The 142,732-nt window shown below is 49.7% G+C and overlaps 2 protein-coding genes, 1 long non-coding RNA gene and 1 pseudogene across 12 annotated transcripts; 1 reads left to right on the forward strand and 3 right to left on the reverse strand.

The window, feature by feature from the left end:
- Positions 1-3,438: 3,438 nt before the first annotated feature.
- LOC113625927 (uncharacterized) lies at positions 3,439-5,385 on the reverse strand. Its single transcript, XR_003434945.1, has 2 exons — positions 5,242-5,385; positions 3,439-4,170 (listed from the first exon to the last, which is right to left on the reverse strand). It is a non-coding gene; the product is annotated as an uncharacterized LOC113625927 (long non-coding RNA).
- A 2,153-nt stretch (positions 5,386-7,538) lies between these two features.
- On the reverse strand, positions 7,539-29,238 carry ASB1 (ankyrin repeat and SOCS box containing 1). The gene is made up of 6 exons (XM_027116859.1): positions 28,889-29,238; positions 24,602-24,743; positions 22,243-22,545; positions 14,949-15,334; positions 13,444-13,762; positions 7,539-9,244 (listed from the first exon to the last, which is right to left on the reverse strand). Exons 1-5 carry the CDS (start codon positions 28,926-28,928, stop codon positions 13,557-13,559), a joined length of 1,077 nt encoding a protein of 358 aa, XP_026972660.1. The 5' UTR covers positions 28,929-29,238; the 3' UTR covers positions 7,539-9,244; positions 13,444-13,556.
- A 21,920-nt stretch (positions 29,239-51,158) lies between these two features.
- IFT54 (intraflagellar transport 54) lies at positions 51,159-117,386 on the reverse strand. Of its 10 annotated transcripts, XM_027116869.1 has the most exons (18): positions 117,159-117,384; positions 113,948-114,016; positions 113,359-113,520; positions 111,428-111,571; positions 110,920-111,324; positions 108,444-108,515; positions 107,295-107,370; positions 104,040-104,141; positions 102,427-102,522; positions 97,633-97,734; positions 95,071-95,091; positions 94,020-94,104; positions 93,499-93,579; positions 90,736-90,859; positions 90,485-90,518; positions 87,602-87,678; positions 53,483-53,706; positions 51,159-52,985 (listed from the first exon to the last, which is right to left on the reverse strand). In XM_027116869.1, exons 1-18 carry the CDS (start codon positions 117,279-117,281, stop codon positions 52,820-52,822), a joined length of 2,163 nt encoding a protein of 720 aa, XP_026972670.1. In that variant the 5' UTR covers positions 117,282-117,384; the 3' UTR covers positions 51,159-52,819. The 10 variants fall into 10 exon arrangements, with proteins under 10 accessions (XP_026972670.1, XP_026972678.1, XP_026972698.1 ...); XM_027116877.1 differs by lacking the exon at positions 108,444-108,515 and having other exon boundaries at positions 117,159-117,385; XM_027116897.1 differs by lacking the exon at positions 104,040-104,141.
- On the forward strand, positions 89,177-89,273 carry LOC113605461 (uncharacterized; annotated as a pseudogene).
- Positions 117,387-142,732: the final 25,346 nt, after the last annotated feature.

Here is a 142,732-nt window from a genome sequence, read left to right on the forward strand (position 1 = left end):
TCTAGATGTAAGACCTTTGTCTCATCCCAAATATCTTCTCCCACTTAGTGATGTCTTTCATTCACTTTATAGTCTTTTGATGAACAGAACGTCTTCATTTTAATGCAGATTAATTTATCAATCTTTTCTTTGTGGCTTACGAATTTTGTGTCTTTTTAAGACTCTGAGGTCATGAAGATTTCCCTATTTTATCTGCAGGTTTTTGGGTTTTTTTGCCTTTCTCGTGTCTATCAATAAATGCACCTGGAATTGACTTTTTATTATGGTGAAATGTGGAGATCCATTTTCGTGTGTGTGTGTGTGTGTGTGTGTGTGTGTGTGTGTGTGTGACTATGGATCCCCATTGTCCCAACATTATTCAACAGACCATTTTTCCCGTTGTTCTGCAGTGTCTGTTTCACCAAAAATCAAGCACAAACACATTGATCTATTTCTGGTTCTTTGTTCCGGCCATTTGTCTCCCCTTGTACATAACCCCATTCTCTCTCTTTAGCTTTATACTAAGTCTTGAAATCTGGTAGAGCAAGATCTCTCAGCATCTCCTTTTTCTTCCAGAACCTGTTGACTAGCTTCATCCTTCTAGGTTGGCATATAATTATTAGAACTGTCTTTTCAAATTCAAAAAGAAACATGTAAGGATCTTTATCTGGATTGCATTAAACCTACAGGTCAATGTGCAGAAATTTGACATCTTTTATATAGCCTCCTTATTTGGTTCTTCTCTCATGTTTCCCAAAGTTTTCTTACATGTCTTTTGTTATACATATTCCTGTGTACTTGATTTTTATGCCATTGTAAATTGCACCTTTTTAAGTCTTAATTTCTAATTTTGTGGTTTTGGTGCACAGAATGCAACTGGTTTTATAGTTGATTATGTATTCAACAACTTTAAAAACTTCCTTATTAATCTAAAAATGTACCTGTAAGTAATTTTGGATTTTCTACACTTACATTGTCAAATAAGTTCTGTTTTCACCTTTCTAATTCTTATATCACTTATTTTGTTTGGTTGCTAATTGCCTTAGTGGACCCAACTCAAAAGTAAAGCTTTAAATTTTTCACCATTAGTTATAATGCTTGCTGTGGGTTTTTTAATAAATAACCTGTGTCAGAACAAAGACATTCCCTTCCACTCCTAGTTGCCAGGGGTTTTTTATTAAACACTTTTTCTTCATCTGTTAACATGATCATATCATTTTTATCCCTTAATAAGCTGTAAATATAGTGAACTATGTAACTTATAAATATGGCTAGGTAAGGCTAAAACACACACATACACATACATACCTATGCCGAAGTGGGCACTAGCTCAAAACATGAGAAGTTTATCACCTGTTTAGCCAGGATGGTAGCTGGATTGGCAGGAAGCTCTTCACAGGCCACCACCTTGTAACTCCTCCATCCCCTCCATGGGACAGGAACACACAATGCTCCGGGAAGACTAGCTAACCCACCTAGAAAATGAGCAAGCCTTTTCTAACATATACCAGAAACATGGGAAACACATGTGAAGTGGATTCTAAGGGTGTTAGACCACAGAGGGTGGGACATAACACTAGATCAGGCCAAATTTATGGATGATGGTAAAGGGACTAGAGTTCAGATTTAATGCACTCATTTGAGCAGCTGGAGGTGTTTCTAAACAACATATCTGACTGAGACTTATCCTCAGAAATGGCCTACATTTAGCTAGGGTGAGATGCCAGAGCTTCCCTGGCATGGAGGAGGGAATCCAAAGGCCTAGGGAGATAGGAATGTCGGACTGGATTCATCCCGTGTGACCTGCACACCTACCTCCCAACTACGGATTTCCGGAAGACCCGGAAGACGTTCCTTTCACTAGGGCACCGAGAAACCCCTTAGTAAGAGGGGCTCACGTGCTTGGAAGGCTTCGGGATTGTTCTCCTTGACGGCACGCATGGTGGTGGGGATGCTGCCGCTGAGGTGGGCTCCCCAATTTCAGTGGAGATGATGGGATTCCAGAGGAGCAGAGGCCAAACGGCAGGAATCGACCACCAAAGGCAAGGGGGGTGCATCCACCGAGAGAGACAGCAGACGTGTACCCCCAATCAGAACACCTTGGTCCCCAGGGGTCTCTAACAGTGGTTCACTGAACACAGTGCTCCTAAGAGTACTGACTGATCTATAAAACGGGGGGAAAAAAAACAAAAAACCTTTAGGCCCAAGAGCCAAAATCCTGACTTGAGTCCCAACTGTGGCTAGGAACTGCCTCTCACCTGGTTCTCAGACCCAAGTCAATTCACAGGCCAGACCCCCTGACTGCAGGGGAGGCTGGGTCTGAGACTCCTCCCCCAAGCCTTCCCAAATCCCAGCTCCACTGCTCAGCTGTGATACTGGAACTGGAACGATGTTAAGCTGGTCAGGAGAGGGTGCTGGAGGGATGCTGGAAAGAGGGGGGTTTCTCTTCGTAGTTCCACAGTGCTTCCCTTCTTTCTAACCCCCTAGGCACCTGGCTGGTATACGAGACACCGGTGGAGCATACCTGCTGCAGTGTCAGCGGCACCCAGCAGGCAGCTTCCCGGATGAGCTCCTCAGGTATCCCAACAGGCTTCCCTGAAACTTCAACTTCCCCACAGGCAGCCTCCCAGCTTTCCCCGGGAGTCCAGCCTGCTCCCATCAGTGTCCCACCAGGTTCAACGGAACCCCGTGCAAGCAGCTTCCCAGCGAATCTCTCCGGCACGCCAACAGGTAGTTTCCTGCCCACCAGCCTCGGTCCAGCAGCCCAGGGTAACCCAGTGAACCTCTCAACCCTGGAGCAGGTGCAACCACTACAGAACCTTTAGGTTATTTGCTGATGGTAAGCTTGGAGAGACACGCGTCTGGAGGCCTGGACAATTTCTGTACACTCATTTTTCAGAGCCAGAGTTACCAGCACACTTATGAATGTGTGTTTAAAAGGGGCACACTGCCCCCTAACTTTGCCACAGACTCCCCTGTTCCCTACTATTACGCCTAGTGTTTCTGCACTAATTATGGCTCCTACACGGCCCCTGTGGGTCTTATGGTCGATGACACATGCCTACCAGGTTCTTAACTTCAGGAGACGAGGCTCCTAGACAGGTGCTGGGAAAAAGCTTCCCCTCTGCAGTGCTGGGGAATGTGAGACACCCCCTGGATACAAGGGACCAAACTCATACGGCTCTGAGATGCACTGGGGCTGTCACACCAACCACCCGTCCTCAGGGTGATCTCTGTGTCCAAAATAATCCTGCTTTGCAGCCCATGGGATTCAGCCCACTAAGCTTCACTCATTCCCCGAAGGTCCTGGGCAGCAATACAAACTAAGCCAAAAGGGGACAGAGTTTTTCCCTGTCATCTTCTCTCCCCTTCCCCACCGCCCTCTTAATGCTGGCAGACCCCAATCCTGTTCTCAACTCACCCTACACAGTAAGCCGAAATCCCCAGATTCAAGGTGGCTTCAGTTACAAGGCCTTTATTTCCACACCCAGCAGACTAATGGGAGGCAGGCAGTTCCCTTGGAAGTCTGACTTGGAAGCTGGACAAATCCATCGAGAGTCACATGAGGCCAACAAGGTCCCTGAAAAAGGGTAAACCATCCCTGAGAGCCACAGAAAGGACCCAGCTGAGGTCCTCCTAGCCAATGCTGGGTCACACCCACGCCCTCACTAGTCAGGAAGGAGACGAGGCCCATCAACAGGCCCAGGCTGCTCATGGGTCCCTCCAGGGACTGGAACGAGCACAGGTGACGAGTCCCTCCCAGCTGGCAGAGTGGTGAGATGGCTTCTGTCATGGGCCCTGCCAGCGAGAGAACTCTGGCAAGGGCCCCGGGGCAGGTGAGAGCACCCGAAAGCTCCCCACACACCTAGCACTCATCAGGAATATCCCGTTTGACCCTACGAAGCTCTACTTCCAGCTAAGGGCATCCTCACAGAGGCTCCCTCATCTCGTCTCTGGCACGCGTCCTGTTCCGCTGAACGGGGAGAGAGCACGTTCCCTGCACACTTAAGGCATTTCCCCAGCATGAACTTCGTGATGCTTTACGAGGTGAGGCCCTTGACTGAAGGTTTTCTCACATCGGCTGCACTCATAGGCCTCTCTACCGCGAACTCTGCTGCTAAATGAAGAAGCCTCTTGGGTGGAAGGCCTTCCCCCATCTCTGCATCCATGAGGTCTTCCTCGAGGGTGAACCTGCGAGGGGTGAATGGGGTTGGACCTGCAGCTTAACGCTTTTTCACACTGGACATACTCAACAGACTTCCATGCAGCACAAGACTGACGTTTTGGCAGGAGGTTTTCCCACGTTTGCTGCACTCCTAACACTTTTCTGGGCGGTGAACTTCCAGTGTAATCAGAGCACACCTTTGGCAAAACGCTTTCATTCAAAGGGACTTTCTCTGGTATAAACTTTCTGAGGCCGATTGAGCTTAGAGATGTCGCTAAAGGTTCTCTGATGTTACTGCACTCATTAGGCTTTTTTTTGGGGCGGGGGAGGGCGGGGGCGGTGCTGCGCCCTTTGGCTTGCGGGGATCTTAGTTCCCCGACCAGGGATCGAACCCGTGCCCCCTGCAGTGGAAGTGCGGAGTCCTAACCACCGGACCGCCAGGGAAGTCCCAGGCCTTTCTGCTGTGAACCTGGTGCCAAACAAGAGCGTATCCTTCGCTGAATGCATCCTTCCCACGGCGGCTGCACTCATAAGGCTCTTCTCCAGCGTGGATTCTCCGCCGTTGAAAGAGGCGGGGGTTACCTGCACTCAGACCTGCCCCGGTGTGGCAGCCGTAGGCTCCCTCCCACTTGCCGTACAGTCCGGGGTGAGCGGCCTCCCAGCCTGCGGCGCTCCTGCCGGCCTTCCCCGTCCTGGTGCTGGAGGAGGCCGGCGCTGGACCCGTCCTCCCCGCACACTAAGGGCTTCTCTGACACGTGGATCCACAGTGCCCCGCCACGAGGCCCTACCCTGCCCGCCTCTGCGGGGTTTCTCTCGGCTGGGCTGCTTTGGGGCCGGGAGCGCTGAGGCCGAAGCCTCTCCCCCACGCCTCCTCACTGCAGCTTCTGCCCGCGGCGGCTCCCCGGTGCTCAGCCAGGAGCAACTCGTCTTTCCAGCCTGGGCCACACATCTCAGGGAACGCGCCCAAGCAGACAGACCTGCGAGGGGCGTGCTGATCTGAGATGCGCTTACAAAAGCGCCCCGCTCGGCCGGTGCCTCCCGCTCTACGCCACACCGACCACCCGGGGCCGCAGGTGCCAAGTTCCCCCACGTCCAACCTCCACGCAGCAGGCGCCGGGCCACTCCTCCTGGGAGAAGCACAGGCCACATCCTCCGAGACCACGCGGCCCTGCCGCCAGGGGAGCCCCAGCCGAGAATCCTCCAGGACCACCCCACTCAGCTCTCAGGTCCTTCGGGCGAGGGCCTACCCCCGAGCCGACGGGATCCCAGGAGGACGGCTCCGGAAGTCCGGCCCCCACCTCGTCCACACGTACAGGAACGCCCCACCCCCCGGGTCCTCATTGGCCCTCCACGTCGTGACGTACATCACAACGGGCGCTGAGAAATGGCGTTCCCACGTGGGGCGGGGCTTCACCTCCTCTTAAAGGAGACGCGCCAAGATTTCCGCGTCAAGTACTCAAATGCCACTTACTTTCGGGCGGTAGCTGCCCCCGCGGCTGTCCGAGTACTTCCATAAATTAGGTAAATTCTATTTTCTAGGAATGTGTCCATTTCCTCTAAATTTTCACATTTACTATCGTAAAGTTGTTTATAATATACCCTTATCTTTTTATATGACCTATAAAATTGCCCTTTTAAATTTTTAAGTGACTTGTATGTCCTTTTTGTCTTGATTAGTCTCTCTGGAGGTGTGTCCATTTTTTCCTTAGAAAGCAGCAGCTTTGGGCTTTGCTGCTGCCCTCTGTTGGTTGTAATGAATTCTGCTCTTTTTTAGCTTTCACCCACACACACTTCCCCACCCTCCATCCCCCCAATAGCGTTTATGGTAGTAGGTGCATGTTATTAGGACTGTGTAAATACTAGTCACAGCTGAGGCATCTAGTATTACCGTGGTAACTTTTTCTTTCTTGCCCAACCTTTTGTTTTCCTTGGAGTTATGTCCCTTGGTTTCCTAGGTACTTGTCAATAAATCAATCCCAACTCCTATCTAAACATGTTCAGAGACAACAGTTATTCTAATAATTAAGGCATCTTCTCTGGGGCCTCAGCCCCTCACAGCTAGTCTCGATCGGGTGCCTTCTGTGCCTGATGCACAGCTGTCGTCCTCAAGGCTTTCACTGTGTTCCTGGGAGTCACCTTGCCTCTTTGCGTTGGATCCACATTTCCTGAATACCAGGTTTTCCCCTTTCTTCGTTTACCCCTTTGTTCTGGAAGAGTACATCCTCTAATAGTTTCTTAAGAAAGGGTGTGTGGAACATACATTTTTAAAGAAACTACAGGTCTTTTTAGCATGACTTTTATATGCATTTCCTTCAGAATTCTGAAAGGTCCCAATTCCTCTGTTATCCAATGTGACATTTGAGGATTCCAAAGCTATTTTGATTCCTGATACTTTGTATGTGTCCTGTTTATCCGCTCCAGAAGTTATAGAATCTTTTCTCCCCAGCACTCTGAAATTCCACAGTGATGTGCCCTGGCTGGTCACCAGCCGTGGTTAGTACTTGGCCAGTCCTTGTAATTTGGAAACATAGCCTTCATTCTCAGAATTTTCTTGAATTATTTACTGGAATCCACTGTTAGAAGTGTGTGATTTTCCTTAGCCACATTCAGTATTGGCATCTTTAGGTGTTTCCTTTCAGGCTGGTGAGATCTCTCAAGAAGTCTCTTTCTCCTTTATTTCCTGCCTGGAGGATACAGCCTGTTTCCTGAGCTGAGGATTTTACATACTGAAGGCCGATGTCTCGCCTCCCTCAGTCTCCCGCCGGGCTGGGGCAGGAACAACTGCTCAACTGTGTGGAGTGGAGAGTTGTAACTGCTTCTGAACTGCCAGCCCTCCTGCTTTCACTCTTTCACAACCACTTCTAGAGGCACCTGGAACTGCCAATCCCAGAGCCTCTGGGAGCTTTGCAATAAAATCAGATTCTCAGATGCTCTCATTTCTTTTTTACAACGTTGTCTCCTCGGGTATTTCTAAGTCAGTTACCATTCATCTGTTTTCTTGAGAGGTTCCAAAATTTTGTTGCTATTTATAGTCATCCTAGTGGATTTATGCCTTTTAAAAAAATTAAAACTCCCTGTAACTTTAATGGGATTTCAGGAAGGAGCTATGGTAAATGGCCACATCGAGCTGTAAGAAGTCTGGGAAATGAAGACCTATTCAGAGAATTCAAGTCTCCAGCTAGAACTGTGGGTCTGTCATCACAGATGGAGACAATGAAGGAAAACCAGCAATCTCTGCCACACAGATGCAGCTGGTTTTGAGGTAGACTGAAAGTGAGGCCATCTTTCAGTAGAGCAGGAGAAGTGTACATATGGGGGTAGGGGGTTGGGCATCGGTGTGAGGAACAAAGAAAACATCTGAAACAGCAAACAGAGAGACATGCCAGGGAGTCACTGAGAGATGAATAAATGCTTTATTTAGTTCATTCATTCCCAAAGCTTCACACCTCACCATCCCACTTTCAAACTAAGTCACAAAGACAGGGGCCCGCAGTCTCCACCACCTCCCCACCCGACAGAGCACTGTAGGGACAGTGTCACCCTGATTGAAAGCCATGTGTTTCACACACTTTTAGGAGCACACTCTCTTCAAACTAGAAACCCCACCAAGTAAAACAGGCTCATCCATCAGTTTAAACCTGGGCAACATTTTGGGTGCCTCCCTAGAGCACCAGGGTCCCCCAGAGCAGTTTAAAACTCCTGTGTTAGCTAAGCCCTTCTCTGCGAATTAGGAACTCTCCAGAGAGCCAGCTTCTTCTACCGGAAGTTCATGTACAAATATTTCACATGGTCAATTCTTCTATCCAATGAGATAAACAGTGCACTAAATTAAGGCACTGGGGGGAATTAAAGGGGAATAAAGCATTTACTAAAGTTACAATAACACATCAAAGATGTCCATTGTATTTCTGAAAGCTCTTAACCAGGCACAAGTGCAAAGAACAGTCATGGTCCCAGCTGCTGCGGGCAAGCACGCAGTCATGACCAGAGGAGGAAGGAGAAGCTGAGGGCTGACGGTCAGCATTCCCCTTCAGCACGCGTGCAGGCACACGGGCCCCAGCGCGTGTCACACCTCACGTGCCCGACACCAGACAGAAGCAGCGGGAGCTGTGCAAACACGCGGGGCGGAGCAGGGGCACTGCTGGCTAAATCACAGCAGCAAACTGATGTTATACACAGGAGAGCCGTGCCCACAAATACCACACTAAACTGCATGGGTGCACACGCATACGTCACTTGGGAGAGATCTGGAATCCAAGCAACTTAAAAAAGAAAAGCTCCCCGTGCATTCCAGACACTGAACGATTACAAGTTAAGGCAACAGAAGTCACCCTTCCCCCCGCCTCTCTTTTCCATCAGACTATCTTCCTAGAATTTATAGCATATATTCCGCACGTCACTGCACTTCAAACTCTGCACGTCCCCCCCGTGGAATTCTCCTAGGACATGATCCCACTAACCACTCATGTGTGCACATCAGTTATTTTATTCCACATCAAGAGAGTCAGGCTGGGGGCGGGGGATGAGGAGGGAAGTGAGGCATAAGCAAGCGAGGAGAGAGAGGTCATGGGGCCAGATGAGGCACTTCCAAGCTGGCGGGGAATCCAGACCACTCGGGACTGGCCGCTGAGTGGCAGGCGGCTGAGAGGGGCACAAGCAGAAGCCGGCAGCCCCGGCGCCAGAAGGCTCACCACCAGCGCCAGCGCCAGCGCTCGGGGATGCCTCAGGTGCCCAGGCCTGAGGTCAGGGGCAGCCTCGCTGAGGAGACCACACGAACCTCCCGGGAGTGTCTCTTAGGGGATTCGGGAAGGCCAGAGGCCCATCACCCCAGGGTCGTTGCTCTGCCGTGGGCAGGACACAAGCACGCACTTCCTAACAGCTCACACAGTGATCTCAGGGCTTGTTCTTGGACTACCAGGCAGAGCAGACGCTGGGCTCTCCTTCAACCACATACAGGCTGTTTCAAGACTCCGAGAGAAATTCCTCGGCACGTAAACATATACGGTAGCGAGACTGCGGGTCCCCGACGCTGGATTTCAGAGACAGGCAAACTCAATGAGAAATTCTGTGCTTTGACAAAAGGGCAGCTGACGTTTTATTCTGCAACCAAGAGCATTTTAAAATGAAAATATTGCCCTCTAGTATCACCTTCATTATATAAGAGGACATTTTATCACCCAAATTAGGAAGGACGTAATCTTAGAATACAAGACAACCCTTTAAATTGAATGAACTTGACTTCCTATATCATTTAACATGTGTCCTTGTACTTCGACCTGCACAGGAGGCCTATGCCGTGGGCGCCGTGACTCTTGCTGCACCCTGGGGCACAAGCCCAGCCGACCACCAAGATCACAGGCTGTCCCAGCACCATCATGGCCTCGAAGACCCATCCACTGAGAAGAGGGACCACACTCACAAGGACAGCAGTGTACACGTCGCAGGCATGGCTTAAGTGCAAAGTGCTTTCACATACATTCTCTCACGTGCCCTCCGAAAAGCTCCATGGGAAAGGCACGGCCAGACCCGGCCCGTGTAAGAGAGCAGCCTCCCTGGGAACAGGACCTGCTCAAGGCCAGGCAGGAGGCAGCAAGCACAGGAGAGCGCTTCTCTCTAGGGCTGATTTTCCTTTGCTCAGCCTGACCTTGGCTGCAAGTTCCTCTCTTTCTATTTACGCGTGAACCTTTTATTTGGAGAATCAATTCATGGAAGCAAGAGGAAAAAATTAAAATGATGGCACTCAGGCCTGATAACAGAAACATATTCAACATCAGGAAACTGCTAATTGTCCTTTCCTTTTTTAAAACCTGTTTAACAACAAGCGCATGTTGACTACAACTTATCAAATGTCAAAAGAGAACATCAAAAAATAAGCATCACTGCCTTAAACCCTTTTCTGGAACAAGGTAGGGCATACATAAGTAAATAAATACATAAATAGCATAAGTAATATGAAAAGGCACAGATATGTATGACACTGATGGTTCTGGAAATACATGCAGAAACGCCACCCAGGATGCCACAGCTGAATTCTCAGAGGTTCTCAGAGGTGTCAGCGCTGCCTCCACCACACCCCGCCCGCCCCCCGCCCATCTGCAGCAGCCAAGGCCCGGGCACAGGACTCCGTTCAGTGGCCGGCAGGCGCCCCAGCAGGGACAACAGCAGGACACTGCCGGGACCAGGCTGGGGGGACCTCGGGCTCCTTCCCATTGGTGCATCATGCCCCTCCCTGCGGAGGGCTCTGGGGCCGCAGCCTCATCAAGTACCACCACATTTCCTGGCTATGTGGGGCTGGGGCCCCAGGGCTCAGAAACATGATTTTGTAAAGTGCTCTGATGGAGAGGGTGACTCTTGCCTATTCTGGATCCTACCCCTGCCAGCAAAAGAGAAAGGGAGCTTTAGCAAAGCGCCACTCAAAACAAGCAGGAATGGCCTTAAGCAGCTATCTACGTTATGTTCAGATTCAGGTGTGGCAGCTGTGAAATGTCAAACTAGAGCCTGAACCTCGAAGTTGCTGGGATTGTGAAAAAATCTCTAAAAGTTGGCTGCACAAAGAGAAAGCCAACCTGTCTCTGCAAAGGAAGAGCTGAGGCCCTGGCCCCTGAGGACTGGCCCTGAGCACACCATGCTCGGGGGCCCCACTCCCCAGCTCAACCTCTCCCCAGTCCCACTGCCTCCCCGGCCAGCTCTGGGCCAGGCCCAACAATGAGCGTCGACTCAGTCCACTCCTTCCAGAGAGATCCCAGAAAAAATGGTTCCAACCCCCAGAAGCAAGCCCTGCACTCACTTCACCGGCAAAGGAGGCTGACGCCCACTCCGCTGGTGCAGCCCCAAGGTCACACCGGCATGGCTGGGACCCCCGCACTGGCAGCATTCCCAGATGCGGCTTTCCAGAAGGTCTGAGAACAGAGACACCCTCCTACCCAGGGCCGGGCTGGGGAGGCTCTGTCCCTAACAGACCCCTGAAGAAAACACCAAACACCAGGGCAAACTCAGAATGTCCTGCAAGCCTGCAGCAAGGCTCACCCGCAGGGACCCCGAGCCAAAGGGCAGCTGTAAGAGCTTAAAAGTAAGGGGAGGGGCTTCCCTGGTGGCGCAGTGGTTGAGAATCTGCCTGCTAATGCAGGGGACAGGGGTTCGAGCCCTGGTCTGGGAGGATCCCACATGCCGCGGAGAGGCTAGGCCCGTGAGCCACAACTACTGAGCCTGCGCGTCTGGAGCCTGTGCTCCGCAACAAGAGAGGCCGCGATAGTGAGAGGCCCGCGCACCGCGATGAAGAGTGGCCCCCGCTTGCCACAACTAGAGATAGTCCTCACACAGAAATGAAGACCCAACACAGCAAAAATAAATAAATTAATTAATAAACTCCTACCCCCAACATCTTCTTAAAAAAAAAAAAAGTAAGGAGAGCTAACCACTCCTGATACACCTCTCTCAGCCCGACCACGGAGGTGACAAGCCAGCGTTGACACACCCCCAGTGACACGAAGCCCCCTCCAGCGGCCCAGCCCACCTCTGGGTGGCTCGAGCTTCCACACAACCCTTCCCTAAGTGCAGGCAGAGCCCCAGCTCCCCGCAGCTCCTGGCCCAGCCGCAGCCCAGCTCGGGTGTGGTCCCACCACACGTGCCACAGGAACGCAGCTGATCCCCGGCCCGGGCTGAAGCCCTGCAGCACTCAGCTCCGGCTGCAAAGGGCCCCATCGGCCGCCCGCCCGCAGCTCCTCTCCTCTCAGGAAGCCTCCCCTGACTCCGAGCTCTGAATGCGACCAGCCAAGCAGGCTCCCCGTCCTGAGGAGCAGCACACAGCCCGGGCTCGGGCCTCAGACGCCATCCAACACTTATGCCTTGGCCACCACTTGTAATGAGGTGAAGCCTCCAGCGGCTACGTTGGCCCCCCCAAATAATCGACGGCCCCCCCTCAGACCTCATACGTACATATATGGGCCAGCCTGGCTTTCCAACACACATCCATCCATGACACAGGAGGTGGCGTTCAGAATTCCATCCTCAAGCCACAGAAGACAATGGCCAGACACTGCCTGTCTGGTCGGTGAAGACACATAATGACGCTAATAATTAAATAAACCCCTATCATTAGTTCAATTGTTACAAATTAGATTTCTCTTATTGCAGAAAATCCAAACTCAGATTTGAAATCTGCCCGTTTCTAAACACTTCTAAAGGTCAGAATCACCATAGATCCACACAATGGCCCTGAGGCCTCAAATTACCAGATGTGATTTCCCTGGAAACAGCAGCACCTGGATGCTCCAAAGAGGCAGCCTCTGGCCCACCTGTGCCGACATGGCCACACACCTGGCCACGCAGCCCAGGTGTGAGTGAGCCCTGCCCACAGCCGAGCCGTCCGTCAGGTGACAAGCCAGCTCATTCCTCTCACTTCTCACCACCCCCAGCAGGCCAGGGGAAGCCCTCTGACCTCACTGCTATCCCCTTTCTTCGGTTCTAGGAGCAACTACCAAGACATTAGGTCCAGAAAAGTGAAGATCAATCAACCAAAGAGCAGATGTTTTGTCCACTGAACACAAAGCAACTGAAAGCTTAGAACCATCCAGAAGATGACTAAAGTTTGCACTTTCTGGTATGTGCAGGGACGAGAAGACAGCGCCGCAGGCATCTTCCTCTTTTAGAACTGGCAGTGAATGCTGTTGGACAGTCCTTGGTCCGAATGTAGGCAGTCAATTACTGGCTATTTCAGCGTTGGCCTCCTAAAATCAATCAACTGTCTGGAAGCTCCCCAAAGTGAAATGGCAGAGAACTCATGAGACCTGTTGGCATGATGCTAGGCACAGGTAGGTATCAGACAGGTGCAGCACTGCAGAACTCTGAGCGTTACCTAAAGAGGCTGTGAACAAATGCAAGTATTGACTTTGAGGCAGTAAAGCCCATCCATGTGGCCAGGAAACCATCCTTGAATGAAGACAATTAACATGGCGCCTCCGCCACAAGGAGAGAACAGTGAAGCGGCAAGGAAACAGGGTGCGCATGATAAATGTCACACGTCTACCCCAGCAGCAGGTGAAACAAACTAGTGAGTTCAGGAAGTGCATCTCTGTACTTTTATAGCAAGACTCCTTTTCATTTCGCGTTAATCAAGCTGAGAGGCAAACACAGCAGCACAGCCCTGCACGGTGCTAGTTCCCCCTCCTGGGGAAGTCAGCAGGCCTCCAAGCTCAGCCCGAACTTGCTCACATTTCGAGGCCCATTTCATTAATTTCCAAAACACAGACACTGAGGAAGAACAAAATTAATTTTGCACGAGCCTTTCGGCTGATACCGACCTAAGGACTGTCCGGCGCCCCAAGCACCTGAGATGGGATACAATCCATGAGGACGAGGCTGATTCCGCTTCACCAACAGCCAGGTGGGATCTAGTCAGCAGCACAGGACGTGGTCACAGGGGCAAGAACCGGTGTCGACTGGCTCTGGAGACTGCTTCCTCCTCGCTGCAGTCAGCCGCCGCTCGTGAGTTCTGCTCATACAGCAGGAACTTTTTTATGGGGTCTGGCAGAGGCAGCGAGGGAATCAGATGGAGTCGGTATTTGCCAAGCGCTCTTCTCACGGCCACGCGGCACAGATTGAGCAAGGTCCTAGGGACACCTGGAACGCGTGGGAAGAAAGGGAGAGACAGAGGGAGAGGTTAAATGCCTCTCCTAACCCTACAGACCAAAGGCTGGCTGTGAGGGCAAGCGGAGCTGCGCCAACGCTCGCTGCCACTTCCCACCTCCAGAGGAGAGCAGGCCCTGGTGAGAAAGGTCTTGTTATCTGCTCAACTCTGCGGAACTCCCTAGACAGAGAAACAGAGCTGGCCACTGCACGCCCCAGCAGGTGTGACAAACTGCCCTCTGCCCTCTGTCAGTCTCTGCTCTTGGTCCCTCCCAGAAGCTCCAAGGGGGTCTGAAGGGGACGGGCCGAGCAACACAGGAGGAGGGCAGGCTGACAATTTTGCTCTGGTCGAAACAGCCTCGCCGTGTCTCTGCCTGTGCAACAGGCCTGAACACAGGGAGCCTAACTCTGTCAGCGTGGCTCCAACTGACCAGCCAGCAACTCTTTTGGGGAAGCCTCAACAGGACCATGCTTTAATGACTGGTTTAAGGAAAGCCAGTAACAAGAACACAACAAACATAAGTTCTGCGAGAGCCAAGGGACTGGGGAAAAGGTGGTCACTCAGATACCCTCAAGACCCAGACGGGAAAGGGGCAGGGTGTGGGCAGGTCAGAGGGCGCACAGGGTCAACTTCTGAGTCCTGGAGAGAGAACGACAACAAGTACCAAGCCACGGATCAACTGCAAACTCCCTGGCCATCAACTTAATTCACTGGCAAAATCCTTCTTCATGAATAAGCAAACTGTACGCCTCATTCTAACAAAAATCATACTTAGCACACAATGCAGAACAATGGTATTTGAGTGGAACCGAAGAAGGGGACGTGAGGCGCCCTAGAGAAGGAAGGGCTTGCGATTTGTTGTAAAGCAAACACTTAAAAGCCATAAACAGCAGTGAAAGAATCTGGGATCACAAAGCAGCGCGAAGGGGTAAAGAGAACATAATTCTAGGAGCTCTGAGAACATGCACTTTGATAGGTTTCTTGGTATTAAATCTTAGTGTCTGGGAATTTAAAGAGAGAAGACCAATCTGGAAGACCGTTCTGGAAAATTCCTAGTCCTCGCTGAAGGCGGGGACCGAGTGCTTAGCTGGAGGTTGTTTTTTTTTTAAATTGCTACAACTTGGTTCATTCAATTGACTTGAAGAGACTGCCAGTCAGAGTTCAACTAAGGCCACTTACTTCTGGCCTCTTTAAAGACCTGCAGAGCCTCAGGGTCTACCTTCCTTCTGCCTCTCGACTCCGGGCCCAAGGATTCCCACTTCACCAGGTTCAGGTTGGCGCCGAACTCCACAAGCAGGCTAACGAAGGCCGCCTCACAGCCGTGACGCAGGACGGCATCCATGACGCACCCGGGGGAGCCCCTGTAGAAGCCCTGCGTATTGACGGGACCATTGCAGTTGAAGTCCGGGTTTGCCCCAGCCTGCAGGAGCAGCTTGAAGCACTGGAGGTTGTGGTAGGCTGCGCTGATGTACAGGGGGCAGACCACCAAGGAGGTGAGCCGCCGGGAGAAAGGCGGCTGGACGTCAGGAGTCAGGTGGTGGTTGACATCGACATCGGCCCCGTACCTGCAGGGTAGACACACGGACAGTGAGACCTCACAGCAGGCCAACCGCAGTCAACGCATCCCCACGGCACCCGGTGGAGATGGGCCCGAACTCCAGGAGCGCTGGGAGCACCGGAGAGCCCCCCAGTCACAGTGGTCCCGTGACCACCAGCAGGTACCACGGTAGTTAGGAACCTTGGAATCCACTCACGCAAAAGAACTCGTAAGGGAGTTCTTTCAAACCTTTGAAGATCCAACAATCCCATGGCTATTTTAACTATTTCAAAGCAAAGAAAAAGAAGGAAAACTTCCAAATTCAGCTTATGAAATTAACAAAACAATAATCTCCAAACCTGACAAAGGCCTCACCATAAAGAAAAACTACCAACTAACTGCCCTTACGAATATCAACTTAACAACATCCAATAAAATGTTAGCAAAGAGAATCTAAAAACATTAAGAAAACAACATACAATGACCTCATGGGGGTTATTCCAGGGGGTAGTTCTTAAATTAGAAACTCTATTAACATAATCCATCATATTCATAGAACTAAGGGGAAAATCCATGATTATCTCCATAGATGCAAAAAAAAAGGCATATAACAAAACTCAACACTTAAGCATGTTTGCAAATACTTAATAAAAAAGAAAGTAAGGGATATTTCCTTAACATGATAAAAAATATTTCCTCAACCCAGAAGTCAGCCTCTCGCCTAGCAGGGAAACACAAGCAGCAGCTCTGCCGGGAGCAAGGTACACAGCCCCACTTTCCAGCCCACTCGTTTTAAAGACTCTTTTTTTTTTTTTAAGTACTAGTGCAATTAGACAAGAGAAAGCAATTAGCTGACTAAAATTGGAAAGGAAGAGGTAAAACTTTCCCTATTTACAGAGAATATAACTGTCTGGAAAGCCTTAAATAATTAATGAAAATGCAGTTAACAAGCAATGAGAGAATTTATTAAAGTAGCAAGTTTTAAACCAACAGCCTTTTATATACAAACAAAAACAAGTTGAAAGATAAAATGAAAAAGACCTCATTTCTGATAGCAAAATAAATTTTAAAGTGAGATATCTAAGCATAAACTTAACAGTATATGTCCAAAATTTGCATGAGTAAAATTATAAACTACTACTGAAAGTCACATAAGTAGACCTAAGGAAATAGAAAGACATACCGTAGTCTTAGACAAGAAGACTCTATATCATTAAGATGTCATTTTCCCTAAGTTTATTATATAAATGAAAATACCCTCCACAGAACTAAATAAGTTGACTATAAATATAAATACATAAAAATAACATCCCTGGAGCTACATAAGTTGATTATAAAGTTGATTTGGAAGATCAGGAAAAGATATAAAAACAAAGCTTTTTTAACATAAGTAAAGTAAAACAATAAGTTACAAATTGGGGGAAATGTTACATCCTTAATATATAAAGACCTTCTAAAAGGAAAAGATCAACAGCTCTACAGATAAATGAGCCAGAGATGGATACAGACACGTGCAAACAGCTCTCAACCAGATGAAAAGATGCTCAGCCTCACTCATAACAGAAATGCAAATTAAAACTACTCGGAGACACCACTTCTCACCTATCAGATTGGGGAAAATCCAAAAACTTATTGAACGAGCTTTAAAGAAAAAGGAAGTCTTATTCATCGCTGGGGGCCAGGCATAATGCAGCAATCCCTGCAGAGGGAAATCTGGTGATAGCTGGCAAACTTACCTATGCATGTACCCTCTGACGCACCAATCACAACTCCTGGAATCTAGTCCCAAGACACATTTGCAAAACTCTGAAAAGATGGCGTACACAAGGCAATTCATTAAAACAGCACCCGTAATAGCCAAAGGCAGGAAACGAGCCACAGGTTCGTCAAGAGGGCCTGGCCCATCCACATAAAGGAGCACTGTACCACCTGAAAAGGAATGAGGACCAGGGCTAAGGACTGCTCTGCAGTGACCTCCAGGACACCCTGATAAGTGAGAAAAGCAGGACGATGAACGTGAAGTATGCCACTGTTTATCCTGGGGAGGAGGCTGCAATACCAATGTGCACATGATACACACCTAGACACATACCTGCCTAATTTTTAATGATGGAAGGATAAACCACACAACTTTTTAAATGGTTAGCTATAGGGCAGGGATGAAGCAGATGAGCACAGAAGCTAGACTGCTTTTAATATACTTTGTTTTATAGATTTGACTTTGGAACCATGTAAATAAATACTATAAAAAATTAGGGGTTTCCCTGGTGGCGCAGTGGTTGAGAGTCCGCCTGCCGATGCAGGGGACACGGGTTCGGGCCCCGGTCCGGGAAGATCCCGCATGCCGCGGAGCGGCTGGGCCCGTGAGCCATGGCCGCTGAGCCTGCGCGTCCGGAGCCTGTGCTCCGCAACGGGAGAGGCCACGACAGTGAGAGGGCTGCATACGGGGGAAAAAAAAAAAAAAAAAAAAAAAAAAAAATTAAACAGCAATCCTTAGAAACTGCAAAGCAGAAAGAAATACTTTACCGCAACCGTGTACCCAGTTGGTGCCATTGCGTGCTGCCCGCCAGGGCGGCTCTTCCCTTCAGGCACTGAGCCTCCAGAGGAGCCAGCCCATTCCCAGCAGAGTCACCTAGAAGGACCCAGGACAGGATGCACAGCAAGGCAGCCTCGCGCAGCCGCCAGAGGTGGGAGCGCTGATGACAGTCCCTGAGCTGATCTGTATGGCTGCCCGGGAGCTCTCCTCTTCTGACTCCCAGAGACAGCCCAGATGTGAGGATGAATCTCACACAGGCCGACGCAGGGGCCGCCTGACCCGGAAGCCTCCTTTTCCAGCAGAGCCAATCTCTAAACGACTCTACAGGCAGAGCCTTCAGGATCCCCTCAAGGGACCTGCCCTTGTCCTTGCACCCAAGGACGCCCAAATACATGGCTTTCTATGGGACATTTAGGGTTCTCCCAGGCCAAGCACAAACTACCAACTGGGTCATTTTACACTAAGCGGGGGCCGCTGACTACAGCAGGGAGGGCGGCCTGCTCAAGCTGTTGGAGTCCTGGCCGAGTGAAGAGGGTGCTTCTAAGGATGCTGCCTTGCAACGGTGCTACAGCCCGCGGCGGGGGAGGAGGCATGTGTGGGAGGGGCAGCAGCATAGGAGACTGGTTCAATATGGGGGATTGGCAAAGTAAGTTAACATGTTAAAGGTAAGGGAACCAGGTCTCTCAATGTTGCAAAAGAATAATAAATTTGGAAAGGGAGAAAAGTAGGATGAACCCTGTGGTGCTGGATTGGATTAGAGGCATCAGGGTGAACTCTTCAACTGTCAATGTATAAGAGATACAGAAATGTAGACAGAAACATGTTTAAGTAACCTTAGCTCTGTCCAGTAGGAGAAGCTGAAAACAGTGACACCCCATAAGCAATAAGCACTCCTAGTGTCCACACCTTGGCTTTTAAATAGCATTCACCACAGAAAGAACCCAGGATTCCTTGGAGAAATAACTAATTCCAGGGGTGAACCAGGCAAAGTACACAAGAGCCTAGAATAATTGTAACTCCACAGGAAACCATGAGTCTAACATAAATAAATGAATAAATTAAAAATCTGATGAGGAACAGGATATATACATGGTTCCAAAGTCCCGAGCCACAAAAATATTTTTTAATCACTGAGGGAAAAAGAGGAGCTTTACAATGGAAAAAGCTGGCAGACGCCACCTTAACCAGAAGATGAAAGTGAACATCAGCAGTATTGGGACCAACTGAAACATGTGCAGCCTGAGAGGATGTAATGAGAAGAGCACAGCCCCACTTCCATGAGACTGCTACCCAAAAGGCGTTACCCACCTCTTCCGTGAGGAAACATTAGCCAGCACCCGTGTACTTGAGCTTCCACTGCCCTAGACAGTGCTGCAATGCCTCACAAATTTTGTCATCACATATTTCATCTGAATTAGGAAATGACAAAATGTAGGCAGTAATGATGATGGGGCCTGACATGCAGGGGCCCGGGCGGAGGGGAGAGCATCGTTTTCCATGCCTTAATAGAAATAGCTGGCCAACACTCACAGCCAGCAATCATGTTTTATCACCCGTCTCTTCAGCACTATTGCAAGCATCCGAAGGAACTTGCCCCTAGAAGCGACACTGCTGCCTGTCAGCAGCACAGAGCTGAGGAAGACAAAGGACAGCACACAGCCCAATGAGCTCACATGACAACCTGCTTCCCCACTGACGCCATGCAGCATCGTCAGCCACTACAAATGCAAGTATCACCCAATGTTCTCCAAGATATCCTAGGAGTGACAAGAGAAACATTCTAAAACACATACCAAACCAAGCAGAAGCCGATATTTCATTTCACACACTCAATCAATTAAGAGAACTAGATTTCAAGCAGTGACATTGTTTTGCCTCCTTATTCTTACGGATATGTCTTCTAGAATGTTTGTAATTTGGGGCAATATGACAATCTGGTATTAGCTGAGCTGTGGGAAAGACAGTCCTTCATCCACTCATAAAAATATAATGGATGGGATCCAGTTAATTTTAATCCTGAATATTTTCCAAAATTCCCCTACTGCTTTTAGTATCACTGGCAAGGAACCACCGGGACGACTCAATAAATCAGTATAACTTTTGTACATACATAAATACCACTCCTTACCTTTTTAAAAAAACATCAGTAATATATATCAAGGGAAATAAGAAGTAACAAAATGGAGGTTACTTGCAGAGGGACACCAAATCACAACAGTGACAGAAGAGAGCCCTGCCTATGAGGGACAATGACACAGGGAAGAGGCAGGAGTTGCGTTTAGATTGTATTAGCTGTTCAGTAACTTAACCCCATTTTCCAAAAGTCAATTATCTGGTAATTTAGAATCCAGAAAACTTTTCAACAGAATAATATATGCTCTTGGTACTTCACTGTAAAAGTAATGTCCTGTACTCCAGCGGGGCAGCAAAATGTCTTAGTAACGTTTCCTCAAGAAGGGCACCTGTAAATATCTCTGAAAGTCAAGCCTGCGGTTAATTCAAAGCAGTTGCGCATCATGAATTGACTGAAATGCCCTATGGGATTTCTGGAACCAAGATGAAATTTCATGGATTGATCCTACTGAAAAACATTTCCAAATTAATGACTTACATTCTCCAAGATGCAAAGATACGGGACTGAGGTGATTTAGATTATCAGGCTAGAAATCCTTCAAAAGAAGGGGAAAAAAGCATCATCACGTCTTCATCACCCTCCAGTATAACCACCATACCATCCTCAATTATCTTTCCAAAACTCAATTCCATAGCCATTTAATATATAAATCCTTTTGATATAATAAATATATTCTCAGTATCTAATTTAAAAAACGATGTCCTGCACTGGGCGAGGGGGACGCCAGGTCCCTGCTCCTCAGAACACCCCCAGTGCAGCCCGTAATGATGCTGTAACCCTCTCCTGTAATACTTTCCCACACCGACAACGGGCTACCTGAACTGCACTCAGTCCAGCCACAGAACAAACAGCCTCCAGAGCCGGGGGGCGGTGGTGGGGGTGGGGGGGGCTGCTGGGCAGGGAAGCATCTTTAGTAGAAAGAAGTCACTGGAGACATGAGACTGAGACTGAAAATGCAATCTGGCTCAAATTTTTAAAAAGGTAACCGTTAGTACAATTAAAAGAAGACCAGAAACCGTCTAAAACCACAGAAAGGGAAAGCAAAGAAAACACAGATCATGGAAAAAAGATATAAAATAAAGGTACAGTTAAGACACAGAAAGACAACAGTAATAGACCTAACATCAGCTATGGCAACAATGTTAACTGTATTAAAAAACAAAGAATCCCTTTATCCTACAAAAGCTTCTTGCTTTTCACCCCATTTTGCAGTTCTCGGAGACTATCCACTTCCTGAAGTGTGAAATAAAAGTTCATTTGTATCACCTAAAAAAACAAAAGAATCCCAGACAGTCAAACAGTAAAAGTGAGCTCACAAAGAATTACTTAAACCCACTAAGATGAAAACTAAAAGTTACAGAATGCTACATAAATGAGCCCTCAATGAAACCAATGGTTTCCTTTTGGTTTGATAAAGGGCACAATCCATAAGCAAGAACGTTCATGAGCCCAATGAGCATCAAAATACGGTGAGCAAAATTATTGGAAATACAAGGGGAAACTGGCAAATCACAAGAGTAATTACAGACTAACAGACTTCTCTGAATTTGGGGAAGATCCAATGGTTAAAGATGTAAAAACAAAAGAGAGGAAGTCTGAATAACATAACTGAGGCTGTCACCTTGTACTACACAAATAAAACCCTGTGGTTATATACTTTGTTACAAGTATCCACAACAACGTAGTTGGACATTAAAAAATAACTTTAAAAAAGCCCAAAGAAGGGCTTCCCTGGTGGCGCAGTGGTTGAGAGTCCGCCTGCTGATGCAGGGGACACGGGTTTCTGCCCCAGTCCGGGAAGATCCCACATGCCACGGAGCGGCCGGCGTACTGCAAAAAAAAAAAAAAAAAAGAAAAAGAAAAAGAAAACAGCTTAGCAGACACAGCCAAAGCTATAGGCAAAGGTAAATTCATAACCTTGAAAGTTTACATTATTAATCAAGAAAAAAATGAATAAGCATGCAACTCAGAAAATTAGGGAAAATATTAAGTAAAATTAAGGAAAATGGGAAAAAATAAAGATAAAAACAGAAATTAATCAGTAAGTAAAAAAATAAGAGAACTGATAAAGCTAAGAAGCAGCTCTTTAGAAAGACTAACAAAATAGACAAATCCTCTAACAAGTCTAATTGGAGAGAGAGAGGAAAAAAAGGCAAATGCAGAAAACAAGAAATGAGAATGTGGCTGCGAGAACGTGCTGATGCGGCCACGCTCCCCGTGGTGGCCATCGCAAGGGCAATGGTGGCCCGGCCCCTGTGGTACTGACCTGATGAGGGCCTTCAGGATGTCTGCCCTGCCCACCCGGGAGGCGTGGTAGACAGGGGTGCTGCGGTGGTGCCGGCTTCCATTGGGGTCGGCGCCGGCTTCCAGAAGGATCTGGGCGCTCTCCAGGTGCCCGTTCACCACGGCCACGTACAGGGCCGTCTGTCCCTTCACGTCCACCAGGTCCACCTCAGCCCCCTTCCGGATCAGGAAGTCCACGCAGTTCCCGTGGCCTGCAGTGGCCGCAATGCGCAGTGGTGTGCAGGGCAGCCAGCCGCAGCACCACACAGACTTCTCGTTGATGCGGCTGAGAGAGAGCACAGGGAGCCAGGCTGGGAGGGGTGCTGGGAGACCGGCCAGCCGCTCCAGCTCCTCTCAGGTGGGATCCTGAGACAGGGAGCAGGAGGGCAGCCTTCGCTTTAATAGTGCTTCCAGGTGCTCGTTTCATGAAATGCTTTCACATAGCCGCCCTGCTGGGTCCACGCCTGAGGCAAGACAGGCAATAAATTAAGAGCCCAGTTCTACAGATGAGGAGATTCGAGGCGCAGGTAAGACTGCTGAGCACTAGAGTTAAGATCTCCAATTTCCTGACTCGCGTCCAAAGCTCTTTGCTCCACAAAGGGGAGAAGGGCCTGCCCAGGAGGCAGCGCAGGATGGAGGACAGCATACCTGCTCGGGACCTGGGTCAGGGCCCCGAGGCCCCTCTTCACCAGCTACTACCTGTGAAGGCCTGAGGCTGGACCGCTCTCTGGGCCTCGGTATCCTCACTGGGGCTAGGTGACCACTGTGGTCCCTCTACCTCTGACACAGCACAAAGGACAGCCTGCAGGAATCACCACACTCCTGGCCAGCAGCAGCAGAGGGAAACCGTCCAGGCTCAGCCCTCATTGCAAGTGACACTCAGACCACAACTCCCCATCAAGGGATGCCAGGGTCATGCAATGCATGGACCCATCATGTCACCAGCTGAGGCTCTTCACCTCAAGCTCCCAGCGCAGCTCTGAACAAAGCTGAGAAATACAGATCACTAAAGCAGTGACCCAGAAACATGCAACAGGTCAGGGTTCCTCCTTCAGCTGGTTACTAGCTTCCACTAGCCAAGGAGGCCAAGGAACGCTCCAAGGACTCATCACCGAAGAACTACATAGCAAGAGCAAAATATCGTCAAGAAACCAGATTCACTGAACCTGAGTGAAAGAAAGAAAAACGGTACTTGAAAAAGCAATATGAACATACTTGGTCTATTTTAGTAGCTTAACTCTATTCTACTGTTATATCTGCAAATTTAAGGTTTTCTTTGGACTTGAGTCATTCATGTTAAATATTCATGTGCAATCCACATCATTTCTCTTTATGACGATCCTTTCTGGCTCTTTGGAGCTTTTTTATTTTTAACATGAATATCTATTCTAACGAAATAATGCTAAGACGTTAGAAGGGAAAGAAGAGACACCTATTCTTGTATTGTTAGAAATCCTTCTCTTGGGAACTGCCCACGAAAAGTGGTATAAGTTTCAGTATCAATACACAGGCATTTCTTCTATCAACTCACTGGCATCCTAGCCCTGGAAGAAAAACAGAAACACAGAAAGAGCCTGAAGGATTTTCTGGTTGCAGGTGAGTTTCAAGTCTACCTGAGACTCCAATCTTAGACACAAGGAGAACAGGCAGTCTCTGTGCTCCCCGGGTGTCTCGAGTGGGGAAAAGTAACAGCAAGACTCTGATGCCATGAGGGGCTTGAGCCGGTCTGGAGGAGCTAGCAGGATGTGGCAAGGCAACAGGCAGGGCGCTACCAACAAAAGGAGCGTGTCCCTGGGTAATGAGACAGCTGGCCAGAGGCTGAGCCCCAGGCCCTGGAGGCAGATGACTGAGGCCCTGAGAAGCCAGAGGAGAGCGCGTCAGGAACTCTGTACAGGTTTGCTCCATCAGGAAGTCCGGACCCAAAGGGGGATAACGATGCAATAATTAAGGGAGGAGAATTTATGCATGCGCCTTAGGATAAAGAGCCAGAAGAGACTCGCAAGGGAGCAGGGCCGCTGTTGAAGACAGTAATGACGCTGTCGTCGAGGGTAACGTCAGGGAAGCTGACGCCCAGAAAGCACCAGAAGTTGCTGGAAAATATAAAGGTGACAGAACTGGACTTGAACTCGGGTCTCTCTGCCCTCGCCATCAGGCTGTCGCCTACAAGTCTGACCACGCTTCCAGCAGTCCCCTTTTATCCCACCCTCAGAAAGTGGAAACGCTCAGGGTCTCCACCTGCAAATCGGAGACCGCTGGGCCTCCCTCACAGCTCCCGAGCCTTAGCTGCATGCAGACCCACAGGCCAAACCCTGGGCAGCCCCGGGGCGGGCAGCAGCGCTCACCTCCGGTAGCTCTCCTCCTGCAGCAGGCTCCGGAGGGTCTGGAGGTCCCCCACATAGGCTGCATCGTGGAGCCTCGTGTCCTCACAGTGCTCCAGCGGATGGTCACAAAACTGCTCCCTCAGCCACTCCTTCAGATTCGGACCTGCACTGAAGAGAGGGGCGCCTGTCAGTTCAGGGAAGCCTTGCCAGCACCAACTGTGAGGGGCCGCCCTCGGCCGCCAGCCCTGCCTCTCCCCAACACGGGTGCTCTCTAACTCTCAAGAACACATCATTCCCCTGCTCCAGAAGCTTCCAGAGCCAGGAAAATGTAAAAAGTTTCCCTTAATGAAGCTAGCACACTCCTGACACCAAACCTGGCGAGGTTTTAAAACTTTGATGGGGTGGGTGATAGTAAGCCCAAACTAGTTAAGGATAAAGACCCTAAATAAAATATTAATAAAGTGAAATTTAAAATATGTATCCAAAAAGTCCCCATAAAATTACTCTAATGTATTCCAAGAATGTCTTAGTGTTGGGAAAAACCATATAATCAGCTGCTACGTTACAAAAGGACACCTGACTTTGGCATAACTCAACAGCCAGAAAAACACTGCTGCTTGTAAACCTGAATGACTCTGCCATGTGATCTGGGCAATGGCCTCGCCACGCGGGAGTCCCCGCGAGTGACAAATCTGACGTAACCTAAGATGGGTGTACTTTTCTGAATATAAGCTGCACCGCAGTAAAAAGGAAAATTTTTAAATACATGCATACAAATAGAAAGCCAGCCCTATATAATGAAGATAGAAAACAGAAAAACAATAAAGACTAGAATAAATGGTGAAAACCATACCGTGTACTTGAGTGAGAGTCAATGCTAGGAAAATTTTAAGTGATACCAAATAAATTAAGAGGTTAAACAAATCTCTTTGGGGTTTTTATATGAGATGTGACAAAAATCTTCTAGAAGTTTATTTGGAAATAAAAATAAGAATCACTTTTGGTTTTTTTTGTATGTATGAGAAGAGATCTATCCTACTAGATAATAGAAATTCTCTCTCATCAGAATAAAAAGATAAAGAAATCAAACAATCAACTGCCCAGAAAAGAGCTTAGTATAAAAAACTTGGTATGTGAGAAATGGGCAACAAAATCAGTGAGGAATGGGAGGAGTAGCTGCTATAAACTGAATGTCTGTGTCCCCCAAAATGTCCTGCCAAATAATATGCTGGGAGTCCTAACCCCCAAGGTGATTAGTAAGAGGCAGGACCTTTAGTAGGTAGGACCTTTCGGTCATGAGAGTGGAGCCCTCATGAATGGGATGAGTGCCCTTATAAAAGAGACCCTGGAGAGCTCCCTCACCCCCTCCACCACACGAGGACACAGTGAGAAGACAGCCGCCTAGGAACCAGGAAGCAGGCCCTCACCAGACATCCAACCTGCCAGTGCCTTAGTCTTGGACCTTCCAACCACCAGAGCTGTGAGAAATAAATTTCTGTTGTTTATAAGCCATCCAGTCTGTTCTGTTATTACATCCTGAATGGACTAGAACAAGTACCATTGATCACTGAACAACGCAGGTTTCATCTGCAGGGGTCCACTCACACGTAGATATTTCCAACAGTAAACAGCACAATACTGCACAGTCTGTGGTTGGTTGAATCCACAGATGCCTAGGAACCTCAGATGCAGAGGACCGACTAGAAGTTACATGCAGATCAACCCCCAAGTTGTTCAGTAGTCAACAAGTTTGTACAATTAGATACCTACAGCTGATCCTTGAAGAGCATGGTCTGAGCTATGTGGGTCCACTCACACATGGATTTTTCTCACTAAATACATACTACACTACACAATCCACAGTTGGCTGAATTCTTTTTATTTTTTAATTTTTTATTCAATTTATTTTTGGCTGCATTGGGTCTTTGTTGCTGCACGGGCTTTCTCTAGTTGCGGCTAGCGGGGGCTACTCTTCGTTGCTGTGCGCAGGCCTCTCACTGCGGTGGCTTCTCTTGTTGCAGAGCACAGGCTCTAGGCACGCGGGCTTCAGTAGTTGTGGCACGTGGGCTCGGTAGTTGTGGCTCACGGGCTCTAGAGCGCAGGCTCAGTAGTTGTGGCACACGGGCTTAGTTGTTCCGCAGCATGTAGGATCTTCCCAGACCAGGCTCGAACATGTGTCCTCTGCATTGGCAGGCGGATTCTTAACCACTGAGCCACCAGGGAAGTCCCTGGCTGAATTCTTAGATGCAGAACCTTGAACATGGAAGACCAACTGTAAAGTTTTATGGGGATTTTTGACTGTGCAGGGGTTTGGCAACCCCCACCCCCTGTGTTGTCAAGGGTCAACTGTAATTGAGTTCTTCACCTCACACTGGAGCCCAAAATATCTGTTTATAAACATAATTGCACAGAGAGGGGCATAAGGAAAGAGCATGAACTCAAACGGCCTTCATTCAAGTCCCCACCATGCCAGCTGTCCTAGTGGTGGACTCTCTCCAATGCTGAAGTTGCTTTTTATATTCAAATCAAATCTCTTTTGAGTACCTACTGTATACAAGGCTGGGCCATAGGACAACAGGGGTGATGCGTACGTTTCCTTACACTCCAGGATTTGATAGTTCAATGGCAGAGGTAAGACACAAAGGCCACAGGCAGGTGGGCAGAGCAGTGGGGGTTCACAAACGCATGGGTCACTCGAGCTCATGCCACAGCCAGATCTGCAGCAGATCAACAGGCAGGCATCAAGGACCCCTTGGGCCCCCATGCCAATGCTCCTTCGGTAGTTATCCTCCACTGTAGTTATCCCACAGTTTCACTGCACAGGCTGAAAAAGTTCAAAGTAGGGGTAAGATTCAGAAGGTGTAAGGAGACTCTGACAAACTTTTGCTAAGTTCTCCTCTAGGCCTCCCTTTGCTGGCCTCTTTCTGACCCACTACCTGCCCAGCTCAACACAGCCTCCTCTCCCCCAGCTCCAGCTCCAAGATATCTTTCAGTTTGCATTTTTCTGATCAGCTTCTCCAATGACAACACAATTACTCGACACAGCACTTAAGCTTTAACTGTGGCCCCTCCACTCCCAGGCCTGCAACACACTCAACAGTAAAACAGCACCACCTGGATATTGACAAGAGTGCCTCCGTGTAAGGCAGAGCCGGTCTTCCTGCCACAAGACTCTTCTCCACACTGGGAAGCAGCTGCCAGTCCTCTTCCCCCAGGTGAACACCTCTCAGTCCCTCCCGCACTCTCACATGAAGTGACGTCCCAGACCCTAAGGTCCTGGCTGCCCCTGGGGTCAAAGTCAATACCAACCAAAGCCCAGGACAGAAGAGGCTTTGTTTGTATTTGTATTCACTGCAGTATCCCCACCCCCAGCCAGGTCCAGCCAATAGCAGGTCCTCGATAAACCGTTTGTCGGATGAATGGATGGATGGAGGGAGGGATGAAAGGCACTACCTGCACCCGTCTCCAAATCAACATTACAGCTTACATTTTGGCACATTTAAGAGTAATAAGCTCCTTAGTTTATTACTAACTAATGAACTCTTCGGAGGGGTATCTCTCCAGAGACACAGATGAGCGTGTAAAGTCCAGAGCACAGAGAAGCATTTGGTACCCGGGGAAAACTGAGACAACAGACAAGGAGGGAACCTCCGCCCACCCCCCGACCCCGCAGGTTAAGAGGAAGCCTCTCCCGAAGGCGGGCAAACGCACTTCCCCGCAAATTCACATTTGTTTGGCAGGAATATTTCAAGGTGGAGACCCTCAGTCAGATGGCTGTTTTGGGCGCGAGCCTTTCGAGCCGCCTAAACCGAACTATGGCACGGCTGCCTCCTCTGCCGGTGGGCAAGGGCCCCTGGACCTGCTGTGTCACTGACAGCTCGCTGGGGTGGCGTTATCGCTGTCCCTGGCCTGTGCGGGGAGGGGGGCGGTTGTTGAGGGGAACCGATGCCAGGATGGAGAGAAGGCACCCGCCCTCCCGGGAGCTGACCTCTGGGGGCTCTCCCGACCGCTGCGCTCACAGCTGGAGGATGACCCACGTCCTCTCTTTACAGTTGGGGTCCCACCCAGCCCTAGAGGCCAGCCGGCTGGCAGTTACGGTGCAAGTTCCACAGGAGGGGAAATCGGCGCGAGGGCTGGTCTCGCGAAGCCGGGCAGCCGGGCACCCCGTGAGCCGCGCTGACCGACCCCCGGCTGCGGGGCGCGGCTCCGTGGGCCCCGGCTGGCCGCAGGGCAACACGCAGGGCCCCGGCCCGGGCAGCCGCCCCGGCCCCCCGCCGCCCCGGGGCCCGGCGGCCGCGCGCACGTTACCTGCGAGCCCAGGTCCGGCCCGCCCGCCGCCCTCCGCCATAGGTGCCGGCCTTCGGCCAGTCGGCAACTCGCCTCCCCCGCGGCCCCCGCCCGGAGCGCCTCCCGCAGACCGGAAGCAGCGCGACCGCGACCACTTCCGGCGCCTCGGGCTGTGGGCCGCGTCGGGGGCGCGGCTTCCGGCGGGCGCGCGCCTCCCTCAGGGGCTTCTGGCGCCTCTAGCAGGGCGCCAGGGCGTCCACCTCCCGCTTCGCTCCCGATGTGAGGACGAACGAGCGCCGGCGCTGGGCGCGCGCTGTCGGAGACGCGTGCTGTCGGGGGCGCGCGCCGTCGGGCCCCACCGGGGCTGTGTTTCGCCACAGAAGAAGTAGAGGAGTCTGGGAAAACACGCTCACCTGGGGGACGGAGCTAATTTGCATGTTCTGGGAACTCTGGTTGGTCGGGCCCGTCCCCGCCCCCACGGAAAGGGCGAGGCCTTCTGCCGGGAGGGTGTGGGCGGGGCCGCGGGAGGTTCGCGCCGGTGTTTGAATCCCACCCGAGCCGGGCTGATGGGGCGTCCCCGGGGAGTGCCGGCTGAAGGAGGCCTGCGCCGGACAGCGATGGCTCAGCGCCAGTGTGTCCCCGCGCGCTCAGCCGGGGGCTGGGAGCAGCCCCGGGAGAGCGTGGACGTGAAGGTGGGGGACTTTCAGCTCTGTCCTTGCAACAGATTCTGTTGGAGAGGCACGGCACGGCTGGGCATATATTACTGTGGTATTAGGTGAAGGCCCCCCGAAATTCCTTCCATGAAGTCAGGGATCATGTCTATCAAATTACTGTAGCCCAGTGCCTGACACAAAGCGTTTATTGAATAAATTAGTGAACGAAGGAATAACTTTTCTTGCCCACTCGCTTATTAAAATAACGTCGGACCATGTGTACTGAGTTTTGGTTTGTAAGCGTGGATTCCTTAGGCTCCTTCCACGCTCCCCACGGGTGGGGAGTAGGGTTCTGCAGGAGAAGGAGGAGGTCTCCAGCAGACGGGCAGGGAGGGGGGACTGAGGCCAGGTGAAGAGCGGGTTCCGAGTTTTACAGGTGGAGAAAAGGAGCTCCAGCAGGGGACCGATGCGTGTGAGGCTGGAGACCCCCCCCCCCCAACAAGCGTGCGTGTGACCCGCTGGCCTGGCCTGTGTTGTAATCACAGGCCCGGCCTGGCGTAGGCGGAGCCACACGGAGGGGCTTCGCGTCCCCAGGAGGAGTGTTCAAGTTCAGTGGGGGGCACCACCTGGGCAGCAGGCCCTGCAGGGGTGTCTGTTGGGGGAAGGGAGCTTCCTGCAGCTCTGTTTGGGCTTGATAACAGCAGAGACTACCACCGGCAGGAAAGCCAGGAGTGACGTGCCCTCCAGGGAGCCAGGGGCTTGCCATGCCCACTGGCCCTCCACCAGACCTGCACCTCGGGAACACCTGGGAGCCTGAAAAACTCAGAAGCCTGGACCACCCAAGTGTCCATCAGCGATGAATGGGTGGGTAAACAGTGTAGTCTACCCATACGGGTAGATATATATATACATCTACGGGTAGATATATATATCCCGCCATACGGTGGGATATCATTCAGCCTTAAAAGGGAAGGAAATTCTAACACATATTACAGCACGCGTGAACCTTTAAGGACATCAAGCTGAGTGGAAGAAGCCAGTCACCAAAAGGCCAATACTGTTTGATTCCACTCATGAGTTTCCTAAAGAAGTGAAAGTCATAGAGACAGAAAGTAGATGGTGGTGCCAGGGGCTGGGAGAGGGGGAGCGGGAAGTTGCTTAATGGGCCTGGAGTTTCAGTTTGAGAGGATGATAAAGTTCTGGAGATCCGTTGGTTGCACGACAGAGTGAATGTACTCACTACAAAACTGTGCACTTAAGGTTAAAATGGTAAAGTTTATTATGTATATCTTAACCACAGTTATTTAAAAAAAAAAAAAAGCAAGCCTGATGCCACCCCACCCCAGAGATCCTGATGCAGGCGATCTAGGATGTGTCCTGGGCATCAGGATTTTTGAGGCTCCCAGGTGATTCGAATGCAGCCAGGCTGAGACACCTGCCCCAGCCAGCTTCAGCTGCACTGCCCCCCATCCCAATATCAGGGCCTTTGCAACCAGGGGTTAAGTGGCCTGAGCAGAGTGTCACTCCCTGCCGGTGCCTGGCTCTGATATTGCCCTGGGGATCCCATCTGTTCTCTAGAAAGACCTGAGGCCCCACTGGGTCAGAGGCATCCCACCCCTCCTCCTAACTGCCCGCTGGGCATGGGTCAATGCTCTCAACACCAGCAGGTACTGGAGGGGGCACTAACGCTCGCCCTGTTGTTTTCAGGACCCTGAGGTCAGGGAGCCTTGGTACCGTGCCCACAACATACAGTGGCCCAGTCAGGACTCAAACCCAGGACCGTCCAGCCGGGCAGCCGCTCTCCTCAGGTCTCACCTTCCCTCCAGGTCCTTTAAGCCCAAAACACCCACCGACAAAGGGCTGTGAGTGAATGGAACAGATGGAATTCATCAGATCACGGGACCGACCCCCTCCCAACAGGAACTCCCTGGTGCTGCCACAGCTCTGGGAGCACCAGCCCTGGACAGACACAGGGCCAGTGCCACCTTCAGGCAGAGTAGGGGGCTGTCCCCGCACCCCTCCAAGTCCCAGGGGCACCCTGGCATTTTCCCATCCCATCACTTCCTCCTACCCCAAAATCCCCTGTCGCCTCCTGCTGCCATCTGACAGCTCAGGCCTGCCCCACAGCAGCTCACTTATCTGTGTCCCCAAAACAAAACACCCAATGTCCGCAAATGATCCCTCCTTGGAGTCTGGACCAGTCTTTCTGGAGGGCAACTTGGCATAAAATGTTCATAATCCTTGACCAGAAATTGCTCTTCTAAGCGTTTATTCTCGGGAAATAATCAGATGCGTGAGAGATGTTGCTACAGGGTTGCTCTTTACAGAAAAAAATGTCCAACAATAGCTTTCTGGCTCAGGAGGTCCGGGATGGGGCAAGGACTTCTCTCTTAACCAGCCCCTCGTCCCCTCCCCGCTGCAGGGAGCCAGGACCTCCTCTGGAAACGCTGCAGGTGCTGGGGCAGGTAGAAGCCAGAGCCCCCAGCTGCGCGAGGGGAGGGCTCCTGCCCCGGTCTTGGGGTGCTGGTGCTGTCGGCAGCTCGACCCCCGGAGCCCAGCCCAGGACGGGGCAGCACACGGCCACCCCGCAGGGTGGGAAACGGGCAGCTCTCCTGATCCTGGGCCCCTGGGCCTGTGTTTGGGGCGTCTGCTCTCAGGGCCTCGGGCCTCAACCCCCTTTCGGAGATCTCCTTTGCTGCTCCCCTCCCCCCCTGCCCTTGGCCTCCAAGGAGGAAGCAGGGCCACTCACTCCTCACGTTTACCCAGGAGACCATGAGCGAGGGCAGCCCTCACCCTCGGCTTTTCCCTGGAAACACCTGACCGGCCCTGCTCTGCAGACCCTGCCTCTGCCCTTCAGAGTCCCCGCCGCCGCGGAGCCGAGGTGCCGACCCTCCGAAAGGGGGCGGAGCCTGGAGTCCGCCAGGAGCCGGGGGCCAAGTCCTTCTGCCCAGCAACCAGTTCAGGGCGCAGCTCCTCCGGGCCTGCGTCTCCTGTGAAACGGGGCTGATGACCCCTGTCTGCAGGATTACTGTAAAGACACGAAATTCCTCAGGAAGTGCACTTGCTTCCCGGTCCAGAGAGAGCCTCAGAACAAAACGGGCATCAGTGCCACGGCCTGCTCCGTTCTCCACCCAACACCCACCCGGGGCACCTACTGCGCTGCTGGCCCCTGGGGGTGGGGGGCGGGGTCCAGACGTGGGAGAAGCCTGAACCTGCGTCCCCAGGGAGCAAAAGGGGCAGATTCTCGGAGAATGACTCCCCCATCCCAGGCCAGCCCAGTCTGCCCCAGGCTGAGGGGCTCCCAGAACGCAGGACCCCAGTTTTCAAACCGGAGTGAGCTGGGACCCTCCCCACCCCGCAGGATTGCTCCCAACCACCCTGCCTCACCATCCCTCCCTCCGGCCCCACCAGGTTGATTCTGTGCCCTGCGACTCAGGCTCTGTCGCTCTGACCCACAAACTCCTAAATGGTCCCCAGAAGTCCGGAATGTTCCTTCTCTGGGCATCTGGGGCCCTTTACAATGCAGACTCCAACCTCCCACCTAGAACCCAACCGTCTGCACACACCCGGAGGCCCGTCCACACCCTCAGCCAGGGGACCTGCCTCCCAGCTCAGCAGGTGCCTCCCCCATCCCCACCCACCCAGCTGGGCGCCTGGGCTCCTTGCCAGCCTCCACCCGTGGTTCTGGGCCCCATCTCGTCTCACCTTGACTTGCAGCTGCGGGAGGAGGTGTCTTATCTCTCCTGGCAGAGGTGCAGCTTCCTCGAAAGCTGCTTCTGCTCACAAAGATATTTAGATTCCCTCACAAGAGCTCGCTCGGGACTTGACATTGAACAGACGGCCAGAAGTGACAGCCACCTCGGCTGGGCACTGAGCCTGGTGCAGGCTGAGCCAAAGTGGACACTTACCATGGAGCCTGTGGTCCAGTAGGTGGGGTGAATAGTGGTTCCCCAAAAAGAAAAGTCCACCTCCTAACCCCTGAAACCTACGAATGGGACGTTATTTGGGAAACGGGGTTTTGCCGATATAATTAAGTAAACGATCTCCATCATCCTGCATTTAATGACAGATCTTTGGGTTTGAAAGGAAGAGGGAGATCTGAGACTCAGACACAGAGCAAGAAGGCCACGTGAGCAGACAGAGCCTGGAGGGATGCGGCCACAAGCTAAGAGCCACCAGAAGCTGGAAAAGACAGGAAGGGTCCTGCCCGAGAGCCTCCAGAGGGAGCGTGGCCCTGCCGACACGCTGATTTCAGACCTCTGCCCTCTGAACTGAGCACGAGTACGTGTCCGCTGGGTGAAGCTTCCCGGTGTGCGCCACTTGTCACGGCAGCCACAGGAAACTCACCCCCAGCCATGGACCAGAATCACACATCACCTGCGGAGTGAGGGCCACGAAGGATGGAGTGGGGCCGGGGCGCAAGAGGACGTCTGCAGGAGTCAGGGAGGGTGAGAAGTTAGCCACGAGAGAGGACACGTCGCAACCGAGGCACCGCACAGTTGGGCAAAGGCCCTTCTGGGGCCTGGGAGGGGAGACCCTGTGGACCTGGTGATGCCGGGTCCTGTGCTGTGTCACAGGAGGTCAACAGGGTTTTACCAAGCAGTGTGGTGATCAGACCCAGGTTTGGACAGAGCCACGCTGGCTCCCGTGTGTGGGAAATCGAGGGGAAAAGGGCGCAGGACTCCAGAGAGACCCGGGCAACCCCGTCCCCGCACCGGCTGAGGGGACAGAAGACGCTGGCCTTCATGGGTCCGGTGTCCCCGCGTCCGGCGCTGAACAGTCCTGTGCACCCCTGTGAGCTAAGAGTGTGTCCTGTGAGAGACAGTCAGGAGGCAAAACGAACACAGACCAGGCGTCCCCGGAAGCTGGTTCAAGTACCAGGAGCCTTTGGTTTGGTCTGGGGACACGGGGTGGCCAGGGCGTCAGGGCAAGCTGAGCTCGGAAGGCTGGCTGCACGGGACCCAGCAGCCTCTCTGCTCTGTTTCCTTCCTTGACCTGCCATGTGTGTCTCTTTGTGTCGCCAGGTGACAAAGCAGTGGCTTCAGTAATCACCAGGTATCGTCGTATGTCATCCCGCGTGGTTGCTGTGCGGCAGGAACCTGGCCCGGGCACGGCGGGAACGGCTTGGTTCTGATTCATGACTGAGGTCTCAGCCGGGAGACCCCGAGGCTGGGCTGGGCCATCTGAAGGGACACAGGCCGGTGCTGGCTGTTGGCTGCGGCTTAGCTGGGGCTGCGGAAGGAACACCGCATGTGGTCTCCCCACGTGGTTAGGGCTCCTCACAACGTGGTGGCCGGATTCCACTGGGAGCATCCGGAGAGAAGGGGAGACAAAGAGGAGAGAGGGAGAGAGGGAGCGAGGGAGGGGGATGCATGTCGTACGACACCTCGGAAGCCGTGAGCATCATTCCCGCTGCGTTCTATTGGTCCAAGAAGTTACAAAGGTCCACCTGTGTTGAAGATGCCAGCATGGACCCCACCTATCTCTCTGTGGAGGAACATCAATGTCACGTCCAAAGAAAGGATGTGAGATGGGATATATTTTGCTGCAGCTATTCTGAGTAATACAATCTCTTTCTCTCAATCTCTCTCTGTCTCTGCCTTTGTCTCTCACTGTTTCCCTGAACCTTGGTGTTTCTCTGTCCCTCTCTCTCCCTCTGTCTCTTTAGCACCCTCCCTGTCTCTCTCCCTGCCTGTCCTGTGCGTGTGCCCATCCCCTCTCTGCAGATGGACTTCCTCGGCCCGGCCGTCTCTCAGCCTCTGCCCCTGGCAGCCCTCAGTCTCACTGAGTCAGAAACTCCAGCCTGACCCTCGGTGACCAACAGTTCAGGCATCCACCTCCCCCTGGGTCTCTGGATTCATGTTCTGGGGACAGAACGCTGGCCAGCCAGCCGGCCATGATCAGCTTCCTCTGGCCCAGGAGCCCCTGCTCCAAGCCTGGAGTCCAAGGACTCCACAGGCTGTGTCGACCGGCAGAGTCTGGCCACCTGGATAATTAAAAGCCTTTGCTGTGGTCTGTAGCTGAGGGGTTGTTGGCAAAAGCTCGGCCTCTGTGCACCGGTGCTGAATCAGATCTTGGAGTTTTGGGTGAAGTAGAAAAGAGCAGCTTTATTGCTTTGCCAGGCAAAGAGGGCCACATGCCCCTCAGAAACTGCGTGTGACCCAACCCGGGAGGATTTGGTGAGGAGTTTATAGCAATGGTTCAAGGGCAGCGTTGCTGATAAGGATCAGGGTGTGTGCAGGGCCTGCCCTCCTTTCTGGCCTCAGGTGCTCTCCTCCTAATGAGCTGCTCTGGTTCCTTTAATCTGGCCTCAGGTGGTCCCTTGATGAGGTTATCAAACTGTGATGTTCTCGGGAATGAAGAATGCCAACATCTTCCATTTGTTGGGGGTTTTAGTTCTGTAAAGAGCTCAAACACACTGTTATATGTGTCCCTTGAGGAGGGACCAGGACCCTGGCCCAAGGCTGCTCTACTGCTTCCTGGCGGCTCCTCCCTTGTCTCTGCATCCCCTCCCTTCCCTGATTAGCAACTGTTTGAATCTGCGCTTTAGAACTCAGGGAAGGTCATGGAGGCTGGAGTCTTGTCCCTACAAACAAGAATCGGGGGACATGGAAAGGCATCCGTGCCCGGGAGCCCCACAGGGTCCTGCTCGGTTTCAGAGTTTCCCTCTGAACAGCACAGTGAGTTGACAATTTGTCAGGAGAGGCTCTTCTCAAACCAGTAAAGGAGGAAAGAATCTATTGGCCTGTTGTAGCAGAAGCTCTTGGTGCCCTGGAACCACTGCCAAGAGGTGAGAGAGAGAAGGACCTGGGAGTCACAGCCCTTACCTGAGGCAGGGCAAACTCTGACTGTAATTCATACCTCAGAGCCCCCCACGGGATCCAGCTGAGGCCTGAAATCAGATTCCACCTGTTTCCACTCTTCCACGTCCCCCGTTGCCACTCCCTGCCCCCCTCCCCAGGCAGCCACTGCCTTAAGAAATCACTTGCACACAAATCCTTGCCTTAGGGTCTGCCCAGGGAACAAGGAGTTGGCGCATGTAATTGAGAAAGCCGGCAAGTGTGAAATCCAGGCTGGCAGCCTGGAAACTCAGACAAGAGCTGGTGTTGTCACCTTGAGGCCAAAATTTGTAGGTCAGCCGAGCAAGCTGGAAACTCAAGACAGGGTTTCTATGCTGCAGTCTTGAGTCAGAATTCCTTTTTCTCAGGGAAACCTGGTTTTGTTCTTAAGGCTTTCAACTGGCTGAGGCCCACCCAGATTATCCAGGGTAATCTCTTTAAAGTCAAGTCAGTGAATTGTAGATGCGAATTCCATTTATAAAATACCTTCACAGAAGCACCCAGACAGGTGTTTGACCAATAACCTAGCCAAGATGACCCATAAAATTGAACCATCACACCTACCAAGTCATCTACAGAATGGAATGTCAACGGTGGGGTGGCCTTCAGGCACAGCTGGATCCAGGAGCTCAAAGTCTGGCCCTAGGTCTCACCCACCTCCAGACTTGCTTTCCTCCGTGTGCAGTCTCCACTGTGACAGTTTCTTCTGTGTTGCATCACCACAGGCCTTCAAGCGCCTCGCTCAGTAACTGCAGGAGAAACCTCTCAGCCCACATCACATGTCCATCCCAAAGAGTATTCTGACTGTCCTGCTGGGCCACGTGCCGACACAAAGGCCGGTGCAAGCCCGTGGCTGGGTCCTCCACCAGGGCACTGGGGTGGAGGAGGAGTTCCGCAGAGAACTGGAAAAAGGAGAGCCAGAAGGTGACCAAAGGAGCCAACACAGCACAGTAGCTCCTCTAAGCCGCGCTGCTCAAGGCGCCTTTCTTTGGTCACTTTCCTTCTTTCATGTTTGAAGACAACATGAATTTATCTTATTTTCTCACAGGTCGAAAGCCAGAAAACACATGCCATTCAACTGTCAGTGGACACGGAGACGGTCACCTTCATCCAGGTGACACCGCACCACCTGCTCTGCTTTTCCCTGCAGTGGTCGGTCACACCGGGGTCAGGACCAAGGGTGCATGCCCTGCACGAGGGCCCGATGAAAGGCTACTTCTGAGTCCATAAGGTAACAGAAGAACGTCCTAGGTTACAGTTAATAAAGGTCATTGTTACTGGATGTGAACAAAGCCGGCCTTCATTTCTTTATTTGGTGGCCCATTTGGTGAAGCACTTAAGAAACGCCCAGGCCAACATACACATATAATGGTTTTAATTACATCCTGTGAATTTATTTTTCCAGAGAGGAATATTTCTCAGGGAAATGTCCATAAAAGCAACTTTCACAGCAGTGTGATTGTGTGTGTTTCCTAGAGGAAGTCTGTTTAGTTTAAGTCCCACTCTGAGTACAACTTTTGACAAAGACAGGGGCCCGAGAAGGCTGTCAACAGCCCCAGAGATGGTGATGTCATGGCCTGGGACACCAGGGATACTGGGCGTGAGGCCTGCCCCCCCATGAAGAGAAGGCAGAGTGGGTGAGGGCAGAGTGGTTCCCACTGACTCACTCTCTGGGCAACCTTTAGTGAGTTTGCAGGGTTATATTTCCACACTCAAAATAAGCTTGACAGGATGGGCAAATATAGATACAACATCGTATGCAACAATTTGAAAGTACAGATTCTTTTCAAAATAACGTGAGAAGAACAAGTGTAAGCAAGTATGGTGGTTCCTCAACAAATTAAACAGAGAAATACCATATGATCCAGAAATTCCAATTCTGGGTATGTATCCCAAAAAAATGGAAAGCAAGTATGCAAATAGATATTTGCACACCCACACTCACAGCGGCATTATTCACAATAGCCAAAAGGTGAAGGCAGCCCAGGTATCCACTGACAAGTGAGTGGGTGAACAAAGTGGGGTCCATCCACAGCACGGAATGGTATCAGCCTTGAAAGGAAACGGAATTCTGACACAGGCTACGACACGGATGAACCTTGAAGACACCGTGCTGAGCGAAAGGAGCCAGTCACAAAACGACAAATAGTGCCTGACTCCACTTGTATGAGGTCCCTGGAAGATTCAGATTCATCGACACAGAAAGTAAAATGAGTGTCGCCAGCGCTGGAGGAGGAGGGATGGGGAGTTAGTGTTTAATGCGGACAGAGTTCCGTTCGGGAAGATGCAAGAGTTCTGGCAATGGATGGTGGTGACGGTTGCACAACGATGTGAATGTGCTTAACGTCACTGAATATACACTGAAAAATGGTTAAGATAGTGAATTTTATGTTATGTGTATTTTACCACAATAAGAATAAAAGGGGGGATGATGACATGTCAAAATGCTGTTTGTTAAGCCCAATAAAGTGATAAATTGTGAAAAAAAGTTACATGGCATTTTACGAAATTGACTACATGCTAGGCCATATGCGGCCTCCACTCAGCTCCAAGGTGTGGCTGGTCCCATTCTCTCCTGTGATGCAATCTAACCAGAAACCAAGAACAAAAAGATAAAACGGGGGGGTGGGGTACGTATCTGACAACAGGCCAAAGAAGAAGTGATTATGGAATGAGAAAATATTTGCAGCTGAACCAAAATAAGTCCTCCATTCAATGAAATAGTATTCAGCTACCAAAATGATGGTTAAGAGAACAAAAAGACAAGGGGGAAATACACTAAATTCTTCCTGAAGATAAGAAGTCAACGTTGCGTAACAACACAAGCCACATCGTCTCAACAGTGTGAACATGTGGCTGATGTGTACGTGCTGCATATGCATAAGAAATAGATGCGGCTGTAAAGAAAAAGGAAATTTAAAGATGGGAGAACAGACACCAGCAACCAGCATATAAATCGCTAACTTTGGAAGATGGGATTATGAGTCACGTTTATTTCCTTCCTGATGCTGTTTTCTAACTGAACAAAAATTAAGTGAGCAGGAAACCGAAACAATGAATGTCACTGGGCCAAAATAAGAGTAGCTGTGTGGGCGGAGCACAAGGAACCCCCAGCACCCAGCTTTTGGTCCCCTGGGTGTTGATCCAGCCACTCAAGCAGGATCGATGGAAGGGCACTGGGTGGTCAGAGAAGGACACGAGACCCCCGCTTCCATCCTCTGCCTTCCCAGGTGAGGGGTGCCACTGGCGGGACCCCTGGAGTCAATGAGGCCAGTTCTGCTCTGTCTTCAATGCCCCCCTAAGTCCTCTGGCTCTCCTCTCATCCTGGAGCCCCAGCCGACCGTGCCAGACCCCGGGAAGCACCTCAGTACCCCACAGCCTGCTAAGTCAAGGGGACTCAGAACTTTCAGGAGGCCCTCCAGCCCCCAGTCAGAACCAGAGGTCCAAACGGAAGACGTCTCCTCCCCTTATCGGCGGGAAGGGAATTATAAATATCAACAATGAGACAATACATAATAATATATTCTCAAAATACTAGTGGTATAAATATGTGTAGCACACAACTTACAAACAATAAGATATACAATATTATAAATTCCACAGAGGTCGATAATCGATTCTCACAGAATGCTTTTGTGGATTTTTGCTGAACTCTTGTGTTCATAGTCAACCTATGGCTGTAACTGACAAACAAGTATAGCTCTGACCTGAATGTCGGTTGACGTTTTCATTTATTTTAACAAGTAAGAGAAAAGAAATACAATTCCTGCAGAGGAACTTCAGTTGTTTGGCAATGACACGAGTGATGACTTTGCTGAACTGAATAATCATTTTTGAACACTGGAATGAATTGCCTTCGTTTTTTGTGCTATTCACCATGTAATGGCTACAGATATGCATACTTTTTTATCACTCTCACTCTATCAAAGTTGCCAGTTTCCATGGTGTAAATACTTCAACCTTGGCCAAAAGGGACTTAACTGAATTTGGATTCAGGGAGAGATGCAACACACAGTAGTATTCCACCATACAGATAGGCCCCAAAAGCAGAGATGAGAGTAGAAAGTGATAAAATAATTAAGAAGCGATGAGTTTTCAGTATCCGCTACTTTTGTTTTTTAACACAACAGCTCGCAGAATTCTGGAAAGTTTAACAATCGCTTGTACGAGCAGCTCCAGCTCACCGTGCACCCCTCGACCTGTGCTCTGGCCCTCGGGGTGCCAGTGCCTGGGGCACGTGGCCCTGGAGGTCTGGAGGTGCCCCTCAGGCAGGGCCCTGCAAGGCTCCTTCTGGGGGGACAACGAGGGGAATGCTCACCCCAGAGACAATTCTTCTCTTTATAAACTGGGACCTTTCCATTCCGTTGCTAAGGAGTCTAATAAGAGTTTTATTTTAAAACCACAAATGGTTGTTCTGGCAGCTGTATAAATAGGGGAAATACTGAGATGGGCGTGCAGTTTTACAGGCGATAGAAGAGAGGCTTGCGGAGGGCTGGAGGCTGGTCCACAAGCCCTGCCCACGGGGCTGTGCTGGCAGCGGGACACAGAAGCCACTGCTAAGGGGACAGCTTCCTTCCACAGCACTGCGGGCTGCAAGAGGCACGTCCACGCGCTGACATGAGGTTCTGATTTTGCATCCATCCGAACGAGCTTAATGCCTGCCTAAAAGCCACGGTTTAAGAGCTTCCATTTGCAAGTTCTATTTTTAAATACATCCCGGTGTTTGTACTGAAACTGCCCCAAAGATGCTTTCCTTCAGAACCATAATCCCTGGAAATGGAAAACCCATCGGAAGAATGCAGCTCTGCTCCACTCCCTGGGTGCGTCCGGGTAAAGTGAGGAATGAGGTCACCTTCGAGGTGGGTCCAGCCACACTGGGGACAGGACGGGCGTGAGCCCCAGCGGCCGGGCAGCACTCAGGCTGCACGATGGTCCGTGGCACTTGTGCCTTTGTGGGCCCTTCTTTCACAAAAAATATTAAAAATTCTATTTTACAACCACATTGTTACAAAGGCAGATGTATTAATATTATATATTCAAACATTTACTCTGACCTAAAAGTTAATTTTTTTTATTATAAAAAGTTACAACGGGGCTTCCCTGGTGGTGCAGTGGTTGGGAGTCCGCCTGCCGATGCAGGGGATGTGGGTTCGTGCCCCGGTTTGGGAGGATCCCGCATGCCGCGGAGCGGCTGGGCCCGTGAGCCATGGCCGCTGGGCCTGCGCGTCCGGAGCCTGTGCTCCGCGGCGGGAGAGGCCACAACAGTGAGAGGCCCGCATACCGCAAAAAAAAAAAAAAAAAAAAAAAAAAAAAAAGTGACAACGATTTCCCAGGCCCCTCAAAGTGCTGCACCTACTGTGCCCGGTGGGTTGGTGGGTCCTGCCAATGCGCCCAGTGGCTGTGGTCCTTGGGCTGATGGGCCAGGTATCAAGGTCTTGGCTCAGGTGTGCGGTTTGAGACGGGCAGGGGGTGACCGTCATCCTACAGACTCGGGCGGGGAGGCGTCCTTGCTGGGGCACCAGCCAAAACAACAAACGGGCTTTTAGAAATCACTGACTCGCCCTTTCTTAGCTGTGTGCTCACCCAGATGACAGAACAAGGAACCCACCCCGGGGACCGGCAAGCGATGTGTTCTCAGCCCAGGCCAGCAGCCCTGGACCCGGCCTCCACGCTCTTCAACTCAGCCCAGGTTTGCTCACCTCAAAGGCAGCCGGACAACATGCCTGGGGCTTAGACCTGGCAGAGGCCTGAGACTTGCTAACACAGCCTCGGTTTTTCTCATCTGTAAAATGGGTAGCTAAGGCCTGACTCCCAGCCCCAGAGAGGCTCACATGAGAAGGTGGGAGGGAAAGATCTTTGTAAACAATTCCATGCCAGGAGGGCTCTTTCTTTTTCCCTGTAGCTCTAACAAAAGAGTGGAAGGGGCTTCCCTGACAGAGGGAATTCCAGGCCCTGACCAAGGTGCCAAGCCCTGGAAACCCGCAGGGCAGCTACAGCCAACCCAGAGAGCCAGTGCCAGGCACGCGATCGCAGAGGACAGCTTTCCCCGGGGTTTAAATGAAAAACCCTGGAACACCCTGGAAGGGTCTCAGGCTGCTTGAAAGTGAAACAGAAAAATTAGCAAATGCTCTTGTCCCGATCGGTCTCTGTCCTGAGAGGCACATCCCCCTGAAGCTGCCTGCCCGTCGCCCCCAGTTTCCTGGGGCCACGATGAAACCTCCTGAAAGGCGGTTTGTATTCAGGAGAGAACGATGACATCCACCCCTGGCTGGAGGAGGGCAAGGCGAGGCCTCTCCCGGCAAACTTTGAGCAGCGGAGGGGAATGGAGGCTGCAGGTCCATCAGGGGGGCAGGAAGCACAGCCGGGCTCAGCCTGCAGGGGCTCCTGAAGACCACATCTGCTGACCTGGCAGAGTCGGCAGGTAGAGCAGGGAGAAGGGTGGGTGGAGATCTGGGCTAGTGGGATGGGTCATTCCTTGTGGTGGGCAAGGCCTGAAGAAGCAGAGGGAGCCTCCAGCGAACCCCCGCCCAAGGCATCCCTGGGAAGTGGCCAACCAGCCTCTGCTTGCACACCTCCTGAGACGGGGAGCTCGCTATCCACACCACCTACGGACCGCTCTGTCTGAATGGAGACTTATTCCTTACACAGGGCCAAGCCCATCTCCCTGTATTTCGCATCCACGGGTCAGTGCTAGGGCTGCAGAGAACCTTTTATTTGAAGGTTCCTCCACCCACCGCACCTTTTATCTGAAGACAGTGGTCATCTCCCTGCTCCAGCTTTTTCTTCAGTCAGCCAAATATTCCTGTTTTTAATTTTGAGAAGTACTTCCAGAACGCCCTCTAAAAATACTGACCGACTTACACACCACATCCTCAACCACACCATGCATTTTTTTTTTTTTTTTTTTTGCGGTACGCGGGCCTCTCACTGTTGTGGCCTCTCCCGTCGCGGAGCACAGGCTCCGGACGCACAGGCTCGGCGGCCATGGCTCACGGGCCCAGCCGCTCCGCGGCATGTGGGATCTTCCCGGACCGGGGCACGAACCCGCGTCCCCTGCATCGGCAGGCGGACTCTCAACCACTGCGCCACCAGGGAAGCCCCTCACCATGCATTATTAATCTTTCTAACCTCTGCCAGCTGAAAACTTGGGCCAGTGTGATGCTCACGTTACATTACGTGAATACTAGTCGATACTTATATAGCCCGTACTACGTGCCAATTATTGATCTTTGTACTTTATAACCAGTAACATATTTATCCTCTGACAACAAACTATGAAGCTGGTGCCATGTGGATTAACCCAATCAAACACATGGGCAAGTGAGGCAAAAGTTTAGGCCATTTGCCCAAAGCCACCAGCTAACAAAGGAGCCCTCCTCAGGCTGAGGGCTGGGCACCCTGACCTGCTGGGGTCTGAACCCGAGTCACTCTCTCCAGCCTGGACTCCCAAGCTCTCTGCCACTTTATCCCTTGATGATAAGGCCAAACGCTGGTTTCTGGCTCCTTCCATGAATTGACTGCCTATTTTGTCACTTCCTTCCATCATTCAATTGGACCATAAGTATTTTTCTTATTAATGAGAGAGTCTTTGCCTCTTATGAATATTAACTCTTTGTTAGAGACATTGCAAGTATTTCTCCCAGTGAACCATTTTTCACTTTCGCTTGGCTATACAGAAATTTTTATTTCTTATATTTTTTTCACTTAAGGCTTCTGAAAATGTCTTTTTTAGGAAGTTCTTCTTCACCTTAAAATATGTTTAGCACTTAGTACCCTCTCTTCTAAGTGCTTTATTCCGATACATTACACTGCCTCTCACAAAACAGAACTATTATAAATAACACATGTATTAATAGTATAATAAATATATCAATAAATTATATAAACATTTATACATATTATCAATATATAATATTCTCCAATTATTTTCTTCCGGTATTCTCTTATGTTTTGAACTGTTTAATTTCTTGGAATTTATTTTTGTATGTAATAGTTTTGCCGTATGGAAAACCACACGTTCCAATGCCATTTATTTGGACACCAATCTGAAATACTTCTGCTTTGAAGTACATTTATCGGAAATCAGAATTCCTAGACTTATGTGTCTGGAGGGGGGTCCTGTGCTATTTCAGTGGTTCATGTTTTCCTATACCGGTTCCACTCTGTTACAATTACTAGAGCTTCATCGTATGTGATCAGCTTACATTTCTTCAATAACGTCACTGGGATTTGAATTTTTACTGTTCAATTTCCAGGTTTCGGGGAGAAAGGTCTGTTTGCGTCCCTGAGGCCTGCACCCTGCCCATGCTCTGCACCCCCCGGGAACGCAGACTCGCCGTTTCCCTGGCCCTTCCCTGTGCCGCGCCCTTGCCCACACTCCTGGGCACCCTTCCTCCACCCCCCAGGCAGAGGAAGCTAAGGGTCCACACAGCAGAGCTGGACCCGGGCAGCCCACCGTGCTGGCTGGAGTGCAGTCCAGTGTCGGGCTGTCCTCCACTTGCCCACCCTCGGCCTCCTGTCCCGGGGGGAGCCGGCAGCCAGCCCTGCCTGGTCCCGCCCCTCCACGCGCCCTGTGGCTCGCGACCAGGACGACAGCCGGAGCCCCGGGGAGACCTGTGCCCACCCAGCCCCGTCTGTCTGTGCCCTGGGCAGGGTGGGCACGTCTGCACTCAGGAAGCTGGGAGTCTGGGAGGGCGGGGCTGGCCCCTCACTGCCCAGGTCGGAGGGCTTCATGTGCTTTACGAAGACAGCGCCTCCCAGAACCGTCAGGGCCCTCAGCCCCAAGGGGCCCCATGCCTGGCTTTGGGACCATATCGCTCCTCGGTGCCCCCAGCCAGGAGGCCCGAGTCCCCTCAGTGGCCACAGGCCGAGGCAAAGCTGCCCCTTTTGTGTCCAGCTCTGGGTGTCCTCAGGCCAAGGCCTCTCCTAAGACCTCAGCTCAGACCACAGTCCGGTCTCTCACAGGAAAACGCTCGTAGCCAGCGATCCAAACACGGACGAGGGGACAGTCCTGGACTTAACTGTGCGTCTGCGGCACATTCTCTCCCCGAGCCAGGAAGGAGATGTGCGACCCTCCAGCAAGATGGGGACACGGCCCACCTGCCCTGAAGGAGGAAGGAGCTGAGGAGCCCCCAGGAGCCCCTGTGTGAGCCAGAACGCTCTTGAGAAGCCCCCTGATGCTGAGGGGTTGTGGCGACCCCGTCCACAGGCATCTACAGCTCAGAGATGGTGTGCGGGGACACCCAGCCCACACAGCCTCCAAGTCCCGAGCTCTCCCCAGGCCACTGGCCTCCTTCCCACCAGGTCTGCCTTTGCCTGTGGGGTTTAAGTTGGGAAAGAAAAGAATCTGTCACCAGAGGAGACCACCTCGGCAAGGGCAGAATTCACCTGGAGAGGTGGGGTCCAGCAGGGAGAGGGACCTGCACTCCCCCGTGGGGCACCTTGGTTCTTCTCTGCCAGCGGAGGAGAAACATGGCTCAAGTCCTGGTTGGGGGGCTGGGGGAAAGGTCCAGGGGTCATGAGGGGGCGCATCTCATCTGTAACCCTGGCGGCCAGTGAGACGTGCCCCCAGCCAGCACGCCACCCTCAGCCTTCAGATACTGACCCGTCTGCCCCTTACTGTTGATGATGAACCTTGTTTGGGCTTTGAAACACTGTGGCGTGATCCACGGACACGACAGAGACCAGTGATGGCAGCAAGTCACTATCTGGCCCGACCTTTGATTTTCAGGTCCATCGGGGGCTTTGAGTCTACAGTTCAGAGCAAGACCCAGGAACCAGCCCCCAGGACCGGCAGAGGAGGACGTCCTCCTCCACTTGGGGAAAAAGGCTGCACAAGCCTGAGACTTTTCTTGAGCTGGGAGCTGAGGCCACAGGACAAGCACGCGGCACAGAACCCAGAAGAGGGCAGAGCCCAAGCCAGAAGGGAGAAAGCCTGGAGCGCGGGCCACCCTCCTGCGGGTGTTCTCCACAACCTCCCAGGAGACGCTGGACAGCTTTTCACCATGTATCCCTCGCGGTGTAGACCTGGGAAAGGGAGCAGCAGCCACTGGAGGGGCAACACCTCCTACTGGAACCTTCTCCCCCTCCCCCTCTGTGGGGCAGCGACAAGCACTGTCCGCTTCAGGGCACTGCAGGCAGGGAAGTGTGCTGGGTCCGGAGCTGCAGCCCGGGGCGGGCAGGAGTGCTGGGGGGCCGCACCCCAGGGACAGAGAACCACAGAGGGCTGGGGTAAACGGAACAACAGAGGGCGCCCCTGCAGCCCTGAAAGCCAGGCCACAAGCGTCTGGCAACAGGAAATCCTGGAATAATGACTACGTAACACAACTAATTGGTAGAGCAAAAGAATAATCCATGCTGATGAGGCAGGATCTGATCTACGACTGTAAGGATATTCTGACATCAGGTGACCTGGAATATCACATCAGCAGGCCAAAGGAGAAAAAGGTACACTCTCCCTAACAGAAAAGAACGATTCAACATCCATTCGTGTTGATCACGCTTTGTGAGCTGGGAATAGGACGTGTTTTCAACGTGATAAAAAAAGTACCTTAAAGCAGCGGTCAACACTGCTCTGAGCAGTGGCACCAGAGGGACCATCTGTCAAGTCGGTCACAAAATGAGGATGGGGCTTCCCTGGTGGCGCAGTGGTTGAGAGTCCGCCTGCCGATGCAGGGGACACGGGTTCGTGCCCTGGTCCGGGAAGATCCCACATGCCGCGGAGCGGCTGGGCCCGTGAGTCATGGCCGCTGAGCCTGCGCGTCCGGAGCCTGTGCTCCGCAACGGGAGAGGCCACAACAGTGAGAGGCCCACGTACCGCAAAAAAAAAAAAAAAAAAAAAGAGGATGATTAGCATCGTTATTTGTTTAGCAACATTTTGGGTGAAAGGCAAAGTGGAAAATAATATTTACAACGCAAGACACAAAGGGCTTCTAGAAACAAATCAGAAGAAAAAGGCCAAGAGTCCACCAGAATCAAGGGCAGCTGATCAGAAGACTCAGTTCACAGAAAGCAAACAGTCCTTAAACACACGGCCAGATGCTCGAACCCATTCGGAAAAAGAGAAGTGCAAATTAAACCTCACTGAGATCCGCTTTCTCACCTGTCAGAGTAACAAAAGGCCAAACGTGTGACAATACGCTGCTGGAAAGGCTGTGGCGAAGCAGACATGCCTGCACCTGTACTGACGGGAGACCAAACAGCACAGCCCACAACCATCGCCTTGAAGCTGAGGTGCCGACATTACGGTGCGTCTATCCAGCAACCCGGCAACCTCGTTTCTGGCTGTCCATCCGTGGACACACCTGCACACGTAAAAAACGAAGCAAAACAAGGTCGGTCACTGCGCAAGGCTGGAAACCACCCGAGGCCAGCGACAGGGAACTGGGCCACACGCACCGGGCACGTCCTTGGGACACTCCGCACGGCTCTGCAGGGAATGACGACGGCCTCTAGGGACTGGCAGGGCGCAGTCCCCAGGATTTGGGAAAATTTTAAAAACCAAGACGCAGAATGGCATATATATAGCGTTCTACCTTTCGCGATACTGTGTGTTGTGGGAGTATAAAAATATGTATTCATATTTCCCTAAAGAAACAGAGAGATAAAGGAGAATCTAATAAAAGAGGCTGCCTACAGGGGCAAGAAGAAACAGGGCAGACGGGGATGAGAAGGGGGAGACCGCTCAGTGCAGACCTTTTGCACCACTTATTGATCCATGTTAATATATAATCTATTTCTTAAAAAAGCACTTTAAATAAAAATATGGAAGCCATATTTTTAAAATTATAGCTATGCCACATACAAAAATGTGGAATGACTAAGAATACGGATACGTGAGAGCAGTTAACGGTCATTTTCTTTTTTAAAAAGACATTTACACATAACACTGTCATCGGATGTCATGCCGGGCTCCGTGGGAACGTGGCCCAGCCCTGCCGTCCACGCGGACCAGCCGGGCCTCGCCTCCACGGGCATCCCCTGAGGTCGTGCTGTGCTGGCTTCACCACGGAACGCCCCGGGGCGGGGGGCGTCTCCGCGCGCCCAGCGCATCCTGACTGCAGTGCCAGGAGCCCCGGGGTTCCTCCTGCCGCTCTCCTCCAGGCAGGGTCTGCCTGGTCCCATCTTGCCGCGGCCCGGGGAGGTTCTCCGGGGCCTCTGTCCTGCCCGGTCAAGGTCATGCCAGCTGCACACAGCACAGACCCACCTCCTGCAGCTCCATCCAGATAGCTGGAAGGGCATCCAACAGGCCCCCTGCGATTCCCTTCAGGCAACATCAGCTCAGACGGGAGCGTTTGGGGAAGGCCCTGCAACAGTCATGAAGCCAAGACACACGTCCGCGTCTCGCCCCAGGCAAGCAGAGGCCCTGTCACCTGTCTGCAGTGTGGACGCGTCACGAACGCCCCCTGACCTGCGGCAGGGCTGTGGCGACAGTGGGACTCACACGGCTCTCCTGTCGCTCAGAGGGGCCCCGTCACCCCTTCAGGGCCATGTGTCACCACTCCTAGATATCAAATAGGGAGAGGGAGAAGGTCATTTGTCATCCAAACCAGAACCCTCCTGCAGGCGGGGAAGGGATGTATTAATAATTATGCCTCAAGAAAAGGCACGGCTGCCACCGTCCTGAGCAGATCAGGGCTATGGCTCCGCTCCCGGGGGTGCACGTCACGCCCCAAGTACAGGAGGGCGCAAGAGGCACCGCGCACCCGGCGTTCAGGCCGGGGTCCAGCAAGCGAGGCCCGCGATCGCTGGCCGCCGTCACCCGGCAAAGTGCTGGCTTTGACGGGGACCGTAAACGGCAAACCTAAGTGTTTTTTGGTTTGTTACGTCACGGCGACAGCAACGCTAAGAGCCTTTTCCGAGAATTGAACGGGAAGTCCGAGAGTGCAGTGAGGAACAGGACAGATGCTGTGAATTAGCCGACAGGCTGTGGCTGAAAACTGGTGCGGGCTTAGCATCCTCTGAGCTGCCCTGACTCACCGGCCGCGTGCCTGCGGGGCGTGCTGAGCCAGCGGTGTGGGGGGCAGAGGGCGGGGCTGCCGGGGAACCTCGCACACCGAGCGCACCCACCACACTGGCTTACAAAGCCCTGGCTGCGCCTCGGCTGGCCGGCACAGCCTCCGTGACTCAGGCCTTGACTGCCTTCGGAACCCCGTTTTCGGGGTTTTTTTGGGGGGGCGGGGGGTCTGCACCACGAAGCTTGTGGGATCTTAGTTCCCCGACCGGGGACTGAACCCGCGCCCTCGGCAGTGCAAGTGCAGGGCCCTAACCACTGGACGGCCAGGGAAGTCCCTGAACCCCATTTTCTCACCAGAAAGACCAACTTGCTTGGTTTAAGAGGCCGATCATCAATCTGGAACTCAGCTCTAAACATGGACGTAAACACTAGTCTTACAGCTTAAAAAGCCATTTAAATGTCTTTTCTCTCACTGAATTAAAAAAATAAAAGTCCTTCCCAAACTCCTTTTATGAAAACACACATAAGCGGCAGAAGCGGACTCTTCAGGGGCCTCCTTCCGCCCTCTTGCAGAGCTTGTGTGAACCGTACTCACCCAAACACCTTTTAGGAAAACATGAGGCCTTTCGATTAGTGAAGTGCATCACAGGATAGAGGCAAACACAGCCCCGCCAGGCAAGAGCACACCCCGGGAGTGGACGGGCCTGGGGCTTCCTCCCAGCTCGGGCGGTGGGCTCCTGGCGGCAGGGAGGGCATGAGGAGCGAGGCGCTCTGCCTCTGCCCCCCTGGGAGCAGGCAGAAGACCCCGGAGCTGGGAGGGCGTCTGGGTCTGTGCGGAATCCGGTCCTTCAGGGCAGCCGCCTGAGCACAGGGTCCTGCGTGCGGCCTCATCCTGAACCCGATTCTTGTGGGAACTCAAGCAGACTGGTCGTCCTAAGCCTGTGACTGGTGACACCAAGCTGGTAAAGGTCCAGCCACCTCTCCTCTCACTCGTGTGCCCCAGGGCTGCGCAAGTCAGCAGAAGACACATCGCAGAAGACACATCCCGGTCAGTTCAGGGCAGCTTGGAAAAGAAGTCTGGGAATATTTCAGGGGCACTTGTCAACAGACTGAGAATTCCAGACCCCCACCCCCCAATCCTAAACTGCACTTATATTGTCACTAAATAACATCATCTGTCTTTACAGATTCCAGTTATCATTTTTTAAGTTGCTTATTAAGAAAAATAAGCATGAATGTCAAAGTAGAAAGCCTGAATTTTAGTCTTGTTATTTTTTTCAAAGGTTTATGTATTTCCTTTAAATATAAATATGTCGGCTCAACTTTTAATTTCTTTTTTTTTTTTTTTCCTGTGGCCGCACCACACGGCATGCGGGATCTTAGTTCCCCCCACCAGGGATTGAACCCGTGCCCCCTGCGGTGGAAGTGCAGAGTCTTAACCACTGGACCGCCAGGGAAGTTGCTTAAATTAAAATTTCTGAAGTATGACTCCAGTACGTCTTGAAAACTTACAAGCCAAAGCAGAGAAAAACATTTAATAACCCCATTTGTGTATTCTATCAAAATAATAACAGGATTTAATTCGTTTGTGATAAGATACAGTAATAACTACATGCAGAGACTTTCTAAAACTTCCTGAACGGTCTTAAAATTTCTGATAAATGCTTACCTGCCATATATAAGACTTCAATTTATACAGAAAAGGGGTGTCACAATGAGTGAAAATATAAATTTCCCTGCACTTTCTTCAAAGAAAAACAAACTGCACACATTTGAAAACTAAAAAAAATCCAAATGCTTATAAATGCTTTTCTCCAGGTGTGAACTGAACTGCACAACCCATACACTGATAGAAAAAAAAATCTGATTATTTTTAATGATTTATGTATAAAAGAAAAATAAATTTTATGATACAATTTGAGAGACTACTTCATACAAAATTTTACTCACAATGTATGTAATTTTTTGCAACACAAAATCTCTAGTCTTATGTACAAATTCATTAAAGGCAGACACCTTCACTTGAAGCAAAACAGGGTCCCTTTAGGATGGTGGCTGCCATCCAAGTCAGTGGAAAAGAGACTATGAGCATGTGAGGGCTGGGGACTGACACACCTGCCCGCCGGCAGTGCTGCATTAGTGGAGCCTCGCCAAACTGAATTTTACGGTAAACTACGGAAAGGAGAAGAAGACCAATGTTTCGTGACGGCAGATCTTAATAATCTGACCTTGAACTTACTCAGCTTCGAAAGTCATAGAACTACCTTTGTAACAGATTTATTTTGGAAATTACACTAAGAAAAACTTAACCGTGCCATTTGTGCTAGTCTTTTAAAGAAACAAAACTTTCTCAGGCAAATTCTAACACTTAAAATGGCCCTCCTTGGGTTACATAATAAATACAGTATCTAGAAATAAAAGTATCAGGACCCAGACCTTAAGACCCGTAAGTATGTCTCCAAACAGTGAAATCCTTTATACACAAATTGAAGACTTTAGTAAGTATTTACAATATCATATGCAGTGAAAAACTAAATAAAAACCATGTTTAAAAAAAAAAAAACTTCTGCTTTAAAAAAACAATTTCCAAAAAAACGCTAACATTAAAAAATTTTGCAAATCCATGTATCCTTTTAAGTCTTCCTTTTGCAGTTTTCCCTAAGCTACCTGTCTCTCAGGTGCACAGGTGCTTACACCTGTGCGAAGGAAAAGGCATGATGCCGATGCCTTGGAGAGCAAGCCCCTCTTCTGGAGAGAACGAGGCAAGTGACACAAGTGTGCACGTGGCGAAAACCCAGGGGCAAAATGTTAAAGAAAGTGAGGAAAGGGCCTGTGACAATCTCATGTCCAGATGATGTCCATGAAGGCCATACTCAAACCTCCTTTTTAAATGTATGAACTTTAAGGGCTGGAAATATAAGCAAAAGATAAAAGGGACCAGTAAGAAAATTACATAACGTGTATGCAATTACAAAGAGGTTAAAAATTAAAGTTCACGCGTACCTCATAAAGATATGGGCCGAAATTAACCCTTTTCAAGTGGAAATGAGCTAAAAATATAATTCATTCATTTTCAGGCTTCATTGTATTTATGAAGCTCCTACCAAAATGTACAGCCATCTCACTCAGTGCTTGACTCAAGAAGTCCTGTCACTAGACTCAGAGTCTGAAATCACGGACGCCTGCATCCCTGGCTGCGCCAGCACCACTCACCTGCTGGCGAATCTGGCACAGAACTGAACAGCCTACGGGGGAAATACAAAGGACAGGCTTGTAAAGAAACTTTTCACACAGGCATTTGCGAGAGCTATTTATAACTAGCAGGTATTCTAGCAGAGGAAGGTAGGAACACATGGTCTTCACACACTGAATATGCCTCACGCTTGTAAAGCTCTGAAAATCAGTTGGATAACATTGTAAACTGTTCATTGTCTTCAAACGGAAACTTAAGGAGTAACGACGTGCAAACTGAGGGCGACCTTCAGTCTCCGAAACGTCTGCGCTTTCACCTCCTGGAACTCAGATGGATACTGTGTATCATTTTCTGAATTTTCTCTTCATTCCTCAGAATACTGGCCTTCACGGCGCAGATCCTGTCCTGCTGGTCTCTGACCAGCTGCTCCAGCTCCACCAGCTCCGCCTCCAAGGGCTCCAGGGCACAATCTGTGATGCTGACGGAAAGCAAAGCCAGGGGCTCATAAATATCTTTCACATTTTACATTTGCTTCTTAATTAAAACAGTGGAAGACAACAAAAGGGGAATTAGTCATTGCATCCAAAGAAAAAGGGTAAAAACATAAACGTACTCTTTTAGAGTGAAAAATTAAAATACTTTCAAATTACAGTCACAAAGCTTTGGGGATTTCGATAAGATACATGAAAAATATGGTATCCAAACTGCAAAGTTTGCTGTCTGTTTTAATGTCTAAATCTCGTTTTTGAACACTGACTGCAGATCTTCTCTAACTGCTACAAAGAAATGCACGTTATGCTAGGAACGAAAAAGAAAAAGAAACGTGTTTCCTTCGGGGGAGGAGGTAAGAAAGAGAGGGTCGAGGGGCCGTGGGCTCTCGGGAGCCCTCCCCCTGGGCTGCGGGCACACGTGGGCCCCGGGCCCCGCCCCCGCTCTCCCCCGCCCCGGCTCCCGCACCCCCGCCCCGGCCCCCACCTCTGCTCCTTCCGCAGGGCCTCAGCATGCTGCCGGTTCTCGCTGTGCCACAGCTGCAACTCGTTCTGCATGGCGTCGACGTCCTCCTGGATGTAGTCCATGATCTTGCCCAGGGGAAGTGCGCTCCTGCACAGGGTCTGGATGGACACACGGAGCTTCTCTATCTCCTTGGAGACTATGTCCTTCTCCTTCTTCCACGCCGACTCAAAGACGAGCAGTTTCTCCTACAGTCAGTGGGAAGAGAATGAAGAGAGAGCAACAGCCTCACTCCTAAGGCAGGACAGGGACTAATAAGGGCGGAAGGGGCGTGGGCGCGGGGACGGTGCCGGTTCGGGACCCACCGGGCTATGGGACACTGCTTCACTGCCGTGACCGCGAGACTAGGTCAGCAGTGGCCCGGGGTGCCGGGCCCTGTGTGAGCACGTCAGCAGCGCCCCGTAAGGCCCTGTCCCTGGAAGGCTGCCCGAGAGGCACATTTCTGTAGGGTAAGATTTTCATTTCCCAACTGGCCAGAAACTTACTGCCGCTGTTGTTACAAAAGCTCAGGCAGGGCCACCGATGATCTTCCCAAACCGTCTGGCGGGAAGGGGACCTGGCCCTGCATCTCACTCCTTGATGCACCACCCTCCCAGCTCGAACGACTCTGCAACCTGGCCTGCCAGGCCAGCGGAGGGCAGCCGCCAGCCGAGGAGAGGAGGGCCGCGAGGTGGAGAGGGAGGTGCGGTGTGCGGACGGAGGGCGCGGCCCTCGGCAGCACGGGGGCAGCAGGTGAGGTCGAGGAGGGCTGGCCTGGGCTGGCCGGTGCGGAGGCGACGGGGCCTGGGGCCCCGGCGGGCATCGAGGGTGCAGGGCTGGCGGGGGAGGGGCCAATGCACAGCAGGTGAAGGAGGTGACGATGGAGGCGACCAGGGAGCTTCACGCAGCTTTGGCCAGGGGTTCTTGGGCTCTTGGACAAGAATATTTAATTCCCTTCACATGAGGTTTTACCACAGACCTCTCTGAACTGCAAAAACTGATGTAAGAATCAACAAGCAGTTTGGGTCAGGAAACCTTTCCTGGGGAAATGAACCATGTTTAGCAAGTCCCCCCTGGGTGCCCCCACTCCACACAGGCTGACTAAAGGTCCCTGCTTTACCCACTGACACTGAGTCAGATGCATTAGGTTATAATTAATCAACGTCTTGTTTTATCTTTAAACTTCTTGTATTAAGTTAGATAACCACTTGTGTCACTTCTAATTCCGGTTTCAGACCGTAGGCCCCAGGAGGGCAGGAACCCTGCATCTGGTCCATATAAGTGCTCCTTAAATATGTGCCAAATGAATAGATGAAGTGAATAAGTAATTTCTGAGTCAAGATCCTAGCCTCACCACGTCCTGGCCTTTGGCAAACACACGGAAAGCCTTAACATAATGCCTGGCACACAGACAGTGTTAAGTACACAGGACTACAGATAAAAGGCCAAGCTCATAGAACTAATAAGTGAGCTCTGCAAGGCTGCGGGATACAAGATAAACATACGAAAATCCACTGTGTTTCTACTTACTGGCAGTGAACACACGGATACCAAAATTAAAAATACAATGCCATTTATAATTGCTCAAAAAAAAGAAATACTAGGTGTAAATCTAACCAAATATGTGCAGAACTTGTATACTGAAAACTACACAATGTGGATGAAATGAATCAAAGGAGATCTAAAAAGAGAGAGCCATACCCTGTTCATCAACTGCAGGATTCAACATAGTAGAGATGGCAATTCTCCCCAAGCTGATACATAGGTTTAATACAATTCTTACCAAAATCCCAAATTCCCTGTAGACATGGACAGGATTATCCTAAAACTTATACAGAAAGGCAAAGGAACTAGCATAGCTAAAACATTTTGAAAAAGAAGAAATAAGAGGGAAGAATCAGGCTACCCAATTTCAGGACTTCCCAGATAGCTACAGTAATCAAGACAGGGTGGTACTGGCAGGATGGACACACAGACCAATGGAACAGAGAACCCAGAAGCAGATCCTCACAAATATGCCCAGCTGATTTTTGACGCAGGCGCACAGCAATCCAGCGGAGGAGACAGCCAGCCAACAGAAGGCACCGGAGCAACTGGACAGCCACAGGGAAAATGAACCTTGACCTAAGTCTCACATCTTGTACAAAAATTAACTCAAAATGCATCACAGACCTAAATGTAAAACAGAAAACTATAAAACTTCTAGAAAGAAAGCTAGAAGAAAATCCTTGGGATTTAGGGCCAGGCAAAGAGTTCTGACTTGACACCGAAAGCACGATCAATTAAAGGAAAAACTGATAAACTGGACTTCATCAGAATTAAAAACTGTCGCTGGGCAAGAAACCCTGTTGAGAGCATGCAAGAAAGCCTAGAGAGTGAGAGGACATATGTTCAAACCACAGACCTGGTGAAGGACTAGTACCTAGAATGTAAAAACTCTCAAAAGTCAACAGCAAAAAAAGCAAACCATCAAATTAGAAAATGGACAAAAGAACAGACATTTCACCAAAGATGATATACAGAAGGCCAACGAGCACGTGAAAAGATGTTCAAAATCATTACCTATTAAGGAAATGGAAATTAGAACCACCATGAGATAACACTCCACACCTATCAGAATGTTTAAAACAAAAAACAGCGACCACGCCAAATGCTGGGAAGGGTGCAGAGAAACTGGATCCCCCATTCACGGCTGGTGGGAATGTAAAGTGGTGCAGCTGCTCTGGAAAACCAGTCGGCAGTTTCTTTAAAAGCTAAACGTGCAGCTACCATACGACCCAGCAATTGTACTCCTGGGCACTGATCCCAGAGAAGAGAAGACATGTTCACACAAAAACCTGTATAGGTATGTTTACAGAAGCTGTATTCAAGGAGCCAAAAACTGGACACAACCCAGATGCCCTTCAAGGAGTGAGTAGTTAAATAAACTATGCCCCATCTGTATCGTGGAATACTACTTGGCAATAAAAAAGGAACGAACTGTTGTTCGCACAACAACCTGGACGGACCTTGAGAGAGTTATGCTGAGTGAAAAAAGCCAGTCTCAAAACTTACATGCTGCGGGCTTCCCTAGTGGCGCATTGGTTAAGAATCTGCCTGCCAATGCAGGGGACACGGGTTCGAGCCCTGGTCCGGGAAGATCCAATATGCTGCAGAGCAACTAAGCCCACGCGTCATAATTACTGAGCCTGCGCTCTAGAGCCTGTGAGCCACAATTACTGAGCCCATGTGCTGCAACTACTGAAGCCCGCACGCCTAGAGCCCATGCTCCGCAAGAAGAGAAGCCACCACAATGAGTAGCCTGCGCACCGCAACGAAGAGTAGCCCCCGCTCGCCACAACTAGAGAAAGCCCGCGCGCAGCAACGAAGACCCAACGCAGCCAAAAATAAATACAAATTTTAAAATTAAAAAAAAAACAACTTACATGCTGCATGATTCCATTTATATAACATTCTTAAAATGATAAAACTATAAAAACGGAGAACAGATTAGTGGTTGCCAGGGGTTCAGGACGGGGTGGGGTGGAAGGTAGAGAATGGACTGTGGTGATACAAGGGCAACAAGAGGGATCCTTGTGATGCTGGAGATGTTGTATCTTGACTGTATCAAGGTCAGCATCCTGGGTGTCATACTGCACTCAGTTCTGTAAGATGTTATCAGTGGGAAAAACTGAGCAAGGTGTCCCTGGGATCTCTCTATTATTTCTTACAACTGCATTTGAATCTACAGTTATCGCAAAATAAGTTTAATTAAGGAAAAAAGGTAGTAGCTATAAAAATGCTTTTAAATTACAATGCTAAATGACTAAAATGAATCAATACAATGACAAACGACTTCCCAGGAAAAACTGTGTTGCCTTTATTATATTGACTACTTACTTAGTTGAGACATTTAAAATTCTATTTAAACCGACTCATAATGATTATTAAGTAATTCCTATGTATTTGGCATCACGTTGTCTCTAACACAAAACTGTTTAGGGCACAGAACTTAGGATGGAGACTAACAGGCACAACGTCTTGCCAAACTGGCAAGTCCCAACGTGAAGACAATAAGGGGTCATCTGTCAAAATCCTTCATGTTTCTGTGGCACAGAACCAAGCAGGATTGGGAACAGTAATCTTGCTTTTTTTTTTTTTTTTTTTTTTGCGGTACGCGGGCCTCTCACTGCTGTGGCCTCTCCCGTTGCGGAGCACAGGCTCCGGACGCACAGGCTCGGCGGCCATGGCTCACGGGCCCAGCCGCTCCGCGGCATGTGGGATCTTCCCGGACCGGGGCACGAACCCGCGTCCCCTGCATCGGCAGGCGGACTCTCAACCACTGCGCCACCAGGGAAGCCCGGGAACACTAATCTTAAAGGTCATAATTCTAAGAGCCTCAGATGTTAAACAAGATACATTTGGGCTTGGATTATGATGGTTGGGAGAGGCTTTGATTATTGCTGCAAAATATCAAAATGCTGGCATTTTTCAAACTTTCACTTAAAGCGGCAGGTGGGGTGGATAAGTCGAGCACTGATCATGTGCTTTAGAAGCACACTCCACTGACGACAGCCTCTGATTTACGCAGAGCTTCTACTGCTGTATCAGCAACTTTCCAGACAAATACAACCATTATAAACCCTTGTTTTATAGACTTTTAATACGTACGGTAGAACTGGAGAATCCACCACCACACTCACCATACAGGAATCAGTCACATGAAATATACTTAATTTTTGAAAACAGAAGAGCAAAAAGTAACAAAACTGTATCATGATCCAAAATAGCACCTAAAACCGCCTAGAACACAAGAGGGCCTAGTGGGCGAGGCGCGAGCGGTCGGGAGCGTGTGCTCTGCAGAGCCCGTGCCGGTCCCAGCCTGCCTCACCGCCTCCCATCTTTACGGCCTTGGGAGCTTGACGTGACCTCTCTGTACCTCGGTTTCCTCACCATAAAACAGAAGTAATAATATTTACCCTGCAGGTCAGATTAAGTGGGGTAATATAAAATAAGCAGCTCGGTGCCTCGCACAGAGTAAGCCCTCAGTAAACGGTAACCATTATAAATTGATCCACCATGAGGGACGAAGCCGCAAGGCCTGCAGGGGGAGCAGGCGAGTCCCTGCTTCAGTGCGGGCGCCGCCGCTCCAGGCAAGGCGACAGGCTGACAGGTACGCTGCTGTACTGTCAACACCAACCGACAAGCTGTGTGCCCAGCTGCAGGCGGACAAGTTCTTTCACCAAAAAATCATTTGCCTTCCTTCCTGACACATCCCCTTCCCCATCGCCACTTCATAAATAACCCAAACCATGAAATTAGCCCTTAAAAATCTTTACCGAAAGACTGCAGTGCTGAGCTCGGAGATCTGCAGCTCCTGCGTGTGGCTTGCCACGGGATCAGCTGCTACAGGTGACACAGAGGGGCGGCAGCTGTGTGTCGCGGGCACACACACCCGCCCGCCCTCCCGCCTGGCCGGCCCTCCGCCTGCCGCAGGCTGCATGCAGACTGTTTGCTCAGCTGGTAGCGTCTGGCCGGCCACTTCGCACGGGCGCTTCAGAAAAAGTGACTTTCCAAGAGTTTTCAGGTGAAGAGTTACTCCTGGGACTTAATATTATTTGCATGTACCACACACACACTTGTCCCCAGAACTGTGGGCATTTGTGTTTATAGTGCTTTTTAAATTTATAATGATTTATTATTATAAGTCATACACATAAAAACTGCTGACCTCCGAGATTTGTTTCTTTAAATTTCAATTACAATGCTTCAGGGCAAAAAAGTACTATTGTTAAAATAATGCTTGAAAGCCTGACCCTTAGATTCTGCTAGAAGTCTCTCAGAAGCCGGATCTGGGGTACGACACTGCCCTCCACTCTGCCGCTGATCTGAGGGGTCACGGACACTCCCGAGCAGAGCTCCACCCTACATGAAGCCAACCCGATAAACAAAGGCCTGATTAATTGAGGGGGGGGTAATAAATCAAAGAGTGTGAGTATTTGCTTTAAGTAACATACTCGCCCGTGACTTCAGGAAGCGATTTATACACAACCTGCAAAAGTTCATTTTCTTCCTAAACCGAGGAATGCCTGCGTCCAAGTTACACGAGAGAAGCAGAGACCCACGAATAATGATGCCAAGCGTCCTGTTCACCCAGAAATATTCCATCACCAAACTTCTCTGTAAACCACACATTCATTTCTAGTGTGGGTCAAACTGGTATCTTGAACGCACAGTAGAACAGTCTGGAATCAAACACTTTCACCTTTACACACACACACAAAAGCACCTAAGACACAAATGAACGGTTTAACAAAATGATAAAGTGACACCTGCAGCCATCATCTGGGTGAGGAAAGCAAACCCTGCCAGGGTCCCCAAAGCCCAAGGTCACTGTCAGTCTGCCGTCCCTGGTGTTCGAGTCCCAGGTCTGCATGACGGGCTCTGCTGTTTGCTGACCCGTGTGCCTGTCCTATGTGCACGGGACAAATGGAATCACACATGTATCTGCATGTGTTGGACTCTGTTGCTCAGCGCTGTACTTGAGAATCAACCATGTAATTACGAGCACACGCGTTCTGTTCATCTGCATTGCTGAACGGTTATGTCATCATATAAATACACCATGATTTATCCAACCACCCCACTGCTGGTGGACACTTGGGTGATTCTTGGTCTGGGGCCATGACAAACAAGGCCACTCGGAACAACCTTATACATCTGTCCTAATACACACAGGCACACAGGCACAGGATTCTCCACGGCATGCAACAGGAAGTGGCACTGCTAGGTCAACGGGTACGTATGTCACACAGTTTTCCAAAGTGCTTGTACCAATTTACATCAAATATTTTTCACAAGCCAGTATTTTACTTCTGTGCATATACAAGAACATCGACTCCGATGGCATTTCCACAATCTGACAGCTGCAGGTGTAACTACTGAACACTGGCAGCAGAGAGAAAACCGCCGGTCCAAGTCAGGGACACGCTGTTAAAAAAAAAACCTCCCAGCTGGTAAAATCTGCTCGCTGCAGCCACTACGGACAAGAAATAAACACGAGCAGGAAGCTTTTAGAACGTATGTATGAGAAGCTATATAGTGTGAGGTTCACTGATGTCCTACCTGTGCGACTGTCCACATAATCTTGGGCAAGATAACTCCTGTGCCTCAGTTTCCTAACCTAGAAAATGGGGATGACACCTATCTCATAAATTACTGGGAGGATTAAATGAAGTGATGTATGCAACTCCTTAGGGATAGTAAGTGCTCTATCAATGTCAGCTGTTGTTATAATTATATTGTCTACGACTGAGACTATCCGGTGGGTAAGCTGCTACAGGAGAAGAAATGCATATAAGGAACCACCTAGAACCTGGTGCAGAGAGAAATCCAAAGATCATTAACTGTTAGCTACTTCTACAAACATTAACGTACTTGGAAAGGAACGAGGAACCCTCTCGGAAGGCCGGTGTGTAAGATAAGAGTACAGAGGCTTGGCGTGGGGTCACTGCGGCTGAAGCCAAAGGTTACTGCACGGAACAGAGAAGACGTACCTTCAGCCTGGCCTTTCGGACTGACGTGAAAATGGCAAGAATTTAAAAAATCATCTTGTCACATGGAGGACTGACCATAATGACACTAACAAAGCAGGCAACAGGGCAATGTGGAGCTCAGATCCCCAGCCACAGTGATCCCTTCTCTACTTAGAGTAATGAAAGTAAGTTAGGAATGTGACATTACTGGCCTGAACCTGGTCCTTTCAAACATTTTCATGGAAGGCTATTCTCGTATATATTTATGCTTTCAGAAAAACTTCAGAATATTCCCTGCCAAATTCCCAAACATCCATTGAATATTTACTGGAATTGCATTAAACTTACAAGTTAACTTGAGAGAAGTGACATCTCTATAATATTGAGTTTCCATCCAGAAACACAATGTCTCTCTCAACTTTTTCCAGACCTTTTATATTTCTTGGTAAAATTCTGTGGCTTCTCAATACAGTTACTATAAATTCTTTTTTTTTTTTTTTTTCGCACCCGACCCCCTATAAATTCTTATTAAATGCACACATGCCTTGGAAACTTACATTTTTGTTTCCAGTTCTGGATGGGGGACTTGATATACATTGTTTCCAACCGGTTATTGCTGACATATAGGAAAAGTACTGACTTCTGTGTATTTATTTTGTCACTGGCCACCTTATAAATTTTTTAAATAGTTTTAACTTTTAGGGGGTTGATTGACTCGGTAGACTGCTGTCATCTTCAAATGATGGTGACCCTGTCTCCTTTCCAGAATTCAACCTCATTTCTTTTTGTACCAGTTAGACCCTCCAGAATATCTCAGCCAGGTTTCCCTTCACATCCTTGTTCCTGAATTCCACGGAAACACCTGCAGCCCCTCCCTGCTGTGTAGGTTGCCGACTGCTCGTTGCAGGTACTCTCCCTCCTGTGGCCAGAGGAACCTTCCTACCCCTCGTTCACTGCAAGCTCTTAGCAATAATGGATGTTGAATTTTATATGTGCCATTTATTCTTGAGAGACAACCCACTCACTAGTGATTTTATTTGGTTCAAGAATAATTTCTTGGTTAAATGTACCGTAAGTAAGCTAAGTTCAAAGGATGCTACAACGGCTGACTTGAATTTTTTTTAACTGAAACAACTGACTCTTTCCTGGATGTAGCAGCCCAAAAGAAGAAGAAACACTGACTATTAAAGAGAATGGACAAAAATATATTTATCCACTAGGGAATAGGGTTTCCATTCCTACAGTGTACTCTATTTCACTATTAATCATATAATAAAATATATGCTTTAGAAAAAAAACAAGATTAGGAATTCGTAACCATGAACCTTTATTTTTGTATTTCTTTATCTTTGTTTAAATCTCTAAAATTCATTCTAGCTAGAGATTTTTAGGATTCTGCAATTCTTTTAAGCTACAGCAAGTAGATTCTGCCCAAATAACAGAACTGAAACCGAACTAGGGAACAACTATAAAACAGAACAAACTGTCAGAGGCAACCATGCTCAGGAGATGAAGAAAGGCAGTGGACGGCTCAGAGCTGGACAGGAGGACACGCGGGCAGCCAGCCCACTCTCGCTCCGCTCTCCACGTGGGGACAATCTCCCAACCGCGGCACAGAGCAGGGGGCCACCAAGCTTTGGAGACTCTACCACAAGGCAGCGGCTGTGCTGACTCTGCAGGCAGGGAGCCCTTGGAGAGGTCCAGCACACCACCAGAGCAAAACAAGCCAGTGTGGATGCACTGGAGAGGGAAAGAGAAACAGCCTGACCTCACCCATGGTGTCACTCCTCCCCGAGGAGGAGCAGCTTAGGGCCAAGAGAGACCACCATGGCCTGTGACTTCCCCCTCGGGGACAGTGAGAGCGCCGGAGTGGGCACTCCGCTTCCCCAGCTGTGCGGGAAGCTGCCAAGGAGGCTCCTTTCTCTCTCGCCCCATCCAGAGCTGTGGGCTGCATGCCTGGGGGCTCGGAGTGGCTGGGAGAGTGGCAGGTAGCTAAACTGATGCAGACCCTACTGCGCCCACCGCACACTCCACCAACAAGTCCGCCTATACGAGCCGCTGGGGACACCTCACCTACGGAGCCCCAGCTGGCCCATGGGTGCCCCCCAGCGCTCAGCGTGCCTCACCCACACGCACTCCCACCCTGCGGCCACTCCTGTGTGTGATCCCCACATGGTGAGAGCAAGCTCTGACAGACGGCTACTGAGCACGCGCAGAGAGCCAGCCTGAGTCTGTGGAGGGAGAGACCACAACCTTCAGCTTGAGCTCCACTCCTGGGAAAAGAAACAGAGGCTGTCATCACCCAGCCGGGAGCTACGGGGCAGAGAGACGGCACAGAAGCTGAGGAATTCTGCTGGAGGAGGGAGCAAGAAACGGCAAGAAACATGGAGTGAGCGTACGCATAGGAGATGAGAAAGCCTCAGAATCCCTAGCAGGGCTGGTGGAAATATTTATCACCCAAAGGCAGTCAGTAAAGACTGGAGGAGATGGCTGCCACTTCAAACGTGAAGACAGCAACATAAGACTCAAGCAACAAGGGCCTTCCTGGTGGCGCAGTGGTTGAGAATCCACCTGCCAATGCAGGGGACGTGGGTTCGAGCTCTGGTCTGGAAAGATCCCACATGCTGCAGAGCAGCTAAGCCCATGCGCCGCAACTACTGAGCCTGCGATCTGGAGCCCGCGAGCCACAACTACTGAGCCCACATGCCACAACTACTGAAGCCCACACGCCTAGAGCCCGTGCTCCACAACAAGAGAAGCCACCGCCAATGAGAAGCCGGCACACCACAACAAAAGAGTAGCCCCTGCTCACTGCAACTAGAGAAAGCCTGCGTGCAGCAACAAAGACCCAACACAGCCAAAAATAAGTAAATAAGATAAATAAATTTAAAAAAAAAGACTCAAGGAACATGAAAAATCAAGAAAACATGACACCACCAATACTCTTCCAGTAACCAATACCAAAGACATGGAGAGCTCCAATTTACCTGATAAAGAACCCAAAATAGCTATTTTAAGGGAGTTCGACGAGCTGCAAGGAAACACAGACAGTTCAACAAATCAGGAAAATAACATAGGAAAAAAATGATGTTTAACAGAGAGATAGAAACAGAAGTTCTGGAGCTGAATAACACAACCAATGAAATGAAAAATGTGACGAGAGCATCAACAACAGAACGGTTCAAGCGGAAGAAGAATCTGTGACATAGAAGACAAGACCTTCAAAATGACCCTGTCTGGGGGGAAAAGCATGAATGAAAAAGGGTGAAGAAAGCCTATGTGATCAATGGGCACCATCACGAGAAGCAATCTACAAACTACTGGAGTCCCAGAAGAAAAGAGGGAGAAAGGGGCAGAAAGCTTATTGAAAGAAATAACGGCTGAGAACTTCCCAAATCTGGAAGAAGAGTTGGACATCCAAGTTCATGAAGCTCACAGTTCATCAAACAAACTTCACCTAAGGAGATCCTCTCCAAGACACACAATAATGAAACTGTCAAAAATCAAAGACAAGAAGAGACTCTTAAAGCAGCAAGAGAAGAGCAGCTTGCAACTTCCAGCTATCCCCATAAAGCAATCTGCAGATCTGCCAGCAGAAACCCTATAGGCCAGGAAAGAGGGGGACAAAATATTCAGAGAGATGAAGGAAAAAACTGCCAACCAAGAATACTCTATCCAGCAAAGCTGTCCTTCAGAAATGAAGGAGAGATAAGACTTTCTTAGATAAACAAAAGCTGAGGGAGTTCATCACCACTAGATCTGCCTTATAAGAAATGCTGAAAGGAGTTCTTCAGGCTGAAACTAAAGGACACTAATAAGTAACATGAAAACATGAAAATATACAATACACTGGTGAAGATAAGTATATGTCAAATTCAAAATACTCTAATACTGGCCTCTTGCCTTCGAAGATGGCCCACACTCTGCCTACAGAGTGTGTATCTCCCTGAATAAACCTGCTTTTGCTTTAAAAATAAATAGATAAATAGGTGCATGTATAAATGCAATTAGTTTTCTTGAAATGTAGTATTAACCAAATTTAAAACATTTCATCTGAAACAAAATGCTGATCTTGAAGGAAGCAATCTCAAGATGGGACCTCATAGTTCTTATGTCATGACATATAGTTACTCTTAGATTTATGGCTGTTAAATAAGAAGCCATAAAGTCTCAAAAATAGCATATTTGTTAACTGTAGACAAGCCCGTGTAAATCGTGCCTTCTAAAGTGTCACAGACAGAGAAGAAATGTCACAAAGCCTCATCCATGTCTAGCGTTTCTGCTAAAGCCAAACGAAACAACAACAACAACAAAACTCTAGTACTGTAATGTGACGGAGGTATCAACCACTTAACTCTAGTATAAAGGTTCGAGGAAAAAAGTATTAAAAATAACTAAAGCTACAATAATTTGTTAATAAATACACAATACAAAAAGAGGTAGGTCACAATATCAAAAACATAAGGGGGAGTAAAAGGGTAGAGTTTTTGTATGCAATTGAAGTTAAGCTGTTATCAGTGTAAAACAGACTGTTATATCTGTAAGATGTTTTATGTAAGCCTCAGAAAAAACAAAGCAAAAAAAAAAAAAAAAACGAAAAAAAAGCAGAGCAAAAACCTACAGTAGATACACAAAAGATAGAGAGAAGAGACTCAAGGCACACCACTATGGAAAATCATGAATTCACAAAGGCAGGCAGAAAGAGAAGAAGAAAGGAACATGGGAATCAGAAAACAGCCAGAAAACAACAGGATGGCATTAGTAAGTCCTTACTTATTGTAATTACTCTACATGTAAATGGATTAAATTCTCCAAGCAAAAAGCACAGAGCGGACCCAGCAATTCCACTTCTGGGAACATATCTGAAGAAAATGAAAGCACCATGTCAAAGAGCCATCTGCAGCCCCACGTTTATTGTAGCTCTATTCACAATAGCAAAGACGTGGAAACAACCTAAGTGTCCATCAACAGATGAATGGATAAAGAAGTTGTGGGATGGATGGATAGATAGTTATACACAGTGGAATATTATTCACCCACACAAAGGGAAGAAATCCTACCATTTGCAACAACACAGGTAGACCCTGGGGCATTATGCTAAGGGAAATACATCAGGCAGAGAAAGACAAATACAGTATGATAGGGGTAAGGAGAGAAGGAACTGGAGGAAGGTGGTCAAAAGGTACGAACTTCCAGTTATAAGACAAATAAGTACTGGGAATGTGATGTACAACACGATGGTTATAGCTAACACTGCTGTACAGTATATATGAAAGTTGTTAGGAGAATAGATCCTAAGAGTTCTCATCACAATGAAAAAATTCCTTTTTTTTTTATCTATAAGAGATGATGGATGTTAGCTAACTTGTTATGGCAACCATTCCACGATATATTTAAGTCAAATCATTACGCTGTACACCTTAAAAGTACACAGTGCTATATGTCGATTATATTTCAATAAAACTGGGAGCAAGAAGGCATAGAGTGGCTGGAAGGATAAAAAAAAAAAAACAAGACTCAAGTACCTGTTGCCTGCAAGAGACTCACTTCATCTTTAAAGATACACATAGGCTAAAAGTGAAGGGATAGAAAAAGATATTTCACAAAATTAGAAACCAAAAGAGAGCAGGGGTATCTATCCTTGTATCAGACAAAATAGAGTTCAAGCCAAAAACTCTAAGAAGAGACAAAAAAGGTCATTATATATACTGATAAAGGGGTCAATTCATCAAGAGTTTAAAACAACCATAAATATATATGCATATATATGCATTATAAATATATATGCACCCAACATCAGCACACCTAGGTATACTAAGCAAATACTAATAGGAGAGAGGAAGATAAACTCTTGGGCTCAAGCTGCCCCATCTGACCTAGAAGTTCCATGGAAACAGAATTCTGAAAAAGTATCAAGCCTCCTACTGAGTCCCGTCATCAAGGCAAGAAAACCAGTGGCCATTCTGTAAAGAGGACGGATGGCTCTGGGAGTACCCTTAGACGACCAGACCGGAGGCGCCAGCCTCAACAGATGGAGAAAACTGGTATCAAGCACTCAGAGGAACTTAAATCTAAGAAGACATTCCCAGGAAGGACCCTTGCTTTCCATCCAAGGCAACTCCATGGCATCTCCATGGCTATAGCATTCACATTTAAGCATCAACTAATACATCTTCAGGGACATCAAAGTTATTAATATCCTTTTATGTCATTTTTATTACATCTCACATTCCTCTCATCTTTTTACAAGTCTATATTTGTTATTTAGATTTCTCAGGAGCTCAAGATTAAAAAGGTGTGTGCAGGCATTTTTTGTAAAATATTGTTAGGATGATCTCACCTTGGGGAAGGGGGGAGAGCCATGGGGTAAGTCAGTAAGCTTGGAGTGGCTAGGCTCATGCAAGCCAGGGCCAGCAAGAAACAGTCCCTGCTCCTGAAACAGCAACCTGGGCAGACGCACCGGCGAGGAACAGGCCCCACTCCCTGCATGTCAGCAAGAGGAAGAAGCTATAACTGGAGCACACAGGCCACCAGGCAGGAGGTAGTGCATGTTCCCTATTGGTTAGGACGATGCTTTTAGATCTGCCTCAAGTCCATAGCTCCATGGCCCCCCCACCCAAATGAGTCAGGTCCAAGAAGGCCACTGCTACCACCCAGGGATGGAGGGAGTGGACAGGCTCTTTCCTCCCCGAGCACTGACCCCAGGTCTTCTAAGGGTTTAATGGGATCAGCCCTTGTGCACAGGAACCAGAAGTGGAGGCTAAGCAACTCCTACCTCATCCCTCCAGGGGTCAGCGACCACCTGGCGCAGAAGCTTGAAGGCACCGTCTCATTCCTGGCTGTGCATCAGAATCACCTGGGGAAGTTTTTAAACATAGGCACACCAGGATCCTGCCCGAAGACTGACCTATGGGTGTGGGGCAGACCCAGCACCAACATTTAACAAGACCCTTTGGACAGGGCTAATGCACAGACTGTTTGAGCAGATGTACCTTAAGGAAATTTCAAAGGATACAGGGTTCTAAAGTTCACTTGCTCTATACTTTATAATCACCTCCCATGATGTAGGCAGTGGAAGCAAATGAATCTAGGTTTAAAAATACACTTTAGAAGTGCTTTTCTCTTTTCACTATCATCTCTGGAAATGCCCATTAGGATCCTTAAATTATTTTGCTTTTCCTTTCCATCCCTTTACTAACTAACTGAATTTGCTACTTTAAATGTCTTGCTAAAATATTTATCATTTTCTATTGAGCCTACTGCTCCAATCTGTGCTTATAATTCTGGCTCCAGTTTTTTGTTTGTTTGTTTTGTTTTTGCGGTACGCGGGCCTCTCACTGTTGTGGCCTCTCCCGTTGCGGAGCACAGGCTCCGGATGCGCAGGCTCAGCGGCCATGGCTCACGGGCCCAGCCGCTCCGCGGCATGTGGGATCTTCCCAGACTGGGGCATGAACCCACGTCCCCTGCATCGGCAGGCGGACTTTCAACCACTGCGCCACCAGGGAAGCCCTGGCTCCGGTTTTATTTTTTCATATTTAGACTTCTAAATTCTTACCATATTTAATGGCTCTAAAAATACCAGATAAAATAATCACACCCAAATTAAGCATTAACCCCCGAAGGCAGTTACTGGGCTATGTATGACCCCAGTGAATTTCACGGCTGCTGGCACAGGAAATGGAGAAGAAATCAACACTCAAACCTGTAACTGGAAGTACCCGGATATCAGAGGTCTTCAGCAGAAAATACATTCCGCAGAATTCGTGATCAGCATAAGCAGTGTGCCCAAGGCTAGGAGGAGCAAAGGAAATGCAAATAAAGGACGCTGGGTCCCAGACACCCTGAGGGCGCTGAGGACAGTGGCAAGAGTGCTGCAGGTGCCCTGCAGACACAGATGGCACAATTAGCTCTTCTTAAACCGGGACTCATTATTCTTCGCTCCTCCAGCACTCAAGTCAGTCCAAAAATACATTCTACAATTCCAGGTGGCCACCGATGCCATGAAGAGAATAGTCGGGTCGGACTCTCGTGGGTGAGGGGCTGGAGGGAGGACTGGTGTAGCCGGCAGGCAGGGAAGGCCTCTGAAGAGGCGACATGTGAGCCGGGACTTGAGCGGGGGTTTCCGTGACAGGTCCTGATACTGGCCACCCGGCCGAGAGGCCGGAAGCCGCCGGCCCACAGCACAACGCAGGGGAGGAGGCGGCTTGCCCCGCAGGAAAGCAATCAGGAAAGCAAGCCGCTGATTACACCCTGACAACAGCCCCGCCCCACCGCCTACGGACAGAGGGAGCACAGAGGGGACAAACCTCAGCTCTGGGATCCCGCCGAGCTCCCGCAGGGCAGCTGCACCCAGTGTCCCTCCCAGGGCTTCCCGGTGGGGGGGGGGGGGCAAGCTGACCCACGTGTGTAGGAGAAGGACCCCTACCCAGGCCTCACTGCCCGCGACCTATGTGCCCCGCAGGCAAGAGCATGGGAACCTGTGACTGTCAGCAGCTGGGGACCAGGAAACCCTGTGAGCTCCGAGCTACTTGTTCTCAAGCTGTCGTCAGATAAGAAGTGAGCTCCTGCTTCTGATAGCAGCCCTGGGGAGAGGAGCCCCGGAGGGGACCAACCTCTGTCTGAGAGGAAGGAAGGGCACCCAGCCTCAAGGCTCCATGAAACCTCTGTGAACCAGATCACTCCTCTGACTTAAACTGTCTAGGGCACAGGAAAAAAAACAAATTTTATAAAACCAACATAATCTTGATCGAAACACCTAATGACAATACACAGACACATTCGAACAAACACCCCAAGTTAATTTCACTTGAATAAAGATACAAACTTCTATTTTAAAATAGTAGTAAACTGAATATAGTTCTGCAGTGGACAAATAATAGTCTATGACCAAGCAAAGATTATTTTAGGAATGAAAGAATTGCTCAACATTAGGAATTCTATTAATATATGACAATCTCAACAGCTGCCAAAAAGATATTTGATAGCAGTTAACATCCATTTCTGATTTGGTGCCTGGAACAGTGCCCAGGATATGGCAGGTGATCAATAAACGGCTGGTGAGTGAATGAACACTGACTTGGTTTTTCTTCGGCTGCGCTACGCGCTGTGCGGGATCTTAGTTCCCTGAGCGGGGATGAACCCATGCCCCTTGCAGTGGAATCGCAAAGTCTTAACCATGGGACCACCAGGGAAGCCCCGAATACTGACTTCTGAAACAAAATAATTTATAATCATAAAACAAGTTTATATTAAGGTTTTTTTAAAGGGTAAATAAAAACTAGTAACAAGTGTCCAACTTAAGAAATTAAAAAACAAAACAAAACAGAAAAAACTCAAAGAGTAGAAGGAAGGAAATAAAGAAAACTTGAAATATCAGCAAAAAGTAAAATCAAAGATACAAAGTGAAGATCAGCAAAGCCACAATTCGGTGGTTTTAAGAGAGTGACAAATTTCTGTAAAAAGTGATTTTAAAAAAAGGAAAAATCACAAATAAGTAATATTATTAATTAAAAAAAACCCTAAATTACAAATAGAGCAGATGTTTAAGAGTTCTATCAAAAGCTTTTTTGCAGGCTTCTCTGGTGGCGCAGTGGTTGGGAGTCTGCCTGCCAATGCCGGGGGCACAGGTTTGAGCCCTGGTCCGGGAAGATCCCGCATGCCGCAGAACAGCTGGGACCGTGCACCACAACTACTGAGCCTGCGCGCCACAACTACTGAGCCCGTGTGCCACAGCTACAGCAGCCCGTGTGCGTAGAGCCCGTGCTCCACAACAAGAGAAGCCACCGCAATGAGCCCGCGCACCGCAACAAAGAGTAGCCCCCGCTCGCCACAACCAGAGAAAAGCCCGTGCGCAGCAACGAAGACCCAACGCAGCTGAAAAATAAATAAATAAAACAATAAAATAAATTTTTAAAAAAATGCTTTTTTGCAATAAGCTTGATAGTTTGTTTATTTATTTATTTATTGCGGTACACGGGCCTCTCACCGTTGTGGCCTCTCCCGCTGCGGAGCACAGGCTCCGGACATGCAGGCTCAGCGGCCATGGCTCACGGGCCCAGCTGCTCCGCGGCATGTGGGATCCTCCCGGACCGGGGCACGAACCCACGTCCCCTGCATCGGCAGGTGGACTTTCAACCACTGCGCCACCGGGGAAGCCCCAAGCTTGATAGTTTAAAAGAAATTAATAACCAGAACTGACTCAGGAAAAAATAGAAGCCTGATACGCCCATACTTAATACAAAAATAAAAGCAGTAGTTTAAATTTTTCCCACAAAAGAAACACCACACTCGGATGGTTTCACAGGTGAGTCCCACCAAATTGTCAAGAAATATATCATTCCATCATCTACAATCTCTTCCAGAGAGAAGAAAAGGACGCTCCCCAATTCATTCTTAACCTGGGGACAAAAACAAGACGAAGACCACATGAGGAAGAAAATCAGGGGCCCATTTCACCCACGAATATAAGTGGAAAAATACTAATCAGCAACTAGAATCTAGCAGTGGATAAAAAAGATAGCATATCACAGCAATGCTGGTTGTATACCAGGAATGTAAGAATAGTTTAATATGAGAAAAGCTATAAGTGACATTTATCAAATTAAAAGAAGACAACAGAATCATCTCAATGCGGAAAGAACATTTAATAAAATCAACACCCATTCAAGATAAAAGCCCCACACTGGGAAAAATCGTACTTTCTCAACTTGTTTTTGCTACAACAATATCAGGAAGGGGTAGCTTCTAGAAGCATGTCCATTAAAAATCAGGAAGGAAACAAGATTGCTCACTCTCACGACTACTAGTTCATTACTACCCCAGCCAGAGCAATTAGACCCTAAAAAGAAAACCGTGAGGACAGGAAAGGAGGAGGTGAAGCCGCCTTGACTCGAGGTGGCACATGGGCTGGGGTCAGAAGGCCTGGGTGGGAGTCCCCGCCGCGCGCTGACCAGTCCCTTGGCCTCCTGGAGCACCACCCCCCACCCCCGTCTGCATCTCAATATCATCTACCTTAGTATCCAGTGGCTATTACAGCACAGACCACAAAAGCATCAACAGACGCATTTTGAACGTAATCAGTTTATCGAGGAAGCTGGTTATGAATCAACAGCACTCCTACCTACCAGCAACAAACAGCAAACAGTTTTTAAACATACAGCACTTACAATAACTGAACGAACTCTGGAGTACCCAGACAGACTCTAACAAGAGATGTGCACAACCTCTACAGAGAAGATCCTCAACATTCACGGAAAGACCCAAAAGAAGGCTAAGTAAATGCAGCATCTTGTGCGTGAACACGCCCACTGAACCCAAGAAGCTGGTTATAACGTTTACATGGCAGTGGAAAGGGCCAGTAAGAGCCAAACTCCCAGACGTGTGGCCTTATTGTAAAGCTACAGGGACTGAAGCGGGGTGGGCAGGGCAGGGCCAGCGAGACAGTGCAGCCCGCAGCCCGCAGCCCGGCCCACCGCCTGCTTTTCATACAGCCCATGAGCTGAGAATGGTGACCTTTCACTTTCTTAAACACTTGAAGAAAATATTTAAAGAATAATACTCTGTGACACACACGAAAGTCCTATAAAATTCACATTTCAGTGTCCATAAATAAAAGTTGATTTATGGATACGTTCATGTGCGTGTTGTCTACGGCTGCTTTCACTACAATGGCCACATTGAGTACTGGGCACAGACTGCACGGCTCTCAGAGCCGAAAATATTTACTACCTGGCCCTCTACAGGAAAAGTTTGCTAGCCTCTCGTGTAGAGAATCCAGGAAGAGCCTTCATATACAGCAGAGGCAGCATCACAGATCAGTGTGGAAAGGAGGAAGAACTGGGGGGAAAAATTGTAGCTCTACCTCAAGGAATACAGGAAAATCAACTCCACATGGATCAAGGACTTAAATGTCATAAGAAAGCATTAGTTTTTTAAAGAGAAGAAATACCTTTCTGGCCTTAGAAGAGACAAGGATTTCTTAACGAAGACACAGAAAGCACTAATGACAAGGGACAAGACTGAAGAATTTGACTAGATTAAAATTAAGAACTGAGTAATCAAGAGACACTGAAGAAGGACAAGGAAAAGTGAGTAAATGACGCCGTTCATGCGACTTGACCTCCCTTGACTCTCTACCCCACTACCTGCTACTGTGTTATTTTTCTATAAAACTGATGTTTTGAAAGCTGTCTTAAGGATTTCACATTGAATTCTGTAGCCCATTCAAATTCTCTTTGCTTAACTGGTTTTAATGCTCAATTTTAATTCATTTTGTTCACACCAACGACGCCCACTACAAACACGTGAGCCACGTATGTAACTTAACATTTTCTTCTAGTTTCGTTAAAAAAGCGAAAAGAAATAGGTGAAATTAACTTCAATGAATTTTTAATTAACATTGTCCAAAATCTTGTTTCCACATGCAGTCAATGTAAGAATTACTAACGAGATGGCCTCTGTCTTCTTTCCTTCTACGTCTTCTATAAACCCGCTGCATCTGTTAAGCTTACAGCACACTTTTCAGTTCAGACCAGCCACTTCCGGGTGCCCAAATGCATCTGACCAGTGGCTCCTGCACTGGTCAGGCCTACCTTCCCCTTTCCAGAGGGGTGGGCTTGGGCTGCTTTTTTGATCTCTTAGTTATCTAGACAGACTATATTTTAGGCAATCATTTTTTCCAAGAAGAATCCAAGAGCAATATTTTTTGAGCCCTCGCATTACCTGGGTATGTCTTTCATTATTTCTGCATATGAGATGCCAACCTGACTAAATAATAAGAATCTTGGGTCAGTCTGTTTCTCTCCAAATGCTATAACCACTATTATTATTCCATTTTCTTCGGGCATTTAGGGCTGCTGAGAAGTGTAAAAGCAAATCTGACTTTGGTTCCTTTGAAAAGAACCTATTGGGGCTTCCCTGGTGGCGCAGTGGTTGAGAGTCCGCCTGCCGATGCAGGGGACACGGGTTCGTGCCCCGGTCCGGGAAGATCCCACATGCCGCGGAGAGGCTGGGCCCGTGAGCCATGGCCGCTGAGCCTGCGCATCCGGAGCCTGTGCTCCGCAACGGGAGAGGCCACAGCAGTGACAGGCTCGCGTACCGCAAAAAAAAAAAAAAAAAAAAAAAAAAAAGGACCTATTGTTTCTTGCCCTACGGTATACCTCTAATAGAATAGTTAAAAACAAACAAACAAAACCTCAATCCCAACAATACTGCCAATATTGTGAGTTCTCTTTTTACCCAGAACATAACAGCCCTTTTAAGTGCAGGCCCACCGCAGGTTAAGCTTCTTACTTTTGTGAAAGTACCAAAGCACCTCTTAAAAAGCATACTTTTATGTTTAACATCACATTAATCTAGGTCAGAAAACCATTTAAGCGTCATGCCTATCACACTTTACTTGGAAATCTGAATTACTGTTCAAACTGCAAAATTCCAAGTTGTGGCAGAAAACCGCAGAGCAAGGGGGCTGTGTGCCTGCTCTCCACCACCCGGCGGCCGGCGGTCAGGCCATCCAGGGCTCTGCGCCAGGAGAGCGCCACTGGAGGGGCTGGAAGCACCAGCCAGCAATTAGTGTGCGGCTCCCGAGGCCGCAGCCCCTCCTGTTCATTTCATCTCTGCCAAGGGCTTCCTCACATGTTAGCATTCCTTCTCCTCCATGTCCCTCTTTCTCTCCTAACTTTTGTTCAGTAGCTCTGAAATTCACCTAGTCAACAGGCAATGATCACTCACTTATGTCCAATACTATGCGAGCCACGGGAGGGGGAAATGAGATGCACGGGTCCTCACCTTATGAGATTCCCTTCCGAGGGAACGCCAGTAAGTGGCCTTTCCTGGCTCCTTTCCCTCCTGAACCATTCAGCCCTGAAGCCATGAGGTGGGCAGAGCAAGGAAAGCATCTGCACGGGGTGGGAAGCCTCGGGGGCCCAGGGTAGGGAGGGGAAAGGGAGGAAGCAGGCAGCAGTGAACGCAGGCTGCAGAGAGGGCAGCCGTGCGGGGAGGCTGGCTAGTCCAGGAGCGACGGGGAGCTCGTCCACAGGGCAGCGGTCACACTGTTGTTCTGGCGAGGGCTGTTGGAACCCAAGGTGGGTGAAGAGGGCAGCCACACAGGCCAGGGGTGACAGCAGCAATGGGGACCGGCTACATGCAAGGGGGAGTCATGTATAAGCTCATCTACAAAGGATAACGAGAGCCAGGTTTCACACTGTTGGAAAAGAGCAATACAAATACAAAAGCAGAAAACTGGCACACACACACACACACACTCCCTCACACACTTTTTCTCTTTAGCTCTGACCAGCGAGAGGGCCTGAGAGCAGAAACACTTCAAAAGCAGTGAGCACACCTAGTGAGCAGATCGTGGTTTCTAAAGACCCTTCTCCACTGCACGGAACCAGGGCTGAGGCAGGGGAAATACAGGCAAGGCCTAGAAAGGAAGAACTCAAAGAATGACAGGGGCAGAATGAGAGGACACAGAAGCCAGTCTGAAGGAGCCCCCACTGGCCAAATCAGAGGCCATCTGAGCGTTAAAATAACGATAAAACTAAATTGGAAACCATGAGCCCATAGTGATATAAATAATTAAAATGAAAGTTAGTGAAGAACAGGATACTTACGTGGTTCCAAAGCGCTTCCCCACAAAGTATTATTTACTACAAAAAGTAACCTGCCAGTGGAGAAGCCTGGCAGACACCGTGAGATCCGAGGCAGAACTAGCAGTAACGGGACAGATTAAAACACATGCCCCGTGACGGGACCCAGTGAGAAGAGCAGGGCCTTGCTTCTGGGCTATTCCCGCCCAAGACGGTAACAATGGTAACAATGTAGCAGCGCTCATTTCCTGGGGAAGGTGGCCCTGTTGTAGTGCAGAGAATGCCCCTGTTCAGAGAACTTACTCAGGAAAGTATGTGGGAGTGATAACAGCAATTTGTTCTCAGAGAGTTCAGAGGGGACACTTCTTTGTATTGTACGTGCAACTTTTCTCTAAGTGTAAGATTACTGTGAGAATTAACTGTGGCAACATATCCAGGCACGTGGCTCAGGGCCTGGCCCGTAACAGCAGCTCACCAACCCCGGGGCACGATGACTGTTGCTGCCACCCCAGGATGGGCTTCGGAGAAGGCCTTCCTTCCCTAGAAGCTAAGCCGGCTTTACCCAGTCGAGGGCTGAATGTGGAGCCAAGACTAACCCGAGGAGCAGAGCGGGAGCGGCCCTGGAAGGAGGGCCATGACACACACTCCTTTTTCACATTAAACATCCCGATCAGTCATCTCTGAAGTATCTGAAAGTGCTCAAAAGTGGTCCTCACAACTTTAAATGTCTTCTAAATCTGCTTTTCTTCAAAAGTAGCTTTTAAAATTGTTTAAAAGTATTTTCTTTGCCTTGTTTAGCTGTTACTATTACAACATAATTGTCTATCATTTTTCACTGCAAGTGACTCTATCTGTAGTATGGTAAAGCTTTTAAAAGCTACCTGGAAACCTAATCAGTCTCAAAGATATTAATATGCGGAAATTACTCCTGAGTTTCAAAACCTAACAAATAAAACTTTTGTAGCACATCTTGTTTGTAATATGCAGTACACATGGAAGAGTATTAGGATACAGTGTATTTATTTGTAAATAATTTATAAATAGCAGTGTCTAAAAAATACACATTTCTACTTTATTTTAAGATCTGTTTTTCTTTAAGGGATTTAAGAATATTCTCTAAAATTTATAGCTTATGTAGAGCAAAACCCTGACATAAAACAAGCCCTTCACTAAGTGGCCATCAGTCCTGGCCTCTGTGACAAGGATTATGGAAAGGCTTCATTCGTCATTAAAGGGTTCCGCCTGCTGGGGAGAGAATGTTTTAGAGATTTGATCAGAAAACCTTGATGATGCTCCAATATGAAAAATTATACATGCGTCACTGCTGTAAGTAGGAAATCAAGTATTTCAATGCCAAGCATTTCCGTTTTCCCCGACTACAGCACCGCTGTGACCCGGACCCCAGGAGAGCGGCAGGGCCGTGCCCTTGGTTCCTCCAGCTCGGTCTCGCTGGCATGGCCATGTGGCCCAGATTACATTAGAAGCTCAAGGAAACCTAATTTATTCATCCAGGTCTGGTCCTTCCAGCAACAGAGCTTCCCTGGAAGCTGCTTTTCAAGTCATAAGTAAACACACAGGAACAATAAAGAGAGGGGAACTAGCAAAATAAAATAAACATGTTTCTCACTTAAAACAGTAAGCACACGTGGGTATGTTTCAGGATGGACCAAAATAACTAAGAATAAGAACAGTTACCAGGAAATAAATGTCTTTGTTTAAAGTGAAGACAAAGACATATGGATTTCAGGATTAAACCAGTTCTAGGAACGAGCTGCTCCACCCAATCCACACAGCACAGGTTCTGCCCCTGCAAACTGGGGGGTGGGGGAGGGGGCGGCTTCTGGTGAATCTGAGATGTGTCCCCAAGCAGCCCGCGGGCCCTACTGCGTTAAGACCCTCTGCCCAGGAGCAGAATAAGAGCTGGGCCCCAGGCCTTGGGCATGAGACCTCGGCAAGGTACGGAGACGCCTGGACCCCAACTTCCTCAGCAGTGCAGTCCTCCCCCAGTATCCGGGGATTGGTTCAGGACCACCCCCGAACCCCAGACACCAAAATCTTCGGATGCTTAAGTCCCTTATGTAAAATGGCGAAGTGTCTGCATATAACCAAGTCACATCCTCCAGTATACTTTAAATCACCTCTAGATTATTCATAACACCTAATACAGTATAAATGCTACGTAAATAGCTGTAAATTTAATGTAAATGCCATGTAAACAGTTGCCAGCACTGCAAATTTAAGTTTTGCTTTTTGGAACTTTCTGGAATTTTTTTTTCTTGAACTATCTTCTGTCTGAGGTTGGTTGAATCTGTGGATTCAGACCCCATGGGTGCAGAGGGCCCACTGTAAATCATCAATGGTACCGGGCAGGGCTCTGAACAAGGTGGTGAGATTACAGGAGATGCTGCATGGGGAACGTGACTCTCCTACCTCTGTCACCCACGGACCTGCAGTCCACCTGGACCAGCAGAGACAACTGGAGACCCGCCCTGCAAGGCTGCTCTGTGCTGGGCTTCAGGGGACCAGGCCAGACCTGCACCAGCAGGCAGCCAAGGCAGGCTGAGCCGGCAATGGCTCAGCTAGATCATTTTTACGCCACTCCTTGTAAGCCTTGATTTCTAATGTGTTTTCTTTTTTTTTTCTTAAAAAACCATTTCATGACATCTCATGGATATTTTCTAGTCTTCCTACCTGCACAAACTAGCGAGAATTACCCTTCAGTCAGGGCAGCGCACCTGCAGTCTCTTCCTGTCGACCGAGCCCGAGTCTGGCAGCTGGAGCTTCTGTGACGTGTGACGAAATCTCTCTTATTTGTCTACCTTCTGCTCCCAAGACTACCCCCTGCACTTTTCTACAGTCAGTTTGTGTAAACGCACTCTGAATCCTAACCCCAACCAACTGACGTCCACCCTGCGGCTTCCACAGCACAATCCCCTCCTGCCTTCATGAACGCGTCACAGTGAGTGCAGTTAACCCCAGGCCCCACACTACCCCGTAACTGGATGTCCACCTACAGGCTCAGGCTGTCAAGATCCGTCAAACTCAAGGTATTTTTTATGCAAAGCACAGAACTTTGGAATTGAGGCCAAAATTACTTATCGCGACAGAACTAAAATCTAGGAAAGTATAGATACAATATGATATGAATTTTAAGTTGACATTTTGAGTAAAAATATTTGTCACATCATTCACTGAGTAAACATATTAAAGAGAAGATGATGACCATTCAATTTGGAAATGTTTATAGGACTATAGCTAATTCTTATAATCCAAATTGTTAAGTCACATATATATTTTTTCAGGTAGAGTTTCCTCATCCACATAACAAACCACATCACAGGATATACAGAGAAGGCCTACATCCTCGTAATTATCTTCACAAAGTTCAGATATATATAATGTTTTGATGGTTCCTAAACCACTTTTGTGGTCTATAATATATCCATGGTATATTATCTGTAAGTATTTTGAAGTGATACTGTTGATAATTCTGTGTTAAGTTTTTTCTTTTTTTTTTTTGCGGTACGCGGGCCTCTCACTGCTGTGGCCTCTCCCGTTGCGGAGCACAGGCTCCGGGCGCGCAGGCTCAGCGGCCATGGCTCACGGGCCCAGCCGCTCCGCGGCATGTGGGATCCTCCCGGACCGGGGCACGAACCCGTGTCCCCTGCATCGGCAGGCGGACTCTCAACCACTGCGCCACCAGGGAAGCCCCTGTTTTAATTTTATATCCAAAACTCCAAATCCCCAGCCTGTGTATTGGAAAACACTGCACTACTTGGGAATGTAAAACTATCCCCTTATTTCCAAATAGATAAAGAAAGAAATACAAAAACCCTGTAACTCTTCATGATTACAATCAATTTCAGTGGTTCCCCAGTTTAGCTATTAAAGTCTCACCAGTGAAGAAATATCGTAGCATACGTTCCCTTTTATTTCTTTCATAGCAATTTAAACAGGAACAATATTCTTAGCAAAAGAACATCCAATAATACTAGGAGCATGAACTTCCAAACTAAGAATACATTTATCAGGCGCAGGATTTCAGTTAAGCAGGGATTTGGAATAGCAGTTTTCTAACAGGGTTAAGAAATTTGTAATGAAATTGCACCATCTAGCTACCAAAATAAGAAATAACTTGACGATCTATCCAGATCACCAAAGTAAAAGAGAATACGACCGAAACCCCTGACTTTCATATAAGAGTTTAGGTAATTACTATTAGCTATATTCTACTTATTACAATTAAAATATAACATGTTTGTGATAAGATCATTTTATCCATCAAGAGGCATTTCAGGATACAAGAGGTTCTCATATGCCCAAATAAGTGCTTCTCTAAGACAGTCGTCCATAATCTCTATGATGTGCGGGTGCTACCTTAGGTCCTCCTGACAGCTTTCCTTCAGAAGGGCAGTGAAATACATACATGCAGGCCCCATTCAACACACGCTCAGGCTCTCATCTGAAGAGACGTATGACCTCTAGCAGTCCCAGCACAGCACACGGCTTATGTGGCTGAGAAGATGAGGAGAGTAAAATCACCAAAACTGCACATAAACGAAGAGAAAGAAATCCACGGAGAGAACAGCCTCCCTGAGCCCACTTCATGAGAAAGAGCGCAAACGCAAAGCAAAAGCGCCTGAACTTCACATTCACAGAACAGAAATAAAATGAAAAAACACCCGAGGGAAGACTGTACAAAGGGAGACTGAAAAATTAGGAGTGAGAAATCCTTAAATGGTACTGTAAACTGAGTGAACCATCCCTGACACTGCTGGTTATTCTCCAAAGCATCTTCATTTATAAAGCTGAAAAAGCAAGCATTTTTAAAGCATAAGGAACACTGTCATAAAACTGCTTTTCTGGTTGTTTTTCAAAAACTTCATAAATCTGAAGGAAAAAAATACTTGGCATGGGCTAATATCGTACTATTAACAAAGTTTATATTTCCTCTTGAAAAGAGAGCAAGTAAGTCAGGATGATGAAGAAAATGCTCAAAGCAATCTGACTCACATATTTATTCTATAATGTATTCCTCAAGTCCATTAGCACAATAAGGAACGGCTTTTCTTCCAACACAACTTCAAAGACAGGCTGGAGAGATGCCCAGATTACAAATATGTACTTTCTTAGCATTGAAAAAAGTGCTCCTTCCAAAAAACTTAAAAGTACCGAAACTAAGGGCACACTACAAGTTATGTGAGAGCAAACACCTACTATTTGAATTTCTGAATAAGGTAGAGAAGATAAGCAATTAATATTATGATTAACACATAAAAATCATAGATAGATACGGTCTACACATAGTCGTCCAATCACCTCTCCGTGAAATCAGCAGTGTGCACTGAAGTGTGGGCACCGAAGAGAAAAAGTAAACATGCTCTGCAAGCACGCTGCAACATTTATAAAAACTGACCACAAACTAGGCCACAAAGAAAGTCTCAATTCCAAATAATCAACATCATACAGACCAAATTCTTCGAACATGCAACTGTATTAGATACTGCTAAAAAAAAAAAAAACAACTTTTAAAAAACCGTTATGTTTAAAAACTAAGGACCAGGGCTTCCCTGGTGGCGCAGTGGTTGAGAGTCCGCCTGCCGATGCAGGGGACACGGGTTCGTGCCCCGGTCCGGGGAGATCCCACATGCCGCGGGGCAGCTGGGCCCGTGAGCCATGGCCGCTGGGCCTGCGCGTCCAGAGCCTGTGCTCCGCAACGGGAGAGGCCACAACACTGAGAGGCCCACGTACCGCAAAAAACAAAACAAAACAAAACACTAAAGACCAGACTCCTAAATAGCCCACATGTTAAAGAAGAAATAACAACCAACTACTTCATATTAAAATTCAAGGAGTTTTTAGTATTCAAAAAATTTTAAACTTAAGGATATAAAGCATGCTTAAAGGGAGATGTACAGTCTTAAATATATTTGTTTAAAATTATAAAGACTAAAAATAAATGAGTTGTGTCTTTTACTCAAGAGGCTAGAAAAACTAAACACCCAAAGAAATTAAGAGGAAGAATAAAGAGTAGATATCAATGAAATGAAAATAAAAGTGAATATCTACAAAACCAAAAGTTGATTCTTTGCTAGAGGGTGTCTCCTTCAATAGTTTTTTTCAAAGTCTTATCAAAGGAAAAAAGACGCAAAAATTTTGGAAGAAAAGGAAAACTATAACCGTAGATATATTTTTTAAATCATAAAAGTATCTCGAAACATCTTTTTGCCATGACTCCGTAAAATGTGCATGAAATAAGCAACTTCCTAGAGAAGCTCCGTGGAAGGGACTGCTGGTTGACCCCCGTGTCTGACCTCCCTACTTATAGCAAAGCTTCCTGCCCTGTGTGCAGCCCACATGTGGTAGCCGTGCTGGTTCCAGAACCCTCGGCCCCTAGCCAGGCAGGCAGCCTCCGCCACTTACCCAAGTGCCTTGCAAAATCATCATTTTCTGACCATGCCAGGCAATGAGAAAATCTGGCAAGTTGTGGTCTGTAGTAATGGAACCTCTGACTGCTAGCTAAGCAAACGGATGTCTGGAATAAAGGTGTCACTTCACAGACCCCTTCGTGACAAAGATCTGGCCAATATAATGTAAATGGAAGTAGTGTGCATCACTTCCATTAAATAGCCTAAAAGAGAAGAGGTGGGCCCTTCTCCTACTTCCCTTTTCCTTCTTGCTGGCTGGAACGCAGTCGTGAAGGCTAGAGCCGACAGCCGTTGTGGCCCACGAGGTGCCCTGAGGAATGGAAGTCACGCATGGAGGAAGGAGGCAGAAGGGTCTGGATCGCCACCACCTCCAGACTGACTCGGGGCCTCCCAGCCCACTTTAGCCACTGTTGCTTCAGATCGTTCCTGCACCCACAGGTAACCCTAATCCTAACTGATTCAAATATTAATTACCATAATAAACTCAAAAAGAAATAGGAAATGGAATAGACTCACTTAGGAAAGTGACTTGATAAAACAAACAGAAAGGACCAGTTTGAGAGAACAGAAAAGCTAGCAACAGAGATGCCAATACTAAGAAGAGTGAGAGAGGAGGAGGACCCGCAGTGGAGACAGAGAGAGGTGACCGGCACGGAGCAGGGGTGACTGGCACCGAGCAGGGGTGACCGGCACCGAGCAGGGGCACCAGAGAGGCATGCTGCTGTCCTGGGAGCCAAAGGGAGAGGGCACATCCAGGAAGAGCGCCCAAGTGAACCAGGTGCTGCCGCTAATTCCAGAAAGATGAGGACTGAGAATCACACGAGGAGGATTTAACAACCAGGAGGGCAGGTGACCTCGACAAGAGCAACTCAGAAGAGTCATTCACAAGAGGATGGGAAGGGGTGAACTGCAGCTGGTGAGCACATCCAGTTCCACTGAGGAGCTCCGCTATGTGGGGGGCAAGGCAATGGAGCAAGGGGGAGCAGCCACAGCAAAACCAAGAAGGATGAAAACAGTTCCAATCACCATCACAACAGGACCTTCCAATGGAACCACACAAACTGATTCTAAAGCTCATGCAAAGCCGGAAAGATTTAGGAGTAAGAGCCAAGACAACCTGGGGTGTGGGAGGAGTGGAGGGGAACAATCAGAACGTCTTTCCCAGACACAAAAACATAGGACTTAAAACAGCAGAGCCCAGAAATATACCCACACACGAGGGGTCTGGGTTCACTAGAGGGCAGCACCACTTACAAGGAGAAAACAAGCAGATCCCTACCCACGACGTAAACAAAAACTCCAGATTAGAGACCTAGATGTAAAAAAGAAAACAAACTATTTTAAGAAAACTATTGAGACCATCTCTACTACCAGGATAGGACAGTTTTTTTTTTAAGGCAAGAGCAGAACAACTTATAAAGAAAAAGGCTGATTAAATTTTATATCAAAATAGAAAAGTTCTGTATATAAAAAGACATTAAGTTAGACAAGTAACAGACTGGGAAGATGTTTACAGCATGAGACACAAGGGATTATTCCATGACACATGTAATATATGCAACCGTAACATATACCGTATATGATATTTATTATTATAGGATATATGACATATGCAACCATTTTACACACACACACACACCAATAACAAAAGGAAAAACACCACTAAAGAAAATGGGCAAAGATGTGAACAGGCAACACACGAGAAGAAACCACAGTGTCAATTCCAAAAGCCACAAGTGCTGAAAATGGAAAGATTTTTCATAAACTTGGCACCAAAACTCATGTGAGGTTATTTTTAGCATTCTGCCCACCCCCTTAGTGGGACTCTTAATCCATGCTGTTGTGGAACTGTTCATGCATTTGATTACCTCTGACCTCAGTAGGGATTACAGGATATAAAGTATATGTACCACAGCACATTCCTAAAACCAAATACCTCTGGCATCAGGAGTTCTGCATACAGGACTGTGACTGAACTGACACCAGACGGTTGATATGAGGCCAGAGCAATCAATACAAAGCCCCTAGCACAGAGGGAGGCAACAGGTGTGTGTTGCTATTAATATTAAATTAAAGAAACAAGAAGATACAATCGTACATCCTTCAGATTGGGCAAAAAATTTGTTAAGGGTGACAATTTAACAAATGATGCTGGAACATTTGGATACCATATGCAAAAACAAATAAATAAACTTCAATATACCTCGCATTCTATACAAAAATTAACTCAAAATATAAAACCTAAAACTATGAAACCTCTAGAAAATATATGAAGAAACCTCTATGACTGAGGGTTAGGCAAGACTTCTTAGACTCAACACCAAAAGCACAACCAACAAAAAGAGCAAACCCCTACATTTGACTACTTTAAACTTCTAAACTTCTGCTCTTTGAAAGACGCTGTTAAGAGAAGGAAAAGACAAGCCACAGACTGGATGAAAATATTTGCACATCATGTCTGATAAGGGTCTCGTATCCAGAATATAAGAAGAATTCTCAGAACTCAACAGGAAGAAAACAACCAGCCTAATTTTAAAAGGGGCAAAAAAATTTGGACACTTTACCAAAGAAAACATTAGAATGGAAAAATAAGCACAGAAAAGACGTTCAACATCATTAGCAACTAAGAAAATGCAAATCAAAACCACAGGAAATTAAAAAGACTGGCCACACCAAGTGCTGATGAAGGTGTGGAGGAACTGGAACTCAACTGCTGGCTGGAATGGGAGGTGGTGCAGCCACCCTGGAAGACAGTCTGGCAGTGTTTTAAAAAGGTGAACACGCATTTACCACATGATCCAGCAGTCCCACTCCTAAGTACTTACCCAATGGGATGAAAGTATTTGTCCACACAAAGACTTGTTCACAGCAGCTCTGTCTGCAACAGTCCCAAACCGGAAACAACCCAGATGTTCCTTGGCTGATACGTGGGTAAGCGCACGGCGGTACACGCACACCGCCGACTACTTACTACTCAGCGGGAAAAGAAAAAGTGAACTGTTGATACACGATGCAACGTGGAGATATCGCAAAGCAATCAGGATGGATAAAAGGAGCCAGACCCAATAAAAAGTATATACCAACTGAGTCCTCATATACAGTTCTAGGAATGCAAACTAAAGTGCCAGAAGGCAGATGAGCAGCTGCTGGGGACTGGGGGGGGCATGGAGAGAAGGGGGTGGGAGGGATGCCCAAGGCCACTTCTGAGGGCGGTGGGCACGTCCGTTATCTTGGCCGTGGCTGCACATTTTGTGGCAACAGAGGCTTTCATTCCATTTGGAGAACAAATCGGTACAGCCTTTGACAGCACCTGGTGAAACGGCAGCTCTGCCCGCGCTCTGGCGAGCGATTCCAGGTCTGGCACGGCCTCTAAAGGACGGGGGTCGCAAATCACAGGCCCAGGCCTGGTTCCGCTGTTGTGAATACAGTCTCACTGGAACGCAGCCACACATCTGTTTACTGGTATCTATGCTATAGCCGTTTGCAAGCTCGTCAGCAGAGATGAGATGTTACAATGGACACTGTATGGCTCTGAAGCCTTAAATATTTACTATCTGGCCTTTTACAGAGGACGTTTCCCGACCACTGCTGGAGAGAGACACTGGCTCTTGTGTGCCAGGGCACACGCAAAGGAGCCCGTGGAAGCACTGTTCACAAACAGCGAAAGGTTGAAGAATCCTAAATGCCCATCAGTAAAGGAATTAATTACTGACAAACACTGGAATACCATTCATCAATTAAAATGAATAAACTAGAAACATCACGCTGTCTGAAGAAAGCAACTTGCACAACAAATCAACAACAGGATAAAGTTACAAACTCACAAAGCAATGCAGATACACGTAAAAGTAAGGAGCACACCAAATGCATCTTAGTGGTTTTGCCCTCGTGAGAACAGGATCAGAGCGAGGACAGAAAGGACTTCAACTTTCCCAATACATTTTAACTTATTTTTGAAAATCTAATTAAAACGTTTTTAGAAGACCCACAAGTTAAATTTAAATCTGATGTCTATAACATACCAAAGGAAAAAAAGCAGAGAAACTTGCTGACTTTTCCCGCCCAACTGTAATACACATCGCCCCTGACTTCAGAACACTCACAAACTGTACTTCTTTAAAGCCCCAAGTGTTCACCAAACGAGGGAATTTTTTCCCTTTTATCTTCTGAAGTCAGAAGATCTACTAATCTGAAATTTACTCTTCAGAGGAAACTGAAACACAGGCCTAGTGTGCTTTGCAGAAAAACACAGCTATAAAATTTAAAGCAACTGAAGCTTCAAAGGTTACCTACAGTAACAGCCCGAGGCCCACACTGGAGGTTCCTGACAGGGTTGCAGAAACACTGCCAGGGACACCGGGACAAGTCCTCAGGCCTATGAAAAGGACTATGACATATTAAAAATTCCACAGCAATAGACAATAAACTGCAGAAAGAGTTTTTCTCTTTTCTGAAGAGCTGGCGGTGGTGCTGCCGGCAGAACTCAGGCTACGCTACTCTCCCGTTACTGCTGTAAAGGGCTCCCTCTAACGGTGGGCTCTACCATGCAGCTCTCCTCAGTAGCTATCAATCCTGCAGGCCGTATCTGCATGCCAAACCAGGACATTTTAAGCAAAATTATCTAAAACAAATAACCGTTCATTCAACTGCAAGGAAAGAAAAGTGTCTGTGGGAGTGTGTGTGTAAAACTTACTAGAACTGCTGGCTGCTGACAGAGCAACTAACCAAGAAGCTTCTGATAAAAACCCCAAAATAGGGCCTCCCTGGTGGTGCAGTGGTTGGGAGTCCGCCTGCCGATGCAGGGGACACGGGTTCGTGCCCCGGTCCGGGAGGATCCCACATGCCGCGGAGCGGCTGGGCCCGTGAGCCATGGCCACTGAGCCTGCACTCCACAACGGGAGAGGCCACAGCAGTGAGAGGCCACAACAGTGAGAGGCCCGCGTACCGCAAAAAAAAACCAAATGAAGATTTATTCTTATTTTTTTAAGGCGCGATAACGGAAACCTCCCCGTGGCATTTGAGGCACACTACCCGGCCTGCAGGTATTCACCCCAGGTCACGTGCCCAAGGGCAGTGGCTGGTAGGAGGCCGTGGGTTCCAACAGAGCCACATCACACACCTGTAAGGGAGACGGCTGGAGAACACATACAAATAGCACATGTATTTAAAAGCCAGCCCTGAAAACGTCCCCCGACTCTTACTTTGTCATCAGCCAGGGCCATGCAGACAGCCTGCCCACTCTGTGCAGGGAGAAGGGATGCACCCGGCAGGAAGGGGTCAACAGGGGGTCAGAGCAGAACAGGCCTTGGACCCTGACTCCTGAGCTCCCAAGCAAGGCCACTGCCCCACCCAGGACGGGACTGGATGTGGGTCCAGGGAAGCAACGTCACCCCCCAAAAGCCCCAAATCTTCTATCCTCCCAACTGGAGGGTGGGGGAGATGGGAAGGGGCTTGTAAACACGTAAACAGACATCACTGATAATCACAACACGTGAAAGATGCTTCTAATTTTTAAATGTAACTGTGTGAAACAGACTGCTAAAATGCCACTGTTTACAAAAATCATTTTGTTACCTTCTCTCCAGGTTTGGGTGACTGCTGCAACTTCTCATAATCTTTCTTAGTCTCCAAAATTTTTTTGACAAGTCCTCCTGTTGAAAACCAGTGGTTTTATGTTAAAGTGATTCTCTGCCCTAAGAAGCTATCCTGTTCTAAAGGGGTGGGGGGCTGGGGGTGAGGAGGGATACTTAGTTCTTATCCTTTCTCTCTCTATACTGAAACGGCTTCAGATAATCATTGTATGATAAAAGGTCAAAGCAATTCTCTCAGCCTATTGTAGACTAAGTACGAATACTTTTTTTATATTGGGACAAGTCATCAACTTTTTTTTTTTTTTTAAAAGGATTACTCGTGGCATAAATATCATATGAAAAACCATTTGAATATATCTTGTTTGGTACATTTGACCTTGGAACTATGTCAATATTTTACATAAGGGAATATTTTACATAGGTAAAACAAAATTAAATCAAACATTTCAAAGCCTAAAACTTGAAAAGCAAAATGAAACTATAAACTAACAGTATCGAAACCTTGAAGCATCATGAACTGTTAGCTCATATTTGAAATCGTGTATCCACTGAATCAGAAGCTGGAGCAGTGTCACAATCCGTGCTCTGCAAGACTGAGACCCGAGGAAGAAGAGGTTCATCTGAAACCCTGAAATCAGACCTGCCTCCTTCCCCTTGACCCTGTTCCCGCCCCACCCCCCGTTACAGCTATGCAGGCCAAACACACTTATCATCACGTCCACCTTCTCCCATCATGCCTTGCAACCAGAGCCCTAAGACCCTGGAGGTACATCAGAGAAAACCCACAGGAGCAAATGCCTCCCGTTTTCCGGTTCTGAGGGACCATGAAGCAAATATCATGAAAGAGTCCCTTCTAATTGCTCCTTGAGGACAGAAGCGATGGTGACTTTTTCATTTTGGTTTTTTGCTTTTGTTTCTTAATTTTTTATAAATAAATAAAAAATAAACATAATAGTATCATGCTGGCAAGCATAACCGGACAGAGAAGAATTGGTTGCACGTCCCTAATGGGATGTGCACTAAGAACAAAAAGGCAAGCAGATCTGCCAAAAACGATCCTAGGGTGTTTCCAGTAATCACGTCGTTGTTAACCACCAGTGGTGTTGCTCTAAACTGCTGTGAGTGCACAATGTAGGGTAAAGACACAAACAGCTACTGCTGCTGGGAGCCAGGATTGGGGCACGAGACAGGAACGAACGTACCTGCAAAAATAAAGAGCTTAGGAAGAACCCTGCAATCATAAATCTAAGTTGGAAATACCAGTACAAACTCAGGATATATTTTCCTACAAAAAAAATTAGAAAACCCCCAGAAACAATGACCAACCCAGAAGCAAGTTGCAGCCAGGCTCCTTAGAGACACCGGGCAGGAAATACACAAAACGAGCCTGAAACATCTGTCCTACCACAAACAAGGAAGCTACAAAGTCCACTGGGACGTGTCAAAAGGCCCCCACGGTCAAACACTGGACAACAGAACATCAAGGAGAAAACTGAGATGGACTGAAATGGAACACGTCAAGCGTGTTAAAAGCCATGACATCATACAGACGTCAAGCGCTCGCTTCGGCGCACATATACTAAAATAGGAACGATACAGAGAAGATAAGCATGACACTTGTGCAAGGATGACATGCAAATTCATTCCCTATTTTTGCCAATCAGCTACTCCAATAAAAATTAAAAAAAAAAACCCACCACCACCACCACCAAAGCCCTCGTTAGTCACCCCTGAAGGTGCCAGGAGACAAATGCACTATTAAGAAAACTGATCAGTGAAGGGGAAGCACGAAGCTGGGCCTCGGAGCGGCGAATTCCTGCAGAGGGAAGCCTCGCAGTGTGGAGACTGCCCACCAAAACGTGCTGGAGGGGCGAGGGGGCGGGACGAGAATGGTCACCGTCCCCACAACCCTCATGAAACAACAGACTGAGACCAACCAACAAGCACAGAGACGGGCAGGTGTGATGAAGAACCAACACCACTTGTCAAGTGTTCTTGCCCGAAAAACCTGAATCTGACCAAGTCTCTAGAACCAATTTACAGGAACCGAAGAACATGGAAGAAACCCACAACACTGGGGTGTGACAAGCAACACCCAACGGTGAGGAACTCTGCTGGACAACCGACCAGCCGCTTCAACAAATAAACTACAAGGGGGATGGGGTGGTAGGGGACCTACAGGCTAAGAGCGGATTCAGAGTTAGATCCACCAGCTGCAAACACAGGGACCCTATTTGGATTCTGACTCATACAAACTAGAAAAAAAACACACAAAACCACTGGGAAAAAAAACAGGCATTTGATGATATTAAGGAAGGACTGCTTTTTTTATATATAGTAATGGAGTGACGGTTATGCCTTTTAAAAAAGAACATGTTTATGGCAAAAATGATGCTCTCCAGGACTCAAAAACAGTCGGTGGAGACTGAGACCAGACCAGATGACCGCTCACCGCACAAGCTGCACGACCGTCAGGGGCTCACGAGACTATTCTCTCTGCTTCTATAAATGTTTGAAATCAAAGAAGACATTGTGCTTTGGAAGAAAACAATATGACAGAACTGTCGACCTGGGAAGGACTTCAGGGGTCATCCAATCCCACAGTCTAACCGTGCAGAAAAGAAGTGATGTCATCCCCACAACTGCCTACGGCTGCCCTCTGGGGTCCTGGCCACCCCCCGCCCCCCAGCAGCTTCCATCGCCTCCCAGAATAACCCACACACGGAGGAGGCATCCGTGCCCACGGCATCCCATCTACTGCTACTCAGACCCCTGACCAAACCCTGGCAGACAAAGCTCATTTCACCAGATCCTTTCACGACACACGGAGCAGACACACGTGTGCACACACAACCCCACGACTCACCATGCTTCTCATCTTCTAATTCCACCGCCTGTACCTGAGCAGGAAAGGAAAGAGAAGAAAAGGAGATTCAGATTTGTTGGAATCTCAAACTCATGCTTACATGCCTCTCAGCAGAGGTGACAGAATTAAAGATGGCAGAGAACTAACTGAAACGCGGGAGGAAAATTCCGTCTACACAAATCTCTAAGTTGGAGAATTAATTCCAGTGCTGTCTGAGTGTGATTATTAAACATACGCTGTGGCTGACCAACCATTTCAAGCTCTGACGTCTCAGAGAGCTGGGGGGCGGCCTCCACCACAAACTGGTCGGCGTCCTCACTGTCAGAATTCTGTGACTCTACGATCACATTTGAGACGGTTTTACCACTTCCTGTCCTAAATGAAAAGAAATCAGAGTAAATTAGAAACATTCTCCAGGTCACACGTCCTCATCAATCCCAGCGTCTGGAACTGTGTCTGAGGTTCCCTGAGAGGAGGCTGGAGCTGAGACGCAGTCTGCGAACATGCAGTCTGGGGAAAGCCGCCAGGCCCCGCCCCACTGTGCCACCCCGCCCCGCGCCGTGCCCTCCTCCCAGCCGGGCTCGCTGCGGGACCAGCCCTGGGCCTGCAGCCCCTCTCCAGGAGAGGCCCGGTCTCCCAAGTCGCAAATCTCAGGGCAGGGGTGGCACTCACTGGTGGCCCTGCTGGCCAGTGCCACCCCAGACCCCGCTCCTTGGTCTCTCGCGGGAACACAGCAGCCTCCTCGAGGCCCCTCATTTGGCTGCTGGGTGCTGTCCCTGACCTACGGCCCCGCCCAGCACCCTCACTTACACACTGCCTCTCCCCGAGGGCCTGCCATCATTCTGGACCAGTCCGATGTCCACGGGCTCCTGACCTGGTCTCCCTGGTAACCGCCTCCATCCAAGGGCTCTCTCCTGCCTCCAGTGGCCACCGCCGGAACTGCCCCGCCTACTGTCACCCCGCGGCAGACCACCACCAGCTGCCTGCTGCTTAGGCACTAACTTCTGCTGCGCCTGCACTTGGACCACAGCCCCCAGACCCCAACACTCCATGGCTCCCCACCAGCCCCTCCTGCCCTCATTTCTTCCCTACCAACCTGACACAGTTACGCTTCAACAAATACCCTTCAGCCCCTGCCACTATCTCTCCAGCGCACGTACACACGCGTGCACACACACCCTTCAGTGGGATGGGAGGTCCAGAAGCAGTCCCTGCGCTTGGGTGTGAGCTCTCAACACAACACCCGCTTCCCACCAACACCTTCGGCTCCACCCCCAGGGTCCTCAGACACTCCCAGCCGCCCGTCCTGCCCCACCAGGACCGACCTTGTCTCGTCCTTGGTCTTCCACGCCCTCTGTACACCCCGTCCGGCCTACATCCCACCACTTGCAGCTCCCGAAACCCTCCCCCACATCCTTCCCCTCAGTAAACCCTCCCCAACCTCACCCTCGCCCCCGAACGCTGCCGCCACGTGCCTGCCCTGCGGGGCCTTCCTCCTTCTGGCCTCCGCCAGGTCCCAAGGAGGGTCGAGGTTTCCCTTGGGCTTATGGAGGCTTCCAGATCTTTCTCCCTAAAATCTCCCAACACTGAATCTCACGTTGTCAGAGATTCCCCGAGAATCAGAGTCTCGCCCTGAACCCCATTATGAGTGCCGCCACCTGCCAATCCCAGGCCTCACCCCACACTCCAGGCTCCTGGCTTCACTCTTGAGGATTTCAAGGGCTGAGAAATCACTCCCAGAGTGATGCCTTGTCACTGCCACTGACAGCAAATGCTTAACCGCGGATCCAAACACGCACTCTGTGGCCTCCCCAACCCATCTTCCCAGCTCCGGCTGGAGAACAAAGACCACGCGATGCTGAGCCATCGCTCCGCCCCACGTGCCCCGGGAGGCACGCCACGGAAGGGGTGGGGCTGCCTGTCCTCCACAAGATTTCAGCAGCATCCTTGGCTCCAAGCCTCAACTAGAGGCTAAGGGCCTCCCCTGCACCTCCTCCCCAATCACGGTGCTACGAAACGCCCCCAGACGTGGCCCCGGGCTGGGGCGACCCCCGGGTAGGACCTCTGCCGTCGCCCGTTCACCAGCCCCTCTCGTGGAGGACACTATCCACCACCTCCTCTCTCCTCTGAGCCCTGCCCCTCCTCGCCCAGACTCGCTGTTGGCTCAGGAGAAAGATGAAGAGCCAGGGTCTCACCTCCTGGGATCTCACCCGCCCGCCAGCCCCCCGGCCTTCGCTGAGGCCATTCCCTCCACACGTCCTGGCCCACCCAGGGGCTCTGTTCCCACAGTCCCCTCTCCCCACCCCGCAACGCCGGCATCTCCAGTCTCCCCCTCTCCACTGGACCATCCCCCGCACCACAAAAATGTGCTAGCCGGCTCATCTTAAAAACAGAGACCCCTAACTTCCCTTGACATTGCGCATCCCTCCGCTTCCCCCGGCAACCATACGTAAAATACATCTATGCTGCCTCCAGGCCCCGCCTCCCGTTCCATCTGAAGCCCACTCCGACCAGCCTGTTTTCATCTTCCTAGTTTTTTGTTTTGATTTTCTGTACTGAATCCACAGGCAGATTTGTAAAATTTATAAAAGCCCTGCCTGAGGCTTGTCTTTATACTGCTGATGACTTTCTGACCACCTTTTGTTTTTTAATTTTTGTGCAATTAAGCCTTTAAATTTTTTTATCCTATTTTTCCCCTAATTGTTTTTATGCTTAGAAAATCCTCTATGTAGAGATGGGGGCAATCCACTTTCCCTGTAACTGTAAAGACATAACTGTACGAGCACGAACACCTGTGTTTTCCCTCACTTCTTTCTGAAGTGTGTGGCACGCACGAGGTTTGAGGTGACGCTCTACCCCGGGTTCTCTTCTACTCAATAGCAGGTGCTCCCTGCGCCGTCTGCTGCCTGCTCCGCCCCCATCTCTCAGCACACGCACCATCCTCACCCGTCCCTGTCCCACCCGCGCCAGGGAAGCCCTGCCCCTCGGTGCCAACGCGGATTCCAGGGCCTCACCTGTCCGTCGGCACCTCCGCACTCTCCGGCCGCCTGACCCGGGGAGGCGCGGGCCGTGCACTCCCGGGCCGAGGTATCCTCCTGAAAAGGGATACAAAATGCTTGCACATTTCAAAGTGGACAGATGAAAACCCACATTAATGTTAATGCTAACTTCCAGGCCACCATCAATATGCCAGTTAGGACACAGCCTGCAGAATATTAAGAACGTTCCATTAGCCTGACAAGTCTAAAAGTATCCATCTTCTAATCTTACATTCTCGTTAATATTAAGGTACAAAAAGTAGTAACCTAACTATCAGGAATCAAACCATGACATAATTTAGCCTTAAGTATGAATTTCCCTAAATCTCTAAAACATTCTACGTGAGTTAGTTACACCTCAGGTACAAGAAAACTAAACAGTTTTTGCTTTCTTCGTACACACACTTCCTCACAATTAAGCCCAAGCATTACATGAGCTGTGGAAGGTACGGAGAGGAGCAGGGCAGCTGCCCGGGTAGGAACCAGAGCACACGAACCTGACGGCGGCTGGGAGCTCGCCTGGCAGCTCGGAATTCTCCGGCACCTCACACTTCTCCTGGCCAGAAGGTCCAACGTCTCCTTCTGGACAGGCAGCAAGCCAACCAGCAGTTCACAAAGAAAGAAACAAACAACTAGTAAATATGTGAAGAGACAGCAATCAAACAACTGCAAATACAAATGAGCTTTTTTTCATCTATCATTTTGATGAAGTTCAAACAGACACTTGATATCTAAATTTGGGGGGAGATTTGGGGAAACGGGCACACTCAAACCCTGGGAATACAAACTGGTTTAACTTCTCCAGAAACAGAATTCAAAAGGTAGGTCAATCAAGTCAGCAATTTAACTTAAAGGAAATACAAGCTAAGGAAAGAAGTGGACACGTGTAACCTCGTGTCAAGACGCTCACCCATCAGCATTTACAACAGTGACAGACACTAGGAAACTTCAGGGAGCTGCGGTCTGTGAGACCCTCGTATAAAACAGTCGTCATGTTAATGTACGTATCATCAGTAGAGTAGGGTGACGTATCTGATCATTACACACACAGGTGGGCTCTAGAAGGACACCCATTCGAGTTACGAGCAGGGGCACTGCCGCTGCTTTTCATTTTCTTCTCCACAGTTTTCTGCATTTTTAAGGTTTTTCACTTTGGCTCTGTACCATATTGTTTTTATAATCTGAATAAAGTTTTGTTCATTTTGATAAATATTTAATCAGTGAATAATAAGCCCAAGCTATAATAGTAAGACAATTAAATTTACTCTTACTATTTAAAGTAAAAGGACTTTATACATGAGAAAATAGTAAAATCAGAACTTGATTATTGGAAATACAGTTTACACTCAGGAAGAAATTCTGAAATGTATTCTTTTGAAACATATTTTCATAAAATAGGAAAATTAAATCTTAACTTGGTGTAGTTATGTTTCCTTAAGTTACTTTCACTAATACAATTTGTAAAACATAAACCTGAGAGTACATGTTAATAACTATACACACGTACACAACTTACACCAAACAGATTTACTTACAGCTATTCCTTACCTGCATCACTAGGAGAATCACCTAAAAAAAAAAAAAAAAAAAAAAAAAAGGTACATCAGAAAATCAACTTCTGTGTTAGGAAACCTCAGTATATTAAATGAGCAGAACAGGATTAGAGAGAAATACATAATTAATAATTTTGGATGTCTATTGGGGAAAAAAGGGGTCATTTCCTCATAGCCTTTTTTCTAGTTTCCTATTGCCACTGCTTTATCTTCAAAGAGAGAAAGACAAAGAACAAACAAAACTATGAATCAGAACATGTTATTACATGGAAACAGGAAGCAGCAATGAGAAGAAAGTGTATCCATCAAAGAGATGAATGAAAGAAACAGAAGATGGAGAAGGTGACAGAGCCTCGAAGCCACGGATGGACCGACTCCAGGTGTGTGGGACGAGCCAGGGGTGAACTGGCGAACACACCTTGGGGCATTTTCCAGGCTCTGGATGGAAGCAAACAAGAGCCTGTCTTACATAACTCAGCAGCAAGTGTTTCTCCATCGGCTCCTAAATTAGAAGAAAGTGTCTCTGCTCCACACAGGCCTGCCTTGGCACTCTTCCCCCAGGACCCTTCAAGTGCCACTTTATGGGGACAAATGTGACCGACGCGGCCACAGTCAACGAGTGAAGCATTGCAGGGGTGGGTGGACCCAGGAAGGTCTCTGTGTTACACTCCTAAAATGCATGAACACGTGTGCAGAAGACCCAAAACTCCCTGGATTCAGGTGAGGGCCTGGACAGACACCCCCCGGGGATGGGCCCAGCTTACCCTCAGGACACAAAGACGTGACAGACAAGCACCCCTCAGACCCCGGAGCTGTGCACCGGTGGGGGGGACCTCGAGCGCTTTGGGTGGCCTGTGGACGCTGTGGTCAGAGCCACAGAAATGCTGCCCCAAAGAGGGCGGCTCTAGGGGTGGGGGGGGGCCCGCTTAGGGCATCGGGGGGACCCGGGAGCCCTCCAGGACTCCATTTGTGTGGAACACAGAGCCTCCCGGAGGTCCCGCCCCACAGAGGGACAAGGTGAGGACAGGCCTGGGAAGCGTGGCTCCAGGCAGAGCCTCTGGAAGACGGGGTGACGGGGGCGGCCCGGGAGGACACACAGCGGCCGCAGCCGCCCTCCTTGCTGCCCTGTCGCCTGGTGTGCGGGAAAGAGACCAGCGTGAGAGCCGCTGGGCCCCCGGGGCCCCGACGCCACACCTCCAGACTCTCTCCAAAGCCCATGCCCTCGGTGTCGCTGGGGACAGGCCGTGGGTCCCGGAAAGGTGGCTGAGTCACGAGCTGATGCCCAGGTGGTGAGGGCACACGGCAGCCCCGCCCACAGATCGGCCCGGCCCCTGGGCGCCCCGTCCTCACGGATGCCCAGGTCCTCTGCGGCTCCACCTCCTCCCCAGATCCCGGGGCCGAGGCGGCCCGGACGTGCAGGCGCTCTGTCCCCCTCGGATCCCTCGTCCCAGGTGAGCACACCCTCACAGCCAGCCGCGCCCCCCTCTGAGCTTGGGAGCCTGCCCTCAGGTGTCTGCGCGCCTCGAGACTCTGCCGTCCGCCCCCCCCGCCCCCCGCCGCCACTCCACAGCCCAGGCCGCTCTCGCCTCTGGACCACGCGCTGCTCTGCCCACGTGGAGGCCATCTGAGTAGGGCTTAGCCACTCATCGTAAAAATGCCATCAGCTTCCTGCTGCGAAGCTCCCTGATGTGGCCACTGGCCCCAGCTCTCACCCCTGCCCCTGCCCAAAGGCTCTCCCTGACCCTCCCCGAGAGAGTGCAGAGTCCCTCCCCCCAGACCACCCCCAGCACCCCTTAGGGCACCTACTGGCTTCTGCCCACTCATGCACTCACTGCCTTAGGGCCTAGCACACAGTAGGCCTTCAACCAACATTTTCTACTGGAACAAACTGACAAATGTCGGCCCTCACCTGGCCTTGCCCCTGCTGCCCCGGTCCCAACACCCTGCACCAGGCCCGGCACTGGGGCACGTGCACCCCTCCATGCTCGAAGGAGCTCCAGGGCCTTAAAAAGCAAATGCCGAACGTGGACTTTACCACGACTTTTTTTTTAACTGCTGAGAAAAATTATGCCAAAAGCAGAACCCCACTGAGGTGGGACTTAAGACACTCAGAGAACGTCACAGCCAGAAAAGTCACAGTCGTGACAGCGCTCTGAGCTGCTTAAAAGTCCTCTTTGGACCTGAAACCTGGGGGATGCAGCTCGGCCTCTGGGACCCCCAGCAGCGACTGAGGCTTGTTCCTGTCGTCCCGACACCCCGGGCTTTCCCACAGTATCTCAGGAGGAACACTGGGGACACAGGACAGTCTGCTGCCATCAGGCAGTGACTAGAAGACGCTTTCTAGTTTCTGTAAAAAGGCAGAAGTGAGCCATTTGCCACGTTCGGTCCTGATGGTGCGAGAACGAGGGACTGGACTCTCTGGGGTGTCAGAGACTCAGGGAACCTGTGGCTGCAGCCGTGGCCTTGGGCTGAGAGGCATCCACACAAGCGCGCCACATCGGGGGCGCCGGGTCTCCCTCACGGGACAGGAGTGGTTGACACGGGGCCCCTTTCTCACCTTTCTGCTTTACTGCTGGTTCTGGCTCAGCACTTTCTCGCGGCAGACTAGATGAATTAGCATCTGAAACACTAGCTGAGTTAGTATTAGCTTCCTTTGTTCCTGATATAAGACAGTTAAATGGGTTATTAAGACGGAACTGGTCATTAGGCACCTTACTTATCTGTGCTTCCCCACCACAAGCTTCCCAAGGATGACCCAGGGCAGCTTCTAGAAAACGCACCTAGAACACTCCTCCCAGGCCTGGCTCTGGGATCAGGAGAGAGCGAAGGGACACCCAGACGTGAGCAGACCCCGCCCACGTGGCCCAGGCAGAGGCCTGGGCTCCCACAGGCAAAGCACCCTGGCCCCCCATTTCCAGGACCACCCGACACTACCAGTCTCCCCTCATCTCCCCACGACAGCCAGGCCTGGGAGTCACAAGCTGCAAATAGGCTGCAACTTCAGGAAAGCAGGAGGAGAAGGAAAAATATTTCTGGCCTCGTGCACAGCCCTAGACGTCTCAAAAGCTCCCTGAGTAAGTAAGTAAGGCATTAATCAGTAATGCCTCCTGATTACTGACTTATATGCGAATGTTTATAAAAATAGAAAAAAACACCAAATACCTGAGAAATAAAACATTTTTTCCTAGTAAAAACAAAAGGATGGGTGCTGGGGGAACAGATTTTGAATTGTGGCAGGACCCAGGGAAACCTGACCCGTTACTAAAGGACCCTCCCACACACTCTCTGAAATGGATCCGGAGGCAAAAATAAAATTAGGAAAATGTTCCCTTTCCTGAAACACGATCTTATAATTTCTTAAAAGTACTCAAAGAAATAGTTTATGTCAGAATTAAACTGTCACTAACTATCAGAGAACTGCTTGATTTTATGTAGTGCAACTGCATAAAATAGACAACATATAATTTTCTGAGGAAATTTTTTTTTTTGATCTGCAAAAACGATGCTGACTTAAACAGTGTGATTCATGTCTACAGTTAATTATTTATGATATCTCATAGGACCAACAAGAAATACCATTAAGTTCTAAAACAAACAAATCTAAAAATAAGTGTAAGTTAGCCAGCTGTAGATTGTCAATTTTAGAAGAAAACACCCCAATAACTTTAAGTTGTCATATGCTATTTGAAAGTATCAAATATTTTCTATATTGTACAAAACCCACCAGCACAGTAAGTAAATTACAAATGCATTATTTCTGTCCATAGCTTGAGGAGACCAATGACACTCTGCACAATTTTATCTCCTCGAAGCTCTTTCTTTCCTTACCTTTTTGAGAGGCCTATGATGGTTGTTTTAACGTTTCCAGTGGTATTCTTAAGTAAGGTTTACTAAACCCCAAATTCACACAAACAGAAAGAACATAAAAACAGACTATCATTCACTAATAATACTACAATCGATTCCTAATCAGAGGGCAGGTTAACCAACTTGCCAACAACAGCTTTTAAAACAATAACGCACCCATAAGAAATTAAAATTACTATGAATTGGAAAAAAAACAGTGCATCAGCACAATCTGCTGAGTTAGCGGCCATTACTGAGCCCTGCAGGTAAGGACGTGGGCGGAGCACCGCGCCTTGAGGGGGTTCTCATCCCAATAAGATCACCCGCGCAAAGCTGGGGGCGCCGGCTGGGGCCACGGAGTCTGCACCAGTCACTCTCCCTGAAACTCACCAAGCAGCGCAGAGCCCACAGCACTGCACAAGCAGCTTGCCGTTCTGCCAGGCCTCTGTGCAAAGTTCAGCTGCACGGAGGTGCTGACTACATCTGAGGGTAAATGCAAATAACCAGGGTTTAAAATGGGCGGATCTGCCTGGCCCAGTGACCAGCCTTAGCATCGTATCATGGGATGCAGAGACACTAAGTGCATCCTGACAGGACACAAGGTGAAGGGCACAGCATCACCTACGTAGGGGTGAGGGAGAAGCAATCTCTTTAACCCAAATCTGATCAGGCCTTTAGATCTAACAGAAATACCGGGGGCGGGGGGTGGCGCCATAAGTTAAATGACAGCACGGGAGCGATGAGACAAACACAGAGGAGGGAGCGCTGCACAGGGCACGCAGCCCCACCTCTCCACAAAGTCAGCGCTCTGGAACGAAGGTGGGGGAAGGGGGGCAGAGGGAGCGCTGCACAGGGCACGCAGCCTCACCTCTCCACAAAGTCAGCGCTCTGGAACGAAGGTGGGGGAAGGGGGGCTGTTCCACATTAAAGAGGTTAAAGACACAAAAAGAATAATAAAAAACATACAGTGTGTTCTGGATCCTGATTTTTTAAAAAATAACATTGTTGAGACAATAAGAATGCAGCCTGGGTTTTAGATGCTCTTGGGGAATGACAAGTCTGTTGGGTGCAACAATAATTTTACGGCTATGTAGGAACATTTTTTTTTTTTGAGGTGCATGCTGAAGTATTTAAATGGAATTATTTAAAGTATTAAAATATTTTTTAAATACTCTGAAATATTTCATAAAACTACGTCACCATAGATGAAGCAAATGTGTCAGAATGTTAGGACCATTGAATCTACATGAGAGGTACATGGGTGCGAGTCATTCTACTCTTTCTACGTATTTTTCATAATGAAAATGTCTAAACAATAAAACAAAATGAAATGAGCGAACCCGAGCAAAATGAAGACATGGATGCCGTAAGGTTCCGGGAAAACATAAGACGACCAAACAGCTGTAGAAGGAGCGAGTCTCCTCAGACAGCCTGTGTGACAATGTGAGCCGGGGAAGAAGACGTTCATGTTTTGAGAAAGAAATGGATAAATTCCTTGTTGAATTCTTCAATCCACCGGCAAAGGCAAATGAGAACCACCAAGCCCAACCATTGTCCCGGGACACCCCAACAGTAACGCAGGCTGGCCAGGCCCTGGAGCAGTCGGCACGACCCGGCCAGGCGCTGGTCTGAAGCGCTGGCCAGGAGAGGAAGGGGGCTGGGAGGACACACCCAGTGGCCTGGATCTGGAAGCCATAATCAATCTGGAAACTTAAGGAACCCTAACGACTGCTGGCAAACCCTGAATTCCGGAAGCAAAATGACTGCCAGTGCAGGACGACACTTGTGATGACAGGGACCCGGGGTGTGTGCAGTGACAGGACTCAAGGGAGGAAGGGTTTGCGGGGAGGGAGGCTCACTAGGGCCACCCAGGGACAGGGAGCGCACAGGACTCTGCTGGCGGCCACCAGGTGGCGCCAGGCTTCCTTCTAATCTCCACAAAGCGCTCAACTGAGAATCGCCTGCTGCAATGTTCTGTGCTTCTTAAACACTGAGCTTTTATTATTTTCACACATGCAGATAAAGATCTATACAGATCCATAAAGTCTAACATATGTCTAAAGAACTACCCCAATTTATTTTAAATCCAGCATACCATCTGAGAACAGCGCTGACTCACCCTGACTTGGGGCTCTCGAGTAAACTTCATATATGAAGTGATGGGTACTAAAGCACTGGTGCACGACACGTCTGTGACAAGCCAGTCACTTCACGATCATCACCTCATTTACCCTCAAGGCAGGTCTTCTCACACCCGTGTACCCACGAGGAGGCACTGGCTCAGAGAGCACACCTGTGCGGCTCGTTCCAGGGCAGCAGGTACGCAGGTTTGGGTTTGGATGCGAGGTGTGCCCACGTGGGCCGCCCAGGGCCTGCGCAGGGCAAGCCCTCACTCAAGCTTCGCCCCGCCCACTCCCCTCTCCTGCAGTACCAGGACTGCCCTGTGCTGCCCCCCACAGGACCCGCCTGTGGCTGAGAAAAGCTCCTGCAGAAATGAAATAAAACATCACAAGATGCAGCTGAATTGCAACGGGCGTGGCCACTGAGAAAAGCATTTTCATCCGTAAGAACTCATTCTGTCCCAATTTAGGTCGTTCGGTCCTCCCACACTGCTAGAGATGCAGATAAACCACACAGAGCTGACCTACTTGGAACAGAATAACCACAGACCATCACTGCTGAACCAGCGATGGAGCAGACGGCTTGCAAACACATCCCTCTTAGAAAAGCAAAAACTAGTAAAGGGAGAACGCAAGTGCAGCAAGAGGGCTTATTGTTATTCTAGCTACAGTTACAGAATGTTAAAAAACCAGGTAGATCCGAGGCAAGTTCAGCCTAGAAAAATTTTTACCTTTCCCTGGGGGCAAGATTTACACTATTTTTCCCCTCAAATGTCACTCAAGAATTGCCGTATTTCTGAAGAATTTAGTTAAACATCACAGAAGACTCCACACAGTTACAACCTTGGATCACCCCACCGAAATTCCATATCCGTACGTCTAATCAGCTGGTATCAGCAGGGTGAGGATGTGCACACACGTCACACTGCCAGCCTCGAATGTAAAAGGTGTGCCACGGGGACACCTTCCCCGGGTGCTCCGAGCAAGCACTTGAAAATAGTTCTTGTGGAGCATTTTCTTAACAGAACACAGCAGAGCACGCTGCAGAATTGAAAGATAATTTCTCTAACTATCCACAGCACTTTTTAAAATTCCAGGAGTAAGATGAAGAAAGCATTTTGACTTAGATGCAAAGATGTTACACATAATAAAGCACGTAAAGGTTAACTTAAAGCTAAGTTAATCTTCTTTATCATAAAACTTAGTAAATTAAAGCAAACAGACTATCAAGTCATTTCTGTTTTTCAGTACACTGTGGGAAAAAAGAAATCTGATGAACATTAAAGTGGTTAAAAAAAATAAAGAATAATGATAACCCCACTGAGATGTAACTATTTCATACCAAAGTGGTGAGGAATTTAAACTAAAGAATATATTTTTCTTACCTATTTCTGAAGTTGTAGTTTCCTGATCTGGTTCATTATTTAATCCAGACACTATGGGGTCTAAAATTTTAGCTGAAATATCATCCTCCTTTCTTCCTGACATAAAACAGTGAACAACAGATCAAACTATTGCAAAGGTTTTCGCGTTTGGTTGCTTTGGTTGGGATTTACAAGGCTTTATGCCAAGGTCACCAACTAACTGTCCCATCAACTCAACGGTCAACCCTCAGCCTCCACGGGACCCGTCTCAGAAGCGCTGGATAAGCCCCTCCCCCTCCGGAAGCCCCTGGCTTTCAGGGCGCTGGCTCTCCAGCCCCCCCAACTTGCTGGCCTCTGTCTCCTCTGCCAGAGCCCTCTCCTCCTCTCCGACCCTCGAATCCTGGGCTCCACGCTCCCCGGAGGCCATTGCTGCATGAAGGCCCGCGCGCTAATCTGGGAACCCCCAAGTTCTTCATTTTAACGTCAGCTTCTCCAGCTCTGCCCCTGAACCTCAGGCCCACACGCCCGCCCACTGTCCCAACGCCTCCACCTGCTTGTTTCACAGGCATCTTGAACTTAACGCCTCTAGAACGGATCCGCCAACCAGCTTCTCCCAAAGCCTTCCCCACTTCAATAAATGACACCACAGAGGTGCCGGACACCCCGACCGATTCCACCTGTGATTCCTCTCTAACAGGCGCCGTGCAGTCCATCGGCGCCACTGTCATCCCTTCCGTGAGAGCGGCCTACCCCGCCCCACCCCACCCCCCATCTCCGCAGCAGTGACCTTGGGTCCCAGACGTCGCGGCCTCTCACCTGGACGCCACAGCACCACCTAACTGCTCTCCGGCCTTCATTCCTGCCCCTGCAGTTTTAAGGGGGGGCGCCTCTCAAACCTAAGCCAGAGCCTGTCTCTGTCCTGCTGGGCACCCCGGGACTTCGCTCCCACCTACTCCACCATGCCCCCAGCCTGCCCGCTCACGAGCCCCTTCTCCTGGCACCTGCCCTCTCTCTGCTCCAGCCTCACCACCTGGCTTCCAGTCACTCAAACAGGCAGGCCTGTCCCCAGCTCGGGGCCTCTGGCCATTCCTGGACACCCACAGGTCATGTGCTCTGTGACGCTAGGGGACTCTGTCCAGACACCCCCTCCTCAGTGGCCCTCCCTGCCTACGCACCCCCTCCACCTCTCTCGGCTTCACCTCCCTTCAAAAGACTCGTGGTTAAGTAACACGAATGTACACGTCCTGAGCTCTCTTTACTATCTGTCTTCTCCTTCCAGCTCATACTCTCCACGAGGGCAGGTACTCCACAGATATTTGCAGAATTAAGAAAGGAAGGCTCACGTGGACGATTTCGGCCAGTGAGGGGGTCACGGACGGGAATCCATGCACGGCGGGGGCAGCCCCGTGGCTCAGACAAGGGGGCTCGCTGGTCCCCTGCCCCTGCTCCACCTGGGGCCCCAGAACAGTGCTCTAGCACCCGGGCCCGCGTCCCTAGCACAGGGCGCATCTCCTCTGCACCACCCACGGGGCTCCGTCTGTTCAACGATCAAACGGAAGCAAGGGATCAGGCGGCTAAAGGTTTCGAGTCACAAACCCTCACTTGCAGCCTCCCTGGGGTTCGCTCAGTCTTACCGAGCTGTTTCCCGGCGTGTTCCTTCTTAGCTTTACTGCAGGAAGAGTGACGTTCTTTTTCAGGGGAGAGACTATTTTCACTGGTTCTAGAATCCCTTCTTCCTAACATGAAATTGCACAATGAAAATACGTATTAAACTTAATTTGCGATGCTGCATATTATCAAACAAATGAAATGAAAATGCACCCACTAACTCAAAGTGATTTGCTCTGCTAGTCTCCACTGGTTAAGAATAAGCAAAAATTATCATATTCTTACGCAGCATGTTTTTTGGATCCTATAGGGATTCCAGTGTGGCCTTAAGATTCTAAGTATGTCTAACAAACGTGATGCCCTCCCTCTCTAGTAAAGGCAAGGCTTCGCTCCTCGGCGGGCACACAGAGGACCTGTGTCTCGCACACCTCCTGGGTGCTGGCCCCTCCCCCTAATGCTACCCGCTAAAGTGAGGCAGCACGACAGGGCGCAGCGCCAGCTCTGCTGGGCAAGGACCCGGGGTGAGGTCAGTGCCCGACTAGCAGAGGCAGGGAAGAAAGAGTTCACCAATTTGTCGACAGCTCAGTAAACCTTAGTGTCGTAAAGCTGGCAACTCTCTGATAACCAAACCTCTCAAAGATCAAATACTAGGAACCCTACAGTTCCAGCTTACCGGTTAACTCAGAGGCTAACATCCTGAGGTAGTAAAAAAGAAAAGCAGATGATACGACCATCAGCTTAGAAAATCAAAACATCAATGGAACAATTATGGGTTAAGATTCAATACAAGCTAGATTCAATATACATTTACAAAAATCAATAAAGTTTCTATATTCCAACAACGATCACTAAAAATTAATGAGGGGAAGAAAGATACCATTTCCAAAAAAACTGAAAACAAAACAAACAATCGAGCAATCCCTGACTGACAGACACACCCAAGCACCCAACACACATCTCGGGAGAGGAGGAGACCCCTGTCTAACTTGAAAGTAGAGGTATCCAATCTTCCCAGAATAACGAAAGCCTAAGTTTCACCCAAGTCCAATTACATCCTCATCCATTTGTTTTGTGGGATGTGGGATTCTTTGACTCATGAAGTGATTACAAAATACATCTGGAAGAATAGCAAATAAAAGGGCTTAAAACGTCTTTGAAAAGAAAAATGATAGGGAACTAGTAGTGAAACAGAAAACCGTAGAGAAAAAACAAAAACAGAAACACCAGACTCCAGAGTCCAAAAGGCATGTGGGGAGATCACAGAGCAGGAGGGAAGGGAACAATTATTTAGTAAGTGACCCTGGAACACCTGATGAGTTATTATGAAAAAATAAATGCAGAGTCTCATTTTATACCATGAATTAAATTAAGAGATAACCAAAAAGATTAAATATTAAAACATATGACAAAACACAAACCTTCATCTCTCAAATCTCTGGAAAAACTACAGAAAAAAGACTGGTAGCTTCCAGTGCATAAAAATTAAACACCTAGGCTTCCCTGGTGGCGCAGTGGTTGAGAGTCCGCCTGCCGATGCAGGGGACACGGGTTCGTGCCCCGGTCCAGGAGGATCCCACATGCCATGGAGAGGCTAGGCCCGTGAGCCATGGCCGCTGAGCCTGCGCATCAGGAGCCTGTGCTCCGCAATGGGAGAGGCCACAACAGTGAGAGGCCCGCATAACGCAAAAAAAAAAAAAAAAAAATTAAACACCTAGGCAAGTCAGTAACCAAACAAAATTAGAATTTAAAAAGTGGAAAAAAAATATAAGAAACAAATACTTATTTAAAAATCGGCAGGGGGGTGGTGGTGGGATGAATTGGGAGATTGGGATTGACATACATACCTAAAATAGATACCTGATAAGAACCTGCTGTTAGCACAGGGAACTCCACTTCCCTGTAGAGTAGAAACCAACCCAACATTGTAAAACAACTATACCCCAATTAAAAAAAATAAAACAATATATACTTTAAAAAAATTGGCAGATGTCCTTATCATACAGGGAGCTCACACAAATTAAGAACACTCAGACTCTGAGTGTTTTCCATCTATCAAAATCAGCGAGCCTTTCAAACAAATCCCCAGAGAAGGTGTGGGGTAGAGGGTACGGACAGTGTCCACTGTAGCTAAAACCTTACAATGTCCCTAATGGCCCTCTGTGCCAGTAATTATACCCTGGGAACCTATCCCACAGAGATCGCCCAAAAGGAAGAGAAAGTTTCTGTCACAAAGAAGTTCACTAAAGCATTTATCAATGTCAAAGAGTGGAACTTACCACCTAAGTTCAATTTCTCAGTAAAAAATTCCAACTACTACATTCTTGCCATACTTCTTTAAGTTTTACAATTTAGGAAAAGGATGACTTTTCAGGAACTACTACCGCTCATTCAAAGTAACTTCATGCTTCCACTGAAAGCCTCCGACACTGCCAGCCTCCAACTGTACTTCCCTGCATCGGACTGACATTCTTTCCCTACTTATTGGTCTGTCACAAGGAGACACATCTTCGGGCAAACCCAGGCCAGGCCCATTTGCTTCAGCTTCAGCTTTTAGCATGACTGCCAGTGACATTTTCTGCTATGTTTTAAATGCATAAACATCACCTGTCTAAGGGCAGGACGCTCTTGATGTCCGTCCTGCATCAGGACTGAACTTGCTTACCCGTTCAGAAGAGTCAGTGAGACACGGATGACTGATAAATATTTCTGGAAAATTAACATTCAGTCACACCTTTTAGATTGGAACACAGATCACGCAGGTGTACTCTGCCCCTGGTGTCGTGAGCTCACACATGTGTGCGAGGGCACGCACATGCATGTGGGTGTGAAAGCCATGTATCTTCATCATTTTCACACAGTCTTTGTTCCTTCCAAAGGCGAATCCGCTTTCTAGTCACAGAAGCTTTTTCCTACTAGATGTTGCGGCTAAAGTGAAGAATCTAGTGTGGGGCCTCCCTGGCGGCGCAGGGGTGAAGGATCCGCCCGCCAATGCAGGGGACACGGGTTCGAGCCCTGACCCAGGAGGATCCCACATACTGCGGAGCAGCTAAGCCTGCGCGCCACAACTACTGAAGCCGGCGCGCCTAGAGCCCGTGCTCCACAACAAGAGAAGCCACCGCAATGAGAAGCCTGCGCACCACAACGAAGAGTAGCCCCCGCTCGCCACAACCAGAGAAAAGCCTGTGCGCAGCAACGAAGACCCAACGCAGCCAAAAATAAAATAAATTAAGAAAAAAGAATCTAGTATTTTCAGCTACATTGTATGATAAATTTTGCAGTACCTTCCACTGAATTTTTGGATCGCCGTTTTGATGTCTTTGTTGTCACTGACCTGGATGCTCTAGTGGAAATCTCAGTCTTAAAGAAAAGAGAATGAAAAAAATAAATTAATTGATGCACCACAGAGCGACACCATGAGCAGATTTATTATTCAAGCTCAAGGAAGAACAAACAGGAAACACAACAACATCCGTACGCATTCAAAGGGGAACTGACTCCAAGTCAGCGCAGCTAAGCACTTAAGACCTAAGAGTGTGGATTAGAAGGAAGCCGAAAGCTCTTTCACTCTAAATGCAGAATTCCACTTTTTGGTACAGCCCTAAAAAGGTCAGCCGTCCACTGACCATACCTTGAGAATCACTCTCATCAGATGAGTTTATGAGGACTCGACTTCTGTCGCTATATGCTTAATTACCTCAATGCATTTGTGAACAACTCTGAGAGTGAAAACGTACACGGTGTGTTTAAACAGAGCGTAAATCAGAGAAAACAGCACATCCCGTCCCTCCCACCGCTGGCTCAGTTCCCTGGCCCGACCCCTCCCTCAACCTGCCACGAGGGCCTCTTAACTAGCCTCCCAGCCTCCACTCCACGCCTGTCCATCTTGCCTGTGGCTGCCCGGATATACTTTCTGAAATGCAAACTGGACGATGAAGTTGGGGTGAGTCTAACCTCCCCAAGACAGCCCGGCCTGGCCTGGACCTCACCCACAGGAACTGCACTGCAGGGTCCCACCGGGCCAGGCAGAGCTTGGACGGGTCCCTCCAGCCGGCCCTCCGGTCCCTGCCTGCCTCATGACTTAATCCTCTCCCAGACTCCTCCAAAGTGCCACCTCCATCCTCTCCCAAATGACTGCCTTACCCCCCTCTGTACTCCACACATCATACTTGTCACATAAAGGTACGAGGAGACCCAAGAGTCCACCACAGAGAAGCAGAGAATAAACACACCCCACCTACCTTGCAGGCAGTAAACCCTTTAAAGTGGTACTTTTACAACAAAATAAATATGGACCTATTGTGTGTGAGCCTCCGCCACGCCCCACCCCGTGCCTCCGTGGACTGGGGGTGGACCACACACAGCACTTACTATTTCAACACAGCTATGGGTTTATGGGTTTATGTCTCTCAAAATTATTTTTTCAAGTTTACCTCTGTTTCAGCTTTGGAGTCTTTGAAAGATCCATCTGACGACTTTTTAGACATCTCTCCTGAGCTTGAGGACTATAAAAAAAAATTTTTTTTTTCAAACTCTAGAATTACTCAAGTCTGTGACATCTAAAAACGCGCCGAGATGTTTTCTCTAACACTGACCAACAAGATAACCCTTCACACGGGAGCACCACGTCACATCCCAGCCCCGCCCCACTGTGGTCGCTGTGTGGCCTGGACCTCCAAAGGCCTATCCGAGATCTCCGCCCACTGGGGGCTGACCAGGAGGCCAAGGGCAGCAGGGGCAGGGCCTCGCAGGGAACGGCAGGGAGCAGCGTCTCCCAGGCCCACGTGGTCCCTACGCCAGGCCAGACTTCTCGGAGATGTTCCAGGAACACACAGGGAATCTGGAAACGAGGGAGTCGCCCACTCCTATCTTCTGTGAGGGAACCACTCTCACCTCCCAATGGAGCGGTTCTTTTTGAGCAAAGTCTCCAGACGCTACATCAGGAAAGCACTCTCAAAACAAAAATGACGTGAAAACTGTAAGCATGTTAAATCAACACCCTAAAAAACCTCACACTTAAATCAACTCTCAGAAAGACATATCTCGACATAAGGAGTAGAAGAGACACGATCACTGAGATTTTCCTCCATGAAAAGCAGTGGATGCCTGTTGAGTACTTCAACAATTAACTGTCCTCACGACTTAACTATGAAGGTAGCAGACTATATCCGAAGTAGTTTCCTGTGCGGGCCGGGCTCTGTGCCTGGGGTCCCCCCAGCCCAGAGTGCTCAGTTCCCTGCAGACATGGGAGGAGGGCAGCACCCACACGTGGCCACTCTGACCTCAGACTCATCCTCCACCGCCACACGGGGACACACCCGTGACTTCTCAGAGTGCCTTCATACCTGCTGTTTCACAGGCTGAGAATGTCTCACCATCGTCTCTTCTAAGTCATGGGATTCGACTGGAGGCTGCAGACTGCCCGGCAGGGCCCAGGTGAGAGCTGAGTCTCCTCTTCCCTGGAGCTGCCCTCCCGGAAGCCTCGAGGCTTGGCTCTCTGGGGGTCCCACCACTCCTGGGGGAGACAGCAGACTGCCCCCAGAGCCCTGTTCCACAAAGGAGCCCCAGATGGACACAGAAGGGCCAGTCCAGCAAAATCACCACGACAGGTCTATGAACACCTGCCTTCGGCCAACAACGGCCAGCTGGGAGCAGGAACGCAGTCCGTTCACCCTGGTCTCACACATTTAAACAAAAGCACGCCTCGCTCGTGGCTCCAATACGTCCCATATATCCACCTATAAAAGTTCTCTTTGGAACTGTCTCTCTACTTAAAAAACCAGTCATACCACCAGCAACCTCAGTGAACATCACGGGTGGGACACTGGGTCTGAAGGCCTGGAGGGCTGAGAAGGTGCCCCAGGCAGGGGCTGCCTCGTGCACAGTAAAGTGCACGAGAATGTTCGAGCACCACACTAAAACCGGCTCAGCGAAAAAGACTTTTCTTAGACCTCTAGAAAGAAGCAAAAGACGGGGAAGGTCTTTGTTATTTCTAAAACTCCTACGGGAAACCAGGCTTTTATGATACATACGCCGTGGTGGGTTACATGACTCCAGGGTGTCCCTGGGAGACCCCAGGGTCCCAGGTAGCATACCGACAGCCAACAGAACCACCGAGCAGACCAGCTGCCAGGCCTGGCGTGCAGTCCGTCCCACGGAGCCCGCTCACCTCCCGGTGCCAGGGATGCGAGGCCACAAAACCAGAGGCCGGCTCAGCAGGAAAGAGCAAGCTAGCCCCTCACCGCCTGGCCGCCTCACTCAGCAGACCTTGTACTTTCCCAGACCTCAGCTTCCTCCTTTCTAGCAGCTGGAGACCAGAGGATTTCCAGGACCTGCCCAGGACACTTTACAGTTATCTGATGTCCCTGCAAGAACCAGCATTTGCAATGCCAGCCCTGCCAGGAGACTTACCCTATTTACAGCGGGTCCGAAATAACCTGCACCTCTAGAAAACAGTGTCTGAAACCAAAAGAATTTTCTGGAAAACCCTAAATTTACCTGAAAATTTAATTAAACAAGAATTCAGTAAACTGAGGTCTCATTTTACTCATCTGCTAATGCTTCAGAGACTTAGAAAGTATCCCCAATCCTTAATAAACGCAGCCATGCCCACACCCCGGGGACCCCACACACTGAGGCTGCCTGGAAACGCTGCTCACAAAGCCACGGGACCCACTGATCCCCAGTCTCCAGGAGAACGCCCAAAGGCGCACACACACACAGCAGACAGGAAAAGCAAAAACCAGTATCGCTTTAAGGTTCTCCTAGGAATCCACGACTGTCAGAATTTTAAATTGGTGATAAAGAAATCCAGTTTCCTAATCACACTACAACCAAGACCAGAGTCGTTGTGGAGAACACCACGAACCCTTTCTAAGTTAAAGGCAGAGGTTTTCCGACAGGACTTACCTTTCTCCCCGGCTTCTCGCGCTCGTGGCTCCTCTCCCTGTCGGGGTCCCTGGAGCGCTGCCCGTCCCGCACCCTCTGCCGGGCCCGCTCCTGGCCCTTGTGTCGCTCGCGCTCGCTCTCCCGGTCTTTCCACTTCTCCTCCTTTCCGCCCTCGTTCTTCCGCTCGCTCTCCCGCTCTGCGCCCTTATCCCTGGCCCTCTCCGGCCGGGCCCTGTTCTTGGCCCGCTCGCTCTCCCCTTCGTGGCACTTGTCTCTCTCGGGATCTTTGTGTCTGTCTCCGTCATTCTCCTTGGCCTTCTCCCTGTCCCTTTCCTTTTCTCTTGGTTTGCTTTCTTCCTTTAATTCCTCTTTCTGTTTTCGACCTCCGCTTGTATTCCTCTCATTTATTTCAGAGTTTCTTCTATCCTAGGAAAAAAAAAAGCTGGATGACAACATCACTTATAAATGTCTACCTGAACCACAAAAAGCCTCATTATTTCATTTTCAGATGCACGTAACTTGCATTCACCTCTTTATCCTTATGAACCCTGGATGCTTCCTGCCTCACGTTCTTATTATCCAATTCTTGAGGTTTCGACGTCAGTGAGGACCTTCCTTTTGTTTCCACCTTCTCTCCGGCTAACACTCTCTTCACCGCATCGTCGCTGGAGAGCTTGTCCCAACGTGAGGAGATAAAATGCAAGGTTGCGATGAAATTAGTACATTTAATAAACATGAATGTCAACATTCAAAGATTGCTCATTAAACGGAATCTTTGTCTCCTAATGGATTTCAAAGGATAAAATATTAAAAGGAAATGAACGTTACCACAGACAACGTACAGCATCTCCTCTAACCGAGCCCTCCAGCACTCCTGCGGTAACCGCACAGTCCACTCAAGCTAAATGAACCCTGGGTCCCTTCTACCCAAGGTGCCAAGCGTGGACGTGTGTGCTGTTCAAGGACGCCAAAGCTGGCCACACGACTCTACGACACCCTTCACTTCTCACGGGGCCACAGAGGCCCAGCACCGAAAGGGCCTAAGGAATGATCTAACCGGAGCCCCATCAAATGCCAAAATCCCTTCTGCAGCATCCCTGACCGCCCCCGAGAGTCTCTGAACACCTCGGGTCAGGAATCCCACTGGCCACACACTCCCGCTTTCCGCAAGCCTGCGCTGAGTGACTGCTACACGCCCGGCACTAGACCGCGGGCCGAGGACACGCTGCACACCAGCGAGGCCGCCAAACACAACAACCAAAAGTCAGTGCACTGGGGAACACGACGGGGGTTCCAGCAAGAGCAGCCAATCCCACACGGCTCCCGGGAAGCAGCTCCGCACAGAGAAAGCAGCAGCACAACTGAGGGAGTGAGACCAGGGCAGGAGCCCTCAGGGGTGCAGGCACAAGGTGAGAGATGAGAGAAAAGGACCAGAGGAGACGGGCTTCGTGAGCGGTGCACGGAGCTGGGGGCGAGGGATTCAGCAGGAAGGCTAGTCAGATTTGCTTTTTGGAAAGATGAGCAACGAGAAGGATCTGGGGGTGGGGGCGGGGGACAGAGGTCAGCGCACTGGAAGATGAGCCTCTGCGTCTCCATGCCTTGGACCCAGCACACCAGGGCGAGGCTACCCTGAGGCCCCGGGGGCCAGTCTGATTCCACTCTCCATCTCCCACTGCTGCTGTGTGAGCTGAAGCCCACCTTTCCCATCTTGGTAACATGGAAGGTGAGCCCTCAGCCCATCAGGTCCATGAAGGGCTCTGTTAGCCATGCCCTTGATAAAGGTCCAACTCCGCTCCCCTGGGGGCTACTCAGATCCCACAAAGAAGGCAGGCCCTGGGGATGACCTGCTCCTACGGCCCAGCTGGACTGTGAGGGAGAAGCCAAGATTCCAGCCCTTGGTGAGGATCTCAGGAAATCCAGTCCCTGCACAAGTGAAACGGGATCTCTTTGAAGGCAGCACAGCTCTGCAAACACCCACCAGGGGAGAGGGAGGGATGGAGGGGAGGAGGGAAAGAGGGAGGGAAGCAGACCCAAGAGGCCGGAAAGGCGGGCAGAGAACAGGGACATCCCACAAGCCCCAAAGATGAAGAAAAGCAGCTCCTCCGGCCACCCGGTTGGAAACAGTCACCTGCCCTGAAAGGAGGCCCAAAAGGAGAAAGGATGCAGGGCTCAGCAGGCCGGGCACGCAGCCTCCAGCCACGTGCCCACGAGCAAAGTGCCTGTGGAGTCCCTATTTGATGCTGACAGCTCGTAGACCCTGTGCGTAGCACTGCCTTATCTGTTTCAGTGTACAGCTTTAAACTACTTCTGCAACTCTGAGGCTCCAGGAGAGGTGGGGTCAGACTGCAAGCACAGGGTTAAAACCCCCTCCTTAAACACCTCGGCTCCGCTGCGTGGCCTGCCCTCCCCGTCTGGTCATCCCTCCCGCGCTGGCAGCTTCCAGCTCGGGGGCGGCGCTACCTTGTTGAGACAGCACTTTCCGATTCTCTGGAGCAGCTCGTTGGTCCTTTCAGGCTCGTGCCCGGCCACGATCCGAGCCGGTTTTGCCAACAGTGGCTCTCCGGAGACCATGACCACCACGTCTATGGCCTTCTGAAGGAAGCTAATTTTGGCGTCTTTATCCTGAAAGATTTCCATTTAAAACACAAATATTAAAATACTTCAAAAAGAGCTTGCATTATCTTCAGTATGTCCAACAGGCACAGTTCCCGTTTAGATAAAAAGCTATTTTTAGATGTGTATTAAATTTAGAAATCCTGACTCTTTATAACAACCACCACCAAAAAAAATCTTCGGTAAAGCTTTTAGTTGTAGGTGGTGGGCTAGCATCACTAACCTTTGGAACACTCATTCCATTTCTCCAGGATAACGTTAGCGTGCTAGGCAGCTGCCGCAAAGACCACGAAGTGAGGAAGGGCACCTGGCAACGCCCAGAGCCACCAGCCTCGCATGCCAGCCACAGGTCAGCCGTGAGCGAGGGGCCACCACAGCGCACCGCTCACAAAAACCCTGTTCACGAAGGCGAGCAGGGACAGTGCCTCAAACCTACCTTAACGTTATCGGACTTCATCTCGGCGTCTGTGTAGAGGCCCTTCATGAAACCGGTCATCCTGATCACCTTCAGAAGATAAAGCGAGGCCATGGTCAGCGCCCCACGGACAGCCCGGGCCCTGGCCTCGCCCACTGCCCACGCTAAGGGCCGCCTGGATCTGTCTACGCCCAGGACGTCATTCATCCACTGACGCAATGAGCACTGAGCGTCTGCCACGTGCCAGGCCTCGTCCCGGCAGGAGCCAGCCTGGTCCTCACAGAACTCAGCCTGGCTGTGACGACAGGTGAACATGATGGACCCGCGGGGCTATAACGGGGGACAGGATCCCTCCTAATCCAGGTGCAGGAGGCCCCGGGGAGTCGGGGAACACTTCCCAGAGCAAATCATATCTAAACTAAGACCAGAAGCTTACGGGAGAAGAATTGGGGGAGCGGGTATTGAGGAAGCACGTGACAGGGAAAAGAAACAGTCCCACAAGGTCCAACTAGGTCCTGTTGAAGGGGCCAGAGGAAGTTCGACAAGAGGAGCCTGAGGCCAGGGAGTCGCACGGGCCTGACTGGACGGCCTTTGAAGCCATCAGGAATATGGACTTAGCCTCACGACCACGAGGAGGCCCCGAGAGGTGCACAGACAGGAAACGGCCTCCTGTGAGGATGGCTCAGGGCAGTGGAGAGCGTGGACTTTGGAAAGAAGAGGGACTTCCCAGCCTGGGTTTCTCCTCACTTCCTGGGACACAGGGGTGCTCTGAGCCACATCACTTTTGTTCTCCCCCCACCCCTTCCTCTCCTCAGTCAACCTGGACCTCCCAGCTACCCCTCAGTCAGGCTTTGGGGGTGGTGATGTGTTCCGTTCCTCCCCACCTCCAGACACACCAGGGCCCTGGCTTCTCTCAGACCAGAGGTTTTCAAAATGCGGCAGGTCACTATAAAGTCAATGTAATGGGTAGCAATAAGCATTTTTTAAATAAAACATATAAGAAAATATCAGACTGCACTGTATGTAGTTAGGATGAATATTGCCTATATGTGTGTGTCCTGGGTCAGACATAAAGAGTATTTATTACCTTAAAAAAAAAAAAAAAGACAGTCCCACACTAATATTGGGCTCCTTCTCTGAGACCAAGCTACAACTAGCTAGCTATTAATTAAGCTAGCTTTCATTCCTCAAACTACTTAACCGCTGTGCTGGTTTTCTTCCTGACAAGACAGGCGGAATGTTAGGAGTATCCTGCATTTAATATTCCTGGAACGTCTGCATCCTCAAAAGGAAAAACCTTTGGAGCTTTTTCCAGTGTGTTGGCAGTTAAACTTGTGAGCAGTCACGAATTTCGCAGGGTCAGTGCTTCAGTTGACGAAAGAGGCAGAGTTGGTTTAGCAGTAGCTAAAATACTAACAGGGAGATTTGAATGCAATACTCAGGGGCAGTGAAGAATTTTCGTACAAGGATCTGCACATATTATCTGAAAATGCTTTCCAGATGTCAACTGTCCTAACATCTTTATTGAGTAGGTGACAATTAACGTATTTATCTTTACACAGGTAGAGAAATTAATTTTGACCTTAGATTAGGAAAAAACTGAGGAAGAAAAGCAGACCAGTGGATCCCGATTGGGAACACGGAACTCCTTCCCCACACCCTGGCTACCTGGCCAACCAAGCCGATTCCTGCCCGAACCTTCCTCCTCCTCCGCCCTTCCAGGAGGTGGGGACAGCAGCCACCATGAGCCCAGGGCCACACCAAGACCCACAGGACGAGGTATGGCCCCCAGCCTCCTTCCTGGCTCTGTTTCAGTGAAGAGATGGGACTAACACAGAAAATGAAAGTGTGAGGCTGGGCGGCAACCGCTGTAGTTGGCCACTCACCTCCTGGCTAAGTGACTTGACCCCTCCTGGGTTAGAGGACGCTACCTGCCTACTTCACAGGGCGGGGGTGATGCAGCTCAAGGCCCGGCTCCCACCAGGCTCTCCACGCAGCCAGGTCCCTTCCCCAAACGCTGTCCAGGGCAGGTCTAAGTGCTGCACTAGCTTAGGAGGAGGGGGAGGCCAGTCAAGGCAGCCCTTGGGATGTGGGTGGGTTTCAAGAGAGCTGTAAGCACAAGTAGGGTTTTTAACAGAGAGAGGCACACATTGTAAGCTAAGCTAAGATAGCAAAAACAAGCAAAGCAAAATTTGTGTAATTTCCAGCACCTGCTGGAAAGAGTGAGACGTGAAGTTTAAGGACAAACATGGGGCAAGAGTGGGAGCCTGAGCCCCTGGACAGCTGTAAGTTCGAGCTCTTAACTCCCCAAGAGCATGCCCGAGTTTCCAAGGTCAACACTGCACTCAGGTGCGCCACGGAAATGGGCGCTGCCACCCTGAGTTACAGGAGCCTTGACTGATTCCATTCAACAATGAATGTTTGTCGTGCACCTTCTGTGTACGTACCCAGGATATGCCAACAAACAAGCTACCGTCCAGTCACTCAGGAATTCACCAGCCAGTGGGGAAAAGTTTACAGACGACCAATCTCAAGACATGCTCTGTCGTTTATCAGCAAATACTGACCTGCTCTTTTACAGCGTCTTCTTTTCAGGTCCCCTAAACCACCTTCAATCAATTCACCCACAGGTACTGATTAAGCATCCAGTATGTGGTGACCACAGTGGAGCAGGTGGAGGAAAACTTGGGGAGAGGGAGTTTATACAAAAAAAAAAGAATGATTTCTTTCTCCCGGGATTTGCAAGCACTCTCCACATGCTAGACACCGCAGCAAAAAAAATCACAGAAACAGCTTTGCCAGGTAGAGTGGAAGATGTGCTCTGAGAGATACATGGGTAGGATGGGAAGAAATAAAAATGCTCCCCAAGGGGCCGGGAGTCTCCCCGGAAGAGGGGGCTCAGGGGGTTGGCGCGAAGGGGAGCACAGGGGTGAGAGCAGAGGCGCCGCGGAATCCGGCCAAAGCCCGGCTCCTCGGGCAGGGGACGCGCTCAGCGACGCGAGGTCCGACCCTGACACCAGCCCTGGTCCCGACCCACAACCCGGCAGTGACCCCCGACCCGCATCCCGGCCCTCACCCCGACCCCCACAAGGGCCCTGACCCCCGGCCCGCACCCCGAGCCCCACAAGGGCCCTGACCCCCGGCCCGCACCCAGACAGCGCACCGGGACCCCGGCCCCGACCCCGACGAACTCCGGACTGCACCCCGACCCCCGCCCCGGCCCGGCGCTCACCTCCGTGATGATGTCGTGCAGGTAGCGGAACGGGGGCTTGTTCAGCAGCTTCTCCGTCAGCGGCGGCCTCCGAATCACCTTCCCCAGAGCCTCCTGCGTCCGCTTCACCACCGCCGCGTTCATGGCGGCGCCGCCCGCGTCTCGCCGGCCGCTGAGCCTAAACCCTGCTCCCCGGCCGCCGCCGGCCCCGCCGCCGCCGCCAGGTCCGGCCTAGACGCGCCGCTCGGGTTTCCATCCCACAGTGCACCGGAGTCGGCCAAGGCGCGTGCGCGGGGCCGCGGCCCTCGGTCGCCAGGGCGGCGCGGCCTTAGCAACGGACCCGCGGCGGCGCTCCGGCCCCTGTCCGACTGCGCGCGCACGCGGGCGGTGTCCGCGATGGGGCTGCTTCAGCGTCCCTGCCCGGTGACAGCGCCGAACCCCTCCACCGCTCAGCAGCCTCGGGAAAAAGCTGTTCGCCCCGCGTTAGAGGAGCCCTCCCGAGGACTGCATAGCAGGAACACAGCTTCCAAGATTCATTTCGGGGGGACTGGACTAAGTTATCTCGAAAGACACATACCTTATCCTGTTGTTACTTAACATGGCTTCTTGGAAGAGCAACTCCTTTTCTCTGAGGCTATGTTTCTGTTCCTATAAAGCAGGGATAATATGTGCCAGCCTCCCTAACTTCCAGGGAGATGAGGACCAAACGATGCTTCAGGGCTTTGTAACCAGGATGAAGCCGCTCCCTTGTAGTTCTGCCAGGTGTCTGTGGTTCTGTCCCATCTGTCTTCCATCCGCCACGCACAGGCTCACTGCAGATACTTCTATCAATTTTGAAGCTTTGTGGTCTGGTTTTAGTTCTTCTATTGGATGCCTTTATAATTTTTATTTACGTTCATTTTTACCATTTTCAATGCGCTCCATTCTTTATGTGTTCTTTGCTCGAGATGTATCTGGATGTGGAGTTTTTTAACTTAAAATTTATATTTGACTTTTTAAAATATTTATTTATTTGGCTACGTCAGGCCTTCGTTGCAGCACGCGGAATCTTCGTTGCAGCACGCGGAATCTTCGTTGGCGGTATGTGGGATCTATCGTTGTGGCGCTCCTTGCGGCGCGCGGGCTTCTCTCTAGTTGTGGCGTGCGTGCGGGTTTTCTCTTCTCTAGTTGTGGCCTGGGCTCCAGAGCGCAGGGGCTCTGTACTTTGCGGCGCGCAGGCTCTCTAATTGAGGCGTGAGAGGTCGGTAGTGGCGCTCAGGCTTAGTTGACCCGCGGCATGTGGGATGTTAGTTCCCTGACCAGGGATTGCACCCATGTCCCCTGCATTGGAAGGCGGATTCTTTACCACTGGACCACCAGGAAAGCCCCCAATTATTATTGACATTCAATAAAATGCACCCATTTTAAGTCTACAGCCTGATGCATTTTGGTAATTTTACACAATTATGCTACCATCACCACAATCAAGATACAGAACAGTTCCTGTACCCTAAAACATTTTCTCCTGCTCATTTGCAATTCATCTCCTCCCCCACCCCAGCCCCAGGCAACTGCAACTGTCATTACAACCATGCCTTTCCTAGAGTTCCATATAAATGGAATCACACAGTACAGAGTCTTTTGTGTTTAATTCTTTCCTTTATAATGTTTTGAGATTCATCCATATGTCATTCCTTTTTGCAGCTGAGTAGTATTCCGTAGTACAATATGGTTATCTGTTCAACGGTTGATGAATATTTGAGTTGCTTTTATTTCTTATTATTTATGAATAACACTACTAAGACCATTCACATACAAGTCTTTGTATGAACATAAGTTTTCATTTCTCTTGGATAAATACCTAGAAATAGGATTGCTGGGTTATATGGTAAGAATATGCTTAACTTTACAATATGCAACCATACTGTTTTTAAAGTGGCTGCATCGGTTTTCATTCCCACTAGCAACGTATGGGATTCCCAGTTGCTCCATGTCCCCTGGCAACACCTGATGTGTCCGTCTTTTCAATTTTAGCCATTCTAATAGGTATGTAATAGTATCTTATTATGGTTTTAATTTGCATTTCTCTGGTAATTACTGATTTCAAGCACTTTTTATGTACACGTACACTTTTCATTTTCATGGGCATTCATATATATTTGGTGAGGATAGCCTACAAAGTATCATTCAGGCATTTATTGAATCACTGCTGTATGCTGAGTATTGTTTAGGTGCTGGGGATTTCTGTGGAACTACATACCTTCTAGTAAGCAACTTCCACAACAGCAGTTGTTCACTGCTCCTAGGACCATAGCTCTCTCTGCTGCTAACTGCATCCAGGACCATGTGAGCATTGGTTATCTAGCCGGAGGCCAGGTGAACGGCCAGAGCTCATCTCCCTCCAGCAGTGCCAACCTCATTTCTTTCCACACTTCACCATGCAGGTGGGCTGGCTGTAAGAGACTTTACTGAGAGGTTGAGAGAAGCCTAAGAGGTGACAACCTGTGAGGGAAGGCATTTGTGTAGAGCTCTTCCACGGTCCATGAGGAAGAAAGCCCCCGGAGAATCGTGCTCTAAGATTCCCTCCCGGGTGGCCCTCGGCTATTAACCCTGCTTCCCAACTTCCAAGTCCACCCCTTGGCCAGAGCACCTCCATCCTCCGGCCCTGCCTTATCAAATCTTCCTGACTTTCTGGGAACCCCACTCTACCCATGGGAGCTTTTGTCTTCCCATCCATTCCCTTTCGCCCAGCAGTACACTGCCCAGAGTCTGGGTTCTCCCGTCCAGACTCACAACCCAAGGTCCTACTCAAACCCAAGGTAGGACAGTCCCCTGTGGCATTTGGCACCTTGGTCCCTTGGGTGATGGTGGACACTGTGAACCAGACTCCTTCCAGGGCTCTCAGATTCCTGTTATCCTCCTTGTCGTCCACACACTTATCTTTATCACACATGTATCCTGTTGCCCAAGAGCAAACATTCGTTCTTAAACCGTCCATCAAACGCCATAAAGAAGCGTAAAACAGTTTTCCAACTGCCTCGCCATTTCTGAGCGTCCTCACCCATGCTGACGCTAGTACTTCAATCACGATGGAGAATGGTATTCACTCCCTTCCCCCTCCCCGTCCACCACCGGACCCCACCTCAGGCCCCCTGTAAGTCTATTAAAAAGGGGGCCATAATGGGACTGTGTACTTCTTCATGGCTGGGCCCTTAGTTCATGCAGCTTGGCCCAAAGCTCTGCGGTAATTAAGCCCTTAGACGAGGATGCACCAGCTTCCTGCCCTCCAGGCGTTAGGGAGAGAAGGAAGGGGAACTCACTGGCCCAGGGCGGCCAGGCCCTCGGGGCCTGCAGCAGATGCAGAAGATGCTGTGGAGTCTGAGAGCTGGAGCGTTCCACCCAGACCTCTTCCTCCACCTGCCCACCGTGGCCAAGCTGGGAGCCCAGAGTCTCCCGTCAGGGGCACCCACCTGTGAGCTTTGAACACTGGCTGGGCTTGGCCTGAGCAGGGGCAGAGGGGGAACTCAGGGAGGTCAGTGACCTTGGCCTCTGACCCCCAAGTACCCGGCCTTCTCAACAGAGGCTCCCCAGCCTCCTGCCCAGAAAGTTCACACCAGGCAGAATCCTCCTCTGGGCCCGGAGCAGCCAGGGCAGCTGTGGCCAGTAACCGGCTTGTCTGTGAGCAGTGGGGGAGGGCATATGGCTGTGGAGAGTCCTCTGGCCCCGAGGGTCCACCGAGGACCCCAGCCAGTGCTGCACGAGGAGGAATCGTGTTTCTCCCACAGCTGTGGAGAGTAGGGGGACTTCTAGGCTGAGGAGGCCCTGTGGAGGCCGGTCTCTCTGCGGGACCGTGAGAGAGGGTGTGAGATCTGAGATCTGGGACAAGGGAGCAGGGTCACCACCCCGCACTGAGGGCCTGTCTGGGCGGAGGTGACTGTCAAGTGGACATGAGTCCCTGTAGGTCACGTCCTTAACACTGTCCCTAGATGAGTCCTCGCCTCCCACCCGGAAGGCAGGTGGGCAGGCATTCTGGGGCCTGGGAAAGCAGGGCTAGTGCATGCAGCTAAGGATTCCTGCCTCCAGGAAAGAGACCTGGCACCAGGGCCTCAGGAGTCGGGATGGGAGGAAGACGCCAGCCTGGGGCCTCCAGTTCTGGGGGCTGGCTGCAGGGAGTGGGGGCTCTGTACCCTGAATGCCCCTAAGTTCCTCAGAGTCATGAAAGGATTAGAGAAAAAGGCAGAGCACATAAAAAAGTGTCATTCATAAAAAAAGATAATTGATTGAATAACTAGAGAAAATCACAGCAAAGAAAGTGTTTGAAACATAAAAGCCTGGCAGGAGATGCTTTTGAAATCGGCAGTTTCTGAATGAATGAATGAACCAAGTAACCGTGGCCAGGACTCACCCCAGGAGGGAAAGTCCACAAAGCAAGGTGGCTTCCAGGCCCTACCTTCCCTTGCCTGAGAGGCGAACATTCCTAGAGACAAAGGCCCACAGAGACTGGGGAGGCCCAATCCTGAGCTCCACATCCGAGAAGAGCCCAGAATGTAGGTCAGCCAGAGGGACGGGCTGGGAAGCAGGCACCAGGAGAGGGAGAAGTGGCCAGAGCCTGGGGACAGCCTCAGAAGGGCAGGTATCAGCCTGTATGGCCAGTAAAGTGCCTTGCTGTATACTCCATCATCTAAGCCACGAGGTAACCGACATCATTTTGTGAAATCTGAGGGGTCTGCCTAGAAGGCTTTGTCCCCTCCTTTCCAAGTGAGCCTAGAAGACAAAACCTTCTATCTGTTCCTAAACTTGCTAAGATCATTTCTGCCCCAGGACCTTTGAACTTGCTGGTCCTTTCAGCTGAATAACACTGGTCCCCCAGATCTTCATATGGCTGCATCCTTCCCATTATTTGGGTCTCAAATCACATGTGACATCTTCAGAGATGTCAAAAGTAAACCACATCTGAACTCTCCAGCCTGTTATCTTTACTTTCTTCAAAGTACTTATCACTCTCTGGAAGTAATTTTTAAAATTCATATCTGCCTTTTCATTTTCTGTCTCCTCTCCCACCCCAGTTGCCCCCCAGAAAGTGAGTTCCATGAGTACAGGTTGATTTGCTCATCTCTGAATCCCCTATACCTTCAACATTGTCAGATGCATACGATACTCAATACCTATATGCCAAACGCTGAATAGCTTATGCAGTTAGTAGAATTGCTCTTTCCTAAGGGCTCTTAGTAACATGGTTCACTTATACCGCAAGTTTAAATGAAAAAATCAAACTATGATGTTATGTGGACAATATGATCTCAGTCATGTTAAATGTGTACTTGTGTGAGTGTGTTTGAGTGTGTGAATAAGTCCAGCAGTCCCAAGGTTTCAGAGATGATCTTGGAGTTGGGATAATGGGACATTTCTCTGCTTCTTTATACCTCATTGTAATTTAGATTTATTTCTCAATAAATAATAACTTTTCAATCAAAAACAAAAGTTAAAGGTTGTCAGAGGAAGCCCCCACTTAGGAAAAACCACAGTATTGATGCCTTGTTGGTGAATGTTCTGGGTGCCCATTTATACCCCATTCAAATATAACTGCATCTGGGCTTCCCTGGTGGCGCAGTGGTTGAGAGTCCACCTGCCGATGCAGGGGACGCGCGTTCGTGCCCCAGTCCGGGAAGATCCCACATGCCGCAGAGTGGCTGGGCCCGTGAGCCATGGCCGCTGAGCCTGCGCGTGCGGAGCCTGTGCCCTGCAACAGGAGAGGCCACAACAGTGAGAGGCCTGCGTACAGCAAAAAAAAAAAAAATTATATATATATAAAACTGCATCTAACAGGATCATTTAGGAGACTGAAGTTTACCTGGTACTGTTGTGAGTTCCCCAAATTAGCAGTGACCAGCTGTCACTTTACCTGTAACCAGCTGTGTGACTTTTTGGTCAATTCTGGCCTTTTTAGTCCTCATCTATTTCACCAGGAAAGCGAGGGATTTGAATGAGATAAGCTCAGACGCCTCCTCCAATAATTATCCCTAATGACAAGCCCTTGGAGCAACGCCCCGCAGAAGAATCCGGGCCGAGCCAGATGCCACCAGGATTTTCTTAAACCGGGATCTCCCGGGACCTAGAGATCTGATGGAGGGCCCTTACATCCATGAAAACACAGACAGAATAATTGTTCAGGGCACCTTCCTGGAGTGGAGGAGGGGGGCGTCCACGGCTTTCCTCTTATTTGAACAGAGGCGCTGTTTCTCAAACAAAGGGCAAGAATCATCTGCTGTCAGAGACCCAAGCAAGCCCTTTCCAGGAAAGCCTGGTTAACTAGTGTCCAAAGTCAGTCAGGGTTTGCCCGAAAGCACGAGGACAAGGTACACACGTGGACTTGGCGCTTTCTGCCAGAGTAGGTGTCACAGGAGGGCAGGCGGGCGGGTTCCGAGGCCTCAGCGCTGCCTGGCGCTGCCCCTCCGCCTCGCTGGGCCCAGCGCCTCCCTCCGGAGTGCCTACCACACACCGTCCACGCCTCAAAGCGGAGTTTCAGAGCACAGCTTCTGTCTGAATCATGTAAAAACTGAGTTTTCCACCCAAACTATGCCAGCCTGCCACCCCTGCAAGCCCAGTAGGCTTGTGGGTCATTCCTCGGGGAGCTTCCCCTGACCTGCACCTCCGGGTGCCTCGCCAGGTGGCCCACGGCCGCCCATCAGCTTCCTCCAGGCTGCACCTAAACGAGAAATTGTGTAAAGGGATGTACAGTGTCTCCTCCCCGCTAGAACGCAAGCTCCAGGAAGACAGGAGCCTGCTCTGCTGTCTCCTTGGTACACACGGTGCACCTTGGCTAAATGAGCCAAAGTCTGAAACCACTGTCACAGATGCTGTGGACGGCCACCCCGATGCTTCTTGGACCAAAGCCCACTCCACAAGGAGTACTGGTCCTTGTTGGCTCCCAGCTAAGCTCCTCTCTGGGGAAATTCAACCAAAGCGGCTTACCTCCCCCCTCTTCCCCCCGGGGAGTCCCCATTCGAGTTGGGGCTACAAACCCACTTTCTCAGGGACCTCCACCTAATATAGTTGCTATCAGGAGTGGTCTGGGGAAGCAGCCTCTAACCTGAGACTTTGAAGCGGAATCACCCACTGGCCAGCTGAACTGAAATCCCCATGATTAATATAAGAGTGGGAGAACTGAGCACCTGGTGCAGTAGGGATGCAACTGTGAAAAATCTCCCCAGAGCTGGAGGGATGGGAGTCCAGCAAGAGGGCACTATCTTCAGCATCTGAAAGAACCATGGGGTCAGTTGGTGGCTGTGGGGTTGCCAGGGCAGTGGATAAAGACAATGAAGGCCGAGGCTGAGAGTCAGAGGACCTCCTTGGCAGTCGTAAAGAAACCCTTGTCTCTTGCAGCCAAAGATCAGAAATAGCTGAGGATCAGGTCCAACATTAATTTTTTTTTTTTTTTTTTTTTGGGTCCGGGGCCCTCCCTGTTGTGGCCTCTCCCATTGCGGAGCACAGGCTCCGGACGCGCAGGCTCAGCGGCCATGGCTCACGGGCCCAGCCGCCCCACGGCATGTGGGATCTTCCCGGACCGGGGCACGAACCCGTGTCCCCCGCATCGGCAGGCGGACTCTCAACCACTGCGCCACCAGGGAAGCCTCAACATTAATTTTAAGGGCAGTGGAGCTCCAGAGAAGGTTTATTTCTCAACTCCAGGAAGTCTGTTCTGCCAAGATGAGACGTGTGACTGGGAAGCCCTGGGACTGAGATTTGAACAGGACATCTGGATTGATGTACTCAGAAATCTAGAATCCCCACATTCCCCTGAATCTTCTGGGCTTCCAGAAGTGGTCCACTCCTCCCTGTAAAGGGCTTCTCGAAGACAACATAGAGGTCATTGCATGCAAGGCAGCACGCACCTTTCTCGGGATCCTCCCCATTAGCCCCCTCCTGTCCCCAGAGTTGTCACCAGGGTCAAGTCACGACACGACCTGCTGGGAAGAAGGCACTAGACCCACAGGAGCTGTAGGGCCCAGCAGAGCCTGGAGGCCATATTTGGGACGGCATCCCAACGTGCTGGATCAGCAGGGGATAGAATGAAAAGTTGGATGAGAGAGAGTTAGTCAGTGTGGCAGGACTTCTGCCATACAGTATAGGATTTACGACCCTGGCAAGGACCCAGGGACACGGGACTAATCATCTTAGTTGTTAGTATGGTTCTTGAAAGCCTGCAAAACGCTGTGGCCTTCACTAAATGAAGGAAAACTGCCGTCCCTGCCACGGGATATGGTGGAGAAAAGAGTCAAAGGCTCAGAGAAGTAGTCCTGCTAGAGTAGATGCAGTATGTAACGCCAGCGAACCCACCAGCCAACTTGCTTCCGGGGGGGTCCTGGTGGATCACTTCTTTTACCAAAGCAGTGACTGGTGAGAAGTGCGCCCGGCGGGGGCTCATGGTAGGGAGATGCTGTTGTGAGTCTGAGCTCCCTGGTAACAATGGGGACGACAGGATCTCAGAATAATAGAGGCCAAGCAGCGGTGCCTAATGATCAGAAACAGGGTAGATACAGTTACAGTAAAGAGTGGCAAGGTTGGCGTGGTAGCCAGCAGGAGGTGACACGCAGACAGCCATGAAGATGGTGGATAGAACACAGTGTTCCTAGGGGCCAGATGCACAGGCAGTGAGTGAGGTTTAACCAAAGAAATCAAAGATAATCCAGAGGCTGAGGGTTTCTGCCCCCAATAAAATGCCTCTACCCCTTACTCACTGTTCAGACCTGGACCCCACTGATTGAAGGAAAGCCCAGATTCCCGACATCACTGCCATTGTATACAGTCATAATCTCCCCCAGTCTTTCTCCAAAGAGACCTAAGGTCACTCATCCGGGTAACCCTACACTGGGGGGACAGGGGCGGGGTATACACAACCATTTCAAGGCATATTGGACACAGGGTCCTGGGGACCTGAAGCGTCATCATGGCCCCTGTTAGAGGGAGGGCATTCACGGTCGAGTGATAAATAAAGTCCTGGCCAAGATTTGCTTCAGTTAGCTGTAGGTTTGTTTAGATTTTGTTACGTCCCCTGAGTGTATGGACCCACCTGGTGGCCATTTCCCAAGCCCTTAAACGCACAGTTGAAATGGACATACTTAGCAGGTGGGATTAGCCCCGTGTTGCCCAGGTCCTTGGACTGTGGAATAAGAGCTATAGATGTGGGGGAGCCTGTGTGGGAGCCGCTGCTCACCTCTGCCGGGAGAGTAAACCAAAACGGTACTGAATACTGCTGAGAATGACAGTAGTTATAAGAATGGGATCTGCCCCACCCTTAACATGCATAGTTTGTCCCATCATATAGCCATTTAATTCATCAGTCTAACTCCCATAAAATTCAGCTGGGTCCTGGAAAATGAGAGTGGAGTACTGCAAACCCAAACAAGTAGTAGCCCCAATTATTGTATGTTTTCCAGAGCAGGTCAACACAGCCTCAAGTCCGTGGGAGGCAGCCAATACATTCTTTTCCATCCCTACTAAAAAGGAGGACGAGAGGCAGTTTACACTCATTTAGGATGGACAGAGGGCACATTGATGGTCTTGCGCCAGGGTTATGTTAACTCTTTTCCCTCTGTCCTAACATAGTTTGGACTGTCTGGCTGCTCTGCATGACACCATATTGGTCCAGCATGTTAACGGTATCATATTAATTAAACTGGATGAACAAGAGGAAAACACATCAGAGGCTCTAGTAAGATACATGCTGCAGAGGGCTGGAGAGAAATCCTATGAAGACTCCGGGGCCTGCAGGAGTCCAGTGGTTTGGAGCATAACAGACACCTGCTCCAAAGGAAAGGACAAAAAAAAAAAAAAAAAAAGGAGAGGACAAATACTGCATTTTGCACTTCCCACCACTAAGAAAGACCCACGACGCCTCGTAGCTTCTTCGGATGCTGGTGGCAGAGTGGGCCACACTTGGGAATAATGCCCCGATGTACTTACCAAGTGGCTCTGGGAAAAGTCCCAGAACAGCAAAGAACTCTCGCAGGTGCAGAGGCTGTGGTACAAGCATCCCTGCCACTTAGACCATGTGATCTGGAAGATTCTGTGGTTCTAGAGGTGCCTATGCTGGGAAACGATGCCATATTCCTTTGAACCACTAAGCCTGTGGTAATTTTATGGCAAGCCCCAGGAGGAGAATCACAACGTAGACCCCTAGGTTTCTGGAGCAAGGCCACACACTACCTGCAGCAAAGACACGTAGCTGCTGGCACGCCTCTGTGTCCTAGAGAAGGAGTGCCTGACCGCGGGACACCAAGTGGTCACCACGCCACTAGAGCTGGGTTCCACCAGACCCTCCAAGTTGCAAGGTCAGGCACAGCCAACTGCGATCCACTGGAAGAAAGTCGTATGTCAGGATCGGGCACACGCAGGGCCAGAGGACGCAAGCAAACCTCGTAAGCCAGACCCTCGTACCACCGACTGCTGTTGCCCCAGTTGCCTGTCCCTCACCTCCACCTATTTCTGTGTTGGGTTAGGGTGGCACTTATGACCAGCCGGCAGAGGAAGAAGGGAGCTGAGCTTCCTATGTGGATGGGTTGGCTCAGGGTGGGGCGCAAAGTGTGCCTACGAACAGCAGCACTACACTACAGCCTCACTCGGCGTCCCTGTAAGGCAGAGGTGAAACGAAATCTTCCCAAGCTCCCAGGGAGGAGAAACTTGGTGTGTTAGTTTCACTGTTGCTGCTACAACAAATTTCCACAAACTTAGGAGTTTAAAACAATATACATTTAATATCATACAATCCTGGAGGTCAGAAATCCAAAATAGGTCTCCCTGGGCTAAAATCACGGTGATGGCAGGGCTGTGTTCTTTCTGGAGATTCTTGGGGAGAATCCACTTCCTTGACTTTTCCAGCTTCTAGAAGCCACCTGAGTTCGTTGGCTCGTGGCTTCTTTCCAGCAATGACATCACTTCAACATCTGCTACTATCGCCACATCTCCCTCTCTGACTCTGACCCTCCTGCCTCCCTTTTTATAGTTAAATTGAGCCTGCCCAGATAATCCAAGATCACCTTCTCATCTAAAACTTGATGACATCCACAAACTCCCTTTAGCCATGTACTGTTACCTATTCATAGGTTCCAGGGATCTGGACGTGAAGATCTCTGGGGGCCATCATTCTGCCCACCACCCTTGGGCAGCACACTTGCCTATTCATTTAACATAGAAAGGGATGTGACCTGAATGTATTCAAACCCATGGACGGTGACTAAAGGCTTGGCTGCAGCTAGGCTGGGCCTGGAAGGATCCAACGGTTGAGGACCCCAGGAATTTTGTGGAGGGGCACGTGTGTGGCTCGACCTGGGGGTGGGTGTGGTGCGAAGACCTTTGTCTTCCACAGTGACACCCACCAGAAAACACCCACCAGGGAACAGGCAATAACCAACCAAGCAGGCAAATGGTTTGACTGGTTGAAATCAACATGCCTCAGCCACGGGCCACTCAGCGATCAGCCGTGGTGGTGGGATAACAGGCCGGCACGGGCCCAGCATGAGATCCTACCCACCGAGGCTGAGCCAGTTATGGCATCTGCTGAAGTTCAACCCGACAGCACCAGGAAGCAGAGATACCCCCATCCTAGCACCGCCCCTTGAGGAATCCCACAGGCTACTTTGTGGAAAGTTGATCACTTTGGACTTTTCCACCCTAAAGGGGGCAATGATGCATGTTGGCGGAATCAACGCATAGGCCGAGTGTGGATTTGTTCTTCCTGCCTTTACGGTCACTCTCTGGGGCTTATAAGAATGTTCGATCGTCAGGTATAGAACAGCACATAATACTGCTCCAGACCAAAGGGCCCACTTGACAGCAAAGGGGGTGTGGCGTTAGGCCCATGAGCGCGGGGTCCACAGGGCCTCTCATTTACCTCTCCACCCAGAAGCGGCGCGCCCAGGTGAGTGACGGAGCGCTCCTCTCGGAGGCTCAGCTGAGGTCCCAGGTGGGAGAAAATACCCTATAAGGATGCGACTCCATCCTTTAGGACACGGAATGTACCCTAAATCATTATAAATTGCTGTCTCCAATTGATAAAATGCATAGGTCCGAGAACCAAGGAGTAAAACTAGAAGCAGTGCCCTTTCCTTCACTTCCAGGCATTCACTGGGAGAATTTGTGCTTCTCCTCCAGAGGGAGACCACTTCCACCAGGGTACCCAGTAAGAGTGCCACTGAGCTGTGTCATGGCTGTCAGCAGTCACTTGGGGCTCTTTGTGCCCAGAGACCGGCAGGCAGGAAAAGGAGTCACCACCGGAAGGTGGGGTACCAATGTAAGGTCGGACCTCCTCAAGCACAAACAAATGGGAATGTGGTTGAATTTTTAAATAACCTTTTAAATAACTGTAAATCCGGCTACATGAATTATGAAACCCAAGCCGCTGTTCTGCACACTATACACAACATACGTTTTTTTGGATAAGATTAAAAAATAAAAACTAACCAAAGGATGCCCAAGGTTGCATCTCCTGTGAGACCTTCGACTCCCACATCAGCTGGTCCCCAGGGCCCATCCACCCAACCCCTTTCTCAGGCCATGTCCTGGGGATCATTTTGATGGTCAGACCCCAGATGTCCTTCGACCCTCCCCTACCACGTCCCGCAAGGCCTGCACTGTCTCCTCCCCACCAACCCCACTCCTTTTCCTTTACTTTGTCCATCAAGTTGGTCTCTGATCCCCCAAACAAGCCTGTTTACCACCTTCTGAACAAGATTTGACATTCATTTCCCTCTGATGCACTCGCCTTCAAATCAAATCAACATTGTAAAAACAAAAATAACACAAGCCAGAGAAACAGGAAAATAACGTTTATATCAATTCCCACAATGTTCACTGTACGCAAACAAAAAGCTGAGGCAGAGGTCCAGGCGTGATGTGTTCCTTCAAAAGGCAGTATTTGGCTAACCATTTAAATGTTAGTCTTGCCCATTCACTCTGTGCAGTCCAAACAGATGAATTTTATATGTGCCCAACAATTGTTACAAATTTAGGACAGCTAACACTAGGCATAATGCCAGCTTCTAGAAGAAGGCAGGGCTGCATCATTGTACGGAGCCATTAAGTGAGGCCAGGCCCACCCCTGAGACTCCTGGGGGTCCACACGCAGGAGGAGCACGGAATAGTTTAAGAGTTAAAATGGGGCTACCCTGGTGGCACAGTGGTTGGGAGTCTGCCTGCCAATGCAGGGGACACGGGTTGGAGCCCTGGTCTGGGAAGATTCCACATGCCGCGGGGCAACTAAGCCCGTGAGCCACAACTATTGAGTCTGCGCGTCTGGAGCCTGTGCTCTGCAACGGGAGAGGCCGCAACAGTGAGAGGCCCGCGCACCGCGATGAAGAGTGGTCCCCGCTTGCCGCAACTGGAGAAAGCCCTCGCACAGAAATGAAGACCCAACACAGCCAAAAGTAGATAAATAATTTTTTTAAAAAAAGAGTTAAAGCAATTGGTTTTATTGTAAGTGCAATGAAATTTTACAAACAAACCAAAACCAATTCCACTTGCTGGGACTTAGTGGGCTCTCAGCAAATGCTTAGTGCACTCTGCTTGCCCTTCACTGAAGCTCTCTGCAAACTCAGGGCTCAGCCGTGTGCCAGAGCTGAGCCTGGCGCCTGTGAGGCATTCATCACCACGGGGAACGGGGGCTTTCACGGCCCTGAATCCCAGGTACCAACAGGGGGTGATGTTTGCAGGGTATTTCCATTGCGCCCTGTTGACTTTATGCCTAAAGAGACGCTTCCATTATGACTGAGCAAAAGGAAACCAGAGTCTTGTAAATTTTCCAGAAAGAAAGGAGGTGAGATTTCACAGAAGAGCCACGGCCAGGCTTCCTTCCCACCTGCTAAGCCGCTACCACTTCTCTTAAAAACAACCTGGCCCAGCTGGAGACACATTTCCGCTCTCCCATACACACTGAACAAAGGCTTCGTCGGCTGCAAGAAGGTGGCTGCAGAAAGTGGGTCAGTCTTTTGATGCCGGTGAAAGATGCTAGTCCCTGGTGATAGGCATTCACGCACACACATATGCACACACATATGCACGCACGCACACACACACAAACACCCCTCACTGGGCCATGCAGCCGGAGCCCCAGAGCCCCCAGGGACAGACATGGCTCTCCCAGACATCACACGCAGCCTTGGCCTGAGCACCCTCCAAAGACCTGGAGGGACAATTCCCAGTCAGAAGCTCCACGTACAAGCATGCCAGGAGCTCCTTTGCTGGCCGGCAAAGGGTGTCTCAGAGGAGAGTTCATCTCTGGAGTGACACAGATGTGGCCTGAAATCTTGGGGACCTGAACAATGAGGGGGAGAGAAGAGAATATTGAGGGAAAGGTAGGGGACAAAAGAGTTAAACAAAAACAAGGCAAAGGACTTCCCTGGTAGCGCAGTGGTTAAGAATCCACCTGCCAAGGCAGGGGACATGGGTTCGAGCCCTGGTCCGGGAAGATCCCACATGCCGCAGAGCAACCAAGCCCATGTGCCTCAACTACTGAGCCCTCGTGCCACAACTATTGAAGCCCGTGCGCCTAGATCCCGTGCTCCGCAACAAGAGAAGCCACTGCAATGAGAAGCCCGCAAATCCACAACGAAGAGTAGCCCCGCCTCGCTGCAACTAGAGAAAGCCCCAGCTTGGCAACTAAGACCCAACGCAGCCAAAAATAAAATAAATTAATTAATTATTTTTAAAAAGGCAAAAACATTTGGATAGGATGAGGTGAAGCTTGTCCTTGGAAAAAAGAGTGAGTTCCAAACAGATTTGGAGAGGAGCGCTCTTAAACCTAGAGCCCAGGGTGGCGAGAACTTACTCCCTCAGAATAAAAAAGCCTCCATGATCCCGGGCAGGGACGCCATCAGATGTTTCCCGAAAGCGGCAGTTGGATGAGGAGTTCCGAGTGTTAGAAGAACGCTGGAGTCCCGAGGGTGAGGACAGAGAGGGGGACAGGAGAGGAAGTCAGGGACGGGTGGCAGGCATGGATGCGCAGTGTCCTTGCGTCAGGGCCGGCGGAAGGTGAGAGCCGGGGACAGATTCTGCACGAGGCGGCTTCCAGGATGCAAATCCGCCCGCACCCAGCGCTGACCGACGCTGTCGTTTCGGGGCCTGATGTCTTCACCCAGATGACACCCAGGGCCACGTCCAGTCTTCATGGACGGAGGAGCACGAGCAGGCAACCCGCGTTCCAACCCGGAGCCTGAGGGAGTCGGAGGAGGAAGGGGCTGAAAAGTGACCTGAAGGTGCGCTAAAGCCTTGTGGGTCCAGCTGTAAGCAGGTGGCGGGCAGGGGCAGGGTGAGCCCCCCGCCCGCCCCCAGGGCTCCCCCGCACTGCCCTGAACCGCTCCAGGAAGAGCCTCTTGCCACATCTCTGCCTCAGCTCCCCAAAATCCCACTCTTGAGAGATGCCTGGTCTTTTTTTTTTTTGAAGTAGAGTTGATTTACAATGTCATGTTAGTTTCAGGTGTACAGCAAATTGATATATATATATATATATATATTTATATATATGTGCATAACTGAATATATATATATTCTTTTTCAGTTTTCTTTTCCATTAAAGGTTATTACAAGATATTGAATGTAGTTCACTGTGCTACACAGTAGGTCCTTGTTGGTTATCTATTTTATATATAGTAGTGTGTATCTGTTAATCCCAAACTCCTAATTTATCCCTTCCCCCTTTCCCCTTTGGTAACCATAAGTTTGTTTTCTCTGTCTATCTCTGTTTTATTAATAAGTTCATTTGTATCATTTTTTTAGATTCCGTATGTAAGTGACATCATAGGATATTGGTCTTTCTCTGTCTGACTTACTTTGCTTAGTATGATAATCTCTAGGTCCATCCATGTTGTTGCAAATGGCATCATTTCATTCTTTTTGTGGCTGAGTAATATTCCATTGTATATATGTACCACATCTTCTTTATCCATTCGTCTGTTGATGGACACTTAGGTTGCGTCCACGTCTTGGCTATTATAAATTGTGCTAGATGTATGGTCTTTAAGCAAACATGCTTAGAAGGTTTTGTTTTGTTTTGTTTTGTTTTGTTTAAAAGCTAGCTGAGAAAGCACAGGAATTAGCATCCCCTGTTTGTTTGTACAAGCAAAACAGAGCTTGGAAAACAAGTGAGGAAGCCACTTCCGCTCCACCCACCCGACAGAAGTGTGTTCCTTTCACGTTTTCCCTCCCCGCACTCCCCATTGGCACGTACGCTTCATATGGTTGTACATGTAAGATACGTACACCCAAAAGCACAAATTATGCTTTGTCTTTCCGCAATGTGGCCACATCTACATTCTTTGGTTTCACAGACACAGCCAAGCTCATCATTTTATTTATTTTATTATTTTACCTTTCTGTAGCATTTGTGTCTTGGCCTGACTCTTAAAAGCCCCCCAATATTGGGTGTTTTCTGTCCCGCCTGAAAGCCCACTGCTCTTCCTTCCGTTGTTTGTTGCACTCAGGGCTGTGCCTGGCCTATGTCTGTCACATTATTTTCTGTAGTTTTTTAATTGTTCTATCATCTGACTTTGGCTCTGTAGAATATTTTATTTGTTTATCATTTCTGCAAAGGTGTGGACAATAAATATATGCTTGGTAAATCTCTAGCAGTGATTGTTCAAAACAGCATGAAACTCATATTTATGTAATTATTGAAGACAAAAACTGGGAAATGAAGAGAAGTCAAACAAAAATAGTAACTTCACAATATGAAGAATTCAGTGTCTTTGCTTTTCACTGCTCTGGTCCCAATTCTTCATCTCTGTTGGGGTTACAAAGCCAGCCATTTTAAACTGATACTAAGCACCCTATTCAAAATTAATTTTTTAGTTCAACATATGCAAATCAATGTGATACCCCACATCAACAAAAGAAAAGATAAAAACCACATGATCATCTCAATAGATGCAGAAAAAGCACTTGATAAAATTCACCATCCATTCATGGTAAAAACTCAAAATTAATTTTTGATCTATATTTAGTAGTTTATAACATTTAAAACTACATTTTTCTAATTATAAAAATTCTTATATAAATGTAGATTATCTAGAATTTATACAAATATATAGAACATGTAACGAATGCTTATTATAGAATATATGACAGACACTGAAAAGTATGGTATAAAAAAGAAAACTAATGCCACCCATATTCCACAACTCAGGGAAAAATCACTGTAAGAGTTTTTTTTGTTTGTTTTTTTTTGCAGTACGCAGGCCTCTCACTGTTGCGGCCTCTCCCGCTGCGGAGCACAGGCTCCGGATGCACAGGCTCAGCGACCATGGCTCACGGGCCCAGCCGCTCCGCGGCATGTGGGATCTTCCCGGACCGGGGCACGAACCCGCGTCCCCTGCATCGGCAGGCGGACTCTCAACCACTGCGCCACTAGGGAAGCCCTCTGTAAGAGTTTTGATGTTCCTTTTTGGTTTTCTTCTATGTACACATTCACACAAACACACTCCCCTAAAAACATAGGCTGTTAACTGTGCACCTCATCTGGAAGGGAAGTCCATACTCTTTCAATAAAGTGCACGTCGGGCTCTCTCAGGCCAACATTCGACATCAAGGGCGGGGGGTTTGGGCACAGCTCATCCCCTGCTGACCCTGCTCCCCCCCCCTGCCACTGAGGAACAATCTGTCAGGGACGCTGAGACTTTCTGGTGACCTCCTCCTGACCTTTGACCCCGAGGGCTGGCTCAGATGTGAGAGGCAGGGACGGGAGGAAGCATCCCAGAGGGCAGGGGTCATTCCCAGGGGATGAGACGGGGTGCCTGGCAGCCATTTCTCCTTCACTGGCGCCCTAATGACTTACATCGACACCTGGGCCCTCATTCAGGACGGAACCTTGAGCCGCCTCCTCTGTGCCGACAGCAGATTGTACAGCCGTGACGAGCAGGAGCGCTGTGGCTGCGGACTGGCCTGTCCTTGTCCCGAACAGCATCTCAGGAGCCATGATTCCAAGCCCAGCGTGAACTGACTTACAGCAGAATCCTCTACAAGAGGCCTCGAGAACCCTGAGAAATGTTTGTACGATGAACACTTTATTCGGATTATTCGGTAACACTTGCCTCTTTTTAAAGAGTCGTGAAAAAGAGTCTTCTAGGTGTTGAACTTCGGAAGACCCATTTCTCCTTGCAACTGAGTGAATTCACTCTATTTTCTAAAGAAACGCTTCTGTCAGCCGTACTGGACTGAGTCCGGTGCGGATCTTTTCTCTTCACGGTGTGGCCTTGGTGGGCATTGCCGCTTCCCTAAGAGAGTCACATTGGTAGCTGGAAGTTGGCCACCGTGGGGACATTTACACCGTGGGGACATTTACACCATGACAAACATTTTCTCCCTCCAGAGACCCAGCTGTTAAACTTTTACCAGCACACCACTGGACCCACCCCCAAGAAATGATTAGAACAAGTTCCCGGTGTTCTTGCCAAAACGTTAAGTTCTAAATCACAGAAGAGTGCCCCACGCCAGTGAATCCTTCTCTAGCCACCGACCTAGGCTTGTAGTCCCCCCGCCCCCACTGCAGCACTCTGAAGACCCACCATCACACGTGTACTTCAGGTCCTGTGGGTACAGGTCAGCCAGGCTTGCAATTCCTTTGGCGTGTGGGCTGTTTCTTACCAGGGCAGGGCTTATCTTTCCTGCTCTAGCTATGCTGAAACCCGATCCCCCTCATAGGCCTGGAATCAGAGAGGTGTGCTGAGAGTAGGTCTTGAGGAGAACAGGCATCATTTTGCAGGGCACCTGCTCCAGGTGAGGCAACCAGCAAGGACAGTCAGTTCTCTGGAAGGCGGAAGTGATCGTTTCTGCCGACGAGGAGACTCCTGGGAACTTGGGGCTTTGAAAATTTCAGTTCATCCGTGACCCAGGATCATTCCCTATCTGACTCCTGACCTTGACATAAGGGACCTGTCAAGCCTGTGACTTGGTCTCCTTTGTAGCTCTGGGAACCTCACAATCAGAGTCTAGGCCTGATTTCCACCGGTCTACCCAGTGGCCATGGGAGATGTGAATCTGCTGGGCTGCAAAGGGGCCCTCAGGCTTACAGACTTGGTCAAGTTGGCAGTGAGCTGTCCTAAGCCTACCATTTTCTTTTGCCAAGGTCTCCAGCCCCAACGTTAGGAGCCACCCTTCTCCATGATCAATATCATTACCGTTGTCCCCTCTGATGAAGTACCACCTCTGCTTGACTTCCCAGTACCTTGCTCTCTACCTATGCCCCATCATAACCGACCACCCGTGAAAACCTAAGGAACTGCAATGCTACTGCGTGGTAAGTTATTACCAGCGGTCAGCAAACTTCTTCTGTAAATGGCCAGACAGTAAATAATCCAGGCTTTGTGGGCCTAGTGTGATCTCTGTAGTATATTCTTTGACTTTTTTTTTATTATTATTTCTTATTTTTTTTGCGGTACGCGGGCCTCTCACTGTTGTGGCTTCTCCCGTTGCAGAGCACAGGCTCTGGACGTGCAGGCTCAGCGGCCATGGCTCACGGGCCCAGCCGCTCCGCGGCATGTGGGATCTTCCCAGACCGGGTCACGAACCCGCGTCCCCTGCAACGGCAGGCGGACTCTCAACCACTGCGCCACCAGGGAAGCCCTCTTTGACTTTTTTATTCCTCCTTTTTCCCTTTAAAAAATAAAAACCATTCTTGGGACTTCCCTGGTGGTCCAGGGGTTAAGACTCCGCGCTCCCAATACAGGGGCCCCAGGTTCGATCGCTGGTCAGAGAACTAGATCCTGCATGCCACAACTAAGACCCGGCACAGTCAAATAAATAAATACTAAAAAATAAAATAAAATAAAAATTAGAAAGAAAATAAAAACCATTCTTAGATCAAGGACCATACAAAACAAGCCACGGCCGAACCCTGGTTGTTACAATCCCGCTTCCCCCTAGGAATGGATAAAGCGGTGGCTTTAAGACAAGTGGGCAGTTCAATCCCAGAATGAAACCCTGAGGGTCTGCTTTCTAAAACCATTTTCAGTCTCCAGAGTCTTCGTTTAGATTCCCTGGAAAACAGAGCCCGAGGAAAAGCTTAAGAACCCACACTTTACCAGGAGGCGCCGTCCCAGGGCAGTGAGCGCAAAGGAATATGGAGGAAAATGCGAGATGCAGCATTTCCGTGGCCACCTCTGCTCCCCAATGAACCACGTGAGACACCCAGTCAGCAGGTTCACGTGCTCAGCCCAGGAGTTTCTCTGGAACAGCTGGGATTTTTGCCCCCTGGAGGGCGAAGGGTGAGGCACTGGTGAGCTGGCCCTCTCCCTCCTCTTACTGGAGAAGTGCAGGCCGGGTCCACAGTCCCACCAGGACAGCAGTTACCACGGTGGCCTTTCCTGGGCTCCACCTGGGACCCCAGGCCTAGGATCCTTCCCCTTTCCAGCGTATATGACACAGAGTCTTCAATCCCCACCCAGGCCCAAGGGAGCAGAGGGCCAGGACCTCGGTCCTCATCTTCTGGTTTGAAGGACTCCGGGTGTAGGGAGGCCCGAGCAGGACTGGTCTGGCTGCGTGGACCCTCCAGTCACAAGCCTTCCCTTCAGGAATGCATTTCAGTGTTGTCAGAAGTGGCATGCCAGCTCTTCGGCCGCACTCCCAAGTCCTTCAGAGGGGTAGGAGCTTTGCAGGGTCAGAGGTGAGGGTGATGGGCTCTTCTCTCCTAGGGAACCCCCGGCCCCAGGCTTCCTCTTGCCCTCCCTTCCTAGTTTTCACATTACTCTCCCTTCACCATCTCCCCACCCCTGTCCACACACTTCCTTACAAACGGTCCCTTCCCTACTCTCACCATGGGCCCCTTAGTCCTCCTTCCTGATCTACCAGCCTTCCACGGTGTAGGATTAGGCAGGCCACCATTTCCCTACTCAGCACCCTTTGTTCCCAAGCCATGGCCACACCGTTTGGGAGGGGGGCAAGTCCTCCCCGTCTTTGCTCCCCTTTCCTATCTCAGGCAGAGATCTGGGAGGACCGTTCCATCCCTGGCACCGCCTCGGGACTGGAGGAGCAAAGCCGAGGACATCCCTCCTTGGAGGCCTCACAACGTTAAATCACTTGGCATTTTCTGACTCCAGAAATTGTAGTCAGGGGTTCTTCCTGGTTTCCCACAAGTTCCCTCAGTAACGCCATGGCCTCAGTGGGGTGTCCTAGTTTATCCCAAGGTCTCAGGAGCTCCCCCGGGTAGAGTGGGGGGGTATGACAGATGCCCTTGAGCACCCACTCCAAGACACAAATGGGAATGCTAGTCTGTCCAGACCACAGACTCCGAGGCAGGGGTCCTGGGTTGGCCCCCGCCACCTGCCCTTTGCTTCTCTCGGCAGCACCACTGTTGGCTCTCATTGTGCAGACGAACCCTCCCGGCTTCCTGAGAGTGCGGAGTGCTGGTGGCAGCAACGCCAGGAGGAGCCCATCTCTTTAATGAGCACCCACACATATCCCACCAACACGTGGTCTTCTCCCTGCACCACGGGGCCCCAGAAGCTTCAGTAGTGCCATGTGGGTGGGGGTCTCCTATTTTCCCTTCCTCCTCCCTCGCAGGGCTTGATCTGTTGAAGAGGAGTGGGGGTATGGGCCCACAGCAGCCTTCTCCCCACAAGGGTCTCTTTCACGATGGGACCACCATGTGCCCCAAGGCTGCTGCCTTCCACAGCTCAGTCACCTGGGCTCCTGCCTTGGCAACTCAGCCAGGTGACCTGTCACCATCCCCAGAGGCGATGCTGCCGATCCTGAGGGTGGTCTACTCAGACCCCTTTGTTGCTTCCAAAAAGGTGTGGTCCAGGCACAAGTGGTATATTTTCCATGCTGGACAGCAAGGAGAAGCAGGTGAGCAAGGACCAACGTGGCAGGTAACGCAGGTGAGACATACGCCGCAGTTTACTGGAGGGAAAACTTAGAGGTTCAGGCGGAAGGCAAGGGCCCTGCCATCCAGGGAGCCCCTGCGGGCGGCAGGGCCAGTGGTGGGTGGTGGTCCACGAGGGGGACCTGTGCTCCAGCCACTCCCACACCCCATTCCCCACCACCGTGAGCCTCTATGTATTTAAAGGCGGGTGAGGAAGGGGCAGGCACCTGGCCAGCCACATCACAGAGGGAGATTTCGGGTGGGGTTAATGTTCTGGGGACGAGAGAGACATTGGAGTTTGGACTTTGGTCGCCTTGTTCCCAAGCTCTGCAGGAGCAAGCGGCCACGAGATCGCTCTGCAGACAAAGACCGTCTCTCCTTGATGACATGAGACACGGCTCTGCACGATTCCTTAGTGTGTCCTGACATCGAGGGTGTCTTTTGCAAAGGGACCGTGGGGATCTGGATACACGCCTCACAGAGTCGTGAGGATGAAAGAAGAGAATTCACGTAAAGCGCTGCCAGTGGTGAGCATGTGCTAAGTCGTAGCTTGTCCACAGGGTGAGAGGCAACCTGAGGTTCAGGCCGTGCATGAACATGGAGCTCACCTCAGTGTCCTGAAGGATCACACACCCTGACGGGGAGGGCCCCTCTTCGCCTCCCAAAGCACGCAGTGTTCCAATTCCAGACACTGCCCCAGGATATGGATGTTTGTGGGGGTACCGGCTGGGCTACACTTCAGCACCAACCCCAGCAATGCTAGCAGAACCAGCCTTGGGGACACACACCAGGCAGAGTGTGACAGGGCGAGAGACTCTGCCCCAGGGGCCTGCCTCGTCCAGTCCATGGCCCCAAAGACCAGCTGGATGGCATGCCAACCAGTGAGAGACCTTCTGCCCTCTGAAGAAAGGGGCACCTCGGACATGGGGGTCACCTTGGACATGGGGGGCCTTGTTGGTAAGCTGTCTTTCTTTGGGCCGTCCCAGGAGAGTGAGGGATATTAGTGGCCCAGAAACTCTAGGAAGGGGGCTGAAGCTTCCAGAGACCAGAAAATCTGACGCACAAATCAGCCATCAAAGTCACGAGGCAAAAATCTTTTTTTTTTTTAACATCTTTACTGGAGTATAATTGCTTTACAATGGTGTGTTGGTTTCTGCTTTATAACAAAGTGAATCAATTATACATATACATATGTTCCCATATCTCTTCCCTCTTGCGTCTCCCTCCCTCCTACCCTCCCTATCCCACCCCTCCAGGCGGTCACAAAGCACCGAGCTGATCTCCCTGTGCTATGCGGCTGCTTCCCACTAGCTATCTACCTTACGTTTGGTAGTGTATATATGTCCATGGCGAGGCAAAAATCTGACCAGCAAACTCAACCTCCCCACTGCCACATCCCTCTCCCTTACCAAAGGGCACAGGTTTCACCTCAGGGAAACCCTCAGGTTACCTTTTAATGGCCTTGTGATTAGGAAGTTTGAAGTTTTAATCCCCTCTCAAGTGACACAATAACAAACAGTTTTTTGACTTCCGCTAAAACCATGCCTTTTATTTGCAAAACTGATAATAAGAGAATTCTGTTGGGTACACATTTAATCATTGGGTTCTGAGAGCAAAAAGAAGAAACTGACAACATGAAAAAGGCAGAGTCTTAGGCACTAATTTTTTCATTCATTAATATTTTTTGTTTTAAGACACAATCATGAAGTAAGCAAGTCTATACACAGTGTTGCATAGTAAAGACAAAGGTATGGTGATTTTTAAAAAAAGTTATGGTGACTTAAATTATTTGCAGATCTAAAACAATAGATTAGATTTATTTGGGAGAGATTTTTAAAATAATAATAATTGCCATGGATTAAAAGTCATTGAACCAATGTATGAGTTTAAAAAAAACTCTCAAAGGGATTTCCCTAGCAGTCCAGTGGTTAGGACTCCCCACTGCCGCTACCAGCGGCCCGGGTTCGATCCCTGGTCTGGGAACAAAGATCCCACCCGCTGCGCAGCGTGGCCAAAAAAAAAGAGAAAAGAAAAATACTCTCAGCAAACTATACTAATAGAGAATAATATTTACATTAGTGCTATAATAGGTAATATGATTATATTAATAATAATATAATAGAAGGACACTTTCTCTATGTGACAAAGGACATGTGTAAAAAACTAAACACCTAAGGCTCACATCATACTTCGTGGAGAAACACTGAGCACTTTTTCTCCAGCTGGGGCCTGGGCATGATGTCCACCGTCACCGCTTCTATTCTACGTTGTACTGGAGGTCCTAGCCTGTGCCATCAGGACTGTGATGCTGGGGATGTCGCTTGCAAAGGGGCCATGGGGACGCGGGGCCAACACTCCTGGCCAGGTAGTACTGTGCAGACTCGCTCAGTCATTTTCAAAGTCTCTTATCCGGGGTGAGGTGAAGAAAGATGTTGGCTGCACACTCACTGCCGATGGCTCAGGCTACAACTTCCCGGGGGAGTACTATGAACACACACATGCGCACACACGTGTGTCGTGCACACGCAACACAGACACACGGCTCCCCAAAACAAAGAACAGCCTTCCCTGCATCTATATTTAGTTTAAAAAAAAAACAACAACCAACTTTCTCAGTAGGTGGCTAGAACAATAAAGACACCTTCTTTACACTGGTCCCCAGAGCACCTCACAGCCATAGAGGAGCACCAACCCTCTGGTCACTGCCTGATTCAGGAAACTTCCCAACCATGAGGCGCAGGTAGGCCTTGTCTCACCCATGTCTTCAGACCCTGGACACAGCTGCCCATGCCTTTGGACCCACCTCTGGGAGATGGCTGAGGGTGTGTCCCCGACAGGAGCTGCCTCTGTGCCCAGTGCCCAGCATGAGGGAGGCTGGAGAGGGAGGGTCAGGGTCCGGTGTTCTCATCTCCAACGTCCCTAGAGCCAGAAAGATGCACAGTGTCCCCGCCATCTCCTTAGAGAGGACATGAGAGCCCCCTCCCCGTTCACAGACCTAATTCTCTTCCCGGCCCCTGTCCTTTGCCTCCCCAGCTCACGCCCCAGCTTGCCAACTCACAACCCACGTGATCCAGGAGGAGAGGAAGCAGTGGCCAGCACCGTGCCTGTCACATAGTAGTTGCCCAGTAAACAGCTGGCCGACTGAGTGCAGGAGCAAACGAGAGAGCCAGTGCCCTGGCAAGGGCACAGGGGCCCAGGTGCAGAGGGGCCCTCCAGGCAGGGCCCCGCAGGAGTGGGCAGGGCTGACCTGGGCCAGGCCCCCTGGAAGAAGCGGGCTGCTGGGAATAGACTGGGCGTCCGGGGAGAGCAGCTTGGCTGGGAGGTGGGGTGAAGGCTGAGACCAGAGGCCAGCTCCTTCCACAGACAGCACTCCCCAGGCACCTGGGGACCCTGGCTCAACACCCCTGCACCCAGGCTTCCTTCTCGCCAGCATGCCTCCCCCACTGCCCAGAGCTCTGCACTAGAGGTGACGGCTAATCTGAACACATTTCCAGGTCAGCGTAAACTGACCAGGAAAAGATATATCCCCCCCGGCCCCTCCAAGCTGAAAGCACTAATGTGTGTACCTGAGTGCACACACACACAATCTCTCATACACACACACACACACACACACATGCTCACACACCATCTTGGTTCAGTGAGAATGTCATCATGGACTTGGTCTGGTACTAGGAGTTTGCGCCCTATTGGAGCTGCAGTGGACACTTCCACCCAGGTCTATGCAGTTCTCCCAGGACTTACAACCCATCTTAGATGAAATTGCCTCCAG

This window comes from Aethalodelphis obliquidens, unplaced genomic scaffold (genome assembly GCF_003676395.1).
Source record: "Aethalodelphis obliquidens isolate GAN/ISIS:26980383/991018 unplaced genomic scaffold, ASM367639v1 scaffold2, whole genome shotgun sequence".
Classification (NCBI taxonomy): Eukaryota; Metazoa; Chordata; class Mammalia; order Artiodactyla; family Delphinidae; genus Aethalodelphis; species Aethalodelphis obliquidens.

Excerpts from the sequence above, each read along its gene's own strand:
- ASB1 (XM_027116859.1), bottom strand. The coding sequence starts at position 28,928 with ATGGCGGAGGGCGGCGGGCGGGCCGGACCTGGGCTCGCAG. Across the intron at positions 15,335-22,242 it reads ATCCTGAAGGCCCTCATCAG|GTACGGGGCCGATGTCGATG; the intron begins GTCAGTACCACA and ends TCTACCCTGCAG. Across the intron at positions 13,763-14,948 it reads GGTCTTTAAAGAGGCCAGAA|GTGTCCCTAGGACCTTGCTC; the intron begins GTAAGTGGCCTT and ends CACGCGTTCCAG.
- IFT54 (XM_027116869.1), bottom strand. The coding sequence starts at position 117,281 with ATGAACGCGGCGGTGGTGAAGCGGACGCAGGAGGCTCTGGGGAAGGTG. Across the intron at positions 108,516-110,919 it reads GCGAGAAGCCGGGGAGAAAG|TCCTCAAGCTCAGGAGAGAT; the intron begins GTAAGTCCTGTC and ends TTTTTTTTATAG. Across the intron at positions 104,142-107,294 it reads ATCCAAAAATTCAGTGGAAG|GAAGAAGGGATTCTAGAACC; the intron begins GTACTGCAAAAT and ends ATTTCATGTTAG.